Source organism: Ixodes scapularis, unplaced genomic scaffold, assembly GCF_016920785.2.
Source record: "Ixodes scapularis isolate PalLabHiFi unplaced genomic scaffold, ASM1692078v2 ptg000044l_1__unscaffolded, whole genome shotgun sequence".
Lineage (NCBI taxonomy): Eukaryota > Metazoa > Arthropoda > Arachnida > Ixodida > Ixodidae > Ixodes > Ixodes scapularis.
In genome coordinates, this window is record NW_024609897.1 from 804,564 (window position 1) to 941,766 (window position 137,203).

The window sequence follows — 137,203 nt, forward strand, 5'->3', positions numbered from 1 at the left end:
TCTTCATCACGTAGGTCGAGTTGACAGAATTCGATTCTTTGCAGTGGTGGAACTTGCGCTAGCACGAGTTTTCGCACCTAATTTTTGTAGCGCATTTCGTGCATGCAATCCCAGCATCGAGTGCACCACAAGAATACTTTTCAATAGCGGGAATCATTTTAAGAGAGGCGAACCTGTCTAAATGCGTCCATGTTGACGATATTTGGTTTCTTTTACACAGCAACTTTGACAAGTAAAACGTTGCGGATATGTGCGTTTTTCTTTTTGTCGACAGTTGGCACAGAGTTGTTTTTAGGTATGTGATTGCGAGCATGGAGTTGTGAATTCATGTTTAAAACTGAAATCGATAAGAGATGTTGCCATCATTGTGAAGCTTTTCCAGTGGTGTCCTCTCGCCTTTCGTCTCCCACTTTTTTATTGTATGGCCTAAATGGAATGGCACAATGTTAGTAGTCTGTTCTTTATTAATTTTTCTGTTTATAAAATATGCGTCTGCTTGAAATGGGTTTTACAAATCAAAAAAGAAGCATAAATATTACAATTTACTACCCTTCGAGCGCATCTTCTGGACAGACTATCAGTGCTACGGACTTTCGAGACGACCTTATAGCCGCGATCATCTTTCCAGCGATCCGAAGTATATCTGGAAGGATGATCGCTTATTTTATGAATAAGAAAAAACAGAATACCATAAAATAACTTTCACTGTATTTGGGCACAAGGAGTTCTTCGTACAAGGGTAAGCAGACGGAGATACAATCCAGATGCTCGTTAAATTTTTTTTTTCATGCTTGATTTTATGATGTAAAATTTATACGCCGATCGACGGTTGGATGGCGTTCCAAACTCTACGGATGCGATTCGGATGCGGATGCAAAGTCTGAGGATGCGGATGGGACGCGGATGATTAAACTGTTATCTGCGTAGGGCTGTAGACAATTGAGTGGGCATGGCAGCACAGCACGGAGCATGACGGCTAAACTGTTCTTCCTGATCACGCAGCTGTTGCTGATACTCGCTGGACGCGATCCTGCATCTGGCCCGTGTTCAACTTCACAAGTGCGGCGTCAAGACCTTGCGTCAGCATTCTTCTATCACCAGGATGTGCCCGGACCACGTGGCTTCGTGACGTCACCTTCATTCCCGATACCAGCGCCTTCGCCTACAAAAGCCTTGCTTCCACAAGATCTCGCCAGTGGGCATGGCAGCACAGCACGGAGCATGACGGCTAAACTGTTCTTCCTGATCACGCAGCTGTTGCTGATACTCGCTGGACGCGATCCTGCATCTGGCCCGTGTTCAACTTCACAAGTGCGGCGTCAAGACCTTGCGTCAGCATTCTTCTATCACCAGGATGTGCCCGGACCACGTGGCTTCGTGACGTCACCTTCATTCCCGATACCAGCGCCTTCGCCTACAAAAGCCTTGCTTCCATAAGATCTCGCCAGTGGGCATGGCAGCACAGCATGGAGCATGACGGCTAAACTGTTCTTCCTGATCACGCAGGTTAGTATAACGTATATGCATCACGATGAATTCAGAAGTAACGATGTATGTCTCATAGTGCTGCCATGCCCCGGAACATTCATCTGTATCCTCGCGGATTGTGTTCATTCAGTGCAGTTGTTGTTACTCTTAGCGGGGGACGTTGAAACTAACCCCGGCCCAAATACGGAAGCCATACAGGAGATCCTAAAAAGTCAGAAGGACGTTGCCAAGAATATAAAGGAGATGCGGAAGGAACAACTAAGCCTAAAGGAGTCGTTTAATGGCATTAACAAGCGGCTATCTACTATCGAAGCGACCATTGACGAGGTCAGAGGCACGGCAAAATCTTTTGAAAATTACGAAACTAAAATGTTTGAGTTATCTAGCACCGTTTCCCACTTGACGTCAGCAATTTCACAAATGGAAAAAAAGGTTGATGACCTTGAAAACCGTAGCCGACGCAATAATGTAATTGTTTACGGTATACCCGAAGACCCCCGGGAGAACCCTGTTCAACTAAGGCAAAAGGTTTGCACTGACGTTTTCGATGGCATGCTGGATGTAACTGTTACCTCCATTGAAAGGATACACAGACTGGGTTACAGTAGGGGGACTAAGCCACGGCCTGTCCTCCTGAACCTTCGTGATTTCAATGAAAAAACGAGTATCTTCAAAAATGCTCGGAAACTAAAAAATACTGGAATTTCTGTTTCCGATGACTACTCCAAGCCAGTCCGGCTACTTCGCAAAAAGTTATGGGACAGCGCAGCCCATAACAGGGAACAGGGAGATAAAGTCACCCTCCTATATAATAAAATGAAGATTAACGGTCTTACTTATGAATGGAACGCTGCAAACAATACCAGAGTTTGTGTTTCTAGACCAAACAAAACACAAGAGTCTGATCAAGGTAATTTGTCACCGTGACATGACGATTTTTGTTCAAACAAGTTAAAACTGATAAATGTAAACGCTAGAAGTCTTGTAAATAAAGTTGTTGATCTTGAATGCGTGCTACATGACTATGATCCTGATGTTGTCACCGTGACGGAGACATGGTTACACGAGGCAATCGCAGATTCCGAGATAATTCCTCCTTCATATAACATACTTCGGAATGACCGAGAATCTCGTGGCGGTGGCGTTGCCATAATCTTGAAAAATCATTTAAATTTTGTAGTACTTGATGAAGTTTTGGAAATTGAGTCACTGTGGCTGAAATTAACTAGTTTTACTCCTGCAATCGTTATAGGTGTCGTTTACCGACCTCCGAATGCATGTCCATTCTTTCTTGAGGTGCTTACGAATTTTGTTTACAAAATTAAACAAAAACATCCGCTCTTTTTGATGGCTGGTGATTTTAATTTGCCTTCAGTTGATTGGGAATCACTCAGTAGCAATTCCACGAACTGTCCCAATACTTCCCTACTAATTGACATAGCGTTCAATAATAATCTACTTCAAATTGTAAATGGCCCTACACGTATTACCGCGTCCTCTAATTCTACACTCGACCTTGTGTTCATATCCGACGCGATTGCGGCACGGAACTATGAGTGCAACGTAGATGAAGGAATTTCTGATCATCTGATGGTGGTGGTGGAAATTTCAACTTCTAGAACTAAACAATCACCACGTAAACAGAATCCCAAGCTTATTTTTAATTTCTCTAAAGCTGAGGATGAGTCCATTATTGATGCGCTAGAACTTTCCCTTGATACGTTTTTAAATATGTGTTCGGACGGTTGTTCTATTGACCTTCTTTGGGGCTTTTTTAAGGAGGTTGTGCTTGAATGTTTACGCCGTTTTGTTCCGATGAGCACTAAAGTTGCACGCAAGCATAACCCGTGGATAACTCGTGAAATTCTGCACTTGAAACGGAGAATTAATCGTGTTAGGAAGTGCAACAAATTTTTACCTATCTCTGAAATGAGAAGACAACTTAAAACAATGGTTCGCCTCGCCAAGTTTCGATTCAATAGTGTCACTCTGCAAACATTTTTGAAAGAATCGCCTGATAAATTCTGGAGGGCGTTATCGCCGGCCCGAAAAAAGATTTCCACGCTTTTCGTTTCAGACAATCTGGTAGACGATGATAGCGCTATCGCAGAAGGTTTCAACGAATATTTTGCGTCTGTCTTCACTACGGATAACGGCACCGTGCCTTGTTTTGATCAGCTGTCCACTTTATCAACGTTACCTGATATCATTATCTCTACAGAAGGAATATTCTCAGCTCTGCTTAATCTTCCAGCAAAGAAAGCCATTGGTGCTGACGGTATTCCAAATTCATTTTTGATTCGCTACGCTGAGTGGTGCTCGAAATATCTTTACCTTATTTTTCAAAGGTCTTTAACAGAATCTGTCATTCCTGCTGAGTGGAAATATGCAAAAGTAATTCCCGTTCATAAAACTGGCTCCCTGCTACTTCCGGTAAACTATAGGCCCATTTCATTACTTCCTTACTGTTCGAAACTGCTAGAACATATTGTTTTTAAACACCTCGCGAGTTACTTAGAAAAAAATTCTTTTTTCTTTTCAAATCAACATGGTTTCCGTCATGGCCTTTCTACTACGACTCAGTTACTTGAAACAGTTCATGATTTCGCAAATATCCTGAATCGATCCAAACAAATTGACGTCATATTCCTAGATCTTTCTAAAGCTTTTGATAGAGTATCACATAGTAAACTTCTCCTTAAACTTAAATCAATTGTTCAAAACGAAGGTGTCTTTCGCTGGCTCGAGAACTACTTACAGGACAGAAAGCAGTATGTACAGATCAACTCGAGTGAATCATCATTAGTCCCTGTTTTATCGGGTGTTCCGCAAGGGTCGGTCCTGGGGCCATTACTGTTCTCAATTTTTATAAACGATTTAACCGCTAGTATTCCAGTACGTGTTCGACTGTTTGCAGACGATGTGGTTTTATTTACAGAAGTCAATGAAATAAGTGACCAGATTCTACTAAACACCTGCTTGTCCAAGATGGCGCACTGGTGCGACTCGTGGCACATGTCATTGAATGTCAAGAAGTGTGTTCGAATGCATATAACTCGTAAATTAAGTCATCTTTCTTTCGATTATTCCATTAATAGTACTTCACTAGCCGAAGTTACTTCTTATAAATACTTGGGTGTTATTATATCGAATGACCTACGCTGGAACACTCATATCATGTCTACTGCGCGCAAAGCACTATCCAAATTATGGTACTTAAGAAGAAATTTAAAACATGCCTCTTCCGACGTTAAATTGACAGCCTATAAAACTTTCATATTACCCATCCTAGAATACGCTTCGGTGGTTTGGGATCCGTTTACAAGTACCAACATAAACGTCGTCGAAAATGTTCAAAGAAAAAGTTTACGCTTCATTCATAATAAATTCCAGCGAAAATATCCCGTCCCTGAACTGTACGCCCTTTCTGGGGTGAACTTACTAAAGCATAGACGCAAGTTTACGAGAATAAAGTTTCTATTTGATTTGTTAAACAACCGGTTCAAAATCGATATCTCTAAATATATTTCACCCGCGCCTCAAGATTATCCCATGCGAAGTTATCATTGCAAAACGCTCAAAGAATTCAACTGTCGGATTAATGCATTTAAGTACTCTTTTTTCCCAAGGACTGTTCACGACTGGAACTCTCTGCCAGGCGATATAATAACAGCATCACCAGAGTCCTCCTTTTTTAATAAACTCCGAGATTTTTGTGATTCTTGTATCTAATGCTCATTTCTTAATTTTTTTTTTTTTTTTTTTTGCGATGAATAGTCTTTGTATAACGCTGTTTGTGTTTTTGGATCAGCTAGAACGAATATTCTTGTGCTTGTTACCTGCTGTTTTTTTTTTTATTATTGTTTTTGTGTACACAGATGTTGTAAACCACTCCTACCACGTCTCCTGAAATAGGAGACAGTAGTATTAATAAATAAATAAATAAATAAATAAATAAAAATTGCGTTCTTTTAATAACGCGAGTGCTCTTCCAAAGCGGCTGTACACAAGCAGACGACACAACGACCCACGACGCAGCGCGCGCGGGGGTTCCCGAGGGAGCCGGGAGACGCACGATGACGCATGCGCGGTGAACCAGAGTTTCGAGCGAAAACCGAACCGAACCGTTATATTTGATCGAACCGGAACTGAAACGAAGCGGTATTGTCTCCGTCCTTTTGAGACAGAACCGTAAATGAACCGGAAAAAAAACGTCGGTAACTGGTTCAAAACGGTTCACGGTGATATATATTTTGTTTTGTCAAGATCAAAAACTCAATATTTGATTATAAAGAAAACAATTAGGAACTGATTTACTGATCCGTTACTGATTAGCAACTATTGATTAAATTGTTATATACAGAATTGAAATGTATGAGAATTTGGCTTTCGTGGCGCCTTTGTATTGAAACTATGAATAATCATGTGACGTTACGTGTCACCTGATAACATGCGGCGTGGTCACGTGACGTCACGGTGTCAAGACATGCTCTCAAGTCTGGCGAGCACGACTTTCTTGGGCCAGACAATCCCGGCCTCCACAAATCTTTTGTGGGTTCTATTATCTTACCGCCTTATCCTCTCTGTTACGGACTGGATCGTCAAAACACTATACTAGACCTCCTGATACACAAACTGTTTTATAGATTTGACCATAAATAACACATAGCTTTATTAGATACATACGAAGTTTTTAAATTAAAAACGACTGCCCACTTCATCACAAATATCTGAACTTCTGGAGTTTTGTTTTAAATTCTTTTTTATTACAATTGAAATACAGAAACAACTTAATCGAAGGTTACGTCTTAATTTTCGTGTAGCTTGTGGAGTCTGCGAATCTCAGTATTTTTTCAACTTTTCTATTTCATGGGCAACCTTTGTTTTTAGGTCTTGTCTCAGGATCTTTCCGTTATCGGACTTGGGAAGAGATTTCATAAAGAAAACACCTCCATACAGCTGCTTGAACACTGCTACTTGACCTTTAAGACAGAAACCAAGGTAAGACAAAGAGGCATAATAGCCTAATCAATCTCCCGCAAGCTCATCACTCCACTCATGTAACCATATTTTGTGAAAAAAAAACAGAAAGACAGTAACGCTTTGTGTTTATGTAGTTTTGAGAACTATAGAAAAATGCATATTACAAACCAAGCACATCTGCTCCTGTCGTACCATGTGCATTATGGGGAGTAATTTAACTACCGTACCGTAAAATCCCGAGGAATAGCCCACGTAAAATCGAGAGCAAGTTGGGTGAAAATAACAAAAAAAAGTTGGAAAAAAAAACAAGAGCACTATTTTTAAATGTGATAGTGAAGCAAAAATGGCAGTATATTAAAAAGCAAAACAAAGATCACAGTAATGTTCGCTTATCCCGCCATAGCCAACTATCCACATTTACGGCGAGGCCATCATTGATCCGAGAACCGCGATTACTAGGAGTGGGCTATATTTCGGTGTTCAAAACGAAAATCGTAACTCAAGCCAACTCTAGGGGTAAGTTATTTCTGGGGGTGGGGCTTTCCTCGGGATATTACAGTAGTGCTTCTCTTCATTGTTACTTTCAAGTAGATATTAATGTAACAGAGCCAAACGTCCCGCTAAATAATTGCCGGCTCTAAAATTTTATCCAGAACCTTTTTGAAGATGTATATTTGCGCCACCAAATTTGTAATTATTACTTTGAAATCTCCAGATCAGAAAAAAAGCTGTATCAGCAAAAAATGATTATGTTATTTGCAGTGTTTTTATAGTCATAATAAAAACAAAACAGTGCATTTTCTCCTGCCATAAAAGCTTCAAATATTTTATTGCGGATATATAGTTATTTTTGTAGGATTTTGTGCATAAGTCAAAAAGCATAATCTCTAGAGATCATTGTCCCTGAATAATTGGAGCTCATAGACCGCTTTTTCCTAAACCAACTTTCTGTATTATACTTAACATTTAAGCTTTAAAATGTGCAAGTTAGGCATGCCATAACACACCAAAAGACAAAATTGACATTGGGAACATGACATACCAGCAATGAGTTCCTTCAGTTCCGTCGCCAGACTCTCGAGGTTCTTGTCGAAGCCGTCCTTGACAACGACACAGGCTGTAGGAGCTTCAACATACTTTGAGCTCGGGACACCCACAACAGCGGCCTCTGCGATAGCCTCGTGGCTGATCAAAATTTCTTCCAGCTCAGCAGGGGTGACGACGTTATCCATGCATTTTATCATCTGTTTCAATCTCCCAATAACATGGAGCCGTCCATCAGTGTCATAGTAACCTAAATCTCCTGAAAAGCAACATCCAAATTTGTCAGCACTTAACCCTCCTTGTTTCATTGTCTTGCAGAAAAATATGCTTTCGTGTTTTTGTTTTTCAATGCGATTTTTGTATACCGTAAAGTTCCGAGAGAACGCCCCCGCCCGAAACCTCGCCGACCCACCTTTTTGGACGAAATATATATTTTAATAAAGTTCCCAAACATCGCCCACCCCCTAAAAATCGCAGTAGCTTCGACGCATTCGAAAGCCCGGGAAGCCCCCGCCGCGAACATACCTCTGGAAAAACCGATGACTCGTCCGCAAACACCGCCAGTGACCCGATTTCTAACAAAAGAGAAGATCTTTTCCGGTTAGATTAATAAGATAAGGGCGAACTAGAAGTGAATCATTCAAGACGTCCGGGTACAAAGGAAAAGAAGAAACAGCTCAAGCAAACAAACTCCACACTAGTAGACAGTCATTCCTCTGCGTGCTCCGCAGCTGTTCACCTGCCCTCGCTTCCAGCATCGACCATGAGGAATAGCTACACCATCCAGAGAAAGGTGGAAGTTGTCCAGTGGCACAAGAAGAATGGAGACAACGTAAGCAAAACTGCAAGACATTTTGAGCTGGACAGGAAACGTGTTCGCGAATGGAGCACCAACTACCAGTCCCTTCTGCAGCAGTGCCACGGCAAAAACAAATTCAAGAGAGCCATCAACAACGGACGGCCGGTCTTCAGCGAAGAGCTCGATGAAGCACTCATGGACTTCTTGGATACCGAGCGGGCGGCGGGGCGAGCGGTGAGCAACCGCGTCCTTCAAGAGCACGCACGCAAGTTGGCGGTTCAGATGAACCTGGGCAACTTCGAAGCTTCGAACCACTACCTGGCCCGCTGGAAAGCCCGCTTCAATGTGTCGATGTGAGTGGGGACGAACGAGAGTCAGAAGCTGCCGGCTGACTACGCTGACGCAATCTCCGTCTTCCGGAGGGCTGTGGGAAGCCTGCGCCTGGAGCACAGTTACTCCAACTTTAGTATAGCCAACATGGACCAAACCATGGTACGCATGGACTGCCCAGCCAAGCGGACAAACAACGTTGCCGGCGAATCAAGCATCCGCATCGTGAACACAGGCTGTGCGCGTCGTGGACTGACGGTTGCACTCTGTGCAACAGCTGCGGGCATCAAACTCACGGCTCTCATCGTGCTCAAGGAACCGACGGGCCGGATCCCGCCAAGGGCACTGTTCGCACTTCAAATCCCAGGTATTGTCTCAATTTCCGCGTGCGGCCAATGTTACTTCTGGTTTGCCCAAACAAATTTCAGCATAAAAATAAGTTGAAAACATGCACTCACGCCTTTCGCATAAAAAAAAAAAAAAGTTTTAGGACAGCGTTGTTTTGTGAACGATATAAAAAGCGCCTTCCACATGTATTTGTGCATTTCTAGTAGAGGGCGCTGCATGGGTTCGTCACAAGTTTTGTTTTTTCATCAATACCGTCAATACTACGCAGCGATGCGGCGATGCTTTCGTGTTTGCGGCTGCTCCGGTTGTTGGTGGTTGGCTTTGCCGGAGTTTGGAATGAAACCGAATCTCGGCTCCTTTCAGAAAATGTGAGAGTGACCTGTTCAAGGAACGGATGGATGACTACGCCGGTCTTCCTCGAATGGGTGCGGAGGGTGTGGGGTGCCAACAAAGACGACGTGAGGCGGCTGCTCGTCTTGGACCAGGCGCCCATTCACAAGACAGAGGCAGCGCGGGAGGCCCTCGACGGGAAGGAAACCGACGTTGTCTTCATTCCTGGCGGGTGCACGTCTATTCTCCAGCCAGCAGACGTGTGCTGGATGAAGCCCTTCAAAGATGCTCTCAGGAATCGTTAGTCCTCCTTCTTGCGGGAAGGGGCTGTCACCGCCAAAGGGAACCTCAAGAAGCCGTCGCGTCAGGATGTCGTCAGCTTCGTGTCCGAGGCTTGGGCATCTCTATCGGAGGAGGCCGTCCTGACGTCGTTCAAGCGCTGCGGCATCTCAACACGCCTCGACGGCTCAGAAGACGGGGAGTTGAACCACCGCCTGGCCTCTGTAAGCGACGAACCAGCGATGGGGCCCGAAGCTCGGGAGAGCATAGTGGACGAAGTAGTGCAACTCGTCTTTGACAGCGACAGCGATGAGTCGTTCGATGGATTTAGCGATGACGAGTGAGCAATAAATGCGTATGCACCGCTGATCTGTCAAATGCAGCCATTTTTTTTGTAGTTTTTGGCCCTTGGCCCGAAACTTCGCCCACCCCATGTTTTTCACCATTTATCTCTTAATTTTGGGTGGGCGTTCTTTCGGAACTTTACGGTAGTTCTGTGCACTGCAAATAAAAGTTTTGAAATTAAATATTCAACTCGAAGTTAAATTTTTGGCCAGTATTCGGCACTTTGATTCAAATTCGATTCGAGCTGACATTTCACACTTCGCGCAGCTCAAATCATTTCTTTAATACAAGTGCCATTTTAAAACAAGTTCTGATTGATCTGTTTAACGTCTCACTGAGCTTGAAGCGGTGCCTTACGAAAGAGTAGTCACCTTTCAACCAATATTGGTGGGGTCAAAGCGGCTATTTGTGGCACGTGTTGTGTACGGAGTGCTGTCTCGTAGGGGGTTCGAAAATGAGCTAATATGAATGATAACTTGCGTAAACAAGCATTTATTTTGTAACGAACTCCCTCCATCGAACTTATGTACGTTAGGAAACGCACAATGACTATCGGTCACGTGCACTACAACACAGAGACAAGAGAACACAACAATACGTGTGTGTCAAGAACGCGGATGGGCGTCTAGAAACGCGACTCTGCACGCTTTCGTGCGCACACCTTGCACACAGCGACGGCAACCGAATTAGGATAGTAGGTAATTTTTTAACATCATGTGAAAACTCTATATACAAATATTGCCTTCTTTAATTTTGTCCACTATAATGGCTGGATACTAAACAAGATAGTTTTGAGACTCAACGAACAGACTATGAACTGGGGAACCTAAAACAAGTGCATCATAACACGCCAGACCAATAACTATTCAGGCGCAATTGAGATATTTGGGTGTGATCGAAAGGGTAGTCTTGTAATTGGTGATAAAAAATATACACGAAAATGAGATGAGCACCTGTTCGCAGCCATCCATCGTTGCTCAAGGCTTCCGCAGTAGCTTCGGGATGCCCATGGTAGCCCTTCATGACGCCTGGGCCCTGAACCGCAATCTCGCCATTCTGGTACGGTCCGAGAGAGTCTCCCCTGGTTATGTCTATGACCTGGGGCATCATTTTAGGTACTATATTCCTTTCTTATTTTAGAATAATAATAACTTGAAATGACAGCTATTTCTCCGCTTCCGGAAATAGTCAGTAGTAGAAAAAGAGTGCATGATCAGCCCAATAATCAATCAATACTAAAACATGTGTTTCCGATATGTTCCCGATATCGGGGTGTCCATGTTTCTGATATCTGACCCTACCTATTCCGATATCTAAGTGGCTGACTGCGCACTCGAAGCTGGGTCTGACGTAGGAGCGCGCGACTGGCCAATTAGCCAATCCTATCCTATTCAGATATCAGAAAAAGATGTTTCTTATATATGAAAAAATTCTTAATAATCGATGAATATATTTATCAGCGACCAATAACCGATCATCGGATGATAGTCGATCATCGGCAGGTAGAAGATCATTGCTCAATGGATAGACCTATTTGTAGTCCCGTGGCTTGTGACGTAATTCCACGTGACAACTGCGAATTCTAATTCTCAGAAAAAGGCTTTTAAAAAAAATTTAGCTCGGCCGGTTCCGAACCTTGCGTCCAGTAGCCCGACACGGTAGCTCAGCGCCATAAAGCGAAGTGAATATTCCGTACTTAGACTGTGTGCAATCGTAGGTAGTGCAAGGGCTCGCCGCTCTGTTACACTCTGTCAACTTCAGACTGTAGTTGGTGATGCTTCCACAAGGCGGCGCCTGAGGTCACCGCCGGCACACCAATCAGCGTACTCCCCACCTACCTTGGTGACTCGTGGGAAAGTGTGGGACACCTCGCTGGATGGAGCCATGTCCAGTGCATTTGGTGATATTCCCAAAAGATGTAGCCAGTCGCGCGATTTATCTTATCGGTGACCTTCAATCTGTGGACATGTTCGTGAGGTGTCGTACGGCCAAGGCAACGAACTCTGTACCAGGGTGTAAGATAGACAGGTGGGGAAACGAGAGCCAAATGACTGACCGCATTGTGTCCCCCTCGGTTTTCTCTTTTTCTGTGGCGCCATCTATGTGGAGCACTGCGAACTCTCACACCGGGTGGGCGACCGGTGGCGACCGGCAAAACTGACGGAGATGGTTTCTCGTGGATTTTTAATGAACGACTGTCGTGCTCTCGGTTTATTTTGCGCACTCTCCCATAAAGTTCCACGCAAATCCGATTCCGATTTTTTTCCTCTCACCGCAGCGCCATCTGTCGCAAGTCGGGGGTACCCGCAAGCAGACGAGTACACAATCCGGTCACGGCGCTGCGGTAGGCTTCTATGGGCCGTTTCCCCACCTGTCTATCTTACACCCTGCTCTGTACGTCATTCGTGTGATGAAGATAGAGGTGTCGAAATGTCTGCGAGCGGACGTTTTACTAGTTGCATGGGAGAACACGCTCGACGGAACAACATAGAAGTCTGCGCTAAAGACCGTAAGACGAACAACGACTTCTTTGTGACTGCACTGGAAGTGTTCATCGATCTGATTGTGCTCGGCAAGTTCCTTCCCTACAAAGTTGACCCAGTTGTGTTCCGGGTAGTGCCCCACGTGTACGAGCACTACGTGGGAGATGACAAGCAGTGGCCATCGCACGAGGGTCCTTTCACATTCTTGACGGGATGGGTGAGCAAGGTGATGTCCAGAGTGAACGATGCGGAAACGACGGACGTGTTGGAGATCCTCTCAGACACGGTGCATACCATCAAGCGGTCAGTCAGTGCGGTGCAAGTGTCACATCAAAGCAACGTACGTGCATCGGCTGGCCGCAGGTGTTCTTCGATACAGACTGGTCACTTTGGATAGTGTGGACTCGTGAAAATAAATGAACACCTCTATTTATTTGTCTTTCTTTTTGTTCCGATAGAAAGGATCGAACCTCGCTATCGGTCCGGTCAGTCTGGTGTTGGCCGAGTTCACGATCGGTCATTAGAATGAGCGATCAGTTTTATGTGAACATTTTCGCAATACCTCCAGTGAGATATCTAACGACAATACTTCAAATACGTTTTTAGGAACAGTTATCCCAACCTGTCCTATTATATGAACCGTATAAGGTTGCCCTAGAGGAATTAAAGTTTCCATTTAGCATCAAGAATGTGACGCGGCCATCTAACTAGATCCTTTTGGCCAGACCAACGGACGCTGGGCAAGTGGAATCCAATAGAAACATTCGAATCCCTACTTTATCTTGATGGCGAGAGGTGGGTTAAGAGGAGTGTTCGGTCCCAGAGCGAGCCTCGATTAAAACGAAAGCGTTTACTTCATAACATTGCAGAAAATAAGCGCTTAGCCCCTGTCGCCTCTCTTAGCCAAAAAACTTGCCTTTTCAGAAAAAAATATTTGGTATAGGTCAGCCTATGGAAGGCCGTCCCGTAGGGGAATTGACGTTGGATAAAGAGGTTCAGATAGTGCTGACAATGGTTATACATGTCATGACACAGGACCGAATTGAAATCCTCGAGGGCTTCTACGAACCGCCAGAACACCTCACTGACGCGATAAACAGTGCATACCAATCTACGCTCAAACTCCCTCCCTAAAAATGCTGCTTCCTCATAGCCTCCATATAAAACTCGTAGCTGTTAATACTGCAGATTGGGCGAGTTGGTAAGGCATCATCACAAACCAGCGCAAGTAGACAGTTATTCAAAATCCAAACACACAAAAAATACACTCACACAGCGCTGAACTATCAACTGAATTGTATTTTAAACTTCCTCTTCTTCGACCCCAAGGAATAGGTTGCAGAGCAAGAGAAGGGTTAAGACAAGGCAAATGGGGGAAGGCAAAAGAAAAAGAAAAGGAAAACAGAAGAATAGAAGACAAAGAAAAGGAAAATAAAGGAGAATAACACTAATGCACCAGAGTCCAAGAGTTACAAAAATTACAAAAATAATTACAAAATTAATCACGCACAGGTATAAACCAGGTGATATGCTGGCCTACTGTCGACTGCACTCTCGGCGTAAATAGTTTGAGTGATGCAAAAAGTCCAAGAGTTACAGAAATTAGTTGTTAAATAATATAAGATGTAAACAAAAATCAGTGGTTATACTGGCTTATTGTCTTAAACACCTTCTGTCTAAATAATGTAGTTCTTTTTTCGATAAAGCTAAGGACGGAGTGCTAACGCCCTGGGCTTCTCGTCTTGCAATGTTCTCCGCTTCTATAATTTCTCGGGTGAGCTGGTTTTTACTCCTGCCTAACACAGCACAGTTGTCCAGTCGCGCAAAACAGCCACAATCCCTACAGTGAATACCTAGGTGACCGGAGTTGGCATTGGCAATGTTGTTGTTGTGCTCTCGCAGGCGGTCGTTTAAACACCGCCCCGTCTGTCCAATGTACTCTTTTCCGCAGGAAAGGGGAAACGAATAGACCACTCCTTCAACACATGGGACAAAGTTGGATCTGTGTTTCTTTGCGCAGCTGACGGTGCTGATTGAGGAGGTGTTTATTTTTTTGCAGAGGCTGTGAAGTTTGTGTGGTGCTGAAAACACTACATTCACATTTACTCTGTTCGCTATTTTCTTTAGACCATGCGATAGATTATGCATATATGGCACGACTACCGGTCTGGTTGTCCTGTCTCTGGGTATTTTTGCGGCGCTACCGAGCTTGATTTCTCTGAGGAGAACCTCGGTTACCGACGTCAATATTTGTAGAGGATATCCAGCGGACCTTAGCCTTGATACTTGAGCGTCGAAGCTTGCCTGCATTGAATGTAAGCATGACTTGCTAATAGAGTTCTTAAGGCATGTCCTCACTATACCTCTTTTTACAAGCTTGGAATGTGCAGAGTTGAATGGTAGAAGAGGTTTCTTTCCCCTGGGCTCATAGGACCAACAGATGTGATGTGGTAGCACATACAGTCGAAGATCCAGGAATCGTAATGATCTTTCGACCGGCAGTTCGTAGGTGAGCTCCAGAGGATTCATACAGTTCTTGAAATTGTAGAGGACCTCTTCCACCATGGCTGTGAAGCTTGTATCATCTGTAGCAAGGAAGATTAAAAAATCATCTACATATCTACATACTTTCACTGCTTTTGATGTATCCAATATTTGTTGTAGACTCCTGTCTTGATGTGCAAGGAAGATGTCACTAAGGACTGGAGCAATGCTGGATCCTATGCATACTCCCGCCTTTTGTAGGTAGGCATTTCCATCCCAAGCCGCGAAGGTGGACTTCAAATAGATCTTCAGTAAGTCGAGAAACTGACTTTGGGACAGACCCGCCGCGTTCATAAAGGGTATGACGCCAAAGGCGTCAATACTTTCTTCCACACATTTTAGGAGACATTCTTGGGGTAAGGAATAATATAGGTCCTTGATATCGATGGAAAATATCTTCAGCTCTTCCTGACGATGTTCTTCTATAAAGCTGAAGACCTCGTAGGAGCCTCCTAAAATGTCTCCTAAAATGTGTGGAAGAAAGTATTGACGCCTTTGGCGTCATACCCTTTATGAACGCGGCGGGTCTGTCCCAAAGTCAGTTTCTCGACTTACTGAAGATCTATTTGAAGTCCACCTTCGCGGCTTGGGATGGAAATGCCTACCTACAAAAGGCGGGAGTATGCATAGGATCCAGCATTGCTCCAGTCCTTAGTGACATCTTCCTTGCACATCAAGACAGGAGTCTACAACAAATATTGGATACATCAAAAGCAGTGAAAGTATGTAGATATGTAGATGATTTTTTAATCTTCCTTGCTACAGATGATACAAACTTCACAGCCATGGTGGAAGAGGTCCTCTACAATTTCAAGAACTGTATGAATCCTCTGGAGCTCACCTACGAACTGCCGGTCGAAAGATCATTACGATTCCTGGATCTTCGACTGTATGTGCTACCACATCACATCTGTTGGTCCTATGAGCCCAGGGGAAAGAAACCTCTTCTACCATTCAACTCTGCACATTCCAAGCTTGTAAAAAGAGGTATAGTGAGGACATGCCTTAAGAACTCTATTAGCAAGTCATGCTTACATTCAATGCAGGCAAGCTTCGACGCTCAAGTATCAAGGCTAAGGTCCGCTGGATATCCTCTACAAATATTGACGTCGGTAACCGAGGTTCTCCTCAGAGAAATCAAGCTCGGTAGCGCCGCAAAAATACCCAGAGACAGGACAACCAGACCGGTAGTCGTGCCATATATGCATAATCTATCGCATGGTCTAAAGAAAATAGCGAACAGAGTAAATGTGAATGTAGTGTTTTCAGCACCACACAAACTTCACAGCCTCTGCAAAAAAGTAAACACCTCCTCAATCAGCACCGTCAGCTGCGCAAAGAAACACAGATCCAACTTTGTCCCATGTGTTGAAGGAGTGGTCTATTCGTTTCCCCTTTCCTGCGGAAAAGAGTACATTGGACAGACGGGGCGGTGTTTAAACGACCGCCTGCGAGAGCACAACAACAACATTGCCAATGCCAACTCCGGTCACCTAGGTATTCACTGTAGGGATTGTGGCTGTTTTGCGCGACTGGACAACTGTGCTGTGTTAGGCAGGAGTAAAAACCAGCTCACCCGAGAAATTATAGAAGCGGAGAACATTGCAAGACGAGAAGCCCAGTGCGTTAGCACTCCGTCCTTAGCTTTATCGAAAAAAGAACTACATTATTTAGACAGAAGGTGTTTAAGACAATAAGCCAGTATAACCACTGATTTTTGTTTACATCTTATATTATTTAACAACTAATTTCTGTAACTCTTGGACTTTTTGCATCACTCAAACTATTTACGCCGAGAGTGTAGTCGACAGTAGGCCAGCATATCACCTGGTTTATACCTGTGCGTGATTAATTTTGTAATTATTTTTGTAATTTTTGTAACTCTTGGACTCTGGTGCATTAGTGTTATTCTCCTTTATTTTCCTTTTCTTTGTCTTCTATTCTTCTGTTTTCCTTTTCTTTTTCTTTTGCCTTCCCCCATTTGCCTTGTCTTAACCCTTCTCTTGCTCTGCAACCTATTCCTTGGGGTCGAAGAAGAGGAAGTTTAAAATACAATTCAGTTGATAGTTCAGCGCTGTGTGAGTGTATTTTTTGTGTGTTTGGATTTTTAATAACTGTCTACTTGCGCTGGTTTGTGATGAAAACTCGTAGCGTTGGTGTTGCATCACAATGGATATTTATTGATCAATCGGCACTTGTCACACATGCTCGTATTTGGTTAAAAGACCATGTATACCTCCTTTACCGTGGCCAACCGTGAAGTCATATTTTTTGAAAATAGTTACATTTTTACGTATTGCAATATTATAGAAGCAAAACACGTTGGTGGTGTGAAAGCCCCACTTTTTAGAGTCGTGCCTTTTGTGGTGACGAAGCGAAATGAGATGATTCAATTTGTTACAATATAAGAGGGTGATCGTAAAGGAAGTCAACACCATTTGTCTGGAGCTCGTTGATGAAAAAAAAAGTTAAATTCCATTTCTAGACGGCTCCGGTCGTGTTGCAGCCACTCTGAATATTAGAAAATGCACATAAAGTTTGCACCGTGCTGTGTGGATCATTTGTCCGGTTCCGGAGAGAAATATTTGCCGCATTTTGTGTCCAGGCCTATGTTCCAAGTGGTGGGCGGTCTACTGTCCAACATATATTAAAGAATATCGCCGGTGTTTACAAAGAGAGTAGCCCCGTACCTCGGTCGAAAACTCGTGGCCACTGGCAGAGACGTAGCCGAGCGCGTCAGACAAGGTTCCTCACTTCGGGATACCCTCAAAAAAGGAATTGGCCAGACGTATCGAAACACGAGGGACGAGCTTCTACGAAAGCTCTCCGGTGCAGGTCATAAAAAAAAAAAAGAAGTCCGAGAAACCTTCATCAGTCTGCCCATGAGAAAAGAGATGGAAGGTTTTAGACTTTTCTTATACTTAGAGAAATGTCGAGCGAGATTTTCACACTCCACTAACGTTCCTGTTTGTGTACAACCGGCGAACAAGAACTCTTCTCACTACAACCTACTTCGTTTTTCCTGAAAAGAATCGGAATATCTTGAGTTCTTCCCCGTCGCTAGTGTCGCAATATCGACGGGGAAGAACTCAAGATATTCCGATTTTTTCAGGAGAAAGGAAGTAGGTGGTAGAGAGAAAAGTTCTAGTTCGCCGGTTGTACAGAAACAGGAACGTTAGTGGAGTGTGAAAATCTAGCTCGACATTTCTCTAGGTATCAGAAAAGTTTAAAACCTTCCGTCTCTTTTCTCGTAGGCAGACTGCTGAAGGTTTCTCGGACTTCTTTTTTACCCACTTCGTTACCTACTTACTTTGTTTTCCCTGAAAAAATCGGAATATCCTGTGTCCTTCCCCGTCGCTAGTGTTACACTATCGACGGGAAAGAACTCAAGATATTTTGATTTTTTCAGGGAAAACGAAGTAGGTGGCAATGAAAAAAGTTCTAGTTCACCGGTTGTACACAAACAGGAACGTTCGTGGAGTGTGGAAATCTCGCTCGACATTTCTCTAGGTATCAAAAAATTCTAAAACCTTCCGTCTCTTTTTTCTTGGGCAGACTGATGAAGGTTTCTCGGACTTCTTCTTTACCTAAACTTCGTTACCCACTTACTTTGTTTCCCCTAAAAAAAATCGGAATATCTTGAGTTCTTCCCCGTCGATAGTGCGACAGTAGCGACGGGGAAGAACTCAAGGTATATCGTTGTTTTTTTCCAGGGAAAACGAAGTAGGTGGTAGTGAGAAAAGTTCTAGTTCACCGGTTGCACACAAACCGGAACGCTTGTGGGGTGTGAAAATCTCGCTCGACATTTCTCTAGGTATCAGAAAAGTCCACGAGAAAGATACGGAAGGTTTGTGCCCACGAGAAAAGATACGGAAGGTTTTAGACTTTTCTGATACCTAGAGAAATGTCGAGCGAGATTTCCACACTCCACGAACGTTCCTCTTTGTGTGCAACCGGCGAACAAGAACTCTTCTCACTACCACCTACTTCGTTTTTCCTGAAAAAATCGGAATATCTTGTACTGCCCACGATTGCACACAAAGTCTAAGTACGAAATATTAACTTCCCATTTTGGCGCAGAGGTACCGCGCCGGGCTACTGAAGGAAAGGTCGGTGGTTCGAAACCGGCCTAGCTAAAAGTCTGTTAAAGGGCAACTCCGCTTCATTTTTGATATTTAAAAAACTATGTAGCCCTCTTCAGTATCATATTGGAAGACCCCATGCAAAATATTACGATCTAATTCCGTTTATATATTTAATAAACTGGCCAGCAAACCTTCAAGCAAGCCAAGTCGCCGAAATCTGCCAACTCTAGCGTGCGGCGAGAGGCGCAATCATCAGCGCAGTCAATGCCACGGAGTTGGAGCGGCCAACGCTGAACCACTACGTCAGAGGCATGTGTACGTCATTCTCACGTTTTGCTTGTTTTTACTTCTCAGAGCAAAATTGAACGGCGACGTCATGAGTTTCTCCTCCTGGTGTTGGCTGACCGGGCGTTCACGTGATCACCGTAACACGGATGCGCCAGTTTGCGCTGCCCTGCGCGCATCTGTTTCCCCGCTCCCCTTCTCTTTCGTTTTCTCCCCTCCCACTCTCCCCTAGGCCATCACCGTCCACGCCATGCGAAGCAGCCCGCCCGCGTCCAATAAAAAAAAATGAAAGCCGTTTACAACTCCCTGTAACGCCGAATTAGAGCGCAGCTCATGAGGAGGAGGAGGGAAGGGTACTGGGGGGGGGGGCGGTCAAGTGACCTGGGGGGGTCACGTGACGATGCCGATGATGACATCAGTGACGTCACTGATGACGTCATCAGTGACGATGACGATGCGAATTCCGATGAAGTCATCAGTGACGTCACTGATGACGTCATCAACGATAATGACGATGACGATGCGGATGCCAGTGACGTCATCAGTGACGTCACTGATGACGTCATCCGTGGTGATGACGATGACTATGCGGATGCCGGTGACGTCATCAGTGACGTCACTGATGACGTCATCAGTGATGATGACGATGCGGATGCTGGTGACGTCATCAGTGATGATGATGACGATGCGGATGCCGGTGACGTCATCAGTGACGATGACGTCATCGGCGAGGTCACGTGACCTCGGCGGGGGGGTCACTTGACCCTGGGGGCTATCACGTGACCTCCCCCGAAGTCATGTGATACCCCCCGAGGTCACGTGACCTCGGGGGGGGGGGTCACGTGACCTTGGGGGGTCACGTGACCTTGGGGTGATTTTGGTTACGCCGACACCGACGCCGCTCAAGCCGCTCAAGCCGGGAACGGACCCCTAACAGCTGCGCTCTAAAAAGACCTGCCGGCGTCGCGTGTCCTGTTTCTCGCTCCCTCCCAAACGTCACAAGACCACGTGGTTCGACGTGACGTAATCATGACAGTCACGACCTGAGACCAATGTTTCCAGACGCAACCGAAGTTTCTGTTTCGGTATCTGCTGATGTTTAAATTAGGATTACACAAATATTATTTCACATTTCGCGAATCCGAAGACGTAGAGTTGTTTAGTAGTGCTTTGTGAATGAGAATCGCATGGAAGCCTAAATTTTTCGGAATTGAGCGGAGTTGCCCTTTAAGAGCCTTTTTCTGAGAATTGAAATTCGCAGTTGTCACAGTGCTGGCGACTACCAATGAATCTATTCATTAGGCAATGATCGCCTACCGGCCGATGAGCGACTATCGTACTGTGATATGTCGATGATACATTTATTGATCGAAAATTTTTTTTTCAGATTTCAGAAACATCTGTTTCTCATAGCTATTCAGACATCAGAAACATCTATCCCATACATCATATATCAGAAACATTTGTTTCTTATATCTATTCATATATCAGAAACATCTGTTTCTCATATCTATTAAGATATCAGAAACATCTGTTTCTGATATCTGATATGCGTCAGACCTAGCTGCGGGCACGCAGTTAGCCATTGAGATATCCGAATTGATAGGATCGATGCCAGAAACTAGACACCCGCATATCGATTGTGTAGATAGCATCAATGCCCGAAACCGGACACCTCGATGTCGGGAACATATCGATATCGGAAACATATGTTTTATTATCGATTGATTGACGGCCGATCGTGTACACTTTTCCTACTACTAAAGTCAAATACTTGCAAAAAAAAACTCGGTTAATTGGCGGTCCGATTGTATGCGCACACCTAGCAACGTGAATAAACACTATTTTCTGAGAATTTAAATTCGTAAATAACGGGGAGGTACTGCTAAAGTAAATCGAGGTAACTCAATGTCAAGGCACATCTTTACAAAAGAGGAAACAGGATAAAACATTCGAAGCATTAAGAAAGTAAGTACCCTTCGTGGATTGGTTCCGCAAAAATAGTAGACTTCTGAGTCGCGCGTGAGTTATGTTCCCTCGTATGTGCATTGGGGACAAGTTGGCGTCGTTTTGTGGCACATTGTTTATGTTTTCGGTTTGTGCTTTGTAATTATTCCTTTTAAGTTGATAGAGTGGCCCATCCAACTCCAAAGTCCGGTCTGTGATAACATTTTTGAAAACGACAAATGTCTAAGTCATGGAGAGCCTGAAAATTCATCGACGAATTTGCGAAATATATAGGCTAAACTTAGTGAGTAAAATGACGAAGAAAAAACAGCTTCGAATGCTTAAAATAAGTCGGAAAGCTTTCATGACGCATTGAAATGCAATAGGCAATCTCTGGGCTCACAATCCGTGGTAAACAAAGTGAATGAAGATATCCGAGATGTGGATTCTTAAAGAGATCTCATTTTGCAAAACATGGCATGAAACTTTGAAATGCTTTCTTCACAAAATATTAAAAAACACTTCAGTAGTACAAATCATTTTCAAGATCTTGGCTGGGGTCTCACGCAGCAGACTTTTATCAGGAGGCTATCGAAACACTTGTGCCACGATATAAGAAATGCCTTTACATCTAAGAGAATTCCGGTACGCATCGCGCTGGTGACTTCATGTTTTCCTCACGGCAAAGGCCAGATAAATTCTGGCGTGGTTGTGAGCTTATCCACTTGGTGCGCTAACGCATCACAACCTTGCCTTTCCCGTAGTCCCTCCCCGCTTTCCGCAGGAGTTGAATAGTCGCGGGAGAGGAGGGAAATCCAGCACGGCCAAGTTCGTTAGGGCTCGCGCGCACTCAGCATTCCGCTGTACTTCCGCGGATTGGTGGTACTTGTATATATTTATTCATTAAGCAAATCCTATCGTGTCTTTTTTAGCGAAGAATCGGTGCCTCTGTTGTGTGGTCAGAACGTGGTTAACATTTAGAAAATAAAATAGGCGCTAGAAGGTCGTTGCACTATCACTTAAACTGAAAAAAGCAAGGTGATAAAAAAATAATGAAGGATACATATCCTGTTTACACATCAGAAAACATATAGGTATGTTCCTTTTTACTCTTTCTGCCTAAATACTTGCATCCACACTGAGGCTTTGCCTGACTGTTTGAAGCATGATGATATTTCGCCAGCTATAGTCGGCGGAGTCTATCACGTAGCCCTGAAAAGCTTCAGCCTTGCATGTATATATATTTTTTTCTAATGCAGATTATCCTTTAACCCCGAGCTTTGGAATAGTTATGATAATGTTTTACTTTACAATTTCTTGTGAAGGGTATGTATATTTTATCCTGCCAGTAGGGCAAAACCTTTGATTCGGATCAAAACAAATCCAACTATACCTGACAGATGCCACCAGTCTGCCAGTGTGTCCTCTGGTTGTAGGCGGTTACAAGAGAGCACAGACAAAACCACCTAGAAGACAAGTCCTGCGCATGACGTCATCGTTCGTGGATCCCTGACCCGCCCCAAGCGGGAAAGAGGCTGAGGCTCGACGAGTGTATTGCCGCAAAGCAACAGACGCGTCCGTCTTGGCTTCGCCGTGTAACCGGCGTCTCATGAGCGCGACGCACGCGGCGACACACCTAACGATGACGCGTGGGAAGGAGTGGCCCAGGCCTTGTCTTCTGTGCGGTATGGGCTCAACGCGCTCAATCACGCTGCCGTGCAAATGTGTGAACCAGCCTTTGCTCGCCCTCGAGTAATCATCGTACTAAGTTTGTGGTAACATCTGCAGAAGATCAGCAAAAAAGGTGGTGGATCGAAACTGCTTGGTAATGTATATATCTATCTAGCAATGCCAGATCATGACACCATAGTCCCCTGGGACCTAGAAAAGTACTTTGGTCACCCGGATGATTGTTTTTTTTTTGTTTCAATGTATTTACATTAACGCACACTGCAAAAAATAAAACGTTTAATCAAGAAGTTCGTTTTGCACAGTATAAATTATCGTTTGACATAATCATTTGTTAACCGAAACGTGGTATAGAAATGAGGCCGACGAACTTAACTTACCTGTGCATTCCAGTTATTGTTTAATTCGCACGTCTCGCCGTGGAGGAAGCGTGTGTTTATTTGTAAATAAATAAATAAATCCAAACTTTGGGTAGACTACTGCTGCGTCACTCAGGACTACGAAGAGCTTTCGGTAAAAATAGGGAATAGAGTTATAGGTGTACTATACCGACCATCAGATGGCTATATTGATGATTTTGTTTTTATGAGCGTTTTTGCATGACATAAACGAAAGCTATTATGATTTCATTTTTTGCGGGGCGGGGGGTGATTTCCACATATACATGTCAAAAGATTGCGCCGCAAAACGTGAAAGGAACATGTAGCCGAATTATCAATGTTATGAAATTTATTACTAGAATCACTGCTTGCTCTGAAACATTGATCGACCTAATTGTACGAAAGTCTCGCTTAGTAGGATTGTAGCCGGCACGCTAAGCTATGATATCAGCAATCACTCTCTAATATTTCTGTGCCTAAACAAAATACCACATAGAAAAGCTAATAATATTGAAACTTTTACATTTCAACATGTAACAACTAGTAGCATAAATGCTTTCAAATAAGATATTTCAGAAAATAATTGGGATTCACTATTTTAAATAGACGACGTCAACTTTGCTTATAATGCGTTTCTTAGTGAATTTACCACTGTTTACAAGCGCCACTTTCTTTACAAAAATATGAAAGTGTAAACCAAGTTCAGTAACCCATGAATCACTCCGGAACGTTTCAAAAGATTAACATACTAATATATTATACCATACATTTCCCAAAGCAAGAGATCATTGTCAGCTTTTATGTTATGAATTAAATCGGTATTATTTAACAAAGCTACTACTTAATGCAATATGACTTTAATATACCAACGTTTTTCAGACACAGTCTAGGCGTGCGGATGTTATTTGAAGAAAAAAACACGCAAACTCAGTTTGAAATTTTTGTTCAAATCTACAACCAGTCGAGAATATTATTCACGAAGGACTGTCGTTGGCTGGTCGAGATTAAGAAGCAGAGGATATGCTGTTCGAGATTAAGAAGCAAAAACTGTTTGGGGGAACAAATTACCCGCCTTAGCCGAAGGCAAGGATTGCAAAAGCATACTAACCAGCAAAATAATTAACTAAAATTTACTACTTATGTTTCTAATTAGCGTAAATAAAAATATGGTTCCACTGAGAAACTTGCTAAGCATCAACGAAAAACCACTAAATCAAATCTATCTTGAAAGATATCAGGCAGGGGCAGCAGTTACAACGTTCTGAAAAAAAATATAAAAAGAAATAAAATTGCTCAGTTTGGACGTGCTTTTAGGTTTCGGTTCCTTATCGAAGCGCATATTTGCGCCCGTGGTCTTGCTCCCCGGTGGTCGCGGCGCGAAGCCACCGCCTCGCCTCCCTCGTTGGATGGAGGGAAGTATGGCGCACGTGAGTCGCGCGTCTCGGCCACTGGAGAGCAGGACAGCGGGCGAAGAGATGTGCTCCAATGAAAAACCGAAACGTAGAAACGTGTCGGAATTTTGCGTTTTTATGGAACGCCGTAAAATGTTTTTCCTTGCCCATATCTTTCCAAAAAGACTTGATTTAGTCGTATTCGATGATGCTTAAGAACTTTCTGAGTGAAACCATTTGTTTATTTCACAAATTAAATCATAAATTAGGACGTTTTAATGAATTATCTTACTAATTAGTATATTTTTGCAATCCTTGAAGTTCATCAGGGCTGGAAGTTTGATCCTGCAAAGAGGTACTTTTTATTTGGACAGCATATTTTAAGGGATATTTGAATACTTTTGAAAAACAACTTTCTGTTTATTAGCCGCCATATACCCATAGAATAAATCGTCGCTTCTTCTAAATAAGTTCCTTCCCACTCTACTGCAATACGGAATAAAATAAACATTACACGGTTAGGGCAGACTTGAAAACTGGGCAAACGGAGAAAACGTTTAGAATTTGATAAGTTTCAGGCATACCTTGATTTTGATACCGGCAGCAGGAAATCCACCATTGTCGAAGGTAACTTGTCCAACATGTGAGAACATTACAATACCGGAGACTTCTGTCAAGCCGTAGCAATTATAAAGTGATTCCACGTTGAAGATTTCACGAATTTCACTTGCAAGCGAAATCGGCATCATTGAACCTCCTAACATGATTCGTTCTACACGAGGTACACTATACTTGTTTTTTCTGATTTCATTGACAATATCCTGCATCCGTCCCTGAGCGCCAATTAGCGAAGATACCTGCAAGATAAAAAAAAACAGCCACGTCATACAGTGCCTCTTGGATATTGCGTGAAGCATGAATGCGGAGTTCCGGTCCCAAAAAAAACTGTTTTCCACAAGTATTGTTTTTCATTAATTTTAATATTGTGAGCTTATATATTGCTACATTAATCTAAGGATGCTGCTCGAAGTGTTCATAAACTTTCCCTTGCCACTTTGATAGTTCCGCTCACAGACTTTCAAGAGCTGTTCAATAACTATCTATAAGGGAAGAGAACCAGGCATTAGAGCCAACAGACTAACGATGAGCACTATGCTTTTAAGCCATATATTCCTTCGGCCTATGACACAAGATCTGACACGACGGCAAAATGTTGTCCTGACGCGCCTCATGATCGGTCACACTCGGCTTACACATCGGTACCTGCTGGAGGGGGAAAATCTACCACGATGTGCTACATGCCAAGAGCCCCTCACGACGACCCACCTGTACCTCTGCAAGAAGTATTCGAGCAGTGCCGAGTTGTTAAGTACTTTGCACCTGCAACAAATTCCGTTTCATCCTGTCTCATTTCAGCAGACAACCAACTTTTTTTCTTACAAGGAAGTCTTTACATTCCTGGAAAGAACAGGCCTCTTATGACTTATTTAAAACTAAGCAAGTGTGCTGCATCTGGTGGACACTTTTTCTAGAAACTCATATTTCTTCTCCTAGGTTTTTAAACTGCCATCCAGGCTATCATCATACATGCAAATTCAATAACGTTTAACTAGCGCTTATCGGCGGGAGCAGCCCTTACGCCAAAAAATACACAAATCATTTATCAATGGACGAAAAGTACCTATATATCGAATTGCGGAACGTAAAAGAATGTTAAATCATGATTAAATTGAATACCCAGAATGCCTAAAAACACCAATATCGTTGGCTTTAACAGATGTGATGCAAGCAAGGTGTGAAACCTGGGAACGGGCTCACCCATTGAAGCCCTAAAACACAGAGCCAACGCCGAGGCAGCTGATTGATTTTTTGTCTGCTAAGGTTAGGGAAGGATTACAGTTTCAAAAGATACTAACACGGATAAACGAATCTTATTAACGAATGCAGAAGTCGGATTGTTTCATCAGCTTCTCTTGTCCATATAACTTTAACATGTACAAACGCACTGTTCAAAAACTGATCTAACGCTATTACATCTTTGCGTTGTAGTAATGCAAAATCACGAGCAGTGTAATTTTTTTATTTCAGGCACGTTAACTTTGTTTTATTTAGATCAGACTTATTGTATTCAAAAAGGGGGTGCAATAATTTTAAGACGAAAAGAATTTTCATCTCGTCGTTTTTACTTCGTTTATAGTGTCCCGGAGGATAGAAAAAACAACTCCTTCATTCGAAAATGTCGCGATTCCTCTGCATACTCGCAAAGCAAAAGTCGAACATTTTCCCCCACCTGCAGCCGCGAGTGGCAGCCGAAGGAACTACGGCGAGAAACTTACGTGACCTCACTCGGCTCTAAGCTGCGGCATAATGCCCGCTAATGTCAGCAGAGAGAGGGAGAGGAAGCACCCTCCGAGAGAGCACACAGGAACTTGACTATAATCCAATTAACTGCAAATGTGCAAAAAGAGCTGGACAAGAACGACGAAAATAATCCCTGGAGACGGAGAACAAGAGGGATAAAGGACGAACACAAATCTCCAAACACAGCTAGGTGACTGGTGCGCAACCTAAAAAATCCGCCTGGTCCGGATATCGAGCTGACGACCTCTCCATTTACATTTGAGCCCTCTACCAACTGAGCTACAGGAGCTGTATACCTCCTGTAGCTGGCGTGAGTTCTCATGTTGGGGAGATAAGTCAAGCCTCGGTGAGTTTCGCGACACTAAGAAATGCCAGTCTTCGGCGCTTACCCCGCATTTAGTGGGTCTCACTTGTGACGTGTCTGTCCGCTCCCCACGTCTCATAGCAGAGTTGTTGCAGTGGGGGCTCGTAAAACGTTTAGAGGGGTTCAGACCCTCCAAAACATTCCCCCTCCTCCATCCACTGCCTACGCCATAAGCTTCCCCCTCTTTGCAAATATCAGCTGATCTTCGAACATCTTATCTATTTTTTGCAGAAATGTTTGTTGACCAAAAAACCTAGCACTAAAATTAAGAAGTAATTTTTAATTTGAGCAGAAGTAACTCGGAAAAGGTAATTAAAGTAAACTACTAATTGCCGAAATAAAAATGTAATTGAAAGTTACTAAACTACTCTGAAAAGTAGCTATACTACAGTAACTTGAGCAGTGTAGTTGATCTACGGCTGAGGCTGGGGAAAAAAAAGCACTGTTAAAAGCAGCGCAGGAGCTGAGCGAGACTCACACCGCGCCTCAGGACGCTCGCGCTCTTTAGTGTTTACAGTGCCGTAGCCTTTTCTATACTCACAATCCCTGGCTGCTCGACGACCGAGCCATACAGTGCCCGGTTGCAGATTTGGAGCGTGAGGATATGGTAGCAGAGAGAATTTCTCGGGGAGCCTGTAGTCGGTGCAAAGCTTGTGCAGTGGCGAGGACCCCAAGCATAGTTCTCATAATTGACGAGAAAAGAAGCGGTAGAGCGAGAAACGCGAGGAGCACGAGCGGACATGCATCGCTCGGGAGAAGTGTGCTTCCACGTCTCGCCGCATTGGGGCACTTGTTACGTGGCTCGCCTCTCATCTGTTGTCTGCCGCTCTACCTTTTCACTTTCGGCGGCCGCGTCTTCCGGCGGTCTGCCTGCTTTTGTCAATATAGGGGAGGCTATGACATTGCTTTCTTTCACCCAGTGTCAGCTGAGACGCATTTCAAGCAAGCCAGCCCTGGTAAATTTATTTTGTAGCACGCGTTAGTTTTGTTTATTATACGAAACTGTTCTGAAAAAGAATTGTATTTGCATCAAACTGGTTATTCCGTGAGTTTGACGAGCGAATGTTTTGAAATCTGAGGATGAGTTCGGTGCTTGTTGAAAATAAAAGTCGTTCCTCAGCTCAGTTCTTTTAACAATGCCCAGGAACTGAAATCTTCTGCGTGATCAGTATTAAATTTAGGTCGTCGTTATCAGCTCCATAACAGATATTGATAGCTTTAGTGGTAAAGCTGCAGATATTTCTAAGAAAGACCATGGTGCACTACATTAAAAGGGTGCCTGACATCAAGTTCCGTTTGAACTTTGGGAGAAAATAACAACCCAGCTTCTCTTATTGAGCAAAGTCGCTACTAGAAGAATTAGTTTCAGTTCCTTAAGTGAAGCTGTTTGGTTTGTTTATTAAGCTCAGGTACTGTCATAATGGTGGCCTGCAACAAAATTTCTCTAAAACAACGTTTAGAATTTAGACGCGAGATGAAGCAACGCTTCTTTGATTGTGGCCAGTTGGTGGTTGTTAAACAAAGCAGGCATATGTTGAACATATAAAAGAGAGCTAATTATACAGGCTACGCAGAGAACTGTAAAGTGTTATACTTTGTTTTCGCCCGAGTGGATGGGACACTGGATTGTGCTTGTTTAGTGAAAATACCTTTCTGTAGGTCTATTATAACAAAATGTGTGTGTGGAATGCTGACTGAAGGTAAACACTACATAAACAATGAAAGCAACGAAAAAGCTCACACGAGCCGGGAGAGGGGTTGTACTATGAATGCGTTTTTTTAAAATGTTCTCGCTTATTTCAACACCCACTCATTGCCAATGGCAAGAGAGTCCGTACATGAAAAGGTTGTTTTTTTTAAGAATACGCAACAAAAAAAAACTGCCCTTACGGCCAGGTCTTCCAAATTTACTACAGTAAAACTAAAATACAGCCACATGCGGCCTAGTGTATTGAAACGAGAATAGAAATGCAACGTTCATTTTGTAGTAAAAGTGGTTTTGCGTTGAAATTTGCTATGAAAATGAGTCCCTACCTCCCCTTTATGGTAAATTTATGCGGGTTGTCACAAATTCTTTATTCTGAGAGACGATCGTTATTCTTAATTTCACCCGATATTTCTTACCTCATGGGTCTTGAGAGTCTCCAGGAAAGTTTTGTACGAAATCAAAGGATCAGTTATGACTGTTTTCGTTCCTAAAAGCATGCAAAACATGGCCAGTGCAAAACCCCCCGCGTGGGTGAAAGGAATCCAGCCGAGAAATACATCCTCTTCAGTAAACATACTAACAGAGCTGAAATAAAAGAAAAAGAAAACACGTGTATGTAAATTCAAGAACCATCAGAAACAGCTGCTTAAGAAATCCAGAACCTTTGGCTTTCCCAACTAGAAATTCACTTTTAAGCTCTGTGTGCAAAATATTAGAAATCCTTAGGGTGATCCGGAGGGCAGCAGAGAGGAGAAGACTGTACAAAACAGAAAATGAGATAGAACACGCAGAAAAACTATGGAACCCTTCAATAAAGTTGACATTTGGGCTAGTTGGTAGTCGAACATGTTGAGGTATTTAGCGCACAAGGTAGAGAGAAGGACAGAACAGAAAAGAGCGCTTTTTTCTGTCCTGTCCTTCTTCTCTCTACCTTGTGCGCTAAATACCTCAACATATGAAACCCTTGCTCGAAATGGTTGCGGGCACCAATACCCTGTCGTGTATACTCTTTGAATATAAAGATTTTTTTTTTAGAATAAGTATGCTCATAAAACACGCATAAATAACATAAAGGAAAATACAAGCAAACAACACACAGAAATACGGTGCCCAGTTTCGTTTGACCTGCTTCGATCTTTAGACCGGCGGTTATGACCAGCAGCTTGCCTTGAAACTAAGAACGTGAGTGAGCATGTCTGCAAACGCTTACACAGCGTGTCAGTGTTTCGAAGCTAATTGTAACACGTGGGCCGAACGTTGCGTCAGAAATAGACCCAAATATTTCATGTTTTACACATGGGTTTAGCTCTCAACTTCACCGCTGGGCGCGCGACGGTTCGATCTACTCACCGAAGGAGCTTCAGACCCTCGTCTGAATCCGGGGGAGGGGGGGGGGGGGGGAGGGGGAGAAGAGGGTCTGAGGTTTTCCGAGCCCCCCCCCCCCCCCCCCCCCCCCCCCCCCCCGGCCCGTGACTTTGAGCACCGAACAGCACTTCACTGCCTATGGGCGCAATGTGTTTGATTTCGAGAGATAATACTTAAAAATACGCCTTCCTCTGTCGCTTCACAGCGCTATAAATTATTTCAAGCAGGGTGATATTTACAATTACTATCACTATTTTTTATTATATATAGGTAATTATAGTTAGTTTCATATTTAGTATACAGTGTGGTTAAAGATACTGGAGTCAGCGCGAGACTTCATCTGTGATTTCGTTCGCGGGATAACGCGTGCAAATAATCTGGGAGAACATTCCCCATACTCGCGCCAGCAGCTCTGACAGCGTTGTGCACTAAGTATGAAACAAAGTATAATCTCTATATCCCACTACGCAAGCATTTGAACCGAATGACACGGTGTTCTTGTTGTTTTTTTTTGTTTTTTTTTGGGGGGGGGGGGGAGACATAAACTGCCCTCTTTTTATCACACAGGACCGTATCTAAGGCGCTCATGCACCACAAGCCCGATACTGTACTCGGCCACATAGAGCTGCTTAAAACTAGCTTTCATTGATTTGCTGGTTTCATTATTCAAAATTTTCTGCACCTACATGTTCTGCAAACTCAGCCATCCTGTCGACGTCTGACCGCTTGGAATTTTTTTTTTTTTTTTTGACTAGCCACAGGTAAAACGTCCCCTTCAGAAACGGAAAGCTGTTTTCTGAATTTGAAAACAAATAACCTTGACAAATTCAAGAAGGTGGGTATATCCAAATCGCTGTGTTGGTGGCTAATGCAGCCAGGTTCGCATGCCTTTTCATTCTGTATGTCAGACCGCAAGCTGCCATTTAAACTTGTGACCCTAGATAGATAAACGTAGATGCAGTCGAAGCAAGTGAAGCATCTAGAAAGATATGTAGTCAGAGCATGAAAGGTTTTGTACCTTGAATTTCTGTTCTAAAATACTTCGCGCACCCTGTAGATCAGGGGTCGGCAACCTTTTGCAGCGGTGGGCCGAGTCGTCACGGAGCCGACACGGAAGTGGCCAGACGCCAATTTGTGAAGGTGGAAAGGAGGGGGGAAGGCGAAAAAAAATGCAAGAAGGTAGTGAAGGCGTCCTCTGCCCAAGTTGGGGATGCCGGACAATGCCAATTGGAAGTGGCCTTTGTTCCTGTCTAGACCCATTTGAGGTCAAAAGTGCAGTGTGATTCTTGAGTCTATGTTGAGAAGCGACAGGGGGGTGCTTTTCTGGTGTCGTCCCAGGGACTGCATGAAACTGTCGCGCGGGCCGCATGCGGCAGGTGGGCCGCAGGTTGCCGACCCCTTCAGCAGAGTTTAAATCTTCCCAAGAATTGAAAAACTATATAATCATAATTTCTTTGCTTCCGTAAATAGATAAAAAAATATATATATAACACTGCCGATGTGACATAATGTAACTTGGGTCTCCTAAAAACGGGTGAGTTTTTAACACTTTGATCAGCGCGTACCTGAATGTGTGAAACCCGGCACAGTACGCCTTGTGCGAAATTTCCACACCCTTCGGGGGACCCTCTGATCCTGACGTGTACTCTATTGCGACAACCTCTTCTTCGTTGTTAGTAGGTGCAGGAGGCGTGAATGAGGCGTCTGACAGTTCTTGAAACTGGAGAACATTTACAAAACCGGGCGAGTTTCCCACGGAGAACAATGCCTGCGAATAAGAGGATTTTTTTTTCCTTGTAATAGTTCTGTTGGTTGCACGGTGGAAGAAAGTAATTAATGCATGTGGGCTACTACAATAGAGATATAAAGCGTCAAAATAGTGATAGTATCTCGCTTTGTGAATGAAAAAGAATTAAACTTTCTATGGGTATACGCAAGACAAATGAGCATAATAAGGTTTCTTTTTTTCATTTATGCCTGTAACCGGTAGTTTGTCCAATCTACGCCACCTAGAATAATAAAGTCCGGGCACTGGCACTTTAACGTAATCACGGTGAGGTCGTACATAGACTCAGACAGGTCATGAGTGCGGCGTCATGTTCAGCAGTTAATGCGTCGAGGAACCCGTGGGGCCAGGGCCCAAATGTTGAGTTGACACCACCCGGGTATGATGACATTACGGAGAGGTAGAAAAGGCTGTTTCCAGGCTTTGAATATTTTAGGTGGCGTTGGACCCGTGAAGCAGTTGCCGTCAAATCCTTGATTGGTTTTCTCATTAGAGGACAGTTAGAAAAATGTATCCATTTATCTCAGCAATCAACAAACAATAACACTAATTACCCAGCCAGCACTCACCTAAAATAAAAGATACTACGATTTATTAAAATGGACGCTGACATACCGCAATCCTTTTTAATATTTTGCCAGGCGATTTATTATTAAGTCAGGCGATTACCCAATCAATACTTTTCTCCACAGTCAGTTGTATGTTTAATAAAGCCAAAAAGCTCAACCGCTCAAAACTTCCGGCCATGGGTACGGAAGCTCATGGCCGGAAGTCACGTGGCAACACGCGAAGGCATTTTTTTTTTTTTGCTTCTCTGGCGTGTGACGCAGACAACGAAGAAGTTGCGTGTACCGCGTGTAGTGCAATTGTTTCACACTTCTATCCCTTCCGCTCGATGGTCTGCGCTTAAATGGCGACTAGCCTCTACCACGAACGACAGTTCCGAAGTAGCGGCCCCACATCCGTCGCAACGTTGGTCCACCGTGTGCCACCATCGTTTCGTGTAGCCCGTGGCACGTCGTCATGCTGAGAATGACATGTACACGTACTTTCTGTTGTCTGTGCAACATTTTTCTTGCGATCAACGTGTTTGCAGCTTTTTAAGGCCACAAAAAGGGGGTTCATACTCTTTTTTTTTAAGATTGAACGTTTGGCTTAGACGACTTACGATTTTGAATATATTTGGTAGATATAGTTTGAACGCCACGTGACCACAGAAAAGGGAATTTAGCGCGACTAAAACCACCTAGTTTTCGACCGGGTGTTTTTGGCGAAAATGTAAACAACGTATTTCGAGCTGTAAACTATGTTCTGTATTTTCTGGTTCTTAAAGGTCATGTTCAAATAAAAAAAACGGCGAGCATAAATACCCTGCCAGTGTCCCTTTTACGGGTGGGATCATAATGGCAAACGTTCTCATTTTCTGGTGTAACTGAAGAAACACCCTAAATATAATATTTTATTCTAGGGAATAAATATATATAAAAAAAACCTTTTATAGCTTGACCAAAGGTCAACATGATAAATAGGTAATAATATCTCACCTTAATTTTTGACGGCATTGCCACCTTGGCAGCATTTGGTGCGCTTTCTTGATCAGTTAGTAGGAAAGTGCAATGGGAGTCTTCAATCGTGAACAGCAATTCCCCTATAAGAGTGATGTAACAATAGGTTCTCTTTCTTTAAATGCTACAATAAGAATTCTCTATTCAGAGGAATGCGTTGAGGACACTCACTTGCCACGTAGGCCGCTTTTGCCATGACAAGCGTACCGCCCGCGAACACAACGCCAAAGGCTGCTGCTACAGTTTCAGCCGCGTTGCCAATATACGCACACACATTGGAGCCCGGTTTTACACCGTGTTGCTGATAACCAACCGCATATTTACGTATCTTTTCCAAGAGCTGAGAGCCGGTCAAACTCTGATGGCTGTCAACCTAGAAGAAAAAAAAAATGGGAAGTGTATTGAGAAAAAATAAAGTGCTTTAGACCGGACTCGTGGTGCTAAAGCAAACCTATTTTCCGAACTTCGCCTCGGTTTTGTCCATTACGCTCCGCTCTGTGCGTGCCGCTATGGCTCGAAAAAGTTCTCGCACCATCAGCGCCTACCTTCGTTGGTGTAAGAACTAATGGTATGTTCCCGTGCGAAAGCGGCGGCTTAAGGGAGTGCGGGACTGGCCATGCGGCGCACTTTTGTGACTCGACAGAATAAATCACACCATATTATGCAGGGTATCTTTTTTAGCTGCGTGAAGTTTAGAAAACAAAAAAATTGCATTGAGACACGTATAATTTTGGGATTAGCTTACCGACTCGGCGATCACTGAAAACAAGATTATTTTTGCAATTGGGCGGCTAATTAACTGATTTATTTTAATTAATTTTAAATAGTGACTTTAGAGGGTCTATTGGAATTCCGATACTTATGTTATGATCTCAGGGTTGTAGGCTTCAACCGTTAGCTGTAATAAACATGACATAATTTGGACGCCACCGGCCAATATATTTTACTTCTGAAGGCTTCCTCAAACCGAAAGTGTGTGAGTGAAAGCGTTTTTTTTTTGTTTTTTTTTTCAGGCAATGAACACTAGACAGGGAGTGGGGGAGAGCGCCGGTGGCCACATGGCCTCAACGCAGGCGTACGATGGTTGGCTCACACGTAGACGTCCAGCCTGGCATCGTAAATGAAGTCAAGTAGGCGGTTCAGGAAGTCCGGTTGTTTGTCTGAAGGGCGGAGGAGTGTGTTCAGTTTTCCAGGGTGTCTGTGTCTGGAAGAGAGTGCTTCCTTCTGATATCTTGATTGTGGGGGCGGGGGGAGGGGGGCGTCTCCGGAGGACATGTGGGTCATCCACATTTTCGTGAAGTGTGCATCCAGTGCATTCGCCAGTCTTGCGGCCCTTGTCCTACTTAGCTATGCGGGTTGGGGTGCAGAGGATGTTGACTTTGATTTTAGTGAGTAGAACACTTTTACGCCGACCGCAGCCCGGAGCAAGGCGGAAGGGCGCTAGGGGGGGAAGCAGTTGCAAACTTCAAACTCAAGCAAAACTTGAGTTTGCAGTTTTCCATGATCCGGAGGTGTTCCTCCTCGCGGTCGGAGTCTTGGGGGTCCTGGGACGTCTCCTGCTGATTGCAGCCCCATAAGGGGCACCTGTGAGAGCATTCGTTTGGTGAGTGGCGTCACCACAAACCCCGAGCCAGTCGGGTTCGGCCGCCCACGTCTGGCTGTGCGCGGCTTTCCCGTGTGCGGGGAAAAGGGCATCCTGGTGGTGGTGTCAAGCCCGGGGTAGGTTTGAACCCTTCAAGGCCCCCCGGGTGAGGCGATACACCACTTCGGCCCCAGCTTCCCGGAAACGGGTGTCCTGGCTTGGCCCGAACAGGATGATTCAGTCAGTCGCCACTTTTACTATCTCCTCCCTTCTTTCACCATTACATTCCGCGCCTTTCACTCTTCTCATTTCTTTCCTTTCCTTTTTCAACTCGTTTGGTGGAAAGAGCTAACATTGGGTGGCAACAGACCCCTTGTCGAAAACCACACTTGGTTATAGTAAATGGACAGTGCTAATAGTGTAACGGTTCCAGCAAAGCCCTTTTTTGTTATCGTCCGATAACTATTCCCGCGTTAAGCTCCGTTGTGAGCGGCACACCATGGGTTCCCGAAAACCTCCCCATTCATATGGGTTCCAAACTTTAACCTTCCGATCGGCCCCCCAAAAGGGAACGCACCGATGCATATCTACCACCCTTGGACATGAACAACACTGGCTATGTTACTAAGTTCTTTATCGTACGTGCCGAAGTTGAGACGTATCCGATGTCGAAACTCTCCCCTTTTCTTGTGGCTAAGGTCTTAAAAGAGTAGATAGGGGAACAGTTTAAAGCAAAAAAAGACTTTTTCTGGCGACCTTTTGGTAGAAGTATTTCAGAAAAATCAGGCAGGGCAGCGTTGCTACACTCTAAGGAAAAATGGAGGAAAAAAGTATCAACGGCGCGTCTTCCTCCCTTCTCCTGACGCGCCCCCAAGCGGGCACGAGAAAAGGGGAGGAACGAAACGTTTTTTGTCCTTCTCCAGGCAGACGGGAGAAAGCTTTCGCCCTCCCGACTCATCTTTCGGTTTCGTTTTTCGAGCAGGTCGCGCACGTTGTTTAATAAATAGCTGTTGAGTTGATTGAGCTTCAGCGGGAGCGAAGGCCGCCTGTAATTACGTCTTCTAGTCTAGACGTGCAGAACATTCCGGTTGGATTGACGTTTTTAACACTAATTTTATCAAACGACCAAACGAAACCGCTAGAAACAGCGGAGTTCCGGAGCAGAGCCAGCAGCGCCACGTACCCTGGGTAAGACGGCCGTCTCCGGATCGCGGGACTTTCGCGCTCACGCGGCACGGAACTACAGTAGCGAAACCACGCGGAACTGTGGCGACGTTTTCGACGTTATGGAAATCGCAGGAATTGCTTCCAAGACAGGTAGGTTTTGCTGCCGGCTGCCTGGGTGCCTTCCGTGCTGAGTTCGGTTTTGTTTTCCGATGCCGAGTGCAACCGGCGTTCAACGTGGTTCTGTATTTGTGCGTGTCAGCAACTTAGCTGCAACATCGTGATGGCAGTGTTGTGGGTTGTGAACAGAATACTGGAATTATCGCCGATGTGACCGTGTGTTCGCGTTTCAGTGGTGTAACAACAAGATGAGATCGTAAACTGTCGGGCGTTGATGCCGCTGGTCGGGCCGTGATCGGAGGGGGCGGGGTGTCGCAGGTTGACATTACGCTTTACATTAAAAAGTTTAATACCACTTGAGGGATTGATGCAATCGATCGACGTGCGGATAGTCATGTTGAAACGCTTGTTTGAACAGTAAGCTCCTATCGTACAGTGGCCAATGTGACTGTCGGTTGTCTCGTCCCTGAGAGCGATTGCGCTCTGGGGCAAGGACAACAGTACGAAATTATGACGGAAAGTACGTATATTTAAGGTGTGGAATTTTAGCATAAAAAATAGTAGATAAAATTGAGAAAAAAAAGCTACCCTTTATTTTGTTGTTTAAATATACTACGGTTCCTGGAGAAACTACCCTCCAAGTGGCGCGCTGGGATGAACGCCAGAGGTTTTCGAGCTCGCCACGGCGTAGCTCCGTTCGCTTAACACCTGCCGCAAGTCGCGGTTTTCACGGCATTCAAGTTGATCGAAAAGCGATTTTTCAGCCCGTGAAGCATTACTTCCAGCTGAGTGAATATCCGCTCTACAGAGATTGGTTCAAGAGGGCAATTGCAGCTTTGCGTGAACAGCACAAATAGAAAAACAAGTACTACAATAGAAATACAGGCTACAACGGGCCGTACGGGGAATCAAACGCATGGTTTCGAACCGCATTGGAGCGGCTTGATTTATTGGCTTTCAAATAATTACGGCATGATCGAGCGTTTGCTTTTTAATAAGAGATTCATCCCCTGAGCCATTCAAAACACTCTCAGAGGTACGACATTGCTGGGACAAAATCAGCATGCTGGGAATATTTTTTATTGCTTATTCAGTCACCGAGAAATTCCGTCTGTTCAAAACGACCAGTATAAAAGAAGGAAACGCAGAGCGCGGGGCAGTGTTCGGATTAGTGTGGTGTTCCGGTATATTGATATTTGTATGTGCCGTGCATGTGCTCCATGCATGTTCATCAGATGCTTGTAATATGCGTAATGTGTCTATAGTAGAGGATCCCTAAGCGCAACAGTGGCCTGAGGAAATCAAATTATTTCTTTGTAGAACATGAATTGGGCGGTACCTAGCACTACCTAGCATAGCTACTTGCAATTACTCTGCTTGACCCTGCCATCTGGTGGCTAGCGATTTAACTTTCTTTCACGCTACGCGGTAAACAGCGGCTTCGGGTTTGTTCTTTCGAGAGCGTCTTTTGGTTTCGCGGATCGAGTTTGCCCTTCTCCGTGATGTGCGGTTGACGAAGGAGTTGTGACTCGCGGAGCACCAAAGGTAAGACGTAAAGTGCGCGAAGTAACTTGGTATCGGTTGTCACCGTTTAACATCGCAGTGCTGTCGACGAGAAGACTGAGTAACTGCTTTCGGAACGCAAGTTTCTGTACCTGCGGGGGGAATCTGGCTTCGTAAATAAACACAGTTCGCGGAAAACGCGTGTTACTCTTTCATTTGCTGCTCCTCTCGTTCCGTACAAGAGACATAGCGTCCTCGTCAAGCCTTATTGGGTTCGATTTGCTCGATTCGGGGCCGCCATATTGAGATGCAAGCGACGTAGGAACGTTGCTCCCCTGCTTCAGGGACGAAAGTTTCTCCCTTTCTAAAGGAATATAGGTTACAAGACCGTTCCTCCCTTAAGGGAGGACTATCCATACCTTTTTTTTTTCTAAGAGTGTATGCCTCAACCAAATCCTTGACACGAAAGTGAGCGTCTCTGCACACCGCACACTCACACCATTCGTGGTTTTATATATAAGGACGACCTAATCGAGAGTGAGGAGCAAGAGATTATTGAAGGCATGCGCAGCCAGGGTGTTGTTGCTGTAAAGCGCATTAGCATCCGTAGAGATGACAAAGAACTTCCTACGCGACACCCGGTCCCTACCTTTGAGCTCAACAGTGTGCCTACTTCCGTGAAAGCGGGGTACTTATATTGCAGGATCCGGCCTTACATACCAAATCCTGTCCGTTGTTTCCGCTGTAAGCGCTTTTGGCACGGCTCCCGGTCCTGCCCTGGCCGTCAGACATGTGCCAGGTGCGGTATCTCTGAGCACATCGCCGACGACTGTCATGAAGACATGAAATGTGTCAATTGTAAGCAGCCCGTCATGTGAACACTAAAAGAAAAAAAAAAGAAATTCTGATTCTGAAAGTGAAGGAAAACATCTCATATCCTGAGGCATAGCGTCGCCCCTTGGGTTTTTAGAGGGGCTCTTTTGCCGAGGTGGTGCGTCGGGGACTTACACCGCCTATGGCGTCTATGGGAACGCAAATGTCTTACGGGGACTATTCACAACCACTGAAGCCCTCTGGTCCTAAACTAATTGTGAAACTGCAAGGGTGTGCTATCTCAGCTGTCCAGGCAGGTGCCCTCCCGAACTGTGCGAAAGGCTCGGATGCATCAACCGAGCAGACGGAGGCCACCCCGTTGCAGAAAAAAGGTACCTCTGGAGCAGAGCACAGTGCTCCACCCCGAAATGAGAGGGTGAATGATGGTCTGTCAGGATCCACTCGAGCACAAGGGTCTGCGTACCCTGCACAAAGTTTTGCACCCCCTGCTCCTAGGTCCCAGCCACCAAGAGGTCGGGGACTTGGTCCCTCTGCCCCTTGTGGATCTCGGAAAGTGGGGGAGCCGTCGAGGTTACAGGCCTTCAACGAGGAGCCCTTGTACCTCTAGCTGAGCCAATGGACGAGAGTGAGTCAAGGTCCAACGAGGACAGACCCCACTCGAGTTTCGGATCTCTACTTCCGGCGTCCAGTGGCACCACGGGCAGGCCGAATGACACCTCCAAAAAGAAAAATGCTCCGTTCATAAAGATACACTTTAAATCTTAGAAAATTTGCTTACTCTTGACAGTTATTTTTATTTTTTATTATAAACTTTATAGTGGTCCACAATTTTAGCATCATGCAGTGGAATTGTCGCGGCGTTTTTTGTAACATTGAGGACATACATTTTTTTCTTGATGAGCTCCATCCTGTGGCTTTGTGCCTACAGAAGACTTATCTGAGTGACACCCACAGAAAACTGCTACATCGTCATCAAGTTTTCCAAAAGGACCGCATTTCCTGAAACCCTTCGGGTAGTGTAGCAGTGGTATTACAGAGTGCAGTTGCCTGTGCTCCAGTCCCTCTACAGAGTCCACTTGAGGCAGTTGCAGTTCGAATTCTCCTTGACCACCTCAATACCCTTGAGTCGCTCTACTTGCCACCCAACACTCCGCTGCAGTTGCAAGAAACTTCGGGGACTCGTCGGCCAGCTGCCCGTACCCTTTTTAATTCTTGACGATTTTAAATCCCACCACCCTTTGTGGGGTAGTCCTCGACAAGACTCTCGTTGTGGAGTAATTGAACGACTTTTATTATCATCCGGGCTATGTGTTTTGAACAAAAAAGGATCAACATTTTTTAGTGTCACCCATAACACTTTTAAAGCTATTGATTTGTCCCTATCATCACAATCGTTACTACCATATTTTTCATGGAAAATTTTAAACAACCGTTTTGGCAGCGTATAATTTCCCATTATTTTAGAAAGCGTTAAACCAATTCCATCGATTCTGACTCGCCTTCCTTGGTGGAAGTTGGAGAATGCCGACTGGTCTATTTTTGAATTAGAGGCTATGCTTGATCGATCCTTGCTTCGTACTATGAGCCTCGACAATGCGACAGTTTATTTCACTGAATGAACAATTAGTGCGGCTTCGGATTCTATTCCTCAAACATCTGGACATCTTCCTAAGAGGTGCTAACTGTGGTAAACTAAGGAGTGCACAACTACTCGCAAGGACCAGAATAAAGCCAGGGGAGTTTTTCGTGGGTACCCTACCAATCGAAACCTAATTGCATTAAAAAAAAGTAAGGCTAAGGCGAATTGGACACGAAAACACGCTAAAAGGGTTTCACGGACCAATTATGCCTCTTCTAAAAAAAGTCCTGTTCAAGCGAAGGAAGTGTAGGACCGCCTGTGAAAAGTCCAAGGAGACTATCAACTCTTCCGAATCCCTCTTTTTCCCTTGCCTGCCGGATCTCTCAAAGATCAGGCAAATGTTCTTGGTATGCACTCCCCAACATGTAGCTAGTTCTTCCAACTTTAGTGCAAGGTTTAAGAAATTTCAGTCTACTGCTGAAAAGCAATCAATCTCGACGTCAGGATATGGCCGGGCAGCTTACAATAGGCCGTTCAGTAAGTGCGAACTGGAAGCGGAGCTTGACGTAAAAAAGCAGTCTGCACCCGGTCGAGACAGAATTCATTACGAAATACTGAGGCACTTGTCCCCGGCATCACTAAGTTATTTGGTGATGTTTTCTAATAATTCATAGAAAGTAGCTGTTTTCCCTCGATTCTGGAAGAGTGCCCACACTATTCCTCTTCTGAAGCCTCGTAAAACACCCCACTCTTCCGGCGAGTTACAGTCACAATGCGCTCAGTTATGAAAGGCTCATCAACCAGCGTATGGTGTATTTTCTGGAGGAAGAAAGTATTTTGGACATTAACCAGTGTGGATTTTGTAAGGGACAATCAGGCGCAGACCATTTCGTTCGCTTGGAGACTTTTATCTGTGAGACATTTGTACACCGGCAGCATTGTGTCTCGGTATTCCTTGATCTGCACAAGGCCTATGATACCACATGCAGGCTTGAAAGTTTTTGGGGTGCTGCACAACTATGGAGTACGAGGCCGCATGCTCCAGTGTATACAGATTTTTCTAAGCGACCGGACCTTTTAGGTTCGCTTGGATTTTACACTGTCCGATGCGTTCCTTCAGGAAAAAGGAGTCCCTCAGGGAGGAGTATTAAGTGTTACTTTGTTTGCTGTAAAAATTAAGTCTTGCGAGTGTGACACCACCGTCTGTGTTTTACTCATTCTATGTAGATTATGTGCAGATCTCTGTTTCTTCTTGCAACCTCTCCAGCTGTGAACGACTACAACTTGCCGTCAGTAGGATGAGCAAATGGGCAGATGAAAACGGTTTCACTTTTTTTCCCGAAAAAACTGTCTGCGTTGCTTTTTCGCTCCGACAGGGATTGTTCCTTGATCCTTCCATGCATTTAAACCACATTGACATATTCGTCCACATGGAACACAAATTTCTGGGCATAATTCTTGACTAGAAACTTACTTTTGTACCTCATTTGAAAGAATTGACGCGCAAATGCTTAGAGCCATCAAACATTCTCAAAGTCTTGCCCCACAACTCGTGGGAATCTGACAGCCGCTGCTTCCTGCGACTCTACAATTCCTTAGTTCGGTCTCGCCTCGACTATGGTGTATGGATCTGCTCGTCCATCTTCACTAAAGATGCTGGATCCGGTTCACTGGTGATCTGCTTTTTGCAGATCACCAGTGTTGAGTTTGTATGCAGACACCTTTCAGATGTTTCTTGAGAGGCGTAGACAGTACCTTAGCCTTTGTTATGCTTGCAGGCTCTATCCTAACCCGCAACATCCATCCCGCAGTAGCATCCCTACCTGTCGATTCTCTCAACATCTGGAATAAACAAAAACATGTATTGTTCGTCCTATAAACTGTCGCATTGAATGCCTGTGTGCCTCCCTCCAGTTTTGATTCAATAATTCTGTCATACTAAAGCACAAAGAAAAACTTGCTCCGTGGCACGAAGTGCCGATCTTCCGCGACTGGTCGCTCGCAAAGTATAATAAACGGGCTATTTCCCCTCAAGCCCTGAAGCAGGAGTCTTAGTCATTGCAGGACGCATATAGAGATTATATGGAATTCTATAGTGATGGGTCGAAATCTTCATCTTCTGTGGGTTGTGCCCTATATTCTGGTTCCTTCGCGAAATCTCTGCGAATGGATGGTAAGGCAAGCATTTTCTCAGCAGAGCTTTATGGTGTCTCTCTAGCCATTGAACATATCATGAGTAAACCCATATTAAAAGCTGTCCTCTTTGTCAATTCACGAAGCGTGATACAGGCTATTTCTTCTAGACCTCCCACAAAGAACCTTCTTGTACTGCATGTACGGTGTAAAATAAACCGGGCTCTCCAACTCGGACACATTATAAGATTCTGCTGGGTGCCCAGTCATGTAGGAATTCCAGGGAATGAGCAAAAAGTCGGAGTGGGACGCGAAGTGTAACAGTAAACTTCATGTCACTAAATCCATCTTGGCTCTGTGGGAGAGCTCGTTTCATAAGGAACGTCGATTTGAGGTTCTATTATGCCGCCTGAGGATTGGCGATTCACGTCTGACTCCTCCACATCTTTGTGGCGAAGAAATAAAGCTCTGTGCCCATTGTGGGGAAGTACTGACAGTTTTGCAATGTTTATAGCATCGTAGATTTTATCAGCAACATCGCCGACAAAATTTTCCTGAACGTTTTAGAGGTCACTTTCCATTTTATCTCATGTTTTTTCTTGGTGATCATCCCTTAGTTTCATTGGCCGTTTTTGCCTTTCTTAATAAGACCGAATATATACATCCGCTGTAACTTTTACTAAGAAAACTTTAATATCTCTTTCCTAGTATAGCCGTCTTAAGTAATTTGGTCTGGCGCAGTAAGGCCTAAGTTGCTTATGCGCCATAAAACCCCAATCATCATCCCTGCTGATTGCAGGAAGCCGTGTGCCGGTAGCCTCTTGATTGAAGTGGAAAAACAACCATCTTGGCACGGAGGGTAGGGAGAAGGGCGCGTGCCAGATCGTGAGCTTCTTCGTTTCCCTTGATGGCGGCGTGGCCGGGGATCCAAAGGATTTTCGTTTTCTGCCCCGCTGGGAAAGGCCCGAAGTGAGTCTCTTGATGCGCTTCGCCTTGCGACTTGGCCTGTGGGCTCTCTTGCACTCTGTTAGTGCATCCTGTGAGTCTTCGAAGACCCGCACTTCGCAAAGGCGGATGAAGGGGTGTTCGTGAAGAACGGTATCGAGTGTCAGGCTGATGGCTTCGAGTTCCCCTCCCTTGATTGTGGTTCTGGATGGGCGCTCACGGGACGTAGATGTGGACAGCTCTGGGACGACGACCGCCGCGGAGCACAAAGGCACCTCAGGACCGTCATCCGCTGCAGCGTTCATGTAAGCGACCAGCCTGATGTGCAGCGGGTCGTTCCAGGTGCTGACCATCTTCTTTTGGGCTGTGTTGAGCCTAGCAAGGGTTTGCGAATTTCTGTTGCGAAAAAGCTGTCTGGTGTTTCTGATGTCTCCCAGGTCTTCCCAGTGTGGGAGGTCCGGCTGCAGCGGCGGCAAATCCAGCTTGGGGTTGGGGAGCGGCATGAGGATAAGCCGACCCTGTTGAGAATGCTGCAGACGTTCCTGATGGGCCAGTTTTCTAGCCGAGACTTATGGCTTGCAAGGAGCTTATTTCAGCTCGCTCCCGAAGCTTCCCGATCGGGGTGAAGTTCGGGAGACCGGTGAACACTCTCGTGGCCTGATGGTTGACGGTTTCAAGCTTGCGCCAGTCTGATTTGGTTAGCTGGTAGTGACGCGCTCCGTAGCAGACGCGAGACACGACCAGCGCTTTAATCATGCCTCTGGCGATGGTCTCGGTGGCCCCAACTTTTGCGCTGCAAATTCGTGGGATGATGTTGACTGCCGAATATCAATGGTTGATGGTGTTCCGGAGCCAAAGGCTTCCCTTGCCTGTTTCTTCAATATGAAGGCCTAGCACTTTGATGGATATGGAGGGGGCAAATCGCTGACTGGAAAGGTCAGGCAAATTTGCCCCACAATCTTTACCTTCCGCTTTATTTCGGGGTTAGTTCCCCGTTGGATGTATTCTCGGGTGAGGCACGAAGTCCCATGCGGATAAGGTGGGCGTCGATGGTGTTAAGCCCCGATTGCAGTGTTAACGGCTGGTGTCGAATGTCGCCTGCTGCTGCCCAGATGATGAATCCGACGTCCGGGACTGCGTCAAGATAGTGGGGGAGTGACGCCATGGCAAAGTCGAAGAGCAGTGTTGATTGTACGGAACCTTGTGGGACCCCTGTGCGGTTGTCCTTCCGGTCGCCGACGTGGGAGCCGCAGCGGACCGAAAAGGTTCTGCCGCCTAGGAAGGTTTGGATAAGGGAGTGGGCACACAAAAGATCCCTAGGCGCTGCGCTTCTATAATGATAGAGTCGTGTGGAATCGAGTCAAATACCTTCATAACATCGACAGTGGCGATTGTTCTGGTGGGTGAGCTGTCGGGGCTCTCCTTGATTATGCGTTCCGAGATCAAGGCAAGGCTCTCTTGTGTCCCAACTCCCAGGCGGAACCCCGTCTGGGCTGGATGGAAGGCTCGCTTGCTCTCCAGGTACCATTGAATTCTGGGCAGAACCATTCGCTCTTCACCTCACTCGTGCAGGACGTGGAAAAGATGGGGCGGTGGCTGGACAGCGTTCCTTTGTCTTTACCAGGCTTGGGAATGAGAATCACCATCGAGTGGGCTCTTCAGCATATTGTTCGGGATCTTGTCTGGTCCGGGGGACAAAGAGCATTGTAGCTCCCCTGGCGTGAAAGGGCGGTCCATATCCGCGTCCGAGGCCAGACTCTCGATAGCATATGGGCCGTGGGTGCCTTGGAATGGCCGGTGCGGCTGGGAGAAAAAGAGGTCCCCGGCCCGTTGCACTACTCAGATTCAGTCTTGTCGAACTTGAAGGTTAAGACGAGTGAGGTGTTGTTATATTTTCGCTGCGCAGAATAGATATGCTCGTTTGCCAGAGGCGAAAGAGCGAAGTCTTATTGAAGAGGGAAGAACTGCTGTCGAGGCATATTTCTTCTGATCGAGGTGACGAGCATTTGGCTTGGCTTCGATCGCTGCGAGAGTTATCTTCTGGTGGAGATAGGGCGCTTGGGGCCATTACGGCGGCTTGGGCGAGTTGGTTTTTCATGTATCTAAATAAAAGCGCAAGTATGGGGTTCCACACAAACACACGTCACCACCGGCCACAGAAATAATCACACTTAGTAACGCACTCACCGCAGACAAAACGCGCTGTGTGAGTGTTTTGTCTGGTGTGAGTGTGTTACTGAGTGTGGTTATTTTTTAGGGGGCGGTGATGACGTGTGTTTTTGCGTAACCCCATACTTGCGCTGTTTTTTTTTAGAGACGCTTGGGGCCCTTGCGGTACCACTGTACAGCCTGAAGGCGTTTCGCCCAGAACCCGAGGAGTTCCAGATCCGGGGCAGGCGTGTCTTCATCGACTCTGGACGTGACAATGGCCATCTCGACAGCTTCACTAAGCTCGTCTTCAAAGGTTGCTTGGGAGCTGTCGTTTGCCCCTTGAAGCGAGCCGCGAACCTGTCCCAGTGAGTCATCTTAATGGTTCGAACCTGCTCCTTCTTCTTAGGGCGACGAAGAGGGCAAACCTGGAATATTATAGCGAAATGGCCGCTCTCTCAGGGTATGGCGAGATGTTTCCACCTCTGATGTTGAAGGAACAGGTTGGCCACCCATATCAGATCGGGAGCAGTGTCCTTTTTCCCAGCGCTTCCGAGCGTAGTCTTGGCCCTTATCTTGTTCACGAGTGTAAAATCACAGATGGTAATCTCTCCGAGGAACTTATTTGCGCCCTTGCACTTGGTGGAGTACCCCCAGGCCGGGTGATGGAGGTTGAAGTTGCGTCCGTATAACTTGTGCTCTTTAGGGTGCATGTCTTCTAGGTGAGACATCCAGCCGTGGTCCCTTTCTTGTGGGTAGGTCGGTACTACGCTCATACCACCAGGAGGCTCTGCGACTGAACTGACACTCTGGCAGCCCTGACCTCCTGATGGAGGGTGCAGTCTGGTGTAAGGTCTACGACGTGCTGCGGCCAGCCTCTACGAATGTGCATTACGGCCTTGCCTTTTCGGAGCGGGTGCCTGCCCTTGTATGGGGATGGTGATGGAGGGATTCGAGTAGGAGTGAAGGCCAGACATGAAGATGTTCTAGTTATCTTCCTGGAAGATAATTATGTCCCGTCGTTCATCGGGCTTCTCCTGAAGACGCGTGCGGAGCTACTCAACCCGTTGCTGAACCCCTGACACTTCCATTGAAGGACTCGGGTCATGCGCAGTGAAGTATATAATGTCGTTTAACACCTGCGACCGTGGTCTATAAAATGAAAACAACTTGTAGTCGAAGGGACTGACACAGAATGGAACGTCTCAGATGATTAGTTAACACCAGCCCAGCTGCGTACTTACAGTCTTTTCACTGAAGTTTATTCCGGTATTTGTTGAAGAGTTTGGCCATTTCACCGAATATTCACAGCTCGTCTGCAGAGAGGGATTGTGCCTTGCTTCACTCGGTCTGCCCAGGTGCCACGGCTCGGAGGATAGGCGTGTTCTTGGGTCTTGCGTCCGCGAATTCAGGGCCGTCGTTCTGTCGTTGCTCGCAACGTCTGTGCTCTTCCCCCAGCCGGCGGTTTTTGAGCACCCATGTCAGGCATTTGGGGTTGATTCCGAGGTGGCCAAAGTGTTTGCAGCTTTGACAGTACGGATTGAAGTGCGGGCATTGCTGTATGGGTTTAGACCCTCCTGCATGCCTCTTGCCGCAGTGTGGGCACACCGCAGGGTTAGGACCCTCTGAAAACAATTCTATCAGTTTATTTCTGGTTTGTTTATGGGACACTATAATATCAGAACTTATTGGGTATTTTATATCAGTTTCATATGTCGCATATCAGTTTCAGCTAGGCTAAGTGGTGCTATAGGTACCGCCCAATTCATGTGCTACAGAAATATTTTTATTTGCTCACGCAACCAATACACTTCAGGCACATATACACACGTTACGCATACCACTAGCATGAGCTGAACATATACATTGAGTCCGTATACATATACGGCACAACAAACATGAATGCAACAGCACACCCGAAAACTACGTCTGAGCTCTGCGTTTCCCCGTTTCATACTGGTTGTTTTGAAGGTACGTAATTTTTCGTTGACCACCTAAGCAATAAATATTACTCCCAGCATGTAGATTTTGTTTTAGTAATGTCACACATCTGAGGGTAGTTTGAACGGTTCAAGGGATAAATCTCTTAGTAAAAAGTAAACGCTCATGTCGTAATTATTTGAAAGCCATTAAATCAAGCCGCTCCATCGCGGTTCCAAGTCACGTGTTTGCTTGCCCGCGCGGCACGTCATGTCAGTTCTCACTTAGCAGGATTGGACATTCTAAATTCTGATATGGATGTCATATAAGTTATAATTAAATCACATATGAACTTGTATGCTGCATATTAGTTGGCATATGTTGCTTATCAGTTCTTATATGTCGCATATCAATTTTTATAATAATAATAATAATAGCTTTATTTACCATGTATAAGCATGGTGGGGCTGAGGAAAAAAGCTGTCAAGGTACTTTCATCATAACAATGAACAACAGATGTATTTCATATCCGTTTTATGTGTCAGATATCAGTTTTCGAAAACTCATATCAGTTTTATGTAACGCATATAAGTTTTTGGATATTTCATATCAGTTCTTATAGAGATTCATATGATTTTTTTCAGTAGGCGACATGTCTTTTTTGTGTCCGAGGCGGTGGCAGTTAGTGCACACTGCACGCCAACATTTTGGGCTTATGGAATACTCACATGTTCCTTGTTCCATCGTACACTGCTCGAGTTATCCTCTCGCTGCTAAAGGTGAGAAGAACTGTCGTTGTCTTCCAATGCGCCGGGCTCCCAGAATTTACTCGACGTCCGCACGGAGGTAGTCCTTTAGTACTTCGTCTTCAGGGTCTTGTTGCAGTGTTACAACGTGGTAGATGACACCCCTACTAAGTATGTTTCTGTAGCTCCGGTAGACTTGCACTTCTAGCTTCGGAAGGGGTGGTGCAGGTAGTTTCTCAATCCTGATGATGACTTCGGCCAAAGCGGCTGACCTGGTCCTCATTGAGATAGTTGTGGCCCTCTCGTTGAGGCGGGTAGAGGCGAGGGTCGACATGTTGGCGTGTTCCTTCCTTATATGGTTATCGAAGGCGTGGAACTGTGGCTTGATCGCCATTTGCTGCCGTAAATGGATCTTGAAGTCGAGCAAGCGCTGACGTGGTTTCTTAGATTTCGCCGAAACTGCGAGAGTGACTCCAGCTCTCTTGCGTGCCTTTTTATATGTTTGATATGCTATTCCTCATCGTAGCCTGGGGGTGAACATTCCTGATCTTCAATGTGGCCCAGTGAAGCTTGCTTGAGGACCCCGGCGGGAGATTCTTGAGTAGGGGCAAAACTTCGTTCTCGATTTTGTCCGCCGACCGCTCGGAGCAGGTCAAAGTGTGAGATTCCCCAGCTGCCGCGCAAAGGGGTGCGTCGCCCTAGGTGGTAGGACTGCAGACTGACGGAGGTCGCTGATGGGAGTGGGGGCTTTGCACTCGGTGATGTCTTCGAACTCGGCGTCAGTGGCCATATGGACGAGGCTTTTCCTGCAACTCCCACCCGCGGCCGGGTCTTTGGTTCGCCGACCAAGGGGTAGACTTATGTATCAAGGATTTGACAATCCGAGAGGGGGGCCGACGCCTTAAAGGGGCCCTACAATGTTTGTTTTTTTTAAGTTTTTTTTTTACTGTTTTTAATTTTCACCGGACCTGAGCGCACTAAAACTTAGTGTACTTTTTTTTGCTCGAAATTCGCATTATTTTAAATGTTATAGGCATATTAAAATTTCAAGGACAAGCAAAAAATAACCACCTCCTTGATGTCCTTGGTCCTCTGTCCCCCAGGAATGGTGGGAGGTAGGGGAAGACGGAGAAAAACGATGAGGTCGAGGAGGGAGCTGCCCCAAAACGGGGCAGCTCTCTCTATACGGCTGACCAGGACCAACAACGTCACGATTTCGTCACATGCCGCGCGCGTTCGACACCATGGGGCGCTCCCGTACGTCACTCGTGCCCGTAGGGTTGCCCGAACCACAAGAGACGTGGAAACTTCAAGAAAAGTAGAGGCTTAAATAGGATTGCAGGGCCCCTTTAACGGCTCCAATGAGACTGTGTCAAAGTTAGCTCTAACGATGCAAAAGGCTGCGGCTCCGCAGCGCGCTACTCAAGAAAGGGGAAGGGCAACGCTCAGCTCATCAGTTGCGTCCGCACTCCAGGGTTCTTCGTACCCAACTCTACTACCCTCAAACCGAAACTCATCCGGAAGGCAGGGTGCTGTGAAACCTTGACTTTTATTGATACTGTCACGAATGACAATTGATGAGGTGACGAATGACTGAAGGAGATGAAACAGAACTTCAAGACGGGCGTCCCATGGTCTTTTTCCACAGTCACGCATGGGAAACCATTGGATAATCATAGTCACTGATTATCTAACACGATACGCCGAGGCAAAAGCCATTTCGTCGGTTCTTCGTTTAACCCATCGTTCTCATGCACGGTGCACGCGAAGTGCGAATTACAGACCGAGAATCGAATTTTTCGAGGGAACTGACGGAAGAAATAACACGGCTCATCCACAAGCCACCGTCGAACCTTTGCGTACCAACCGGAGACCACCGGGCTGAATGAGCTACTGAACAAGAACATCGCCGACATGATATCGACGCACGTCGACGTAGAGCATGAGACACGGGATGAAATTATATCATATGTGACGTTCGCATACAATACTGAGGTTTCAGTTACTACTGGGCTAACACCATTCCAGCCGGTTTATGGTCGCAAACTAACAACGATAGTGGACGTAATGCTGACCCACGAACGAACATGATGACGACGACAGCGGCGACTCTCAGATCGTCCCTCAATGGGCCAAGGAAGTCCGACAGCTCGCCAGGCTCCGGTTACAAGATGAGCAACGCGTCGATGCTCACCAATATAACCTCCGTCGTCACGACGTTCACTTCGAGCCCGGATACCGGGCGTGCGTGCGGATACCATTACGACAACGGGGCTTCAAAGAGAAGCTCCAAAAGCGCTACCTTGGTTCTTACAAGGTCCTTCACCGCCTGGAAATGCTCAACTACGAGGTGATACCCTACGAGACACAAGCATCATCACGACGCCGACCGCGACTCGAGGTGGTTCACGTCGTTCAACTCAAGCCACTCTACACGCGATAGCAATGTTGACGTTTTTGTTTCCGATGACTCTAAGTTTACCGTTTTTTTATTTGCCTTGGTTTGTTGCGTGTTGCATCGGGGTGGTCCGTTTTCTTAGAAGGGGGGGGGGGGGGGGGGAGGGGAATTATGCCGTGCGCTTACGTAGCCAGGTCCATAGCGCGCTTGGCTTACACGCACGTGGCTCGGGTTGGATTCCCGGCACTGCGTGTTGTTTTTTTTTATATTTCTTGATGTAAGCAGGAGTTTCGAAAAGTTTCAAAAACCGTCTAGCTTGTTCATGTTTAGAATGCATAGTTTTAAAACGATCGAGAAAGAATATTCTGGGCTTCCGGGGAAATTTTTAAAGAAGCTTTGCCGCTCCTTACAAGTCACTCTTGCCCCAGCGCTCGATCCAGCTGTCTCGCCGGCATCGACGCCTTCGACGCTGGCCTTCTTCTATTTTGTTTTGAGCTCAAGTTCGCGATATCAAAGGTTTAGCTTCTTTCAGACATTTGTTGCCTCATCAATTATCATTCGTGACTTGTTATGGTACAGCCCATGCAGCGTTTGAGGAACCCAGCGGAATTAAAATAATTTGGCCGGTAACGCCCAAAAGCTAACATACTTGCTACAGCTTGTGGTTGGAGCATACAACCTGCAGAGGTTGGGCATCTCTTTGAGACACGCAGTATGCCCTCTAAATTCAGAAATTAAAAAAAGTTAATTACAATTTCTCTGTTTATTACCCACCGAATTGAAGAAATAACGTTGTTTCTACTATCTAGTGGTCGCAAAGTCGAGTATGCTAAACAAACAATTAAAAGTGTTCTATGTATCACTTATTTTTCGAGAAATTTGGTGCACCTAAAAAAAAAAAAAAACATTTTGTATTTTAGGGCAAAGTGTTTAGGCTAATGGCGAATTCGGGTGGTCAATCGTCGGCAACTTATTTTGCCGGAAAACCGGCAATAGTGTTCGCGTGGTCAGTTTCCGGCCGGCGCGCACCGTTCGGGTGGTGGTTCTCCGTCAAGCACCGCCAACTTTCCGGCGCTTTTTCCGCGCGAGCTCCGAACGGCCGGGCGAGTACGCGCCAAACTGTATCCGGTGTCGTCACTTCCGAAATGAGCGAGATGGTCAGTGAGAAAAAAAATTAACGCAAGAACGAAACTGATCTGAAGTAACTTTAGGATCCGCTACGAAAGTCAATCCAAGTCGTTGGGACATGAGTGACGGCGGCGACAGGCTCTCGCTAGCGGTGTCGCGAGGGCAAGAGGCCAAGTAAACTGCCACCGTCTGGCGTTTCTTGTTCGGGCAGTGAGGGTCACGTGGTGTGCCGCCGGCGCGTTTCTGGTTGACGGTTCCGCCGGCTCGTTCTCGCCGGCGACTGACCACCCGAATTCGCCATAAGAAAACAACGTTATGCCGGCAATAAATCTATTTTCATTTGAAAGGGAGATGACTCACGGTCAATACTTTTCAGGCTATCAAAATAGCTTAATGCTAGAAATCACCTGTTTTCTGTTGAAAAGAAGTGTAGGACAAAATAGTTCTTGACAAAATGGTCCCTTACAATGTGGCCTCAGACAAAATGGTCTGGGTGAGAATGGTCTGAAGCGCAAACCCGGAAAAAAATGGTCCCAAGTGCTTTGTTGATACTTTGGGAACTCTTTAAAGTTTTAATGAACTGCTACTCTGAAGCTGTATTCAACACACCTGTAATGCATATGTTAAGGTATTTAGAGTTTTTGTTATATATTTGAGGAAATAACTAAAAAAGTCTAGGATATAATATAAGTTCTATTATCGCTCACTCGGCTCTATGAGCCCTATTTGCATAATACAGGAGCACTGTGCAAAGCTGGAGCTCGGAAGTCACTGAACATACACGCACACACTAAAAACGCAAGGTCGCAATGTACTCTGCGATTGATTGAACTAGCTGGTAATAATGTGGACAAAAACGTCAACGAACGCCATAAGTACGTTTTGTTTTCAGTCCTGCTCGATTGGTCCTATCGGCTGGTAGTTTCGGCTGCACTGTGACTTTAGTAAAGCGTAGTAAGAACGCGGGAAGTAACATTAACACTGCGTGGTGCGCATTAAATACACCAGGTTATAAGTGGCACTGCACAGGCAAAATTTCTCGTCTAGAGCGTTAACCAGTGAAACCGCTCCTCAAAGGCAAACCGACCTTACACTGTATAAATACCAAACTCAAATATATTTTCTTTGATGGGTCATATATAAACTAGTATATATAACACGTGTTATATAAACTAATATAGGCACACTATTTGACATTGTACTTGTATATAACTTCTATTTTTATACCCTACCGAAAAATCCGGTATAACTTTCTCTATCCGGAATATGGAACCGGAAATTTGTTACTGGAAACCCGAAATCCAGATTGAGAACAAAGGAATAATTTCTGAAAACCTAAATTCCAGATAGAGTCCAGATAGAATCCAGATAGATTTCCGGTTCCATAATCCGGATAGCGAAAAGTTATACCGGATTTTTCGGTAGGGATACTTTTCCCTTTTTGGCTCAGCTACTGGCCTGCAATGTGTTTCGCATAGTATGTGCAAACTTTAAAATGATTAGCGTTACATATCTTAAGTATTCATCAAAACATTCTTGTTTTCTCTTTGTCCAATTCGCAGTGAGGGCAAACAATCAGCTAACCCCCGAAGAACAAGAGAACTATATATGTATCAACATTTGCTTGGAACCATTTTGTCCGGGTTTGTGGTTGGGGCCAATTTGTCCGGGACCATTTTAGCCGAAATCATTTTGACCGAGACCATTTTGTTCGGGACCGTTCTGACGGGATTCTGTTGAAAAGCGGTTGATTTACGTCGCGGAATCCAGGGGGCAGGCGAAGTCTTAGTGAAATGTTTCGCGCAAATAATTTTACGACAACCGCTGGCATAGTATTCTTTTTTTTTATTTATTTATTTTGATATTTTACAAAGGCATTCTCTACGCCGCTTTGGATGTGGGGGGCGTTCAGTTTTCAACCCTTTTTCCCCTTCGGTGCGCCTTCCGTATCATATTTGCTACGTCTGCAGAGTTCCGAACCGCGTTGGTGGTGGGCGATGCGGTACGGCTACAGAAACTTTCTAACCTGGGCGCGAATCGCACTCGCAAAGCTAATATGCACGACTGCCACTGGGACAATGCCGGATCACGCTGGCGATTTCGTCAACACCTGCGGCTTTGACATGGGTAAAAGTATATGCGTTGACGTTGTCGACGACCCAAATAGAATCAACGAGCTTTTTAATTTCTACTTCATTATTCCTGCTGTCTGTAACAAAATCAAGAAGTATGAAGAAACCGAACAACGTAGGGAAGTGTGTTTAGGGTGTATTTATATAAAAAGACGAAAAAAAAGTTTTAGCCGGGAAAGGGAAAAAAATTACCCACTTTACATATTTCAAGTGTTTAAGGCAAATTTCAGTGACATGTTTTTCGTGCAAAAAGGCGCAGCCCTTTGATCTGTCGATATATATATATTCTGGAATTTAGTTAACACCGTAAAGTTACCCTTTATATTCATATTTAGAAAGACTGCGGTGATCTAGACAGGGTGGTAAGGCTCATTTCACTCCCCACAAAGTAGGCGCTTCAGGACTCCTAGCTTCTCCGTCCATTGGCTGCCACTTGGGCTTTGCACCAAAACGGTGGCCGGTGCCAGCTACAGGCAAATCTGCATCGTGCGGACTAAGGAAACAAAAAATAATGAACGAAGGTCCAACGTTGAACCCTTCACTTTTCTTTTTTTACTTTCTATTTTGCTTCGTCTATTTTGGTATTTCTATTTTTGTCTTTGTTAGGGGTTCAGTGTTGGCCTTTCCCAAAGAAAGACTTGTGCGGCGTTTTCCAAGGGTTATGTTAAAGATCCACTGATAGATCTTCCTTTACTTTTTTTTTTTTCAGGCGTAGGGTGCTTGCCGAGCCCGCTTCGCTCCAGCCTCTGTCGCACGCAGACCCGCGTCGGCTTGCCGTTTGTTCCTCCGCATTTCGGCCAGCCGAAGTAGGCGCTGCTTCCGTTCTTCTGTCTCGTTCGCCCGCCTTGCACGCATATCAGCGACCTACACTGCCTGACGCTGCTTTCGCTGTTCACCGGTTTCCCGCGCGCTAATTGGCTTTTTTCCCTCTGACGTCGCCTCCCCCTCGCCTTTGGTTTTCACTAATGTCCTCCTCTCTATGCGGCGCGCTTTCCTTTCCACTGCTTTCTCCGTCGTCGGACGGCGTCCGTTTTCCCTGCCATGTAGGTACCGGAGTGTCGAACCGGAGCCGAACCAAACTAACCAGTGTCTCGCAGCTATCACCCTCAGCGATTAGTTCTTAGGAGTATGAAAGCACGTAAATCGTTGCACGACCCATTTTATATGTAGACACCACTGAGGCACCCAAACATGCTTTCGTTTTTACTGAACTGCTTCAGAAAGTTGTCTCTGGCAATAGAAGCATTGGAACGACCAATTTTGACCTATTATTCCGAAGTTAAATAAGCTAGGGGTTTGTATGGGAAGAGCACCTGAAAATAAAGATTCTGGTAGCCTCAGAGGGGCAGCTGAACGCTGGCAGCCAGTCTAATGTCTCAGATTAATGTCACTACCAGGTTCTTCCACAATCTTCCACCACCTCCAAATTTTGTTTAAACTTAACCGTTTTTGGGACACCACATAAGTTCAATGGAAAATTACTGTCAACATGATACAATTATATTTGTTAAATTCGCTGCTGAATAAGTGCAACACTGATTTTGTAGCCACAGTGCATCACCGTCCTCCATTAGCGTCGAAAGAGCGGAAGCGTACGTCTTGGCAGATGTATCAAGTTCTGTCTTCTTGTCACCTACAAGCAAAGCCGAAATTTTTTCCATGCTTAACAGCTTGTCTAATAGCACTGCAGCTGGCGAGGATGAGCTAAAAGCCGAACCAATTAAAGCTGCGTCTCATTTAATATCCGGACCACTCGCCTATATATTTAATGCCGTTTTGAGCAAGGGCATTTTTCCAGGCAGAATGAAAATAGCCTGCTTTTACGTTTTGAACAAAGGTGGAGCGCTAAACAACCTGAGCAATTACCGACCCATATCGGTTTTATCTGTGTTTTCTAAACATTTTGGAGATGCTCATATTCACGAGACTCACACACTTTCTTAGTGCAAATAATTTAATTGCAAGTCAACAATATGGGTTTCAAAAGAATAAATCAACGAAAATGGCTTTATTGCATATAAAAAATAAGATTATTATCAATATAGAAACGTTCGCAATATACATTATAAATGGCATGCGTTCTCAGCTTGAATCAGTTACTTACGCTGTACCACAAGGATCTCTTCTTGGTCCATTGTTATTTCTATTGTACTTAAATGACATCTGCCACGTACACCAGACATTCTTTTGCACGCAGATGACTAGAATGCATTTTTAAAGCGCAGCTCTTAGGCGCCCGTTTCCGGCTTGAGCGGCGTCGCCGTCGGCGTAACCGTGAGGTCACGTGACCCCCCCCCCCCCCCGAGGTCACGTGACCCGCCTGAGGTCACGTGACCTCACGGGGGCCACGTATTTCCGGTAAGGCCACGTGGCCCCGTGGCGGAGTAGCAGGCGGGATGACGGGGGCGGGGGAGGGGGGAAGAGGGGTATACTCACCCTTCAGTACCTTTCCATCCTCCTCCTCAAAAGCTGCACTCTAATTCGGCGTTACAGGGTGTTGTAAATGGCTTTCATTTTTTTCTGATTCAAACCTAAGGAAGCTAGGAACTATGTCAAATGACTGGTTAAATAATTTACCACTATGGTTGCAGTCCAACAATCTTCAGTTGAACACTGGCAAGAAAAAATATATTATTTTTAAGCCTAAAAAACCTATTAACTATCATATAAACGTAAATTTTGAAAGCACAATTATTGAGAAGGTTAGGTTGCATAAATGTCTTGGTATTTGGTTCGATGAGAGTTTAACTTGGTCTCGACATGTGGAACACCTTCCTACAAAGACTTCTAAATCTATCGGCATTTTGTTTAAAGTTACGCTACTCCTCCTTTTTGGTTGAAACGTGAATTATATTATGCATTGTTACACTCCCATCTTAACTACTGTTTATTAATTTGGGGAACAACAACAGGAACTAACCTTGACAAGTTACTAGTCCTACAGAAGAAAGCTATCTGGTGCAGAGACAATTTGGATAGTTAGGCCCTTACTGCTGTTTCATTTCTGAAACACAATATTCTTTCCCTCCAACAGCATTATTACTTGAGAGTTGTAACGGGAATGCCCAAAAGAAGGACATGTTAACCCGATTATAACAACAGCCTTCCAGGGCAGTACTTTGCAAAGATTAGAACTCATGCGTGCTAATGTGTAAATGCGTTGTATGTTAAGAATATAAAAACTCTTTGTCTGTTCTCCGCACTATTTATGTGTAATTGGGAACATAATTGCATCTGTATTTCTTTTGGCAGAGAGGCATTGTGCATAAGATTATTTAGAATGCCATTTAATATCTCTTTCTTTCTGCACATTTCATGTATTCGCCTTCAGATGCATCATGTGAGCACACATTCCATTTCGGCACACTCCATGTCCCGGTGTTTCGCACTGAGAAACAGCGCACAAAAATCACGTTTCCGCAGGTCTGCTCAACAGCTGGGGTAGTGTCGAGAATCATCCTCATCTGTCGGTCTCAAGCGGTTATGTGATCTTCATACAAAAGAAAGTATTCATGACAATACGAATGTATTTCGCTACTGACTGAATATTTGAGAGCGTCAATGAAGGGCTGATCACCTTAAAGATCTGCATCATAAGTAAATGCGCGTAAAAATGTCTGAAAGATGCTGTGAAAATTTTTCCCGGCGTCTTTATACTCAAGAGGCACATGTGCCTTCGATTTGAAAGAACCTCAAACACATTTATCTGAAATTAAAGCTGATCTAAATAACTATGTGTTTCTCACACATAAATAACTTTTCAACCAAAAAGAAGTTTGTTATTGCGTCCTTTAAGTGGTGAACTGCAATGTTATATGTCTGCGTGCTGGACAAGGCCAAAATGCACGGCGGCCCGTGGCGGTATGACGATTACGTACGCAGACCGCCAGAAAGCGACGAATCAATAAACCTGTCATTTCGATCACCAAATGCTACCTTGTCTTTTTAACAAAAAGTCATCAATTAGCAAGGGTGCAAATTGAATTGACTGGCATCTTGAGAATAAGAAACCTCAAAAGGCCAAGCTGTGCAAGTTTATCCCTCTACAAGATATTGTTCACTTGGGCACGCGCTATTTTAGGCCAGCTTCGGCCTGAGTACGAAGTTGCATATATAGCAGAGGAAACAATTTCGAACACTCCTTTCTTCGCGACTTTTTGCTGACGTAACCGTGGGTTAGAAAACCAAGCGTTCTGTTTGTTGCTCTGTTTTTACAGATGGTTAACAAAACTGGCTTGCCCAAAATGTTTGAAGACGTTTTAAAGAATGCGACTGCTACTAGCTCGGTTGCGTCGTAATCATATACTATATTTTGAAACGTATTTCATAAAATATATTTTACAACTCACATCGGCGATGTGCAGATATCATGCTTTTATGCGCTGTAATTATTTCCTTAGTCCAGAGCACAGCTACGTTTTGACTTTTAAGGCTGCGACACAAAATTGGACCCATCAGGGGTATTGTAGGTGACCCACCGCACTTCGTGACCACATTTATACTCAAGCCAAATATCAGTGACAAAGATAAACAAATGGATATTGAATGATATAAACACGATATTCCGTGTGTTAGTCTTGATTGCTTTTGCTGTTTTGTGAAAATGAAATAACGCAATTTCTCATTTTTCGAAGCTGTGAATAAAAGTGGACTGTAAAAAGGGTAATAACTGTATATTTACTTGTTTCACGACGTAAATAGTGCCTATCGCCTAAACAACGCGGCAAATATATTCTCACATTAGCGGTTCCAACCGGTTCAAGCCGGTTTGAACCAGAACCGGTTCAAGCCATTTCGCTCCCCGGTACTGAACCGGAACTGAACCGAAATCCGTGAACCTGAACCTAACCGATACAAAATTTCGGCTCGACACTCTGGAAGGTACTAATGCTAACGCATTAGTAAAAAAAAAGACTACGCGAACAACGTGCATGTGCGGGTCACATTGTGGAACAGTTTCGAATTTTGCCGCCGACGCTCGGCCGACTCCACTTTCTACGACTTGCAGTGAAATCATTAGAATTTCACAATTGGAGAGCTTCTCAGCTTTATTCATCAGCAGTTGAGGCAGTAGTACACGTAACTAAAAATCAGCGGGTAGTTGTTTTGTCCGCAGCGTGCTACGGGTAACATAACAAGGATTGTGAAACGATGGCTCACCTACGGAAACGGTGCGCCAGAAACATACCAATGTATCCTCTATTGACCACTAAATGGTTCTACGGCTTGTTGTTTTAAACATCATGCACAAAGTGTTATATTAAACAAAACAAAAAAAACTTCCGCGTTTAGAAACACATTTATGCAAACTGAGCGTCACCCAATTATAGATTGTCTTTTCTCAGTTTGCAAAAATGTCTCTTTTGGTAAGTTTGAACCTATACATAAATATTGAATGTGCTAATTTGCTGTAGTTTTAAAAGGGCGACAGCGAATAAATGAATAAACCCGATTACCGACGAAATTTCGGGTTATCAGAAATTCGTGCTCGTCCAGAGGTCCAGAGGAACTACAGAACACGCTGATGATTGAAAGCCAGACATGTAAACATCGCTCATAGTTTTGGAGTGACGGAGCTAGGCTTCCGCTACATCTAACGGGAGACGGAGTTTTAGGTGGTCTGAAGTTTACTCTGGTGCTGAGGAAAACACGGTGTATTATTTTTTTCCTCAAAACACCTGGTAGTTATTAACGCTTTCCTTGATTTGTCTACGTCTCCTTACGATACATTACCTATTTGTGACTTTTCAATCTTTACTTTTGTAATTCGTGTCAAGCCACCTTTAATCACTTGAGAAGTACCACCAAAGTAACGATGCTGGATCTCATAGGTATTTATGTGACCAGTCAATAGCCGAAAAGCTACGTTCGTAGCGCAGCGCGGCATTATTTACTGATCGACCCCGCATTTCCCTCATCAATGTCACGTAGGCAGACGCTGGAAACAATTATTCTTAACATTGCGGCATTTATATCAAAGCAACGCACTGGGTACATATTTAAAACCCGCTCATTACACAATATTAAGAAGTGTAATAAAAACCAGATGAAAACAAATAGCCTTGCATCACCATAACAAAGCAGGGAATTCGATCCCAGTGTCTCCACAATTATACGCTTTCTAATCACACTCCAGGAAATATATATAAAGCCGTACTCACAAGAATTATCTTGGTCGATAATTTCTTCAATCGCTGCTCTATAAGTTGGGAAGCGTAGCTGTTTCCAACGTCGAAATCCGGGAGGGATGAGTGTATCACTCGGTTCACAATCCTTGCAGCCATTTTTTTTCCGTGGCTATTTCTAAAGGTGCAAAAATCACAAATGAATACTCACTCCTTTAGAAAAAAAATGAAAACCTGCAAACACGGTGACTCTGTGTTTCACTAATGCGCGATAGGAATGATTGTACGAGAGCTCTCTTTAAAATTTTACTTTTCGGAAAGACATAATCACTAAGACCGCAATTGTTAATTCACGAAATTGGCATTCCTGCTTTTCAAAGGTATATGAATTCATGCGCACCAAAATTTCCTTGCGATGAGAAATGACAGGTAAGGAGTGGTGTTCTTTTTATAAAATGGCGATTTTTACCGACATATCCGAAAGAGCTCAGACCAACGTACTCCGCCCTGGTTCTAAGCACCTTCTTCACAAGTGTGAAACACACCACTACACCAGTTGTTCCCGTCAAATATGGGGCGCATCTGCTCGATGCGCGCATCCGCACAGCATTCATAAGTGGTGCGCTACGCACACGTCGATAGTCACGTCACACCAACAGTTGTGGATGTACTTCTACGAGGAATTTTGTTTACGCCTGCCACATTTTTATTTTTATTTCTGTCCGGGTCTTTTTACCTGTCGAGCCTCAGGTGGGAGCCGTAGCGGAAGACTAAAAGAGCACGCTGAGGGTGATTTTCTACAAAACTTTGTTTTAAAACATCATCTGTATAGCGGGGCAAACAATGTCACCTTGCGGTTTACACCGAACGTGTTGCTTCCAATACCACGACCACCTTAGATTTGTCTATTTGGTTAACAAAAGAAGAGCGAGTCACTCGCATTTGACTATTGCTTCCCAGCCAATCCGGTGGCGGTATCATCTGGTAAAAATTCCGCAGAACAAATCATGAAGCCTTAACACAATAACTTAGGCCCTGCAATTCTTAAAGGGGCACTCAAGCGGTTTTTGGAGAAGCTACGTTTTGGTGCGATGGCGTTAAGGAAGTGTCAGTGAATGAGTATCTTCAGTTTTAGAAAGCAGAACCGTCTACTAATCATGCAGGAATAAAATACGTGCGGACTCTTTTCTGTACTTGCGAGGACCAATGAAATTATCGTATGTTTAAAAATTTTGGCGGTCTTTGTAAAGTTTCGCTAAAGGAACAATTTTCAGTTCATTTAAAAATGGTGTGCATGATAATTTCACAAGACGGAAAATATTTCTAGTTTTGAACACGCGATACTGCAATTATCGTTTCACAAACAAGGGACTACGTTTTCTCCTTGCCTTCCTCCGCGGGGGGTGAATTTCCCGTTCCCCAGGGATGCGCGGAAGCGCACGTATCTCCGCGCGTTGCAGGCCGGTCGTGCCGGTCGCGGGCCGGCCGGCTCCTTCTATCCGCAAACATGGCGTCGGTGGTGATCGCCGACATGGACGGCGTGGTGAACGCTCATCGTGCCCCGTAAAAGCGCTATCCTTGACTGTGAATTTTCGTCGTGTGTCTTTATGAGAACCCAGCACGTACTAGAAGGGAAGATCCACCTACGCGTGCGGCGATCTCGTGGCGGCACTCTCAAGACAGCAGAAACGCCCGTGCCGTCGTGTTTGTTTACTTCGACTACAGTGGTGCTTTCTAAGCATTTGTGTCCTCGAACATCGCCCGGATTTCTTATTTGGCGCATTTCATGCGGGTGCTCAAGTTCAAGGTATTACTGGCGCGTACTGTATAAAGGATGCGAATTTTCACGCGTTTTCATCATCGGAGAAAAGTGATTAGTGTTAGCAATCCTGAACGCTCGCAACGTCTATCTGATCACGAAATCATATTTCTACGTTGCTATATCGCTGCTAAGATTACACTGTTTTTTATAATCATCGAAAAGGCGTGTGGTGATATTTGTACTATTGCAATGTCGTGTATTAGAGTCGTGATCGTCCAAGACGGCGGAGTGCATTTTTTTATTTTATTTTTTTCATCCACTGTACCCTGCAAGCCTATCAAGAAAAAAATAATAATAAAGCTTTAGGCTATAGAAAACTGTCTGTCTATATTCTGTTACGGCATTGAGTAGCAGTGCGTCCCCTTTTTAGAGGGGCCGCTGAAACAGCTGACGGCGGCGTATACATCTATATATCACTGTAAAAAATTTCCGTAATTTTACAAACAATTTGTCGTAATTCTGACGGACAGTGTGTCCGTTTCTTACTTAACGGACATAAAACCCGTTTTTCGTTAGGTTGAATAAAATAGTACAGTTGTGTGCCAAAGAGTACCATAGTAGAGGATAAAAGCGTTAGAAGTGCTTTTATCGTCTAATCCTGCTAAGAGCAATTCGTTATAGTAAAGAGGCCAAACCAAGAAACCCGCAGTACCCTGCAAAAGGAACAAATAAAAGTGGGGGGAAACACAAAATAGAAATCAAGTAAAAGTCTGCAATTCACGTTAAAGCACATAGGCACTGCTCTACCTCAGTGGGAGTGAAGGTAGCGAGTTTCCTGTGTACAGATGTTTTTGAGCTTGTGATGATTGTTTGGGGGGTTCTGCGTGAGTGCAAATAAAGGGATTGCAAGAACAGTGAAGACCACACCAAGAAGGAAGGCTGTTGCTCTACAGTACGAAACGGCTGAAAGGCACCAGCCCAATTCTTGCAAACAACTCCCTTCAGTGCTGTCTCATGAACTTGCAGTTCCACAACGCTGCTTAGGAGGCATAATAAGACAACCCGCTGGAGGGCCACACTTGAGATCAACTCTGGTCGTCCATTGAAGGGCCAGAATTCTAGCCAATGTCAAAGCAGTGAGTGATCCGGAGTGAGCTTGGCTGCCGAAGAATAGTGTATAGTTGCCCTTCGATGAACACTTTCAATTGATCTTACAAGATCAACCTCACAGGAGTCTCATATGGAGCTGCAATACTTTAGGTGTGGCTGGACCAGGGCTGTGAAAGGCATGGGCGTACCAACCGGGTGGTCAAGGGGGGCGCTTGTCCCCCAGTTCTTAGAGTGGGGGGGGGGGGGGGAGCAAGTCATGTGTTTTGCCCCCCCCCCCCCCCCTCCTAAAACAGTCAACACTGGACAGGGCAAACACTGGCTGGCAGCGCCCGAGGGATACCAAGAGCACCGCTCCTCGGTCCCGGGGGGGGGAGGAGGGGAAGGGAGGGGGTTTAGTTTGCCCCCCCCCCCCCCCCCCCCGAATCAAAACCAATTTGGTACGCCACTGGTGAAAGGCACGTAAGTCTGTTATGGCCTGGTCTACTGGACACGCTAAGTACAAAACCCAGTGTTCCGCACGTTTTGAACAAAACTGTCGTCAGGCTGTGCGAAGAAGCATAGCTGGCTGTTTATAGTAGACGTTGTCGATGTTGTTCTGCAAACCCTGGTGGTTTCTTGGGCCACCTGATAAGCGGCACCACTATCAGGTCGTCCGTAACAGCAGTGGAGTTGATTGCAGGGATCACGATTAATAAACATGTTGAGAACAAGTGGACTGAGCACACTGTACCGTCGAACTGTCGAGTATTTGGGGCCACTGGAAATGGTTCCATGGTATACACTGCACTCCGAGCGACTCAACTTGAAGACGTCTAGTATGCACACATTTAATTAAATCGTGTTAATGAGCAACAGCGGCTCGCTGGGCAGGTCATAGGACTCAGCTTTCACGGAAGCCAGGTAGCATGCACAGTATAGCAGCCCCTTGCCATGCTTGTGAGAGGTTCCAGCTCCAGGTCGTGGCGTCGCCAAAAGGGCAGTAGAAAAGGTACCACGACCAGCACACCCCTACAGTTCTTAGCACGATCCTTTCTGTAAGCAGTGTGCTCCACTGTAGCAATTGTCAAGGTGACTGCCATAAACCGAATCCTGCATCCACGCTTTACATGCCGCTAGAACTGTTCACGCATGCGTCTCATGGAGTGAGTGAAGGTGCAGCAGCTTATTCAGGACCAAGTGCCCTGCTTGAGAACCACACTGCGAGTTGAGGCAACGCAAAACAAGGGAGTACAGGGATGGGGTTCGTCTGGGCGGGCCAGGGTGGTGGAACACGGGAGGCAGCGTCGCTGGTTGCCCGGGCAGGCCAGAGTGCGGTGTCTGTACTCGACACAGTTGTTGCAATGATGGGCTCGAGGTTTGTGGGGACGGCAGCGAAATTCAAGGCGGCGGTAGTACACTGTGTAAGGGACATGGGTTCCGATGAAGGTGATGATGGCTGAACCTGTTGTGCCTACTCGCCTTGCTTGAAGAATGTCACCTTGATAAGACTCCAGATCATTGATGATCTCGTCGGGGGTAGGTAGGAGTGGACGGGAAGGGAAATGTTTTGTAAGGTGATATTGGTGATGCGAAGTAGCCAGTTGACGATCGCTTCGTGATGGGTGCGGAGGACGGTTATTTTGCCGGAGGTGGAGCGACACGTCGGTACATGTATGAGCAAGGAGCTGTGCGGCTTGCAAGAACGCCGGCAAACTGTCAAGAGGCAGCGCAGCTGCGCCAGCAGGACGGACTGGGAGATGCACTATAACTACGTGAAGTTCGGGGTCAAAGTTGGCCGGAAGACGAGATTTGCGGGGCTTTCCAGGGGTGATCCATTTCCCACCTTGGTCGTCTCGCTCTAGAGAGATTTTCATGTCCTGTCTCAGGATGGACGCAGAGATATCGGTGAGCTGCGAAGCGGCGATGTCGGCTGTAGCCATATTCGAAGCAGAAACGGGCGTGCCGCTCGCAGAACGAGACTCGAGCGAACCGATCTCTCGGCGGACGTGCTGCGGCGGGCCGACGGAGCGCGGCGATGTTTATACCAGGATCACGTACAGTCGCGTCTTCTCCGGGCTCTGCGGAGCCCGGAGAAGACGCCCGCTCTCGTCGGAGGTTTGCAGCAGTCTCCGGACACTGAAGGTAAGGGCGTTCACATCGCAGAGTTCACTATTGAAGGGGGGCTACTGAGGTTTTAAGGGCCACTGATCGTAGCAATCGCATTCCAAAGACACCGCGTTGTCGTAGATTGTTTTTCACCGGCTACGTCCTGTAGGGCTGAGGCCAGGGCTGGGGGATCCATTGCCGGAAACGCGGAAAAACCAAGCAACGACGTGAGGCTTGCCGGGTTGGTTCGTGGGTGCCGACGACATTCGAGCAACGCTTCCAAGAAGACTGGATATTCTTTCCGGCGAGGACACAATACTTAGACAGCATGCTTGGGGCTGATGAGGATCGCAAGAGGTGGATAACAGGACAACCAATGCACAGCAAATAGGTCGAGCACGGTACACGGCACAATAGTGGTCGCCGCCATGTCCGTGTCAAATTGAAACGAAGCTGACGAAGCCAAGCTCCAGTTTAGTACACATTGCGCTTCGACATCCTTTATTACAAATAATTTTATAAATCTTAAATCAATTTTTTTATATCTTAAAGTTTTAATTTAAGTCGAATAAAACAAGCACATTCACGTTGCGTCAAATAAACTTGGTCGGAACTCGGAACCAACGAGCATCGCCGCATCGCCATCGCCATCGTAACAAAACGCAAAAACTTTCAAAAACGAAGCGAGTTTCAAAACTTTCGCAACTTTCGGGCGCTTTCAGACTTTAGGAACAAACATCGAAGAACGTTCTTGGAAAAAGGAAGTGTCCTAGGTGCCGGCGTGCCCATAAAACCAGCTGTGGATATGAGTCTAATTGGTGAGTGCTCGCTCACTCGTTTTACTTTTTGAGTCCTTTTGTGTGCAGTCGGCGTGAAAGCGAACGTGTGCGGTTCCTTGTCGCACAGGTGCTTTCCGCATTGGATGACCCTCGAGCTTTTGCCAAGGAAGCCACGGAAACGACCTGTCACTGCACGGGCACTCAGATTGCGGGAACGCAACCAAAGGCAAAGGTCCCACCGGAGGCAAGGGGGGCCAAGCGAGACACTTGGTGAGTGTATCAGGGAGCTTGATTTCTGCAAATCGGGTGGCGGCTTGGTACCAGACAGCTAGGCGGTGTGTTTTGCTGAACCCATGACTGCTAAAGGTACCCGTTAATGTGATGGCGCTTGTATTCGCTTCCACTGTGCGAGGTTAGATTCAAGTTCGATTTTCGTCCTCGGAAACTACTCGAAACATTGCGTGACGTGCGCCTATAGAAGTAAGGTCTGTATTGATGATGTTGCTTGCGAAGAGTATAAACGAGTTCTCTCTCGACTGGGGCACTGACTTTTTATAAAAAAAATTCTGTGTATGGTGCACTTATTTACTAACCCTCTGGCAGTACTTCACTGTAAAGGTTAGGAGAGAAAAAAAAAACGCGCATTGACTAGTGTCAAAAGAAACAGAAAAAAATCGTGTTTTAAACTACTTCCTCCTCAGCTCATAAGCAAAGGGAGAAATCACGTGGTCGTATTTCACTGGAACCCAAAGTTATCCCAGCAGTCTGAGAGTCAGCAAGGGCGAAGCCCTGAATAAAATGCATGCTTCACATTTTGGCAAGTGCCAACAACTATAAAGTATAAAACGCATGTAAGCAATTTAGCGAGCAACAAGAAAAGTGATGGCGACCCTTTTTGCTATCGCTCGATCAGCTGCACGACGAGGCAAGCCACATGAAAGCGACGGGAGCAAGCGACCGAGGCGATGAGCAAAGCTTTCTAGAGATCCAAAACCCGAGCAATGAGAGCTCTCCGTCGCTCATTGCCGTCGCTCGCTAAATCGCGTACATACGATTCAGCTTGAATTGTATGAACGCGAGAGACACATGCAACTCACTTCCAAATGCCTTTCATACCCGGGCTACACTGCCGTTTGCGTCCAAGTGCTGCACGGGCCTCGTGCACTGGCACTTTGACACCACTTAAGAAACTAACACAAACATATTCAGGGGTTTTAGGTTGGGTTAGCCATCCTACAGAAAGGTGCTGCTCAGTTAATAGACAATTCACTATTTTCCCGAGCGCCTCGGCCCGCCTGCGAGGAATTGTGGGAGAGATTGTCCTCGCCTGGCCGCTCTGCCTTGAGATCGCATTGCCTTGTCGCTTGGCTTCTCTTAATCCTGTTTTTCGATTCCATTACATATTTTTTATCTATTCCAGTGTATTTTCTATCGCTTCTAAGGGTTTCTATTCTCTTCTGTGCACAATATTTCTTGTATATATATAGTATTTGTGTCTTTATTTTGCCTTTTTCGATGGGAGTACCGACGGACAACTCGCCGCTTCGCGAGTCGTTTCCCGGTATGAGTACTACCATTGCTACAGATTCCTATCACACTGTTAGCTGTTTTTGTTGGTTCAATTAGACCCGCGTACAGTCGAGAGGAGCCGTTTATGAACAGCCGCGCACATGTCATAGGGATAGGCACAGCTCTGAATCAACTATCGTGATGCGAGAGCCGAGCGCGCTGTGATTTGGCCACCCACGCTCGCTCCATTTACTCGCACTGTAGCGTATGCCTTCGACTGCCGCTTACTTAACTAAGATACAGCACACCCCTGTATCTTAGGGGGGCAGGGCAGGGCCCGAGGGTAAGGCCCTGCCCTGCCCCCCTCTCCCCCCCGCGGATCTCACCAGGGGGGGCACGAGCCTCGATGCCCCCCGAAGTCTACGCCTATGCTTAGAAGCAATAAAATATGCATTGGAATAGATAAGGACAGGTAATGGAATCGAAAAACAGAGGATTAAGAGGAGGCAAGCGACAAGGCAATGCAATCTCAAGGCAGAGCGGCTAGGCGAGGGACAGTCTCGCACAAATCTTCGTGCTTGGGGGATTTTGCAAAAGGGCTATTTATATCAAGTTCAAAATGAACAGCACTCTTCATTGATGGCTGATTCACACGACGAACTGATCCACAGACGGATTGATCATGTCTGCGGTTCGTCTGTCTCCCAAGCGCATCCACACGAAGGAGCAGACACGCAAATGACAGCCAGGACGAGCTGAACATGTTTGTGACCACACAGTGGCACTGTTGTCCAAGATCGAAATCGACATTTGCTGCTTTGAACAAAAACTGTGCGTCACTGTTACGTGCGGAGTGAGACATAACACTATGATAGGCTTAGTGCGAATTGCCACTAGCCTTACTAAACCAAACCATGGCAGAGACACAAGCATGGTCCTGCTCGAGGAGACTTTGGCGTGGAGGCGGTGAAGTCCTGGGCCCGCTAAGTGGCATTTGGAGATGCCTCCACTCACTTTGCACTTGTGCCTTCAGTACACCACAGCCACAAGAAAGGTCTTGCTGGGTGAAAGATTGATTGGAGATTCAAAGTGATTGCGGCGTGGTAGACGCGTCTTTACAGAAGCTTTCCGACGCAGATGAGTACCAGATTCTGCGTCGTGTCAGTTGGGCAAAGTTCCTCATGCCAACCTTTTTGGTATGAGAAATGAAATGAAAGAATATTTTGTTGCAATAGTTTGGGTCATTTTTCTTTAAAAGTCTTACTTGCAACTTTCAGGAAAGCACAAGCATTACAGACCAGCTGCCCTCACAATCATGACCCCCCCTTTCTCTTCCTGGTAGTTGCTGTCGGTGAGTAACCTGATAGCCTTGGGCTTTTCCGCTTTTCTAATAGAAATTAGCGGTTCTTGTACATGTGCAAAAGTGAAAAGTATGCTATTGCCATGTTTGTCAGTTTTGTAACTCTTTATTCCCTCGGACCGCAAATTTGCCTTCAGCTTGGTTCACATGCACAGCACATTCCGGCATCTTGTATCCAAAAATATCTATTGTGGGTTGGATGTGTGTTGGGGGGGGGGGGGGGGGCATTACTTTGCTGGTTGAGTTGGTAGGCAGGAGATTGCGAGAAACAAAAGGGTAGATAAAATACAACCGTCACTTTTACTATGAAAACCTTTTAATACAGGACTGGTGAAAAAATGAGAACATGAAAAGGTCTTACGTCCCGTCCTCCTCTTACTCTTTACTTTCTGTAACCTAGTCTGGTAATTTAGGATCATATACTACTACATAAGATTCAACAACGTGGAAGGTGTTGGTGCACCTTAACCCATTTTGGACGAGCCTCGCTCGTCCACCTAGGGTTGTTCCTAAACCGTTTAGGATGGGTGTAACTCATCCGCGCACTATACCTCGCCCCTTGGCTCTTTTTGGACATCCCAGACTTGTTCCGAGCATAGTTTGCAATGCTGCTCAGAGATGGCAGCATGTATTTTTTTTTATTGTACACATTTTTAAGGATGGCGATTGATTGTGGAGACATGTGCAGCTTGGGCTGTACGTGCAATAAATATAGAAAAAACAACTTAGGATCAAAAACTGACGAAAAAAGAAACGGTTAAGGTAAACAGTGTGCGACGTTATTATGCAGTTTCCTCGTTCCTTCGACAATGTCTAATTGGATACGAGACACACTTTCATGACGTGCAGGCAACGTCAACAAAAATGTTTGGCGTGAAATGACACGCCAAAAATAAAATATAAGATAGCTATACTGCTAGGACCCATTGTATGTTCCTGTAACCCTGCTAGATTTGTTTTGAGAATGGCGCAATAGTTTCGTGGATAAATCCACTTAAATGTGAATCCCTCGGAGGGACGGATCCAAGCAGAACTGGAGGCTGGCTTTGTAGCCAGCCTCCAGCGCGATGTCTCCTTGCACGCACTGACAGATTTGGCTATTTTGGCGTCTCGAGCTTCAGTTTTCTCGTTTACCTTCCACGTTTCGAGCATGCGGTTTGTGATGATTACGTCTACGACATCGCTCGCCTTGTCAGAGTGTTTTACATTGATTGCAGCAGCAATGAGTATGATTGCTATCAAGAGACGTTGAAAGCTGTTCATTTTGACTGCGACCCGCTGGCAACAAACTCCAGTGACGGCGAGTTACGGACGAACTCGTTGTGGTCACTGTCACCCGGGAATATCTCGCAGGCGCATGCAGGGTGGAAGGTCAACGTGCCAACGGCGAGAGCGAGAAAAGCATTTGGGTTACCGAGTTGCGCCAGCGGTTTTGATCGTACCGCGGCAAGGAGAGCTTGGGCGATCATGGGGGCCCCTAGAATGAAAGAGCGTGCATGGGCACATGCTTTATGGGCACCATGATGTGACTAACTTCGGCAGTGTTGCCTGGTCGCCAGATGAAAATGATACAAATTCGTAAATTGAATAGTGCAATTACCAGAGCTCTAAAATTGCGTAACTTGGTGTATATACTACGTAGTCTATGAGCAATCCATTTCAAGAATAATAGATCCGTTTAATTTTTGTGTTATAACCCGTTTAAGTCACCGCAGACTCCGCTGTCCACTTATTGCCGATTCACATGAACTTATCCGCAGATAAATTGATCAAGTGACAAGACGTCCACGGACCATCAGTCCTCCAAGCACATCCATACGGAGGAGACGAGCAGATGACAGCGAGGACAAACTGAACCTATTCCCGGCCCTGCATTTCCGCAAAATGCCAACATCGCACTGTGGCACAGTTTTCCAAGGTCAGAAGTGATGTTTGCGACTACGATCACTGTGCTATTATGAAAAAGTATTGTGTGCTGCTGTTATATACCGAGCAAGACAAAGCATCATGACAGGCTTAGCGTGAAGCGCTACTAGCTTTACTAACCATATGACACAACTATCGTCCTGCTCCAGGAGGATTCAGCGTCTAAGTGATGAAGTCCTGGTGTTGCGGAGGGGCATTTGGAAATACCTTCACGCACTGCTTGCTTGTGCACCACTCTTCAGCACACTACAGCCGTAAGAAAGGTCTTGGCTGGGTTGAAAACTGGGTGGACATGCATGGAAGCTTGCAGTTTGGTAGGCAAGTTTTCACTGAAGCTTCTTGACACCAACCCGGAGGAGTACCAGAACTTGCGGCTCGTCGGCTGGGCAAAGTTCTTGCAGCTTCTTTCACCAGTGGAAAATAAGAATGGTTCGACAAAATGAAACAGCGAATGGACAAAGTACAGTGCACTATCTTTGTTTGGCTCATTCGAAAACCAAAAATATTGCTCTGCTGTTGGTGCTCTACCGTAAACGCTTTTACTGTTAAGGCCCGTTCACACTCTTGCGACTGACTTCGACCGAGAGAGACCAGACCGGTTTTTAAGCCTTTTGCGACTTCTTAGGACCGGATGCGATGCAGCGGAGTCGGACCTAAGAAGTCGCAAGAGGCTTAAAAACCGGTCTGGTCTCTCTCGGTCTAACTCGGTCGCAAGAGTGTGAACGGGCCTTTACTCACCCGCTAAAAATCTGGGCATGGAAGGACACTTTGCCCTTAAGTCTGGGCGTCTGCTGACGAGGTGCGAATCGGAGGAATAGCCGAAATGATAATAACGTGACAAACGGTCCACGGATGAAAATTGCGATTCAATCCATCGCGTGAATCTGCCATTATTTGACAATTGTCCTAATATGATTAATTGATCCCTATTAAAAAAAGAACAATTGTTCTCTGAAACAATGTAATGAAGCGAAGTTTTTATGAACAATGCCTGCTCCTTTGACAACGGAATATTACGAGCCTTGGTAAAACAGGAACTTTCCGTAGATCAGATATACATTTATTCCATGCTCAAAGTAAAGACATGAGTTTGTCTTGGCAATGCCAACCTCCTGTGTATGATCTGTAAAAAGTCGTTAATGACCGTGGTCAAGGGAGAGGATTTTCTGCTTTCAAGAACAGGATGGGATGAAAGAAAAAGTGTCTCAATGAACAATGAACGCTCCAGCTTATCCACTCAGCCAAGTTTCTGCAACATGAACTAGGCTCTAAGAGAAAGACGTAGGATAAGCACTTTAGGATTTGCCAAGGGATGAAATTAATTAGATGCACAAAAAAATAGACGGAGGAGGATGGCAAGAAAATTTTGGGGCTTGTGTTCTTACACTTGAATTGTTTGTGCAGGAACCATTACTGAAGCAGCACTTCTTTCCTGAGGCAATAATGTATTGCTAGTCAAAGCCTGTTTCCAGAAATGCACATCAGGTGAGCGGCTTTTTTTTTTTTTCTTTTAATCATGAGGTGCTCTTTAACATTGCCCTCCAATCCCAAACCACGGCTAGGAGATTCTTTTCGGCTTCTGGTTGGCCAAGAGATCTTGTCAAGCCCTCTATTTGCGTCCCGGTGTTAGGCATCTGCATTGCCCTAACTTCGTTTGCGCTTTCTTCTCTGTTCTAAACTCCCAAACTTAATTCAAGCAACAAGCATCTATGGCGACAGTCCCTCGGTCATCGGGACACCATTGCTCGGTTTTAGGGTACACGAATAACGACAGAAAGCGTTGAATACGGTCTGAGGACCTATGTATCTCGCACGGAATCCGGCAAGGTGAGTGCGGCTGTTTCTGCATGGCCCCAATCTCCGGTGGCAGTGGTTTGCTTCTGTAAACTGAAAAGACTTTTCTCCAACGCTATCCTCTCGACCGTGCTCGTAACATGTTGTGAATGGAGCGCACACCGAACTTAACGCTGTACCGTCGATGAACATGGGGTACGCTCGCAAGGTGCGTGCAAGTTTTCTCGAAATAATGGCTGTTTCAGGTTGTAACATTTTCTGACTGAATTTATCTTAATATTGATAATTCAAAGTTTTGACAATGACTCAATTTTATCAACAACGCTGAGTTGAAGGCTCATTTCTGCCGCCGGGTGTGGCTGAAAATTGTCGAAAAGCTTGTTCTATTGGTGTTCCTGAATCACGATCACCTGAGCAATACCAGAGAGCCATGAACCTATGTTGGCCGTCACAATGCGACTACATACTTATATTACAAATTAGTACATAATGTAGCCGGGAAGAAGCCTTCAATTTCTGTTGCTGAAAGTTGAAATATGCTCATGCATCAATTTCGAATCGTTGAATCATTGACCGACTCGCTCCGGCAAAAGGCCCATCTCGACTTTGCTGTTTTCAGTTCTCGGCAAAAGACACACTCGTTGGCACGGGATCCTCAAATAAAACGTTTATAAACACCGATGCATGAGCATGTTTCTATGTTTATAAACAGTGATGCATGAGCATGTTTCAACTTTAAGCAACAGAAATTGAAGGTTTCTTTCCAGCTACATTATGTACTAATTTTGAAAATAAGAAGAATCTAGTCGCATTGTGACGGTCAGCATGGGCTCATGGCTCTCTGGTATTGCGCAGGAGATTGGGATTCAGGCAAAGCAATAGAACTAACTTTTTGACAATCGCCAGCCACACCTGGCGACGAAAGTCAGCCTTCAACTAAGTGCTGTAGATAATAAAATTAAATCAATGTCACCACTTCGAAATATCTATATTAAAATAAATTCAGTTCCAAAATGTTACAAGCTGAAAGCAAATATCTGGAGAAAACTTGCACACACCTTGCGAGCGCACCCCGTGTTCATCGACGGTACAGCGTTAAATGTCATGCCCACTCCATTCACAAAATGTTCCGAGCAGAGTCGAGAGGATGGCGTTGGGGAAAAGCCTTTTCGATTTAGGGACGCAAGCTACTACTGCCGGAAATCGGGGTCATGTGGAAAGCGATGGAGCTTAAAGACACTGCAGTCACACTCGCCTTGCCGGATTTCGTGCAAGCTACACAGGCTCTCGGACAGTATTCGACGCTTTCTGTCGTTATTCGTGCACCATATAACTGAGCAATGGTGTCTTGATGACCGGGGGACTGTTGCCATCCAAGCCCATGGCTCTAATTAAGTTTGGGAGTTTAAAACAGAGAACAAAACACGAACGAAGTTCGGGCAATGCTTACACCGAACACTGGCAAAGCCTCTCATCTGGGGCTTTCACTGTCTTTAACGCTCCAGCAAGGGGGAAAGCGCCGATAGCCCTTTCCCCTTTTATCTCTCGCACTCTTTTAGTAAAACAGTTTATACACGGTTCTACTCTGCTTTAACCCCGTTAAACAAACGTCTTACCAAGCACCGGTGCACTGCGGAAAAGCAACACCAGCGGAAGCAAGCTCCACGGGTGTTGCTTCTCCGCAGTGCACCGGTGCTCCGAAAGAAGTGCGCTCAATGGTGCTGCGTGAACAAAAAGTATGAATTACACGAAAACATCGTTCGAGTTAAGCTGCTTATGAATACATTGAAAACGTAGCGGGGCAACCAAAGTTTTGAAATTTGTTTGACTTAACCAGAAGTATTAAATATCCGAGTTTGAATTATCGCGAGCCTACTGTATATGCTAAGGGAGATCTGGCTCAATCCAATGTGCTTATATCCCGAGCCTACTGTATATACTAAGGTAGATCTGGCTCAATCCAATATGCTTAACATCACTGAATAGTTGTGCAATTTTAATTGGCTAGTTTTATTTCTCAAGCACTTGATATGTTCGGTATTCAAATCAATGCAAATTTTTACTTTGGTTCAATTTATGGGTGGTTTATTTTATATGTCATGTTTAGTAGGAGCTAGGCTAGTTTGTAAGCACGTTGCTCACTTACTTTAACCATGCATGTCATATACAATTTGTTGCGATTGTGTTTGAATGCAAATCCTCTTCTGCTCTTTATTTCAAGCTGCCCTTACATGCACCATAAAGATACCGAGGAGGTCTTCAATTGAATGACAACTTCAAGCACAAGCATGGAGGGGAATCTAAATGGCCAGCACAAGGACAACTATAATGTAAATTTTCTCCAAAGTTAAAGCAAGGCATGCCTTCTTCCAATAAAGGTATTGTGGCGAAACTTCTTAATTGGTTCGTTTGTTGAGCTGTCATCTATAGGAACAGCTGAGCTCACACAAACAAAATCCTGGCAGTGAGAAGTACCGGTTGTGTGCTCTTTCTCTTTTGCAAAACATGAACTTTTTGGCTGAGGATGAAAGATTATTCAAGTTCATATCTACAATGACGGAGCTATGAACTCTTCATACCAATCTACCCCAAAAGCTTCATGTGACTTAGGCTTGCTTGAATATAGAAGCTTTTTGCACTAAATAATGAAACACTTGACATTTACGTCTTTTTGAACTGTACTCTCCTTAAAAACAAGGCATATAATTTTGTAGAATGGCGAAATTTCTGTAGCCCACATTACGGACAGCTATCCGTAGGAAATGTGAAAGCTGTCCGCACTAAATACCGAAGGACTATACCTTTCCGAATTATATAAGGCCAAAGCTACGAGTCATCCGCACCAGTCCTGCACCTCTGATAGGTCAGGTGACACCCCTGGCAGATCTAGAGCTCTGCCAGGTGAGTCGCCTGATGTATCGGAGGTGTGGTACGGATGGCTCGAGGCTTTGGCCTTATATAATTCGGAAAGGTATAGTCCTTCGGTATTTAGTGCAGACAGCTTTCACATTTTCTACGAATAGCTGTCCGTAATGTGGGCTACAGACGTTCCGTCATTCTACGAAATTATATGCCTTGTTTTTACGGACGGTCCCGTTTCTAGATTACGGCAAACCATACCGGCAATATTGAACCGGCAACTTTTACCCGTAAAATGGAAAACGGATAAGTGTCTGTAAAGCGAACTACGGACGTTTCGTCATTTTACGGAATTATATGCCTTGGTTTTACAGACAGTCCCGTTTCTAGATTACGGCAAACCATACCGGCAATATTGAACCTGCAACTTTTGCCCGTAAAATGGGGTGAAAATTGTTTACAGTGTATAGAAGCGGTCGCCGTGCTGACGACCCGCTGCGCTTGTTGTAGCGGTTGCAAGTGTGTGTACGCGCGGCGCAGAGCGGTCATTCCTGTTGCAACGGACGAAGTTGTAGGTACGCGCTCGTTGCAGATGTCTGAACTAGCCTTCCCCCCGTCCTCCCGAGGCGAAAGTCAACGTGGCGACATCGTTTGACATCACGTACCAGAGGTAACGCTGCGATGTCAAACGTTGGTTTGGTTACGACTTTCCCCAACTGCAAATCGAAGAGCGCCCGAATAGGTCTGCGTTTCGTCGTCCTCGGAACCCGAACATGACTCCGAAGCGCCGCTATCGTCCACATCGCACGTCGGAGTGGCGTTATAGGAAATTATCTCCAGGTCGGCTGTCCGCCGAAGAATTTCAACCTCTAACGGCGTCAGGTCCTCGAGTGTAGAGAACTCCGCCATGATCGAAGCTCGAATGACAAAAAGGTTCGGCCGATGCGGCTACCTTGGGATCACTGCGCAACGGAACGTCGTCCAACGCCATTGGCCCGAGATCCTTTTGATAAGCATGCGTGGACCAATGAGAGTGGTTTCGTTTTCGGATGAATCCGAGGTTTGGCGGCCTTCAATTACATTTTTTTTAAAGAAATAATCACCGTATGAGTGTACTTTTTTGGTTTTTAAGGACACTTAGGGCGTCTAAATTCAGCTGTCATCATCAAAACACGAACTCAAAAAACACTTGAGAGCCCCTTTAAGGTGTCTAAGAGTAGGATTAGGTTACCTGTGCGTCTACTTGCCTGCACAATATGCAGCCAGCAACTGTCTTGGCAATCCGAGTCCGGGGACACTCTCGGCAAGTGGCCAGGTTGGAATAAACTTTTCTAGGTGGTTTTATACGTCCACCTCACTCCGTTGAGTGCAGTGACGACACTGGCTGCGCTCCGCGGGAAAAAAAAAGAGACACTGGAATTGTTTATTGTCATCCGACTGCTTAAGAAACGCATTGCTCATTGCGTTGTAATCATCGACCTTTGGCTGTGGAAGATTAAACAAATCACTAGGAGCGCAGAATAAACTTCGCAGAAAACGCCCGTACCCTCACAGATCCTACTGGTCTTCATTATGACGGATTCGACAAGAGCTTATTTTGATTCTCAGCGACCATTCCCTGTCAAGGAATGTTCTTAAACGTTTTGCACAAGGACTTGTTTTGCGTAAACCGGTAGAGAGGTGGTGGTTCTGGATAATCGTAGCTTACTCTCCACAAATACGAGAAAATCTAAATTATTGCGCGAAGATTATGAATCGTTATACGAAGATCGCTATCTGCTGCACTTGTGGCTCTTCAAGTGATTGGAGTTAATATTTATTCGCTAAACTTCTAAGCGTTACTTAACTACGAGCGCCTATAACAAAGGTCAACATAATTTTAAATGTTTCATGTACTTTGAGGGACTTAGAGGAAGACTGATAACCCTGTAAAACAATTTTCCTCAAATATAAATTAAACATATTTTTAATGTGCTCAGAATCATATCGTCTTTCACTCAGTCAATCAATTCCAGTATGCTCAACCGACAGAACATTTTGGCGCTGTAATCAAAACTCTCAAGCGGATTGATCTACAGTAATCTTTGCGTCACCATCCGATCCCTAGTCAACTCCCACCCCAAAGTTTTGGCAAATATCGATCTAAAAAAAAAAAAAACGCGCACAAAAACACAAAAAAGACTACACTGATTGATCACCCTAAGTTACCGATACCTTAATGGGGACTCCGCGATCCGCGACCATCCATCCTGCCGAAGTGACTCGGCCACGGGCCATGGGGAACGTCCGTGACAAATTAAAATGAGGGAGGGATATATTCTTTTTTTTTACGCATCTCTTTTCTTCGTTTACGTTACTCCCCGATTTACGCAACCGCGGAGTCGTAATGCATGCGTCCAAAAGAGAGAAAAAAAAAAAAAAAAAACGGTGCACATAGCAGAATAACGCTTTGTTTTGCTTTCAGAAATGTTTATTCAGACAAAACAAAAAGTTTGAAAGATAACGCAAGTAGCTCAGTCAGTGATCGCGAGGTCAGCAAACGTCCCATATCCTGGAATGTAACCCCGGAGCGTAAGGTAACGCCCGTCTCCACCGAAATGAGGCATCACCGCGAACCAGCTCCTTCTCTCGGAGCATTGTCCAATGTTTAAGACAAAGCCAGCGGGTAAATAAAGATTTGCTAGAACGCCGCACACGGACGTTTGTAGAGCGTCCCATTTTTTGAGCTCCGCGTTCATGGTGCCATCCGCGCCACGTACCAACGCCGGCTCAACCCGTGGTGATAGCTCCCCGCGCACGGACGCCCTCATGTATGCACCAAACAAGAAAGTTGCGCAAGAGCCCTTGTGATCGACAAGGTGCCCAACTGGCCGAACTCCAAAATATTTTCCTACGCGATCGCCGGCTTGCCCGCTACCCCGGCATCGCTCTTCGTCGCTTCTTTCGTTCGCTCGCTCGCTCTCTCGTTGCGCCTGTTGGTTCTCCTATTTTCTTTTTGACTTTTACAGCGGAGCTGTTAAGGGCTAGTTTCCCGAGCATCGTGTTCCCCGCAAAGAAATGTTGACACAGAACTCTGGTTTCCGCCGTCGCTCAGAGTGTTGTTTGCCAGTTGTCCGCTTGCCGCCATCGCTCATAGATGGCGCAACCTTTCGAGCCTTTCCGCTTTGGCTTGCCGACTTGCGGCCGGCCATTACTTCCTTCCCACCATAGTACAGCTTCGCTGGTATTCCGTCTTCACCAAAGTGGAAAGGCTAAACGTTTATTTGCTTTTAGTAAGAGAACATAGTGGTGTTAGAAACGTGCTTTCACGGAACAAACGCTTGCGCTCTATGCCGATCGTCGGTGTTCATCGCGCGTATACAGGCAACGCACACTAAGATAGTAAAACGTTCTTTCATGAGCATTTTAAAGAGACAGCTTTATGGGTGGCACATTGCAGACATTTTGACTTCGTTTCTTATCGTCGCCGCTAGGGCAAAAACCCTTCTCTCTGTGCTTGGTGCGAGGCCAGGGAAGTATGGTTTTTGCCGTGGGCCTCCCCAACATCCCGCCGGCAACGACGCGACGAAAGGGGTGTCATCTGTGTCGTCTACTTGAAAGACGTGTTTTCAAGCGTTGCTCGCCTCAGCCGAGGTCCCACTTTGGCAGTATCCAATATACGCGTAATGTGGAATAGTTTTAGAAACTTCCACCACGCTTCCCCACTTACATCACGAACCACTGAGCACTCGTGGCGTCCGTCAGTGGCATCCCTGACGCAAACCACAACGACTCTGAGAATTAACCACGTCGCACCTCCGTCCCCAGCAACGTGACGGCACCGTTCGACCCGCCTTGCGCGACCGTGCTTCAGCTATCACTATCGCTTGTTCACACATTGTAGGCGAAAAATGCGACTTTTCTTGCGTAAAACATTGAAACCAATTTGAGTTCTGAGCTTAATGCACTTCTTGTACAGCCGCGCTAGATACCGACAGAAAAAAAAATTCCGTCTTGCTTTCTTTAAACTTTTCGTGCTTACCTACGGGAGACACTCACTTGATCGAATGACGTTCTAGCGAACGCCCACGTTTCGCCGAACGACACTTTAGCGAATAGTCGGACGCCGCGAAGCGGCGTTTTCGGGTGGGCCAAATGGGTTTACATTTTTGTAATGAGCCGCCGAAGACTGTCGCCGCGAAGCGGCGAAAGCGCAGCAGCGGATGGGTTAACGCGCGCCCCCGTTGTTTATTTTTATTTATTTATTTGAAATACTATCGGTCCTACACAGGACCAAGATAGGAGTGGATTTTTCACAACACAAAAAATACACACGCTCAAAATGCACAGATTAATAACACGAATTTAACACTAATGAAATGACAACTTTAGGTACTACTGTCAGAAATCTCTGATCGCTACAACGTCGATTCGCTCAAATGTCGCTGTTCGCTAAAACGTCATTCGCTCATGTGATATGGACCCCTTACCTACCAAGATGATGGACAACCCCACTTTTCCATGATTTTGAGGGGGCAGGAGGGTGGGCGATGATTCGGAATATTACGTAATCACGCGCCTCTTTATTCAGGTTGTTTTTGTTTATTATATACTAAATTGCATACTCAATTTTTTTATTTTTTTTTTTACTAACTAGATTGTTACACCTCGTTCGCACTAGTGGAAGACACCTTTGTCGCCAACTGAATTCGCTCACCGGTGAAAGAGCGGGCGATTTGTTGCCCCCTGCCATTGCTGCTCGTCTCCGGTCTTGCCCGGATCCGAGGAAACCTCACGCTGCAGCCTCCCACCGTTTCGTAACTCTAAAAACCATGAAGCGACTGCTTTTCCCTTGAAGCACTTGGGAGAGCCGATTGCTCTAATCTACGGACCGAACTCAGCAAGTGACGAGGCTGAGATTGTGTTCAGACCTGAAAATGCAGTTTCCGCAGTCGCACTGGCCACGACGTTTCGTCATACTCAGTGTCTGAGCAAGGACTGATTCTAAGGTCTGGACATATTACCAGCGTCGTCCTCCGACGAGCGCCCTCCATAGGTTACAGCGTTGGATATACCAGTTGGTGTTGTGGGAGAACTAGACGCTCCAGATTGCTTAGAGTGGAGGACACACTACTTACCCCTCGCACGTGTGGTTCCTCGGTTTTGCTGGCTCGTATTCCTGCTTCACTACCTTCACAGTACGAGCACAGAACGCCGGTGCAAAGAAATATAGGTAGGGTGATCTGGAAAGCACTCTACGTCGCCAGAGCGAAAATAACAGGTGTGCGAAAACAACCTCTAAGCGTAACGTGGTTAAAAAAAAAAAAAAACTTTTCCAGGCCTTTTTTTTTTCTTGTTGACGCACAAATGTGATACACATGTACCTTTTTATTTTTTGCGAAACGGGTTTATTACAAGGAAAGTGCAGTGCCTGTCCACGGCCAACCACGACTTTATAAAGCATGAAATGCTTTAAACATGCTACTCTAATCTTAAAACATTGTCTGTCCGTCCGTTCGCGCCTTTCCCGCTAAATTTAGTGGATTTTACGGTGTCGTAAGAGTTAACGAAAAAACTAAGAAAATACATTACTCGTTACTTGCAAATAAAAGGAACGCGTTACCGACTTACGTTATATCGAAATAAGAGGAACGTGTTTTCCTTCCTGTCAAGAGTAACGCTGGTTACTTTCGCGGTAATTTAAATAATAATGAATTAACAAGTTTTATTCTTTTGTCGTTATAGGTAGGCGTAGGCGCCATCCGGAAACTAAACGTAATGAACTTATCTTTTTTATGGTTCCATTTAAATACTCACGAGGAAAAACGCAAAAGAACGAAGGCAAACAACAACATAGTAGTGTGTAATGCTACATGACGGAAAAAACTAAGCCCCGCCTCCCTGCCCGCCCCTTGGCGCTGATCGGTTGGGAGTCGGGTCACGTGACCTAAGCCGCACCGAAATGTGGCTGCCGGTGTTACGCGTGCTACCGGTGCTAGGCGGCTGCCAGTGTTACGCGGGCTACGTCAGCGGGTCCCCCTCACCCCGCCCCTGATTGGTTGGCGAGCCGGGTCACGTGATCTAAGCCCCGTCCCTCTGGGCCCACGGTTATGCCTTTCTGGGCGTGACCGTGGGCCTAATTAGTTGGAACGTCACGTGATGACCTAAGCCTCGCCCTGATGCCGGGCTACGTGGGCTACGTCCCACATGGTTGGCGAGTCCTAAGCCCCGCCCCTGTGGGCGTGACCGCGGCCCTGGGTGGTGGGCCAGTCCGGTCACGTGGCCCCGATCCGGTGTTACGCGGGCTTCGTCCCCGTCGCCGCGCTGATTGGTTGCCAAGTCGGGTCACGTGACCTCGCTCCTGTGGTCGCAACCCTGGTTGTGAGCCACGTCACTTAGGCCCCGCCCTCATGGGGTGTCGAGGCGCATTCACACAGCGGAAAGACGAGCGTCGTGGAGTAAATCTGTTGCTTATTTTTGTATTGAAAAAAAGCCACGCGCCGAGGAGGACGACGCAGGGAGACGACGCTTCCGAACCCATTTTTTCCCTCGACGCGCGCGCTTGAGCCAATCAGCAAGCTTCCGGGCGTGACGTGTCGCCCTTTCCCGGTTAGGACATGTTTCTGCTGTTTTTATTTTTCACCCAGGATGAAGGCGGAAAGGCAGAGGGGTCGAGGGATTCGTGCAGTCGCCAAACGTGGCTGGAAGCATTTCACCGAGGAAAGGAGCAAGCCGATTGGAATATCTGACTGTGAGCAGTGTTTTATGTGCGTGCAGGACGCCGTTCAACTACTCTTCATCATTTGCGTGAAAGTACCACCGAAGTTTGCGGTATGTACCAACCTGCAACTGTGCTGGAGCGATCACTCCCAGCGTGTTGTGAAATCTTTGTGTGTATTCACCACTACGGAATACAACAGTCCTCGATCGAAAACACTTTCGCACAAGCTGCGTGCGATGTTAAAGGTACGGACGCGCCGGCGCAGCACCGTGCTTTGTTTTTTGACTAAAACGCGGCAAAAGAGCACCTTCTGAAGCGACCGGTTTGAGTGCGTGCCTTTCGCCAATGCTGCATATACCCGGAGTGTGAACGTATTCATCGCCGTTGTCCACTCAGCGAAGACGGTTTTCTCCCACCGCATATGTAATCGCGAAGGCAAGGCAACAACAATCGTACGAAGCAGACAAATAAGAAAATTCCGTGTTCTCTCGACAAACGCGAGGTTGCCCGAGAAGACGCCGCCGTCGAGCGGCGCTGTGTGACTGACTGCTTCGTCTTTTACGACGCCGGCGTCGACGTCGACCGCAACGCGCGTTTTCTGCTCAGTGTGAACGCGCCTTTATGGTACGTTTACACCTGAGAAGAAATCCTGTGCCGCGGGAGCAGATCCGCTCCCGGCGGCGACGAGCGGGTTGCGTTTACATCTATTTCCTTCGAGCGGCGGCGGCGGCGCCGGCTGCGGCAGCTGTTCTCGTAAGATCCTGTCAAATATGACGAGAAGGCGCGAGAGGTTCCGCCTCGGCTGTCTCTCCTAGATGTTAGTACTCCCAGAAGAACGCGTACTCATGACGCAGGCAGCGTCGCGCTGCGCAATCATGTCACTTCCGGTCAGCGAAACGCCTCGTTCGGCGACAGAAATAGGTCCCGGACCTATACGGCTCCCCACCGCGTTTTCCACACAGCGTTTCGCCCCAACGGCAAAAGATAGGCAAATTCGCTGGTGGATACGCAAGTGTAAACGCACCCTTATGCGGGGCTGGGGTACGTTATTGTTGTCAGCGTTGGAATGAAATTATGGATAGAAAATAGAGTCAATATTGCACGCGCACGAGGCGCATTAGTCACTGACTCTTGGGGTAGGGTGAGGGGAGATAAGTGGGGGTGAGTGGGGGAGGATAGAAATAGAAAAGGGGGTCGGGCGTCAAGAGCGCTGCCTCATCGTCTCGCCAGCTCCTCGTCCGATGACCGCGCCAAAACCATGAGGGGGGGGGGGGGGGGAATAGGGGCTCCAGCCCTGGTGGCTGGCACCGCGCGGTGTCGGGAGATCAAGGAGGTCTCCGGGGGCGACCACGCCGTGCTGGGGGACGCGGACGGCCCGTTGCAGCTGGGGGACGCGGTCCCGCCAAGCGAATGACCCCGCGCGCGACTCTCTCGTCATGTGGCTCGCCGCCAGGAGCGGAGGGGTTGTTGTCACGTGAGTGGTGACCCGCTGGGGCGTTGCTGTGACGCCGCTTTGGGTCACGTGATGTCAGGCAGCTTCCAATGGGAGCGAGCACAGACCACGTGACCGTTCACGGGCACGTGGTCTGTGCTCGGCTTTTGGGGAAAAAGTCGCCGGAATCACTGGGAATCGAACCCGTAGTCGTTTGCCAGATTGAGACGACCCACTTATTATTATCTTGCTGCCTGGAGGAAAACGAAACTAATCTACCAGATTCATTGCGTATGGTTGGATCCAGACTTGTACGTAATCCGTCACAAGTAACGAAATTACTTGTAATCCCATACATTTAGCAGTAATCTAGTAAATGATTAATTCCATATTTTCTAGAGTAATTTCAAAGTAACTCCTTTACATTTTTACGTAACGGATTCCTTGTAATCCGTTACATTTATTTTTTCAGGACCAACCCGCCCCCCCGCCTTCCTTTCTAAAGGAAGTTTTTTTTTTTTTTTTCGGGGGGGGGGGGGGGGGTGGAGGGGGGGAGGGTTAATGTCGAGTGCAGCGACACTGTCACCTGAATCGACCAGCGCAGAGGGAGACTTGGCACTCTTCAGGTCCGCAAAGCCTTTTTTTTTTTTTTTTCTTTTGTAACACCAAGCCCTTGAATTTATTTTTTAGACCCTAACAACAATGTAAAAAATCCAAATAAACATTTCTACTAAGAAAAAGCGGGGGGGGGGGGGGGGGGTGGAGGAGGGGTCAAGATACATCAGCTTTTTTTAGTCCCTCTGTTTTTTTCTTTGCGATCAAAGGCGGGGGGAGGACACCAATTGATTTTGTGCCTCTTTGAGAAGCTCGAGGCGGTAGGTGCACAGACAAGAATTAACAATGTCCTCGGTTATAGTAATTACGACCATTTTCATAACGTCACAACACGAGACAACGCCCCGTGTACCCTAAAATTTATTAAAAGAGACGTAATAATATACGAAGGTATTATTGTCTCAAGCATGCATGCTCGTTCGATCGTTGCTGCGCACTTATCATCTTCTCTTAGAAAACAGGATGCATTTTTTTCTGCTTCTTTCACCTTATTTGACCCTGTTTTAGAAGCTACTTTTTTTTTAGTCCCACTTCTAGGGTTGGCCCACTTTATTTGTGAATTCCAGCCAGGTTATCTGCATCTCAGTCACCCTTTTTGTGAGTCAGCTTTTGGCGAGCACTTCAAAAATGGTAAGAGTCTTCCTTTTTTCTTCTTCCTGTACTGACCCCGGCAGGACGCATCTTATCTCAAGCAGATATTTTACAAATAAAACATAATGGTGGCTGACGTAGACTTAATATTAGCTGGCTTAATGAGAGAGTAAAACTCATGAGTGGGGCCCTAGCGCCTTAATACTCTGCCCTTCGCTGCCCGTGGCATCAGCGGACGTGTATCTGGAAAACACCGGAGTCAACTGTAATCGGTTCGTGCTCCGTGCGTTCTTGAGCACCACCAAGCACCAGGGCAAACGTGCGTTTACATTTTCTTGTTTTAACCGCCGTACTAATTAATTGTTGTTATGAGTGTCCTTTTTTATTATTTATATTTATTTACTGGAAACCTTTTTTTTATTCACCAATGTCTCAACCGAGGCTCGACCTCTTCAGAAACAAAGGAAGAAGAATATCGAGCCAAACCTTATTTGATATTGAATTATCACCTTACTGATATAACTATGTTTTGCTATATTCTGGCAATATATGCTGGTATAGTAAGATACACATAATTCTTATTTTAGTTTTGACTAGATCCTAGATGTATGATGACTTCTACAGCTTCGCGACTTCGACAATGGAGAATTTTAGTAGATCGTCCCCATGACTCCGATAACGATACCCGATACTCCGCCGCCGCCATTGCGCATTCATCATATCGTTATCGGGGGTATCGGAGGTATCGGAATGATCTATTAAAACTCTCGCATATCAGGCAATGGCTGCAACGAGGAAGCTTTGCTCTATCTTCGAGGTAATTAGTACTCCCATTGCTTCACTGAAAAGTCTCAATGCAGAACATAAAGCATTCGTGAGGCACAATATGGCACTCCCCATGCAGTGCTTCAGTTCAAATGGTGTTCAGCGTAGCAGTCGACGTATTCTGTAAGAAATAACGCAAAATGTCGTGTTTCGAGAGTCAGCTGTTGCTCAAAATACTCAAGGTCTTTAACTGGAACAGGTTGCTACAATAAGAACTTTAATAACTCTCTTCCATTTGTTTCTTCCTTGAGGGCAATAATGTCGAAAGTAACGCGTCGAAAGTAACGCCACGAAAGTAACGGATTACTTTTTGGGGTAACGGTCACTTACTTTTATTGGAGGGTAATTGTAATTGTAATAAATTACAATTTAGCCTCGAGTAATTGTAAAAGCATTTCCTTACTATTTTTCAGTAACGTGTACAAGTCTGGTTGGATCTATAACAAGCAAAGAGTCGTGTGACGTCCGTTAAAGGGAAGATGGGGCACTTCTACTTTTGAGAAAAAACGCTTGAACTGCGTTCATTTGGCCTTCAGAATAACATATATCAAAATTATATTTCAATGCGACGCGCCGGAGAGCCACAAGAGTAATTTCAAAATAGGGCTGAAGCCCCGCCCCCCTAGCCTTGGGCAGCCAAAAGATCCGTCGATGACGTCACGGACAGCGACTGTCTTTCGCGTTTTTCTCGCGTTTAACAATACTTACGCAGCAAATGGTTTGGGTATTCGGGTTCACGGGGTAAAAATACACTAGAATTCGCTTCTAACTCATTTTTTCCAAGAAGCTCCGTAGCTTCCCTTTAATATACATCACACAAAAGGAATTGGTGTCCATAGACGGGCGCGTTCGTTCTAAGTGCCTGCCACACGAGGCATTGTCCAGATTTCATTTATTTCATTTATTTTTTCCTTCAAAGCGCCCGGAGGCATTATATGAGGAGGGGGGGGGGGGAGAGAGAGAGAGAAGAGAGACAAAAGAAAAAGTTCGCTGCAAAAACAAGAAAAATATAACATTGAAAACAGCACGCGACAGATCGCGCACACATGCACAGCATACTATATACACAACAGCTACACACCAGAGAGCGTATAAAATTAAACTGACTTAAATAATTCTTCACATACACTCCTAAACTGTGCACAGTCAGAGATATCAACCACACTTTCAGGGAGGTCATTCCATTCATGAATAGCCAAGATCAAGGGCGACTCTGAAAAATGCTTAGTGCGACATAAGGGTAGCCTAATTTTATGACGGGGATCATGCCGAGGAACAATCCTATGGGGCGGAAGTAAAAGTTGACTTTTAAGCTCAGCGTTGTAATAATGCACGCGATGAAGAAAAGTCAGTCGTGATACTTTGCGTCTATTACATAAAGGAACAAGGTCAGCTCTTGTTTTTAGTGCTGTCACACTCGACGTAAAGGAATAATCTCTAAAAATAAAACGTGCGGCTCTGTTCTGCACAGACTCAATTTTTTAATTAAATAATCTTGCCATGGGTTCCAAATAACGCTCACATATTCTAGTTTTGAAAAAATAAAGGATTTGTAAGCTAACAATCGAACGTCACTTGGTGCTGAGAACAAGTTCCTCCTAAGGTACCCTAGAGATCGATTCGCTTTGCTCACAATCTGATCAATATGCATTTTTCAGTCAAGACTATCCGTTAGAAATACTCCGAGGTATTTGTAATGAGTTACCTTTTCAAGAATTGCAACATTAACTCTATAATAAAAGGCAGACTTAGACTTAATTGCAGCAAAAGTAAGACGCTTGGTTTTTGTAGTATTGATATCCATTTGCCAATTAACGCACCATAACGATAGCGAATCAAGGTCACGCTGGAGGGCCAAGCTATCTCCTTTCAAGACAATGCGCCTATATATTACGCATTTGTCAGCGTATAGCCGAATTTTTGAACAAATTAAGTTGGGTAGATCATTAATGTAAATTAAAAAGAGAAGAGGGCCGAGGACGGAGCCTTGCGCGACACCGGATTTTACTGAGATTCTTCGAGATGAGTCGTTATGGATCGAGACTAATTGAGTTCTTTCAGAAAAGAATTATTTGATCCAGTTTACAAAAGACTGATACATATTAAGTGATTCAAGTTTACTTATCAAACGCTGGTGCGGGACTAGATCAAACACTTTCGAAAAGTCGATAAAGATAGCGTCGGTTTGCGTTCGTGAATGAATGTTGTCATAGATATCAGTGATAAATTCAAATAACTGAGTTTTATACGACCTCTCTTTACGGAAGCCGTGTTGGTGAGGAAAAAAGAAATCAATTTCTGTAAGGTTATTCATAATATGGCTGTAGATCACATGTTCCGGAAGTTTACAGGGTATGCTAGTTAGGAAAATGGGACGGTAGACCTTTTAAAGGGACACAAAACTCAGTTATGTTGTTTTTATGTCTCTTTATTCAAAAACGTTGGAAGCTTCAACGGGACATTGTGATCAAAATGTATTCCATACAGTGAGGGCTTTGCTCTAACCTAGCGCCTAATTTGCTAGACATTGAGAGGACATCGTCGCAGGTATACAACGCTTCACTTATGATTCAGGTCACTCGGGGTCTTACTCTAGCGATGCGAGGACATCTTCCTCGTTTAAACAGTGTTTCAAATTTAGAGTTTGATTCCTGTTCAAATTCCCACCCGCCTTTTTCGGGTAATTCGCTTTGGACCAAGCGTGCATTCCAAGAACCAACTGGGAGCAACGCTGGACTTTAATGTCTTCAGAGAGGTCCACTTCTCGCGTGCAATTTTCATAGGAATGCGACTGCGTCATGTTGAGACTAACGACACGCGTGGTTACGCAGAGAAAAAAAAAACAATATCTGAATTGCGAGAAATCTGGTGTGTCGTGATTTCATAATGAACGCCCGCGGACTCGGGCCTCTATAAAACACATTGCCGTTAAAACGAGACTTTTATTTCCCCTTTCCCAGTATTTGGTGGCGTCACGACGAGTATATTTTTTTCGCAGTCTGTCTTGTTTTATCGTTTCTGTTCAGACATGAAACAACATGTCGCTAGCGAGAAACGTTTTATGTTTTGATTTTGTCTAAACAAATATGTCTTTAGTTTTTCTCGCTAGCGACACATCTGCTGCAGCCATCGTCGAGTACTTCGATAGCGAGTATCTTTTTTTATGTGTTTCGTTGTTCTGTTTTTTTTTTTTTTTTTCTGTCCAGGCAAGATAGAACGTGTTAATTTTTCTCGCTAGCGTCACATATGCTGCTGTCATCGTGGGCTTAACTTCGAGCTTTGTTTCCTGCACGGTAACAACCAAACGAGAATGACCTCGTTTTGTGTTGTAACTTTCCGGACGAGTAAAAATGCGCTAATTTATTGTATAGCGCGCGTGCACATCCCTTCCTGTTATTGCTTAAACAAAGAAAAAAAAGTATGCGTTAAGCTAACGTCTGTCTGACCTGCACGTGGAGCATTTACGTCGCTGCGAATGGATAGGATGACTCCACTTCCTGCAAATACGCGCACTTCATATTTTTTATTTTTTTTTCACTACCGGGTTTTATAAAAGCGCAATACCTCCGCACTCGAATTCAGACTAACCATCTCGCTCATCTTTTCTTTTTTACCCAAACTGGAAGTCTTGTATGTTCCTTGCTAATAAAACTTTTGTTGCAGCGTTCGGAGAAATAGAGTCACACATCTAGTCACATATCTAAGAGTTCTGTCGATTGCAACCACCATTTCTTCTCAGGCTAAAAAACCAGGTAAGCAGTCAAACTGGAGGCCTAGCGTTTTCCTTGCTATTGACACTTTTGTTTCACTACTTTAGGAGTCGACACCACAATCAGGACTTTCTGCAGGGCCAGGCCGTAAAGACCATCCCCTAAAGGACGAAGATCGGCTAGTCCCCGCAAGCGCCGCCCATAACCTGACTGACACCTGACCTGACCGTCCATCACATGATCACCTGACCTCTCTTCAGAAGAAGTCCATCGTCGTGGTACTCGTCATATTATGTCCTATTTGAGTAAGAAACTTGCAGCGCTTTCAAAATGTTGATCAAGTTTTAGCGAAAAACAGCAGGTTCCTTTGAACGTTAATTTTTATGTTGTAAACGTTGCACGAATGAAGACGAAGCACGGAGAGTCAGCATAACATAAATATACAAGGAGAAAAAAAAAAAGTGTTTCTTCTAAAAAATTTGGAAGGTTGAGCGAGGAAGACATCTACCAGCTCTCGAAGAACACTAATCTGCTTCTTGAAAAAAGGGAGGGGAAGGGTATTTGGACCAGATATAATGTTTCATTAGACGATTAAAAAAACAAACTACATATCATCATGGTTACTTGTCACCTGGGCTCTCCCGACGACCGACAGCATTATTCCAGTGCACATGCGCTGCAACTCCACTTAGCATTGGTTCACGATATACCTCCCACACCCTGCATACCGTTTTACGAAAAAGTTCGTGCTCTTCGTAATTATGTGGCTCAATATGAGTTACCCTTACACGAAAGAGACGTAGAGCCGTACGACATGCAAACCTTTTTCAGGCAGCATGTACAATTAATGTCAAATGTGCTCAGACATTTTGGAGTACCATTGGGTTTTTTGTGACGCTCACCGCCGAACTCGGACGTCTCACCCCTGACGACAATATTGAAGTGACTGTGCACTTGTTTAGCAGTTAGGTGCATACAGTGTTTTTGGAAGGAAACATATTGAGGGACATACAACAAGTCTGCACTGAAATAGCTGCCGGTTAGAGCATTATCAGGAACGAGGCTCGCTAGACGTGCGCCCTGTTCAAAATGCAACCTAAACCACCGGATCGACAAAGATGCCGTCCCACTCATCGCCCATAACTATTCCTGCGACCTCAGTTTCATTCCAGGAGAGCTGCACTTGTTTGACTCAGATGACATTATTATTCTTGGAACTTGCCAGAGTTTTAAGCTGCTAGAGGTTGTGGGATTTTGCTACCAACACAGGTACCGATAGAGTAACCAAAGGATTGTCTCAACAGCGGCGGCGATCTCAAAGGAGACGTCAAACCTAGTAGCGCGGTCCCCACATCTCCGCGGCAATGTAGACGACGTTTAGGGCTATATTACCGCGGGTCGGTTCGATTAATTACCTCCGTCGGTGCCAATGATCGTCTACCTTGTCTCACTCTCTCGGATATATACGGAAGAGAAGACACACGTACCGGAGTAAGGACAGAGTCCAAGAGCATTTATTGGAACACTCTTAAGATGAACTACTATGTCCCCATCCAAAATGCCCCCCGCGCCGGCAAGGTAAGAAAAGGTCCTTACCTGGCCAGACGCGGGGTTCCGGAGAGCCAAGACCGGGAAAGCGTCGGAGAAGTCGCCGACACACGTCCTGTCTCTTTCGCGGTCACCCGGACGAGTCCCTTTCCCGAAAGCGGGAAAACAAGAGGCGAAACCTCCTCGCAGTGATTCGCACCCGAGCGGGGGGACGGAAGAGGTCCCCCCGGGAGAGAGTGAGAGGAGAGCCCCCCCAAGCCAGGCGGCCCTCCACCTCACGAACAAGTCGGAGCTCACGGCGAAGAAGGCCGAGCGTTCCGACCCGCGGCCGTTATCACAGCCATCGGGGAAGGGAGACCAGAGGAATCCCCACAAGGTAGACAACCTCCGCTTTATTGACAGCCTTGAGTTTCTTCATGCAAGCCTGGAGACGCTTGTGCAAAATGTTCACTCTAAGTGGATAGGGCATTTTCATTGCCTTCTACAATCCTTGACCGAACATGTCGACCTCCTTGCCAGCAAAGGTGTGTTTTGTTATAATAACATTACAAGCTTTAAGAGTTTCGAGGAGCAGAGTCTTCCCCCGCGAGAGGCCTTTTTCAATAAGTTGAGTGGAAGTGAGGTCAGTGAAGAAGAGTAGAAACATGCTCAGGCCACTTTCAGTACTTTCGGTTAAATGAACCTTGGCGAATATTGTCAAGAATCACGAGATGACAAACAAGGAATAACTGAGGAAACTGAAACGTTTAATGGGGGCGAACTTGTGGCCAAAAGAAAAAGGAAACAGAAGATAACAACAAAGCGTCGCGGGCGTCGAAGTCGGCGTAACAGCAGAGTCGAACGCTGGGGCGAGACTGGCTCCGCTCGCCTTGCGGAATCCCTTTTATACCCTCGCGGGTTTCTGGATCGTTCGGCGTAGAACTTCCGGTGCGTAGAACATTCGGAACTCGATCAGACGAGAATGTTCTCGAACTTACCAGAAGATCAAGTTGAAATAATAAACAAAAGGACAGTCCGCTAACTGGAATCGAACCTAAACCTTCCGCGCGGCAGTCAAGCGCGGTAACCACTTGGCCACGCACGCGCTTGCTCGCCAAGGCGCGTGGCATTACTTCCCCCCCCCCCCCCCTTTAAAAGCGCGTCGGCTCGATGCGACGTGCCGAAAAAAAACAAAACAAAACAAAACATAATGGCAAACTATGCAGATTGTGCAACACAATCCTATCGAGCGTATTACCAAACACAATTCCCAGTCCTATCGATCGTAGTACGGCTTAAGGCGCACGACGTGGACGACTTCTGGTCATGAAGGGCGGCGTGATGATGTCCGTATTCCGTCGGGCATCACCTCGTAGTTCAGATCCCCGAGTCGACGAAGCACTTTGTAGGGTCCAAAGTAGCGCTTCAAGAGTTTCTCGCTGAGACCCCGGCGGCGAATCGGTGTCCAGACCCACACCCTGTCTCCGGGCTGGAGGTGGACGTCCCGACGATGAAGGTTGTAGCGGAACGCGTCGACGCGTTGCAGGTCTTGAATCAGAAGTCGGGCGAGCTGGCGGACTTTTTCGGCCAGTTGAGCAACCACCTGGGCGTCGTCGCTCTCATTGCCAGATAGTTCATAGGGCAGCATGGCGTCCAGCATGGTCGTTACCTTCCCACCAAGTACCAGCTGGAAAGGTTTGAATCCAGTAGCCACTTAAACTGCCGTATTGTAGGCGAAGGTGAAGTAGGGTAACACCTCGTCCCACGTCTTGTGCTCTACGACGACGTAGATAGAGATCATGTCGACGATTGACTCGTTGAGTCGCTCCGTCAGCCCGTTGGTCTGCGGGTGGTACGCAGTGGTACGACGATGGCTGGTGTGACTGAGCTGGAGGATTCCTTGGGTCATATGTGCCATGAACGATGATCCGGGATCTGTATTAAGAACTTCGGGAGCGCCATGCCGGAGGACGATGGACTCGAAGAATAACTTGGCGAGTTCCACAGCAGTCCCTGAAGGAAGGGCTTTCGTTTCGGCGTACCGCGTGAGATAATCTGTGGCGACGATTACCCAGCGGTTTTCCGTCGTTGGCGGCGGAAGAGGGCCAAGCAGATCCATTCTGATCTGCTTGAACGGTGCGGTCGGTGGAGCAATCGGCTGCAGAAGACCTGCCGGCTTCGTCGGCGGTTTCTTACGTCGCTGGCACTTATGGCACGATCGGGTGTATAGGTGGACGGCTTTGGAGAGCTTTAGCCAGTAATACTTTTCACGAATGCGGGCCAGTGTTCGGCTGTAATCGAGGTGTCCGGATGTCGGGTCGTCGTGACATGCTTGAAAGATCTCCTCCCGAAGGTCGGTCGGGATTACCAGCAACCACGGTGTGCTGTTGTCCCCGAAGTTCTCTTTGAAAAGCACACCTTGTCGAATGGCGAAGGTCGGCAGTACACGTGAGAAGACACGTGGCACGGTACTTCCTCCCCCTTCCAGCTGCTCGATTAATGCGCGCAGCTCAGGATGGTCAAGTTGACGTCGTGCCATGTCGTCGGTGTTCACTACTCCTAGGAAGCACTCGTCGTCATTGTCGGCGCTGCAGCCGGGATGGGTTTCGATGGGGGCTCTAAACAGGCTGTCGGCGTCGCTGTGCTTGCGGCCTGACTTGTAGACCACAGTCATGTTGAACTTTTGTAGTCAGAGACTCCATCAAGCGAGGTGACCTGACGGGTCCTTGAGGTTTGCAAGCCAGCAAAGCGAGTGGTGGTCCGTCACTACGCGGAACGGGCTCCCGTACAAGTACTATCGCGGACAATATGAGCTGAAACAGCGCTCCGGCTTGTGCACGGTACTACCTGCGCCGCCTGTCGCACCACTCCGTAAACACGGCGCATCCTGAGGCCGAGATAAATTCTCACTTGCGCTCACTGCGCCGCTGCGCTCTTCCGGCCATCTGCTAGCGAAAATATTGGTCGACGGAACCACCATCACGATGCGTGTGCCGTGTAGCCTAATGTTTACGTTTTCAGCTAACCTGCATTTCAGTGTATTTCAAGAAAGCGACGAAGTGGAAAATGCGCTGTCACGCTCGTATCTCCTCGAGGTGCGCTGCCTGACGAAGCTGCCTTGGTCCCCAAAAGGAGCCGATCTGAATATCATCGAAAACATTTGGAGGCGCATCAAGGTAGACATGTCACGCGTCCGCTCCACCGCGCCACTGCCCACAAATTTGGGAAAGCAATCAGAGGTGAATGGGCGTGGTGTCGGGCTGAGCCAGACTTTGTGGCCGCGCTATATGATTTCTTACCAGACAGGATGAGAGCCGTGGTCGCGGGTCAAAGGAGAATGACGCGGTATTAAATTATTTTATAAGTTTTACTATGCCTCAGGACCCCCTGAACCAGACTTCTGCCGATTGAAACAAAGTTTGATGCTACGGTTGCGACCCACTGTTTAACGCCGTTAACCACGCATACTTTTGTGTGGTGACTCCTTGATCCCGATCTTCTTGCATAGTGCAGTTGAACTTCCACGCCGACTATTAATCTTTTGTGCCTTACATTGTCGTCTGGAAATTTTCTTTCGATTAAGTTTACATCTCCTTCTTCGGGAAAATATATGACTGTTTGTCCCACTTTATTAAGACTAGGAATTTGTAAACAAAAAAACTGGTATCTTGTCAGCAACTTGTTTTGTTTGAAACAGGTGGACCCAGTAATAAAAAAATATATTTTTGAACATTTTCATACCAATAAAGGTTACAAAACCTTATCAGTAAGATGTATGCTTACCATTTTTTAAGCATCTGTGATCAATGAAAAAGGAAAAAAAAAGAAGACCTTGGAGCCGGACTAAATCCGGCATACAGATTTTGGCCTATATTTTACGATGTCCTACTTTGTGCATGCCCCTATAATTAAATAGGAACAACCTCCAACGTCTTATGATGTGACTTTCAAAAACGATAATCACAGCTGAAATTTAAGACACGTCAATATTTTTTCTTCACCAGTCAGCGTTTTTTGTACGGGATTCTGCGTGACAGAGTAAAGTTAATCAATTCCAAAAGAGGAACGACAAGTGTAATGTTTTGTTCCCCCCCCCCCCCCCCCCCGCCCTACCACGCACATGCCCGCTGTTGCACCCGGAGTCTCGCTTGCAGACGGCCGGAAGAGCGCAGTGGCGCAGCGAGCGCAAGTGAGAATTTATCTCGTACTCAGGGTGCGTCATGTGTGCGGAGCAAGGCGACAGGCGGCGCAGGTCGGAGCGCCGGCCGGAGCGCTGTTTCAGCTCATATTGCCCGCGATAGTACGGACTAAATTTCGTGATTGCCCAGAGGACCGCAAGGCATTTTTTCTCAGTCGTGGAGTAATTTTTCTCCGCCTTGAACAGTTTCCGACATGCGTAGGCGATGACTCGCTCGATGCCTTCTTGCACTCGGACCAGTACTGCACCCAGTCCCGCGTTACTTGCGTCCGTGTGAATCTCGGTTTCCGCATGCTGATCGAAATGTCCATGCACAGGAGGAGTCTCGAGTCGTCGTTTCAGCTCGTCGAATGCCTGCCGCTCCTCCTGGGCCCATTCGAACTTCTTGGTGTCCTTCGTGAAGTTTGTGAGCGGCGCAGAAATTTTAGCGAAATCCCGAACGAAGCGTCGATAGTAGGCGCTAAGTCCAAGGAATCTTCGCACGGCCTTCTTGTCTGTCAGCGTTCGAAATGCCGCGACGGCGCGAGTCTTCTCGGGGTCTGGGCGGATGCCTTTGTTTCCAACCACCTGGCCTAGGAACTTCAGTTCGTCATAGGCGAACCTGCACTTTGACGGCATGAGTGTGAGTCGGGCGGTCTGAGTGACTTGGAGAACAGCTAGGAGTCGTCGCAAGCGCTCGTCGAAGTCACTTGAAAAGACTACGACGTCGTCAAGGTAGACGAGACAGCTCTGCCACTTTAACCCTGCCAGTACCGTGGCCATGACACGCTGGAAAGTGGCCCGCGCGGTGCATAAGCCGAAATGCATCACCTTGAACTCGTAGAGGTCATCCGGCGTGACGAAAGCTGTCTTTTCTCGTTCATATTCGTCAACTTCGATCTGCCAGTAGCCGCTCTTCAGGTCCATCGATGAAAAGTATCGAGAGTGGCGCAGCCAGTCTAGCGTGTCATCGATTCGGGGGAGTAGATAAACGTCTTTCTTCGTTACCGCGTTCAGCTGCCGGTAGTCCACGCAGAACCTAAGCGTTCCGTCCTTCTTCTTAACCAGCACGACTGGAGAGGCCCACGGACTGCTTGAAGGCTGAATTACGTTGTCGTTCAGCATTTCTTCCACTTGGTGTTAGATGACCTCCCGTTCTTTTATGGAAACTCGGTACGGCGATCGGTGCGGAGGGAGCGCGTCGTCCTCGGTGACAATGCGATGATTCGCGACGGTGGTTTGGCGCACCTTCGACGACGTCGCGAAGCAGTCGCTGTATTCGGCGAGGAGGTCACTCAGTTGCCGTCGTTTCGGGCCTGGAAGCTTGGGGTCAATGTCAAGCTGCGCTGGAGGCGTAATGTCTTGCTGAGGTGGCGATTATTCGTCAGCAATCGCGGCGATTTCGGCGGAGTTCCAGAGTTCCTCGACGTGGCCCACAGCGGTACCTATTGCGAGGTGTTGCGTTTCTTGTCGGAAGTTTGTCACCAGAATTACGGTGCGCCCATCCTGAAGTTGAGCTACTTCTCTTGCGACGCCTACTCCTCTTCCCAAGATTAATTGAAGGTTGCCTTCCAGAACAACTTCGCCGCAGGTAGCTGCATCGGTCACGACGGGTACGACAACACTTGATCGCGGTGGCAGGTTCACGTGGTCGGGAGCGACTCGGACGGCGGCTGACGCTGTTTGGGGTTTCTCTGTAGGTGGAACAGGCGTCCGCAGCATCAATCTGTTTTCACCAAGGTAGACGACGGCGCCGTATTCACACAGAAAGTGCATGCCGAGAATGACGTCTCTGGCACAGTCTTGTAGAATGACGAATGTCACAGAGCACGTCTCATCGTGGATCTTGACGCGAGTGGTGCATCTTCCGACTGGTGTGATATGATGCCCTCCGGCGGTTCTTATTTGAGGTCCATCCCACGGCGTTCACTTTTTGCAGGCGGTGTTGCGGAAGGCCCCAGGAGATGACCTTGCCCTTCCTAACCGAAAGGCACGGTTGAACGCCCTGGAGCATCGTCGCCAGGTGGCTACGGTCAGCTGCACCCGGAGACAGTGCTAGAGGCGCCTTCGAGTCGCCAACGCACCTTGGTTTGCTGGGACGACGTGACCTTCTCCGAAGGATCATCGGGTTGACCCACGCCAGTGTCATCTGGCGGACCTTGCCGTCCGGTCTCTCTCCTTGCTTCTTCGGCCTAACCTTGACGCATGGCGACACATGAGCCTTGGGACGTCCTCGACAAAAGAGGGGGCTTTACTCAATTTTCCCAACTTGGATCGCCCTTGGGATTGTCCTCTATCACACAGAAGCCAGGACGCCTGCAATTAGGGACAGCGGCCAAGAATGTCTGGCCCTTCCGTGTGTGTGCCGCGTGTGGCAGTGTGAGAGAGAGGGGAAGGGCATACCTGAATGTTAGGGACACTGGCCCCACAGTCTTGGTGAAGGCTTGAACCCTGGGGATTCCCTTCTAGGGATGTAGGGACATGCGAGGTTATAAAGGGCAGCAGCAGGCGGCTGCTAGCCTGTGTTCTTGACAGTGTTCTCTTGTGTTCGCAAGCGCTCTCCCGTCAAATGGTGTAATATGTCTATATGTATATATAAAGAGTTATATTATGTAAGAGACACCCCTCCTGCTCCCTGGTCCTTCGCCAGTCCGGCTTCTACATGAGTTCCTGCCCTGGCTCGGCTCCCTGCCGTACCCAAAGTGCCCGGACAACCACTCGGTCCCAAATGCGGCGAGAGAGCCTCCCACTCAAGACTGAGTAGTCTGCTCCGGCGTCCACGAGAGCCGATGCGTCGAGGCCGTCGATTACAACGTTTAGGTTATTGGACATCGTTGCAGGGGCGCCGCTGCGATGCGGGGCGTCGGGAGAGTGGGAGCGCTCCGGCGCTCTTGGAGGCTGTTTGCTTCCGTCGTTTTCGGTAACGTCACCTCCAGGCGTTGCCGCACTTAGTTTTCCAGGCGACGCAGGAGAGATAGGCTCTCTCGTGGGGTCATGGCGCTGGGGACGCTGAACGTCGTGGCGATCGGAAGCGGGCTTTACGGCGGAGAGACGACACTGGGGAGGGCGAGCGTCGGAGGTACTCCTCGATGTCGCGAGGGCGTTCGTCGTACTTTGGGTGGGGGTCGCTCGGGTGGAACCCGCGGAGCCCCAATTGTGTGTGGGGGCATCGACGGTAAATGTGGCCGGCTTTACCGCAGTGATAGTACAACGGGCGTCGATCGGCCGTCCTCCACACGTCGGTCTTTCGTGGCACTACTTGTTCTGGGTGAGCGTGCACCCGATCTTCCTGGCTTCGGGAAAACTGCGGCGCTGGAGGTTCACATCGGGGTGGTGCCGTGACCTGGCGGTGAGCTTGTGGCGGTTGTGGGGCCATAACGGCGTAGGTCAGCGTCGGTTGTTCGGGTGCGGCCACGGTGACAGGGCGTCTGGTAGGGATGCTCGCTGAACCTCGTCTCGGGCGACCTCGGCAATGAAAATTGAGGCCGGACGTTCAGCAGTCGGCAGGAGCTTCTTAAGCTCCTCCCGGACGATGTCGCGAAGGCCGGGGATGCTAGGGCTGATGTCGTAGCCCGATGCAGAGGCAGCAGCGACGCTCGAGTGCCGATGGTAGTGGCTGGCTCTTGCTAGGAGGCACGTTCGATGTTCGTGGGCTCCGTGACGAAGTCTTCAACGGTGGATGGGGGGTTGCGAACAAGACCACCGAAGGTGTCATCCTTGAAACCTCCCATTAGGATCCGGAGCTTCTTTTCGTCGGTGGCTTGAGGGTTGGCGCGAGCGACCAGGCGCAAAACATCCCCGACGAAGCTGGTGATGCTTTCATTCGTGCCTTGGGTCCTTGTTCGAAGGATGTCTTCGGCCCTATCGCGTCGGGGTTGGCTGGTAAGCGTCGTCTTTGTTTCTTGCTTGCGCACCTCTTACAAAGTTAAAGGGATACTGAACCAAAATTTGAATTCCCCAAAACACGCGGCAAAAGCGTGCAACTGGATGCTACAAACACCAAAACATCACTCATACAGCGATATCTCGAATGGATGACCGTATTGTTCTAAAAAGGAGGCGCATTTGGCAGGAATGTTGACGTCATGCTTCTCTGAGAAGGAAAGGGAACGGCCTCACGTCTTCTCCGCCTCGCGGCCTTGAGGAAGCGAAGTGAAGAGAGGAGGAAACACGGTATCTTGATGTCACGCGCCTCGTCGGCCTGGTTCAATCTCGACCTCTTTTTCCGAGAATACGGCCATCCATTCGAGTTATCGCCTTGTGAGTAGTGTTGTAGGGATTGTAGCGTCCCGCCTACATCTCCGGCATTGTTTTTTTGAAATCCAAATTTCGGTTCACCATTCCTTTAAAGGGCAACTCCGCTCAATTTTGAAAATTTGGAGTTAGTGGATGATGTTACCTTGCAAAGCACTCATAAACGACCCTGCATTCTCTTTTCCCTGAAAAGTAAATTAATTTCCGAGTAATCTTGAAAGAAGCAAAATCGCAAAACGAAACCGAAACTTCGTTAAGGATGGGCAACACTATCGTCAGCGTCTACGGTCGACGTCGAGAGCATGCACACACCACGTGGGATACAAAGAGTCACGTGGCCTTCCGCACGGACAGGCGCTGCACACACGTCGTCTGCATCACATCGGCTGCACAGGACGGCTCCCTCTTCATTTCCGTTGTGAACCGAAACACACAACAAGGTAAGTTCTTGCCAAGGCATATTTTGTACGCAATTGTAGTAGATGCAAGCTGGGCCTGTAGCCGCCGTCATATCTTATTTTATGCGGGGAAGCCAGTGCAATCACAAGCTTGTCAACGCTACGTTCTCGTGCACGCTGCACGCGCTTGCAGGCTGGGAGAGCTGTATTTCTAACCTGAACGGGTCTGAGGAAGGACTGTTGCAACGTAGTCAGCATGTGTGGCTTCTGTTGGTTGTTCTAATAACCTGTGTGGTGCGACCGTTCGTTGTTCTAAATTCCGATTACGTAATTCCAATAGCCCCCGTGTATATGAACCCATGCAACCCTCCGATAGAAACGACTGCGTTGTTGCGTATGAGCGACTGCCAGTCTGTCAGGAGACAGTGAACGTACGCATCGTGCATCGTGTTAACATTGCCCCGCGAGAAAAATACATCTCGAAAGCCCGCGATCGCGTAGTGAAAACGTGTTCTGGTTGCATGAGCAATCGCTCAACACTTGTCTATGCCAAAGCGATGTGCTGGAGTAATATTTGATTGCATATGTTGCCGACGTAAAATCGCGTTAGCCACTCAATTTCCTGGCTGTCGAGATCTGAACACGATGGAGCCACCGCTGAGCCGTCTGCTGTCGGGGAAGCTGTGCCGCGTGCGAATATCGACGGCACGGCGTCCGGCTTCACCTTCGCGTACTTCGTCGAGAAGCCACAGTCAGCTAACATGCGCATATTTCGCTCGTAACATTCGGGCAAGCAGTGACCGGAACAGATCAATATTCTGGCAGTTGGCGATAAGGACTTCTCGAGGTCCCATAGGTACAGGGCGTCCGTCCAAAGTTTCCGCCGTTCAATGTCGCCAGGAAACCTGTAAAAGAGGACTCTTGTGCTGTTTAGCTGGTAGTTCGGGCAGCCAGCGACACAACAACGTGAGCCTCTGCCTTTGCGCTTTTTGCCAGCCTTTGCAAAGACACACCAGGAACAAATCTACGCGCCTCTCGCCTAAACAAAACACGAAACAACGAAAGATGAACACGGCACAACCAGCATAACGGCAAAGACGCAACCGGAGTTCCGCGTTCGCTCGCAGATCACGTGGACACCGCCTCTGAGGTAGAGTAGGTGGAGTCACAATAGTTAATATAACTATTGTGACTCCACCTACTCTACCTCAGAGGCGGTGTCCACGTGATCTGCGAGCGAACGCGGAACTCCGGTTGCGTCTTTGCCGTTGTGCTGGTTGTGCCGTGTTCATCTTTCGTTGTTTCGTGTTTTGTTTAGGCGAGAGGCGCGTAGATTTGTAGATCCCACAGGCGGCGCCACGCTCGCCGCCTCCGGCGTTCACTCTGCCCTCTGACTCTATAGAGTCAGAGGGCAGAGTGAACGCCGGAGGCGGCGAGCGTGGCGCCGCCTGTGGGATCTGTACCTCGAAACGAAAAAACGAAGAAAACACCTGCGCATGCTATAGACGTCACTGACGGTGGAAGCCGCGGAAGCAGATCGGCGGAAGTGCAGTGTTGGCTGCGCCGCACGTTCCCGCTATAGTTAGCCGATATTGTTACTTTCGCGCTTGTACACCTTTTTTAGACGGAATTCAATTCCAATATTTGACTTGTAGCCTTTCTAGATTATACTGAATAGAATTACATTATTTTCTCAGTAGCAAAAATTGAATGGAGTTGCCCTTTAAAGCGCATCTCCGCCGTAATTTTGATGGTCACCGATTTCTTTAAAAGTTTCACCATGTATTTGGATGCCCTTCCTGGTCATGTGTACAAAATATCTCGGAAAAATATTAATTTTTTTTAGAAGAAAATGAATTTTGAAATTTACATGTACACACCCAAATCACTTGCTGCAACCCTACTGGCAACACTGAGCAAGAGCGGCACACGGAGGCTGCCATGATGGCGCTGACGTTGCCGTGACGTCACATGTTGGTCAGGGTGCTTGCTTTGTAGCTAGTTGGTGCTAGCGACTGTCTGCTTTTTGCTTATGTTATCGGTTTATACAGTTATGTAAGAGCGCGTAATGGCGACTGAGGAAATTGGTGTTGTGTGTGGAAGCGTCGCTTGAAAACACGGTCTACTAAAACCGTCTATTGTCAGACCCCAAGATATAACAAAAAGTGCCTCCAATTAAAAGGCATAACGTCGATCAGTTTTTTTTGGCGTGCTAGCAACAAAAGCTGCCTTACCATTCCGCTTCGGAAGCGGAATGGTAAGGCAGGTAAGAATGGAAAGTCCACATGGCGGCGGATCACGAATGCAGCCGCCGCTGGCGGTTTTCTCGGAGGCGATGCCGGCGGATCGTATGAGAACGGGTTATCGTCATCGTCCTCAACATCTAGCAGCATATCCTCATCGTTGCTCGATTCAGACGAGCCTGATGAGTCCATTTTTATCCGCGGCACGAACACAAAACAGTGACCTGCTGCCAGGCTGGAGGCTCAAACTGCACACGTGCGAGTGTTTATACCATATGTGACGTCACGTCAAAATGGCGGACCAGTCGAGTGGCAAGTTAGTTTCGGTATCGGTTTCAGCGTATTTTAACAATTATAAATTATGTAAACAGTTTTTTCATGATTTAACCGCTGCTATAGGCTAAATTTTTAGTACCCTTTCCGAAAATATGTTTTGATAAAAACGCTCAAATTGACGGCGGAGCTGCCCTTTAAAGAAGCCTCGTGGTTCTCCAGCCAGTACCTCGCAGTCCCTTCCAGCGAGAAGCAGATGTTCTGCAAGCACTGCTCAGCTGTCCACCCGTTATGACGGGCCACACGTTCATAGTGTTGCAGCCAGTCCTCGATGTCCTCGTGGGCGTCCCCGTGGAAAGGCTCGGAGTCCGGGGTGCGACGGGCAGGTAGATGACGGCAGAAGCGGCCGGTGTCTGCGACTGGTTGGCCATCGTCGTCTTCTTCGGCCTGAACTTGTCCGGCAGCAGACCCAATTCAGGGGACTGACCTCTGATATGACGGCTTCTTCGGGCTTCGGCGTCTTCGGCGAGGGGTAGCCTTCCGGGGCTGAGCACGTCGCTTGGCCGGGATGTCTTTGGAGGGGTGCGATTAACGGGCATAGAATGCAATACCCGGCACCTCCACCAAAATGTCAAGAATGACGAGGTGACTAACAAGGAAAAACTGAGGAAACTGAAACGTTTATTGAGGGCGAACTTGTGCCCAAAATAAAAAGGAAACAGAAGATAACAGCAGAGCGTCGCACTCGTCGAATCCGGCGTAACAGCAGAGTCGAACGCTGGAGCCAGACTGGCTCCGCTCGCCTTGCGGAATCCCTTATGCACACTCGTGGATTTCTGGATCGTTCGGCGTAGAACGTTCGGTGCGTAGAACATTTGGAACTCGATCAGACGATAATGTCTTGGAACTTACAAGAAGGCCAAGTTGAAAGAATAAATAAAAGGACAGTCCGCTAAATGGAATCCGCGCGACAGTCAAGCGCGGTAACCACTCGGCCACGCACGCGCTTGCTCGCCAACGCGCGTGGTAATATAGTGACCTTTACCTACGGACGGACTGTGTTCTCTCGACCATTATTTTCCAAAACTTTATAAAATGGACTCTGGAAACTTATGAAATTGAAGCTTTACATTCTGTATCATTACCGTCACTAATCACGTCATGTGCGCTGAAACAGTCGAAAGTAAAGCTGCACCCAATTGACAATCCCGATACCCATCTTATGTTTCAACAGGGTGTTCGCATTAGGATTAACCAGTGCACAACTAGTCATGCTCTTGCAAATGTTCCGGGTGCGAATACGTTTAATTCGCAGCAGGAACCGTCTCAAATTTTAGACTGGGATGTAAATGGGTTTTATGCGTCCATAATGAGAGAAGCTCTACCAGTGGCAAACTTTGAATGGATGACAGAAGACGAGATGATTTGCCTGATGATCGAAAGGTCTCAGACGACGCTCCGGCAGGATGCATTCTGGTGGTAAATCTGAAGTACCCTCATGACTTGCATGATTCTCATTTTGATTTTCCCTTAGCCCCGGTGAAAAAAAGCGTTCCATACGAGTGGTTATCGGACTACCAGAGGGAATTGGTTGAAAAGTTTGAAATGCCGACAAAGGAATCTGTTAAGAAGCCACTGTTCACACTGCACGACCAAACGAAGTATGTTTTACTCTACCGGAACTTGAAACTATGCGTTCAATCAGGACGAGAGGTCACCAAAAATTTACCCAGTACTAAAGGTCTCCAAGCGAGCGTTCTTGAGGGAGTTTATTGATTTTAATCATAACGTGAGAAAGCAGGCAACTCATGCGTATCAGAATAATCTCTCAAAGCTCTTCATGAACTCCATTCATGGAAAAACGATAGAGAATGCACGCAAACACGGACAGATTAAACTGTGCGTTAAAGAGGATGACATACTGGAGGTGCTACAGAAGCGAAACCTTAGGTAATTTCGAGCACTCAGCTCCCGGCCGAGGTTGTAATTTTCCAGTTTGCGCCAACTGTAATCAAACTCAGACAGCCACTCTACGCAGGGTTTTCAATTCTTGATATATCAGAAACAGTAATATATGATTTCTTTTACAATCAGCTACGTCGTGTGATCCCCACGGCTAGAGCTCTTTATTGCAACACGGATTCGTTCATTCTGTTACTTCGCAGATCAGTCGTAGACGACAAACTGCTCCAACTACGAGACGCAAGGTTGGATACATCTGGATATCTAAAAAAAGCCACAAGCTATTTTCAAGCCAGAACAAAATGAAGCTCGGAGTGTTCAAAAACGATTATACGACTTTCCACCTGCTGGCTTTTTGTTGCTTGAAACAAAAGCTATGCGGCTTCGAAACCAGCAACACCGCATGTCGTGTAAGGGCTAAGGAAGTTAACAGTTAACAAATGTGAATCTCGCAAGCTGACCTACGACATGTACAAGCATGCTGTAGAGGAGAAAACTTCATAAAGTTAGGCAGCAGTTGATAGGTCGTAAACTTAACGAAAATAAGAGCATCTCGGTTGAAAAGATTGCTTTAAAGTATAATACGATTTCTGTTTTGTCTTTGTTTCAATGTATAGAAAATGAATCCAGATGTCGTGTTTCAAATTTTGAACGAAAGATGGCGTAAAGTTCGCCGTCCCATGCCGAACTTCAACCTTTTAACATTAGGTGGCATACTTAAAAGGTTAAAACAGCGCAAAAAATGGCGGACAGGGTAAAGAAGGACACGGACAGAGCGCTGACTTGCAACTAAATTTTTATTGGCCTCAACGGTGCAATATATACGCACAATTGAGAACAAAAAGATGAAAATCCGCCTGAAAAACACCCAAAACAAAAGCACAAAAAACGAAGTATCACCTCTAGAAAGACAAACAAAGGGCACGCGCTAAAACCAAGATAATCAAGTGGCCAGAAAATGAATCTCCTTCCTTGATAAGGCAACGGAAGGGCTGCTGACACACATGAAATCCAATCTTTTTTATTTCTAGAGCCTCCAAAATTTCACGTGTCAGCTGGTCCCGGTGACGTTTAATGACCTCGCACTGTTGGAACTGAGGCTGGCATCTGCAGTCACGGCAATGTATGCCAAAATGACGGGAAACCGTCGAAGAGACGTAAGCATGTTCCCTTAACCTGTCATTGAGACAGCGGCCTGTCTGGCCAACATAACGCCTTCCGCAAGACAGAGTCGGTAAGTATGTCATACTAACTCGCCCAGGCTTCAACTTTAACAATAGGTGGCACACGGTCGCCGACAGATGCCGCTCCTTCCCCGCTTAGCAACACGAGAGACAGCTGTGGGCGTTGCTCCTTTCCTCGTTTAGTAACCAACAACACGACTCGCGAAGGGACAGCTATCCCATTTCCATGATGCAAAGGTGCTGGGTTTCTGAAAGCTCGAAGCGGGGTCACTGTTTTCACAAAAGCTGCCTGACGTCACGTGACCCAAAGCGGCGTCACAGCTGATTGGTTGGCGAGGCGGCTCACGTGATAGGAACCCCTGGCGGCGGGCCACGTGGCGCACGGGCCATCCGCTTGGCGGGACCCCAGCTGCAACGGGCCGTCCGCGTCGCCCAGCCCCAAGGAAAACTTTTGCACGTGGCCCACACCCAGGGTCGCGGCCACAGGAGCGGGGTGACGTTACCATAACCAATCAGCGGGGACGTAGCCCGCGTAACACCGGTATCAGGGTAGGGCCTTAGGTCACAGGACGTGACGTGCCAACCAATTAGGCCCAGGGGCGTGACTGTGGCCCAGAGGGCAGGGCTTAGATACCGTGACCCGACTCGCTAACCAGTTAGTTGCGGTAAGAGGGGGACCCGCTGACGCAGCTTGCGTAACAACGGTAACCACGTGACCCGACTCTCTAACCATTCAGGAGCGCGGAGATGCCCACAGGGGCGGGGCCTAGGTCACGTGAACCGACTCGCCAACCAGTCAGCGCCAAGGAGCGGGGAAGGGGACGGGACCTAATTTGTTCCGACGTGTACCATTATACACTACTCAACACGAATCTCGGATCTTAGAAACACAAAACAAGTTTAAGTGTAACTGCTTTAAGTCTTGGGAAGGATATGGAACGAGTAACGTAACTGCGTTACTCGTTACTCGAAATAAGTGACATAACTACGCTATCCGTTACTGTTTTAAAATGTAACAGGTACGTTACAATGTTGCCCGAAAGAGTAACGCGTTACCGCCCACACTGGTTTCATGACACCAATTGACGTCACGTGACATGACGTCACATGAAGTATACACCCATTTATCATCGATTTGAGAAGCGCCAAAAAACAACAACAAGAATTGGACGCAATGATGCGCTACTGTCAACCGAATATTTATTACGTAAGGACGAACATATTACTCAACTTGCAGAATTTTCCCATTTCGTTTCAATTACCATGGACAACAGACAGAGTGTATATTGCGTATTCCTGGACTTCCGCAAAGCTTTTCACACCGCGCCACATCATCTATTGTTAAACTTGTATTTCTGGGCATCAACGACAGCATCATCAACTGGATTGGTGACTATCTTTCCGATAGCGAGCAAACTGTGATACATAATGGTAAAATAATCTTCACCAGTGATTGTGATTTTTGAAGTACCACAAGGAAGTGTGCTAGGGCCCTTGCAATTTCTTATATTCATTAACAGTATTTGTGAAAACGTTGTCTCATATTACGTTATTCGTGGACGATTGCATAGTATATAACATTATTGTAAAAAAGCGTGGACGCCAGTGTGCTTCCAAACGATTTAAATACGCTCGAAGACTGTTGTGACCGTTGGGAAAGGAGTTTAAATATCGGAAAGTGTAAACACATGTATTTTTCTCGCTGTACATGTTCCCCGACCGAGTATCAACTGCAAAATATGATACCCGACCACGTAGAAAATTATAAGTACCTGGGAGTTCATTTGTCGTCAAGTTAAAAGTGGAATGATCGCGTGGGTAACACTTTTGCTAAGGCTAGTAAATGTATTTTATTAGCATGAATTTTAGAAATACCTCTCGCAGTGTAAACAAACATTATATTTTTTTTTTCATTCGACCAATTTTAGAATATGCTCGTGTCATTTGGGACCCGTCATATGGTTACCGTGATAAAAAGGTGGAAAGGGTTCAAAACCAGGCATTACGGTTTGTTACAAATGACTACAGCCCTCATACAAGTTGTACAAGATTGAAAAACAGTTGAGGTTTGGATTTACTCAAAGAGCGAACACGTGCTTAAAGGGACGCTGACACCCCCCCCAAATTTTTTTTTTTTTTTTTTTCAAGTTTTTTGGCGTTTTATTATGGTTGTCGGAGGACTACCCAATTAATATTTTGCAACAGAGTAGCGTATTTTTTTTTAATCAAGCCAAAAGACGCAACTACTCGAAACCGAAACCGAAACCCGTGCACGGGGGTTGGAGAAGTGGAGAGAAGGGTGTGAGTGGCAGAAGTCACGTGGCTATACCCATCTCTATGTCAGGGGATCTCTTTCCTTAGTAATAATTCAGCCGCTAAACTGTAAGTTGCAAAATTTGCTGCAGATTTTTCTCCAGCAAAAGTGCTCTGGGGCGAAGTCAGGAAGCACGACGCATTGGTGACATTTGCACCAAGTAAGGAAATCGTACGCGTGCATATTCAACTCGAAGTAAACACTTCGTGTGGTGCTTGACGTTAGCGCGAGCGATGTCGTCAGCCAGGCGAAGGGAGCGACGGCTCGGCGACGTCTTCGTTCAAATCGGCTTGGTGGTCGGGCGTGTCGTACGGTATCACAACCAATTCTTTTGATCAGTCCCAAATTCCTCTTTTAAAGGCAGACAAAATTCGCCGGTACCACGAACGACAGTTCTAAAGTAGAGGTATCACGCCCGTCGTCCGCTGCCATCGCCGTCCCCGCGAGTCCCACGATACGCGAAACGACGCACGCACAGAATGCTTCCGGTTCTCTGTGGAACTTTGTTTTTTCCAATCAGCTTATTTGCAGCTTTTTATAAGCCACAAAAAATGGGTTTCATTTTTTTTCTATTTTTAATACTGAGTGTCTGCCTTTAGTGACCAACGATTTGATTAAATTAGGTGGTCGCTTCAATACCTTAGAAAACGGCCCGTGACCACGGAAAAGAGAGTGAGCGAGACTCGAACCCGCCAGTTCTTGAACGGCAGTTTTCGGTCGGAAAGAAACCGAATTTCGAGTCGCAAATTGTGTTCTGGGTAGTTGGGATCTCATATGTCTTGTACAACTGAAAACCTCGGCCAGTATAAATACCCTGTCAGTGTCCCTTTAAGATGGAAATTCTTTGACAGTATATATTATGGACAGACTGCTATTGAAAGAAGTCTTTACATTTTTTAACCACACTACGCATCTGCAAGACGGGATCATTCTAAGAAGCCGAGAAATTGCGTTACTGTTTTTCATTTTCATTTTTTGTTCAAACCATCAGAAAGGGAAATACACTTAGAGAAGAAATTGCATAATGTTATTGCAGAATGCTTGCTGTATCTCCCTGGATAATGCCCAACGGCGCTGAAGGTATTCATGTAAATAAGTAGATATATACGGCGTGCAACTTCGTCTGCTTTTTGCGCACCTCTTGCGTTTGTTTGCCGGCCAAATGCCCACACGTGCTTTTGTTTACCCTCTACGTCAGCCAATGAGGGCACGAGCCTGACTGCGTCGTCATCCCGCTTTTTATGCGTGTACGCTGTTTTGCTTTCTGATTGGCGTACCCCTGCCGTCGTTCCGGTGCTCCAAAGAGGCCGCACTTTGGCGCACTTGCTTGAACTATCCACTAATCGTCTTCTGCGCCCTGTCACCTGGACTGTGGAGGACGTTCGGAGCGTGCACAATGCCTCTCTTCTACGAATGACGAGACGCCGTGCATGCCTCCACAGCGCAGTGACTCGGCAGTTTTCGCCCGTTTGATGAGCGCTCGAAAGGTCTCTACACTCCAGAGCAAACCATTCGGTCACAATAAAACTTCTCAGGAAATGAAACCGAAACCTAGATTTGATAAAAAAGATAGACAATGTGATGATACATGCTTCATCGTCCTTCACCCAGACATTAAAAGCCTCGAAGAGATCTCTCTCTCCTTTTGTTTTACACCTTCCCAAAATGGCGTTTTATTGATTGCGCTTCATTATTCACCATTTGGCGTCATCTGGATAATGTTGACGGTGATGTGAACCCGTCGGGAATGTAAAGAAAACGACCTGCAATCTCTTAAAAGATTGTCGGCCGATTTATAAATGTAATGCAGAACCGCTACTTTTTGTTTTTTATGTTATCCGATTTATTTTGTCTCTTTTTCAACCTTGACGCGAGGCGTTTGTTGATTTCAATAATAGTAATAATAATAATAATAATAACGATGATGATGATGATGACATGTATATTTCCTTTTTCACCCAGACGAATTGAGAAGGCCGGGAGAAAAGCTCCTTAAAAGCAGATTCAGGAGGCTCGGCCTCCTGAATTTGCGACGAAAGTACCATCGCGGGTATTTAAGGCCTGGCCAGTGGGTTTTCGGCGGCGTGGAGAGTGGCAGCGGGTGCTGCTTTCTTGTTCCCGTGGAGACCCGTGACGCTAAAACCCTGCTAGGACTAATAGCCAAGTGCTATTAGCCCTAGTGCTAATAGCCGTAGAACAAGAATAATCACTGATTGTTGGGCTGGCTACCGCAAGCTTGCAGATGACGCTCGCTTCACGCACCTCACCGTTAACCACAAGCTGCACTTTGTCGACCCGAACACTGGTGCGCACACCAGTACGGTGGAGGGCACCTGGGCTCACATCAAAAACTCTCTTCCATCTGGACGGCGCGAGAGCCACCATTTCACTGGTCACCTTGCAAAGTTCATATTTTGGAGTAGAGAGTAGGCGCGCGGAAACACTGATAGATTCCAGTCGTTCGTCGCCGCGGCCGCCAAAATCTACAGCCCCGACGCAGACAGGGACCTTCCCTATAGTGCGGAGGACGAGGATTCTGATGGCCCCGGTGACTTCGAGTGATCCGCTGCGCTGAGCCCGTCACGCGCCTCGTGCATAAAGACGACTTATGCGCCAACCGCTCGTCCAATGCTCGTTACGTCAGTTATAGGTTCTGGTAGCGGCCTAAACGGCCCTTTTCAGGGCCCCCATATTTTGCCAACGGAGCTGTGTTTTGAATGCGGCACCCCGTGTCTCTGTAAAAAGTTCACAGGAAAGACCCAGCAAAGGTATGTGGTCCCCAACTTGGATATGGCATGTTATGATTCAAATGAAAATTGTTCTTGCTTATTTCGCGCCTTTTATTCCAATAAATGCCGCCGTTGCAGTCGTCCCGCGGTGTTGTTGCTTGCTTGATCGCCGTCGGCGTGTCTCAGCTTCGTCGTATTTGCTAGCGCCGAACCGGCGAAGGTGGTTGATCTGACACACCGCGTTCGGCTTTGGCTAGCAGACGGCGTTCGTAAAATAGCGTCAGCTGTTGCTGGCTTCACGCGGCGGTACTGTTTGTGCTTCTATTCATTCGGCGTTCGTTGCCATGGTGACGGCGAGGAAAGCAGACGAACGTTTTGATGCGGAAGAACGCTGCGGCGCAGCGATACCAGGTGCGTTCTAAGGCCCTTCCCGCGTGCTTTTCAATGGGCGGAAGGCGAACAAAAAGAGTTCGAAATATGGACTTAACGCAGAATGCTGCATTTCTCCAGCACCTCATAATTTGACGAGCCTTGCACGAAAAGCATGTTTTAAGACCGGAGTTTTTTTTTTTTTTTACAACAACATGAGTCTAAAGTATCAATGTGCCGGCCTCCTTACCTCACATTGCAAAAAGCAAGGGAAATATCAACGAGTTTGAGTAAACTTAGAGCGGTAAACCAGCGTCCAAAAATGACCCCCCCCCCCCCCCCCCGGTTGCCGCCATCTTGCCTGTTTGCCACATTAGTGATCACGCGACGTTAAGGTGGTTGCACCCAGAGGTGGGCATGATCATATTGGCCAGGTCACGGTCAGCAGATGGCCGAGATGGGCACTCTGGGGCTGCGTTCCAATCTTACTCGAATGGGTCCGCTGTTCTGGCGGGTGAAGTCACGTGGCAAGACAGATACAGCAATGCTGGACGCGGGTAGGTTTTGGAACGCAACGGGTACGAGTCCTTCACCCAAAAGTCAGATAGAAGCTGCGTTCGATTTACCTGCACCTCCTGCACCGGTGCAGAAAGGTGTGTGCAGTTTACTTCCGGTCGCATCTCAATACGCACACCGGAAGTAGAGTGCCCTACACTTTTCTGCACCAGTGAAGGAGGTGCAAGTAAATCGAACGCCACTTTATCTCACTCCTGGGTGAAGGTCTCGTACCCGTTGCATTCGAAAACGTACGCGCGTCCAGTATTGTTGCATCTGTCTTGTCACGTGACTTGATCCCCCGGAAAAACTTGGATCCATTCGAGCACGAATGGAACGCAGCCCCAGAGTGCCCGTCTGCTGATCGTGATCTGGCCAATCTGATCTGACCCACCTCTCGGCGCAGCCATCGTAACGTCACGTGATCACTATTGTGGCAAACAGGCAAGATGGCGGCAACTGGGGGGGGGGGGGGGGTGCCATTTCCGCTGCAGCCAGTGGGTTCCGGTTTACCGCTCTAAGCTAAGACACAAGCTCGTTGGGAAAAATACACTCTAAGAAAAAATGGAGGAAAAAGGTAGCAACGGTGCGTCTTTCTCCCTTCTACTGACGCGCCCCCAAGCGGACACGAGAGGAAGGGAGGAACGAGACGTTTTCCTCCTCCTGGCAGACCAGAGAAAGCTTTCGCCCTCCCGACTCATCCTCTTTCAGTTACTTTTTTCGAGCACGTTGCGCACGTTGTTTAATAAGTGTTGTTGAGTTGATTGAGCTTAAAGGGGACAGTGACAGAGTATTTAGGCTCGCCGAGGCTTTCAGTTGTACAGTCACGATTAGAAGTAATTGGAACACGGGAGCGGTGGCCCAACTGCATTGCAGCGCGATCTAGCCGCGCTCGTAGGAACTGATAGGAGACTAAACGCATGCCTATCCGCCGGCGTCGATAGTCCCTCTGCACAGATCTATCTATTTCATTTACCGGCCGCGCGAATAACCCTTCGCTGCTTCTCAGATACAGCACTGCCACCGTGATGGCGTTGATAGTGTCCGTCAGCGTTACGAGGACGCTCCCACGAGCGCGAACTAAGGAAACGGGTGCACTCGAAAGCGGTTCGGTGCTGACTCAATGACGCGGCAAACGCTGCGTGACGCATCGCTTCGTAAAAAGGTCTTTAAATTGTTCTCGAGTAGAAAGCAACGCCAGCTGCAGAAAATTACACCCAAAGTTGACAAAGACCAGTAATTCCAAGCAACGAACAGCGTTTTTTTTTTTTTTTTATTTGTGTCAAGATAAGATATTAAAGAGCATATTAAAGATATAATGTAGACATTAAAGAGCGCGGCAAGCGTGCCCGCTGTCTGCTATCAGCGCCATCGGGGACGTAGCATTGCGTCCCAGAAGCGGTAAAGAACGATTCAAAACCGCCGTTAAAAGCAATAGGTCGAGAGGAGCGGGGAGGCCATCGGCGCCGGCGTGCACGCATGCGTGTAGTCTCCTATCAGTTCCCACCAGCGTGGCTAGATCGCGCTGCAATGCAGTTGGGCCACCGCTCCCGTGTTCTAATTACTTCTTATCGTGACTGTACGTGACATATTAGAGCCCAACCACCCAGAACAGAATTTGCGGCTTGAAATTCGGTTTCTTTCCGCCCGAAAACCGCCGATCAAGAACTGGCCGGTTTGAGTCGCGCTCACTCTCTTTCCCGTGGTCCCGGGCCGTTTTTTAAGGTTTTGACGCGACCATCAAATTTAATAAAAGTCGTGGGTCACTGAGGGCACACAGTCAATAATAAATATAGAAAAGAGCCTGAAACCCATTTTTTGTAGCAGCCAAAAATCTGCATACTTTGATTGAAAAAGAAAAAGGTGGCACAGACAATCGGAAGCATTATGTGCGTTCACTGCGTAATTCCCAACATGGCGTCGTTTCGCGTATTGTGGGACTAGTGGATAGCAGCGGACGACAGGCGTTGGACCTCTACTTCAGAACTGTCGTTCACGGCACCGGCGAATTCTGTCTTCCTTCGAAAGAGAAATTTTGGACCGATCAAAGGAACTGATATTTATCACGTACGACACGCCCGAGCAGCAAGCCGATTGCACGAGGACGTCGCCAAGTCGTCGTCCCTTCTCGTGGCTGAAGACACCACTCGCTCAAACGTCAACCACGAAGTGCTTTCTTCGAGTTGAATACGCAAGCGTGCGGTTTCTTTACGAGGTGCGAATGTGGCCTATGCATGGTGCTGCCCAACTTCAAGTCGGGAGTGCATGTATTGAAGGAAAACCAGCAGCATACTTTCGACGTACAGTCCATCGGCTCCATTACTACGTATGAAAGAGTTCCTTCAGGAGCTTAGTGGAAAGATCTCCGATTCACACGCAAAGGGCACGGGTTCGATCCCTGGTGTGGGTGTAATATTTCTTTTTTTCAAGCATTTTGCGATGATCACATTTCTTTTTTAACAATTATCACTGAAAAAAAAGAAACAATTGTGGTGGACGATACGTCGCTGAACTGAATGGTATAGGATTCTATTTTTGATACCTGCGAACTCATTGTAGTAACGTTCCACAAAAAGTAAGGAGCATATGAATCGGGTAGCGTCCGTTTCCGAGCTTCGCGTGACTGTTCTACAGGAATTGCAGCCAGCCATTGATCCCGGCTCGTCGATCTTTCGGAAACTTGTCCCTCTGCCGCACAATGCCACTTTGAGATGCAGGACATGTGAGGCAGCTCTTCACGCAACATCTTGGGAGCATTCTTTTCGGAGCCGATCACATGAATTCACCAAGGGCACTCACCACAAGTTGCCAACACTTAAATGTACAAGCCAACTCATCTTGAAGTACAGAACAGCGAGCGGAATCAACAAAACTGCAAAGGAATCGCACGGTGAACGGGTCCCGAAAGGCATTTTATCTGCTACGTGTGGAGAAAAGAGAGAGAGAGAGAAAAAAAAAAGATAACCCGCACGGTTTGGTGTAGCCGTGTTACTTGGGCCACTCACTCTATCCTCTCCAGTTCTCTGTGCAGTGCGGGAGTTTGGGTTTCAGTTGCGACCAGTCGCGTTAAAAAAATACGTGACTCTGTAGCAAAATATTAATTGGGTAGTATTCCGGCAACCATAATAAATCGCCTGACAAAAAAAGGAAAAAAGAAATATGGGGGGTGTCAGTGTCCCTTTAAGTGGCTGCGAAGGCCGCCTGTAATTCCGTCTCCTAGTCCAAACGTGCAGAACAATACGGTTGCATAAACGCTTTTACCCCTAATTTTATCAAACAAGCTAACGAAGCCGCTAGATACAGCGTAGTTCCGGAGCAGTGTCAGCAGTGCTACATACACTGGGTAAGATGGCCGTCTCCGGTTTGTGGGACCCACGCGGAGCGGAACTACAGAAGTGGAACCACGCGGAACTGTGTCGACGTTTTCGACGTTATGGACATCGCAGGAACTGCGTCCAAGACATTCTGGATTTTCTGCCGGCTGCCTGGGTGCCTTCCGTGCTGAGTTCGGCTGTTTTCCGATGCCGAGTGCCAACCGGCAATCAAAGGGGATCTGGATTTTTGCGTGTCAGCAGCATAGCAGCAGCATCGTGATGGCAGTGTTGTGTGTTGTGTACGGAAGACTGGAATTATCGCCGATGTAACCGTGCGTTCGCGTATCAGTGGTGTAACAAGATGAGATGACGTAAGCTGGTCGGTCATTGATGGCGCTGGTCGGGCCGTGATCGGAGTGGGCGGAGTGCCGCAGGTTGACATTCTGCTTTATATTACATTCAAGAGTTTAAGACCACTTGAGGAATTAGGTGCAATCGGTCGACGTGCGGATAGTCATGTCGGACCGCTGGTCTGAACGGTAAGCTCCTATCGTACAGTGGCCGAGAGCAATTGCGCTTTTGGGAAAAGACTGAACAGTACGAAATTATGACGGAAAGTACGTATATTTACAGTGTGGAATTCCAGCATTAAAAATGAATTGTATACGTGAAATCGAAAAAAAAAATAAAAAACAAAGCTATTCTTTATTTTGCGGTTTAAATGCACCACGGTTCGTGGAGAAACTGCCCTCCAAGTGGCGGGCTGGGATGAGCACTAGACGTTTTCGAGCTCGCAATGGTGTAGCTCCGTACACCTGCCGCGAGTCGCGGCTATGACTGCTTTCAAGTTGATCGAAAGGCGATTTCTCTGCCCGTGAAGCATCACTTCCAGCTGAGTGAATATCCGCTCTGCAGAGATTAATTCAAGACGGCAATTGCAGCCGTGCGCGAGCAGCACAAATAAAAAAAAGACACAACAATAGAAATACTAGCTACGAAGTACCATGCGGGGAAGCAAAATCATGGCTTGGAACCGCATTGGAGCGGCTGCATTTATTGGCTTTCAAATAATTACGGCATGACCGAGCGTTTTTTGTTTGTTAAGAGATTCATCCCCTAAGGCCTAAGCCATTTAAATATTCTCAGAGGTATGACATTGCTGAAAAAAAAAAAGCAACAACCTGCGAATATTTTTTATTACTTAGGCAGTCAACGAGAAATTCCGTGCGTTCAAAACGACCAGTATAAAAGACGGAAACGCAGATCTCCGGTGTAGTGAACGGGATAGTGTACCGTTGTATTCATGTTTGTATTTGCCATGTATTTGTATGGGCCCAATGTACGTTCAGCTGATGCTTGGAGTATGAGTAATGGGCCTGCAGGTGTGTATAATAGAGGTTCCCGAAGCGCAACGGTAGCGTGAGAAAATGAAATATTTTTTTTCTGGAACATGAATTCGGCGTTACCTAGCGCCACCTAGCTTAGCTACTTGCGATGGCTCTGCTTGATTCTGCCATCTACTGGCTTAAGCGATTTAACCTCCTTTTACGCTACGCGGCTACGCCACAATTTCCTTTAGCGTGCTGAAATAAGCCAAGGGGTTGCTTCGAATTTGCTGTTTTTGAGAGCGGCTTTTGATTTTGCGGGCGAATGATCTACCACTCCTCCGTGATGTGCGGTTGACGAAGGAATCGTGGCTTGAGAAATAGCAAAGGTAAGACATAAAGTGCGCGAAGTAACTGGGTGCCGGTGTCTCCGTTTAACATCGCAGTGCTGACGATGAGAAGACGGAGTGACTGCATGCTTTCGAAAAGTAAGTTTCTTTACCTGCGGGGGAAAGCCGGCTTCGGAAATAAATACATTTGGCGGAAAGCTTGTGTTACGTTTTTATTTCCTGCTCCTCTCGCCCCGTACAACACAGTTAGTGTTCTCGTTAAGCCTTATTGAGCTCGATTAGCTCGATTCGTGGCCGTCATAATGAGATGCAGGCGACGACGGAACATTGCTATCCTTCTCTCAGGGAAGAAAGTCTCTCCCTTTCTGAAGGAACATATGTGTCAAGAGCGTTCCTCCCTTAAGGCAGGACTATACTGACCCTTTTTTCTAAGAGTGTATTTTTACAGAATGTGTCGCTCATGCGTTTTTAGTCAACATTAGAATCCTGTACAAACCGCAAAGTTTCAAATATCAAGTTACGAAACTTATACTTCGGTATCCTGGTAACCTCAAGGATTCTCTTTTCCGAATTCATTAAAAGTGGTGGTAGTGTATACCTTAAAAATGGTAAGCTCTACTTGGTGCGTGGAGTTTTGTCACAACACTCACAATATCCTGTTCCATGAGACGGAATTGTTTTTATTCAGACCTGACATCACAGAAAGGAAAAGTTCTTGTTTCGTTTCGTAGCCCTACTGTATAAACACATCAAGCTGTGGTGTTCAGATCATTGACTGACACAATTTCGCAATTCAATCCAGCCAAAGTTCAGCTGAAGCATGCAAAAAAGAGACGTTTGCCTTCTTAATAAACTGCCTTTTGCCAGCTGCTGACTTGGTCGGGGAAGCTTAATCCAGCAACGTGTTGACACGATGTTTCTAGTCAGACGGCATCAAAAATGTTGCCACTTCTCTCTTCAACAGTTTTGAATACGCGGAATCAAACAGAAGCACAACTTTTTTTAGATATTCGTTGATATTGCCAGCAAGAATGATTTTCTTTAAACTTCAAGTTTATATCCGGACGCTGCAGGCTCCTGTTTTTCATTTCCTCAGGCATTAGTAGTATTAGTAAAACTCCTCAGGTAGTTTTAGGTAGTTTTAATTTAGGTAGTTAGTTTAGGTAGCTTTAATTTGCACCCCCATGAGCAGAACCACAAACACAATAAAATCGTTACATGCTTCAAGATTTTAAAGCCCCTCGTTTCCACTAGCACCTTGTTTATACCTTTGTCACACTTTGCCGAAATATGTCACACGAGGATGGGGCAAATCAGAACACAATGCGTACCCAGATCCCAAGTTTCTGTACATAATAAATGTTATTAAATGAAACCACCGTTGATTCAAGGAACATGGCAAGCAGTTCGCAGAAAGATGCTGGCCGCACTTGGTCCACCCATATTATAAACGCAGCTTCTCCCGATTTCTGAACGCACTTTTTAGCAGCGGGAAGCAACTTTTCGTGTGGATTGGAGCAGAAAACATCTACATCGCAGGAAAAGGCAGAACTCTAAACGTTTCCGATTTACCTCATATGTTTTATGACTTCTTGAGAATTCAGGACCATGAAGACATCCTTGAGCACAAACCCCGACAAATATAGCCAGAAAACCACCCACTTCCTTCTGCCATGAGTGTCTCCTCGTCACTATGGTCCCGAGCGGGCACTCCACCTTGTGAGTCTTAGCGGTAGAAAACACATCTAAATTCAACTTTTTTTACACCATTCACTCTTCTGACCAAATTGGATAGTTCCAGTCTTTCAGAAATTTTCACTGCCGCTTTTTTTATTCTTTGAAGTGAGACGTTCACTGGCATGAAGTCCTTCCTGGCGGCTTCCGTCGAGTTCCCATTGCATAGTCCTTCAGAGAGTACCAGAGAGTACCTTGTCACCCGTGAGAGATTTCATGTCCCTCCTTCAAGGACTCTGGGTAATGAAGCATATCTCACCTCTGACACCATGCTAGGTAGGCGGAGAAAGAACCAGACACGACTTTCATCCGGGGTGCCATGTAAAAGAACACGTTTTCATCTTGTCATTTTCTACTAACCAGCCTGGCCCAGCTGAGGAGACCTCGACAAAGAAGTGAAGCATAACTACCAGTTCCAACGTGAATTCATTGTTGAGGAAGACCTGCTTCTCAACGCTGCAAGGGTAGTAGTGCCAGTCAAGTGCCGTCCCGGAATCCTGCAACTTCTACATGATGACAACTTCGCCATTTCAAAAAAATCACCAGAGAAACAGGCTCAATATTGTCCCCGCAGGTGGCACCTGTGAAAGCAGGTGTTTGGAGAGTGGCGTCTCCACGGACCCCGAGCCATGCTGGTTCGCCCGCCCACGTCTGGCTGTGCGTGGCTTTCCCGTATCCGGAGAAAAGGGCATCCTGGTGGTTGAGCCGAGCCCGGGGTAGATTTGGACCCTTCGGGGCCCCCCGGATGAAGCAATACACCACTTCGGCGCTCGCTTCCCGTAGACGGGTGTCCTGGCTTGGCCAGACCAGGATGATTCAGTCAGTCGCTACTTCTAGCATCCCCTCCCTCCTTTCAGCCTTGTCTTCTCCTTTTCACTCTTTTCATTTTTTTTTCCTTTTCCAACTGTTTTGGCGGCAAGGGCTAACCTTAAGTGGCAACAAAACTCTCTCTTTACCCACACTTGGTTATAGCATCCTAGTAGCAATGATAGAGTAACATACTCAGAGAAGCCAGCCCTGTTATGAGATGTTACCCATCCCCTCGTTGGACTCCGTGGTGGGTGGTGTGCTACAGATGCCGAAGTTCTCGCCCTTCATATGGAGCCCCTCCTCTCTAAACCCGGTTCAAGGAAGGCTTCTTAGAGGTCTCGCCCTGAGCCCCAAGTCACTGAAAAAGCCCCTGAAATGGGAACATTTGCAAAGTTTTTTGCCATTCACTCGAACCTCGAAGACAAACCAGTGTCGAAATTGTCCCCCTTTGTGGTAGCCAAGGTACTAGAAAACCTCATAGGGTTCTTATACAAATCAAACAAGCTCCACTCCGGAGACCTTCTCGTTGAAGTAAATACAAAAGCTTAAAGTGAGGCACTCTCCAAGATGACCATCATGGTGGACGTCGAAGTGTCTGCGAGTCCTCACCGGACGCTCAACACGATCCGTGGAATCCTCTCTGAAGAAGACTTCCTCGATGCTAGCGAGGAATAAATTCTGGAAGGACTGAAATATGCTGGTGTTGTCGCTGTCAAACGTATTATGTTCCGGAAGGATGGCAAGGAAACTCCATCAAAGCATGTGATCTTGACCTTTGCGAGACACACCCTCCCTGAAACTGTGAAGGCGGGTTATCTCCAGTGTCGCATCCGTCCCTGTGTTCCCAACCCGCAACGGTGCTTCCGCTGCCAGCGCTTTGGGCATGGGTCACGCAGTTGCCGAGGAAAAGAAACTTTGCGAAATGTGGAAGACAGGAACATGTTGCTGACATCTGCGAGGCGGCGGCCCGCTGTAGTGACTGCAGTGGGCCCCACCCAGCTTACTCCCGCACCTGTCCCCTTTGGCGTCAAGAAAAATAAATTATTTCCTTAAAGGCAAAAAATAATATCTTCTACTTGGAAGTTAAGAAGAAGCTGTCGTTTCTCTTAAAGGGAGGTTACGCCGAGGTGGTGCGCAGGGGTTCTGCACTACGCTCGGAGACTAGGGCCACTCAGGTCACTCCTGAGATCTTGGCGGCTGACCTAAGGGCCCCATCCCACCAACAACAGCGGCATGCTGCTCCCCTAGGCAAGGACGAGCCAGGAATAGCCGTGCCCGGCCTCTACTTCAAGACTATGGAACATGGTCAGCAGACTTCCCTTCTCGCAGGGAGGGCGCCTTAGCTGCTTCCTCTGCTCAGGACAGGCCAGCACCGGCTGCACCTTTCAACACTGGCCTCTCTCCTGGGGAGGAGAAGAAGCGACGCCCTTGGCCTCAGTCCCTGGAGAGGCAGGCAACAACCAAGGAGCTGCGTGGGTTGCATGCAGCTTCCCTGCCGGGAAAAGAGGTGGAACAGATGGACGAGGTAGAACCACTCTCGAGTGCATCAACCACCTTTCCGCCTATTTCCGTTCGTGGCCGCGGATTGGGGTCCCGCGGCACAGACCGTCGCGGTCCAGCAGGCAAGAATGCCTGCAGGGCTCAGGAGAACACTGGCACTGCATTGTCTGCCCCGTTATCGACTCCGGGTTCTGACCAGGACGAGATGGAGTGCCAGACTACAAAGAAACAAATATCTGAAAAACCCATAACACCTCCAAAGTGAAGCAACTAACTCACTTTTTCATGTGCTCCGATTTTTGTCCCCAAAATGGCTTTAGCACTTATACAGTGGAACTGTCGTGGCCTTATAAAAAACCTGGATGATGTAGAGCGTCTTCTGGAAGAGTACAAGCCACGAGCGCTGTGCCTGCTAGAGACTCATTTGAGTCCCAGCCGTACTATTTTCCTCAGACGTTACCAGGTTTTCCGGCGAGATCGTCCGAACTCCGTGAGTTCCTCTTGGGAGTTGCGGTGGTTCTCCCGAGAGAAGTTCCCTACACAGAGGTTCCAGTGTCCACACCACTTGAAGCGGTGGCTGTTCGGCTCATGCACCATAAAGCTCTTACAGTATGTTTTTTTTTTATGTCTGCCACCTTCTTTTACTTCGAAATGTTCGGAGTTTAACTCGCTGTTACACCAGCTTCCTGAGCCTTTCCTTTTGATGGGCGATTTTAATTGTCACAACCATTTACGGGGGAGCACACGTCACGATGTCAGAGGAAAAATAGTTGAGCAAGCTTTAACCACACGAAGTCTTTGTCTTTTTAATACAGGCAAGCCAACCTATTTTAGCCCATCATCTTTGACATCAACTTCCATCGACCTTTCTATTGGTTCTGCTAATTTACTTCCAGGTTTTTCCTTGAGTGTGGATCCCAATCCACGTGGAAGCGATCATTTTCCTACTCTTTTAACCAGTAGCGTAGCCCCTCTTTTAATTCATACACGCCCTTCTCGTTGGATGCTTAAAAAGGCTGATTGGGGCCTTTTTAAGCAGGCATCGCTTTTAGCACATTCTCGTCTGGATGGTCTCACAATTGACGACCTCAATCATCTTTTAACCAAGCACATCATAGCAGCAGCCAAATTGCCCACCCCAAGTTGTCACCTTGTTTATAGTTAAAATTAACGCCATTGCTTCAGTAATCCTTCCGTCGGTTCAGTATTCTCTAACCTGTAACTTCTCAGTCTATGAACGCAGGGTTCAGCTAGGCATCAAGAAGCTTACTAAGTGGGCTGACAGTAAGGGATTTAAGTTCTCTCCTGAGAAGACTGCATGTGTTTGCTTCACCCGCAAACGTGGAATCCTTTTTGAACCATCCCTAAGAATCTACAGTAGTAATGATAGTGTACAACCTCAGCACAAATTTTTGGGTCTTACGTTTGATAGTAAACTGAATTTTATTGCTCATGTAAAAAGCCTGAAATTGAGAGCTCACAAATCTCTCAATATCCTTAAAATTCTCTCGTACCGGTCTTGGGGCTCAGATCGATTGTGCCTCCTGCGGATCTATCGTTCTTTGGTACGCTCCCGACTAGACTATGGCTGCTTTGTTTATAGGTCTGCCAGACAGTCTGTTCTCAAGGTGTTGCATCCCATTCATCATCTTGGGCTTCGGTTGGCTGCAGATGCGTTTTGTACATCCCCTGTGCCCAGTCTATATGCAGAGGCTAACGAGCGCTGCCTCGAAAGATGTAGATTCGCATTGGGCATGATGTACTTTCTTCGCATCCGTCCCCCAGCACCCTACTAGAAAAGTTGTTCAAGAAAGACGCTCGGAATGACTCTTTCTTGCAAAACCTAGCGTTATCCCTCCGTTCAGTATGCGACTGAAGACCTTAGCCGAGTCTGTCGGATGAGATGTGGCATCCCAGCTAGTAGAATTTCCTGGCATCATAGCTCCTAGGGAGCAACCTGACATACACTCCAACCTGTCTCTTGCACAGTATAACAAGAAAAACACTCCAAAGGCTGCGCTTCTGCAAGAATTTTATGAAGTGGCTCAATTGTATGAAGATCATAAAAATTTCTATACAGATGAAACAAAATCTGAGACCTTTGCTGGCTGCTCCGTCATTGGCTCTTGAGTGGAAGTTGAAGTTGTAAGGCGGATAAAACTGCCGCTTTCCATTTTGACAGCGGTGCTGTATTGCCTCCTGCTGGCTACGGAACACATAGCTCGCCACAGGATAGCGCTGGCAGTAGTTTTCACGAACTCTCTTAGTGCCTTGCGAGCCATCTCTTCACTGCTGCCTAGAAGAAACTCCCTTGTTGTTAATGTTCAGAAGAAAGTTACTGTGGCAGCTAGAGAGCATTGCACCATTGTCTTTTGCTGGATTCCCAGCCATGTTGGTATCCCAGGCAATGAGGCGGCAGACCGTGCTTCTCGCACATTCGTCAGCAGGGAGGTTGACATAAAAGGGATTCTTTACATGGACTATCGCCCTTCTGTAAGGTCTCGCATACGAGCCCAATGGCAAGCCGAGTGGAATGAAGAGATCTACAACAAGCTGCATCTCATTAAGTTAAACCTGGGCGAATGGGCGAGCGCCCGACACCGAGAACGGTTTTATGAAGTAATACTGTGTCGTTTGCGCATTGGCCACACGCATCTGATTCATGGCTACCTGCTCTGTGGGGAGGATGCCCCTTTGTGTAAACCATGCGATAAACCTTTTAGTGGTCTCCATTTTCTACTTGAGCGCCGTTTCTATGAACGGGAACGCCAATCTCACTTTGCACAGTTCTACAGACATCACACTCCCTTACACCCAATGTTGTTGTTGGGTGAGGAACCCTTCGTGGCTTACAAGCTGGTTTTTAAGTTTTTAGATGCTATTGGTCTTCTACATCAATTGTGAATTTCAAAGTTTCTCACTGATGCCCATTGTTGTTTGTGACATAATCCGGTTTTATGTCTCATTCCTTTATTTTTAGCCCTGACCACTAGAGTCCTTTCTTCCAGCTTACCCTCAATGCAATAGTTTCCTTACTTTAGCGCTCTTTGGCCTCAGCAGCACTTGCGCCATAAAACCCTAATCCAAACCAAACCAGGCTCAGTATGTTGGCCGGGACTACAAAAAAATGAAAATGTGGAAGAGACGGTAAAAAGAAGTCAATCCCGCATTGGGAAGTCGACAAAAAGGAAATGCCTCTGCATCCAACAAAGTTTCCTAACATACTATATGGTACAGGGTGGCAATGGATCTCTTTTACCACGAAGGCCACTGGTGGTTAATTGTGACCGATTATTTTTTCGGTATCCAGAAATTGCACGACTGCAAAAACGGACTACGCGAGCAGTTGCAACCTACGGCAAGTTAATTTTTGCTCTATAAGGCATACCAGAAAACTTTTTTTTTTTCTGACAACGGCTGTCAGTTTTTTCGCGTTGCGACGTCCGTGTTTGCTACATTTGCTAGGGGGTGTGGATCTACATATGTCACATCCAGCCGTTGTTATTCATAGAGCAATGGGAGTAGCAGAAGTTGGCGTAAAAATTATCAAAACGTCGATGTCAAAAACGGGAGGCACCCTTAGATACACTTCTTTCGTACCGTACGACACATTTTAAAAAGGTTCCAGCCCTGCGGAACTCGTCATGGGGGCACGCCTCCGGTCAAATGTACCTACAGCAAGCAAGATGCTGCTTCCAGTGTCCCCCGATCTAAACCGGTTAAAAAGCTTCAAGAAACAAAGACGCGAACAAAAACACAAGGCTTACAGTCGCCACCCCGGAGCTCGTGACTTGGCGGACATCGTGGGTGTTGCAGATATCTGCGTTGTAGACCTCAAAAGAAGAGGCACTGTAGAGCAGCTAGCGAATCAGCCAAAGCCCTACATTGTGGATACCGATGAATGCACCGTTCGGAAGAACAAGACTCATCTTGTTCCATAAGCCGATAAAATCCCGTCGACTGATTCGTCATCACAAGGATGCCAGGATGCCTCTCATTCCCACAGTAAGAGTGGCCGCTGCTTACAACCACCTCGACGGTACAGTCCTTAAAAGGGAAATATGTGGTATGAAGCATCCCGCCACCTGCCGACTAGACTTTGCTGCCAGCTGGCAGAAAACGAAGAGAAAAAAGCGTGCTCTTCTATGTGGCGCTCTCGCTTACAGTCGCGTTTGGTTCTTTCTTCGCCAACCTAGCAGACTCTACGATGAGAAGTCAACGGAAGACGTCAGGGAAACATTCAGGCACCTCTCTTCAAAAAATCACGAACGCGGCAGATTGGATCTCTGAAAAGCTGGAACAATCCAATTTGGTCAGAAGCCAAGGCTCGCAAGGTGGAGTGCCCGCTCAGTACCATTGTGACGGAGAGATACTCATGGCAGAAGGTGGGGTGGTCTCCTGAGCCTACACTTGCTGCGTCTTGTGCTCATGGATCCCTTTATGGTTCGGAAGTCTCAAGAAGTCATATAACACAAGGGAAGGGGGAAACAGGTATAGTTCTGACTTTTCAATCGACGTAGAAAATATTTTCTTCTCCGTTCCACGGGAACAAATGTTTCCCCGCTGTTAAAAAGTGTAGTAAGGAATCGGGAAAATCCAAGTTTAGAAAAACTTTAAATACGAGCATGTTGATAAATATACTTAAACAACCGGAAAAACATTAACACGAAAACGCGTCAGTTTTTGTCCCGTTTTCAAGTTTATTCTAAATTTGGGTTGAACAAGTGCAGAATATTTCTGCCAATCGCAAACCGTGTAGCTTGAGGCAACGGTGGATTTCTTTAAATAACAATTTACATCTACAGAAACAAAATAAGTGTATAGAGTCTCGGGTTGGCCCGCACTTGTGTACAGTACATTGGCGGAGCGTGACGGGGGTATAAGCAAGGAGCACGTGGAAACGCGGGCTTTAAAATCTTCAGGTACATCGACAATTTTTTAATGTAAGTGATTCCGGCCATGGTGGCAACTGAAGAATCCTAAAAATATACTCTATGAGCAAGGTGTTAAACCCGAACCGAACCGAAAACCGGAAATAAACCAATGAACAAAAAGTAAGAGCGAAAACGAGCTGGTGTACATTGCACATGGTTGAAAAAACCCCGAGACTGCTGGTAAACGACACAACACTAAAAAGTCTCTGTCTCTAAAAACCCCGCAGTCTCGGGTTCTTTTCAACCATGTGGAATTAAACCGTTCGTTAGCCGAACCAAAACTGAGCCGAACCGAAATCTTCGCAGCCATCTTAAAACTGAATCGGAATTTAAACGGATAAATATAACGGTCACCGGTTCAAAAATGTTCACTGTATTTTTTTTTTTGCTCTTTCGTTATTAGGATGACAAAATATATATATGGGAATGCATAATTGTAATCTGTATTTCTCGGTACTATTCAAATCGTCATATACAGAATTGCTATGCATGAGAAATTGTGGGTTTTCGTAACGCTTTTGTATTGGCACTAGGATTAACCATGCGCCATGCGGTCACGTGACGTCATGGTGTCAAGACGTGATGTCAAGTAATGTCAGTTCACGGGTCCCCTTGACGTCATTTGACTCACTGTGTCAAATCAATTTATATTAAGAACGTTAATAGACTAATCAAAGTTTGTTGACACCGTAAATCAGAAAGGATCACGACGCATACACCGTTCGTCATTGGTTTAGCCGATGGGAGCAAACGCACAAAAACGACGCGCGCCATGACAGTACAGTTTTTTTTTATTACGTTCATCGGAACTGTCGTTACGGACATTTGTGACTCTTGTGGCGAAGTGTTACCCGGATCTATTCGTAGACCTAACATTTGCCGTTTCACCCAGGGCTAAGCAGCCCTCCCTCCCCCCCACCCCCTTAAAAAAAAACCTATTGTTGTTTTTTGTATTGAAAAAAAAAAAGTTCTGGGGTTAACGGGAGTGGTCTCCTCCCCCCTCCCCCAATATCAGCCCCTGGTTTTGCGGTGCGAGCATTCGATTCATACCCCGATTGGATGTGCCGGGAGCGTTATTCCAAGGGTGACCACTGCAGATCAGCTGCGAAGCGTTCTTATCAGTTCCTTCAGAGCGACACCGTTCTGAAGGAACTGATAGCCTCGAAGCAGCAAAGATACGCGCCGTCCCTCTTATCACTACGACCCCCATGCTTGTTTCTGTCGATCACACCTGTGTTTCGCGACGCCCGCCAATCCGGATGTCGAACTGATTGATGTGGAGTCAAACTCGCCACCCGCGTTGCATGGAACAACCTACGCAAGATGCGACTGCCTCCCAGGTGGTCCTAACTGGATTCGGAGGTTTCGACTAATTGGCGGTTAGCGAACGAGCGCTCGCTGCCCACGACGACAAGCTCGGAGATTCCGACTTGCGGGTGCGGGTCAGGGCGTGCGGGAGGAATTTCGCCGGCAATTACGTGCGCCAAGGAATCTAGGTCACCTGGAACCTGCGGCCGCCGCTCGTGATGGCCATGGAAGCAGCGGGCGACGTTGTCCAGGTTGGCAGCGACGTCCGAAGAATCAAGGTTGGTTCTAGGCTAGAGATTTGATTTGGCCAAGATCGCAATTGCTCTGTACACCGGTCAACACAGGTCGCACCAACATGGCGCGGGCACTTTTAAATGTGACAGCATTTACTTTGTGACTCGTAACTACCCTTTGTAGTAGGCTTATGATGAAAAAAAAAAAAAAAGCTGTGAAAATCTTTCATGCGTGGCTCCGGCAGACTATAGTCTGAATTCCAGAAGGGGTAAGTTTAAGCAACCAATATAAACCTTTTGCAAAATAATAACAATAATAATAATAATAATAATAAGATTAAAAACAAAACAACGAGAAAAAAATTATCAAGCCAAGTCTTACAACTGTGGAATACGTTCGATGTGCACTAAAGCCGCTAAATACGGCATGCGCTTTAGAGTAAAATATTCCATTCATCTACGCGTCCAATGCTTCCAGTTATCTTAAAGGAGGACCAGCAGAAATATTCTTCCGCCTGGCGGAAAGTCCTCCTCGCCCTCTTTCGTCTTGTATTGTAGCACGGCGAGGCGAGGCGAAAAGTCTCCTTTTGCGCCGGCTTCTTCTGAGAGGATAAGCCGAGAAAATCCCCATTCTGAGCGACGGGCGATCGGTGCGGCAGCAGCGACCTCGTGACTTAGAGGTAGTTTCACCTCCTATCGCGTAATCTGCCCCATTTTTTTGGCGCTCACCAAGCCTAGCTCCTCGTGTGTCGGTTTTACGGAGCTGCAAGGCTGCGCCCGCGCAGTCACCGAATTTCCGCTGTCGAAGGTCTTTAGTTTAGCCCGTGGCAAAGTAAACGCATACTTGAGAGCTGCGATGCATCCCCGCACCCATTGAAGGAACGTTTCATAGATATTTTCGGTTGATCAAGGAGCTCAAAACACATGCGCGAGAAGTGGTGACTTGAATATGTAAGGATGACTCACATCTTCACAAAACGTTCCTTCTTGAAAAAAACGGCTTATCCCGCTCAAACCTGCCTCAAATTGGAATCGATGGAGAAGAGAACGATGTACCAGGCGCGGGCATCTTCTAGAAGGTCTCTGTTTTCTAGCAGCGAGCACAAACATTGTGTGCGTAACTCACACTATATGATGGCCAACGAATGTTGGTGACATTTATATTTACGCATCCCAGCAACCACATGAGGTGAGAAGGCAGCTATGGTGTGTGTCGATACTAAAAAGTTCTAGTGGATCGTCTTTAGCTCTTGGATAACCGCACCCTACAACAATTTATAAGCTATAACCTTTCTGTGAGCATTCTTGATCGAGTGCGGCTATCGAAGCGTCTGATGTTATAGTTCAACGTTGCTTAAATCGGCGCTATAGCACGTGCTGCCACTTTAAAGTATTTCTGAGGCATTAAAAATAAAAAATAAAAAATCAACTGTAGCCTTTTTTTAACATAATACGCGTTTGTAATTTGTCTGTGCAAACACATTTTAGTTAGCACGGACAAACTATTGCCGGTCTTTCTGATTTTGTTTTTTAGAAATAAATGATATTTAGAAAACTGTCAATGCAACTATTCAACCTAAGTGGCAGAGCTCAGTGCTAGACAATACATGTTGCTGGGCAGAAATAGTAAAAAGCGCCGATGTCGCGTTCGGGCTAAAAGTGCCACGTAATGCACGCGTACCGCTACAAGTGCGTCCGGACATTTCACCGAACGCCGTTTCATCGAATGCCGTTTCATCGAATGCCGTTTCATCGAAGCCGTTTTATCGAACGCCGTTTCATCGAACGCCGCTTCATCGAACGCCGTTTCATAGAAGCCGTTTCATCGAACGCCTTTTCATCGAACAATGTTACAGTCTGTAATACTTTGGAATTTACTTTAATTTTTATACACAACTTCATCTCATTCTCTCTTTTTTTTCTTTTGTTTCTGCTTTTATATCACTGGGTGCAGTGGCGAGATAAGTTCCATCGTGAACATATCCTGCTTCGAGAAGAAAGCCTCCATGAAACAATGACCCCTCTCCATGTCACATGAAACAATTAAAAATTAGGCAAAAACAGAAAGCACAGACGCTTAAAAGTGTTTTAAGTGTCTGTCCTTTATTTGCAGCGTCGCGGTTTCAGCCATGTATGTACATGAGTAAGGCTTTTCAGTAAGTCGCATACCCAATTGTTTTTATTTCTTTTTATGCCAATTGCTTTTATTTTTAGTAATTTGACACCACCTTCAAAACAATTTCTCAAGTGACTACCTTAGTCTTAACAAATGCAAGGTGAAACATCCATAAAGCACTGTTATGCCCCAAAACTCGGAACAGAGCCATAACTGAGAAATTCGATGAAACGGCCCTTGGCGATTCGATAAAACGGCGTTCGATGAAACGGCGTTCGATGAAGTGTCCGTTCATTCGGTGAAACGGCTTTCGATGAAATGGCGAAAAAGTGAGGTTCAGGCTTGGTCGGAGATTGCTACGGTTACACACGTACGCTTTTTCAGTTCTATCTCGCATAAATAAGCTTCTTGCTCAAATAAACAGGGGCATCTGACTTTTCGCTCATCTTGGCCTTTTGCGCGACTGTTAACAAGTTCTAAAACAGACAAAGCAAAAGTGATTTAATTAGCTCAGGATTATAGGTTGAGCGAAATATTTACAAAGTTTAAGGTTCCCTGAGTCGTCTTTTGTATTCAATTCCCCCTCCCCTCACCACCACTTCCTTCCTCTAAATGAACAACGTAGATTATTTTATGAACCACCAGTAACAGAGCGTACTCACAAAACCTCTATTTGGCGTAAGAAAGCGTAAGAAAGGCCTTGTTTAAATGTTCGAGCAATGAACTTGTTTTCTTACTGTGCGTGACACAGCTAGCACGAAACACAATAATGACATTTTTATGCAAGGGCCATGCAGAATTTAGTCTATAAGAACAAATTGATGCCTCGTAAGTTGGTGCCCAACGGAAGCACTCTTTACCGAATTGCTTGTTTAAAAATAACAACTTTTCAAACATAAAAATAAAACAAAATAACACCACTTTTTTGGGGGCCACTAAATTTTCTGATTTACTATGTTAGCGTTGATTGTGCAGCGGTATGCGTACATTACGCGACACTGTTAGCGCAAACACGACATCGTGCTTTTTGCTATTTTCCCCAGCAATGTATCGACTCGCACTAAAATCTACCGCTTAGGTTGGATACTCGCATTAACAGCTTCCTAAACATCGTTCTCTTCTAACAAAAAAAAAAAAGTGGGAAACACCGGTGATAGTTTGTGCTAACTGCGTAGCGTAGGGTACCTAAAAGTTTTTTTACAATGTTAAATACAATTCTGTGTCACGTTAAAAAAAATTGTCTGCTTTTGCCTTAGTTTCCTTGAGACACCGCAAATACTTCGAAGTGGCGGTCCGTGCTATGGTACCGATACAAGCAACGTTGAACCATAACACGACACGCTAGACTCGACAAAAAGGGTTTTAATATTGTCTTTTCGCTCCATAGCCGCACTCGATGAAGAATGTAAACAGCGAGTCTAGCTTACATTTCGTTGTGGGGTACGGACCGTATACGGTTATCTAAGTGGCTAAAAGCGACCCACTAAAACTTTCTAAAATTGACATCCACCCTTGATGCCCTCTCACCTCAGGTGCTTGTTGGGAATGTGTAAATATGAATTTCATACATTTTGCTGGCCATCATGTTCTGCTAGTTAGGCACACAACAGGGCATTTTAGTAAATCGTTTTCAAAGGCCCGCTGCCACTTCAGGCGCGCGCTTCAGAGAATGCATCGAAGTGGCAGCGCGAGCTCCCGCTAAATATAGCGTGGCTTGAAAACATAGTCTGCTAAAGTTCTTCAATAATTTGTGCTCGCTCCTAGAAAACAGAGACCTTCTAGAAGATGCCCGCGCCTGGTACATCGTTTTCTTTTCCATCGATCCCAATTTGAGGCAGGTTTGAGCGTGATAAGCCGTGTTTTCTTGAAGATGGAATGTTTTGTGAAGATGTGAGTCATCCTTACATATTCAAGTCACCACTTCTCGCGCATGTGTTTTGAGCTCCTTGATCAACCGAAAATATCTATGAAACGTTCCTTCAATGGGTGCGGGGATGCATTGCAGCTCTCAAGTATGCGTTTACTTTGCCACGGGCTAAACTAAAGACCTTCGAAAGCGGCAATTCGGTGACTGCGCGGGCGCAGCCTTGCAGCTCCGTAAAACCGACACCCGAGGAGCTAGGCTTGGTGAGCGCCAAAAAATGGGGCAGATTACGCGATAGGAGCTGAAGCTACCTCTAACTCACGAGGTCGCTGCTGCCGCACCCATCGCCCGTCGCTCAGAATGGGGATTTTCTCGGCTTATCCTCTCAGAAGAAGCCGGCGCAAAAGGGGACCTTTCCCCTCTCCTCGCCGTGCTACAATACAAGAAAGAAAGAGGGCGAGGAGGACTTTCCGCCAGGCGGAAGAATATTTCTGCTGGTCCTCCTTTAAGCCTTTATCTCAAAACACGGGAAACGGCGTTCCGTCTTCTAGACTTGTTAAAACAGACCGCGACAAATCAAAGTTATATCACTTGGGCTTTCTGACGGCTTATATAAAGACCACGTCACACTGAAGAGACAGAGAGTATAGCCCAGTTGCTCGCCTGCCCTCGCCCGCTCGCCGTCGCCTCTGTCTTCTGCTAGAACCGGTTGCACCTAGAGCTACCGGCATTCCTTTCGGCGCTGAAGACGGCGCTGAACGCTTGCCAAAATTAATTGAATAAGTAACTGAATAACGGGTTAGAGTATCGCCTTCGTTTTCCTTTCGCCGCCAACTCCTCACTGGCGGAGAAAGGGCAATATGCGCCATGTTTTACCTTTTTTTTTTTATCCCGTGCGGTGGAGTTATTTTACGAAGCGGTGGGTTTGGGGTGGTACATATGTTTCGCTTTCAACTTGTGACATATATCTTACACCGACTTATGACAAGCTGCTTCTTGAACCCTCGAACGTTGTGTGTGCCTTGTAGCTGCCTTAAAGGGATACTACAACGAAACTTCGACGATCATTATTTGGTTTTTATGTGTTCAAAAGAGCAGCATCACATCGAACATACCAATATCTTGTTAGAAAAGTCACGTAAAGGAATTTTAAAACGAATTAAACGATTAGCAAAGAGCACCTGGTGGATGTCGCTAACGCCTCGCTTGTAATGCCCGTCTAGGAACCTTGACAGCTAGTGACGGAGGTTGTCTCGCCTCCGGCCGCGACGAGAGAAGAGGGGCAGGAGGAACTCTCTCTTCCCAAGAGTGCCTTTTGTGTGTCGCAGAAGTCGCTATTGTCCCCCTACAGGATTACACAATATTATCCCTTTACTCAAAATTCGTACAAAAGCAGCCGCTTCGGTGGCTGGAACGACTAGGCCATCCTCTCGACGTCAGCCTCGCCGTAGCTTTGCTCGTCCTGAGACGACCTACGTCACGATTGTGTTGGATGTCACGTGGTCTCCGCTGGGCCTTCTCCGAGCGCTTGCCAGAGTGGGCCGTTTATAACGAAAAATATAACCACCAGGCTCAAGGTACAAACGTGCGATTGTCATTTACGGATATTGTGGATCGCATTCAACCTATTTTTGAACACGACGGGAATATTTCAAATTTCGTTAAAGTATCCCTTTAAAGGGGTACCAAAATTCTTTTTTAGATCCTCGCTTTATTTCAAAGCTCAATCTAAGAGCTCTAATCACCGTAAAAAAAAAAACGAAATTACATTCATGCCCAGCCAATTTACGTATTAGAAAAAGTTGTAAAAGTTCCTGACGCTTATTGTCGGCGCAGAACGACAGATGGCGTTTTAAAACCTTGCTGAATATGGTCGAATGACGGACGGTTCCTTTGAGCCACTCGCGAGCGATGGGTTCCAGCGTGGACGAGCGGCCGAACGACGGGTTTCCGCGTGGACAAGCGGGACTGGTCTGCCGCTCATTCGCGCGGGAACCCATCGCTCGCGAGTGGCTCAAAGGAACCGTCCGTCATTCGACCATATTCAGCAAGGTTTGATAGCGCCATCTGTCGTTCTGCGCCGACGTAAGCGTCAGAAACTTTGATCAACCTTTTAAGCGCGGATCAACTGCACGTTAATGTAATTTCGGGGTTTTAGGATGATTAGAGCTCATAGACTTGAGCTATGACAATAAAACGAGGATCTCAAAAAAACACTTTTGTACCCCTCTAATGCTGGTTCAGACACACGAGTTCAATGACGGTTAAGAGTTTAGCGTGTTGGTACATACTTGTAAATAGATCAGCTTGAACTTTTGAACTTTTCTTCGTGTTTAAGTATAATTCTAAAGTTGAGGCTGATCTATTTGCATGCATTTAATTGTGTTGTGTGTATGCTTATACAGCCTTGAAAGTAGCCTGCCTCAACGAGCGACTTGTCTCTCAGCTGTAGATAAGCAATGTGTCCAGTGCATTACAACCGCTATAGCCTGATGTCTTTAACCTGCACCACGCTGAAGAGACACACGACCGCACGCCAGTACGATGTTCATCCAGATCGAAACGGGCAGGGGTAGGGACTATACATATACTCTACACTATACTAGACCTGATTAAACGCGAACTGTTTTATAAATATTAACATAAACAACATTTAGTCATATTATATGTAGTTACTAAATTAAGAGCTACTACCCATTTTATCACAAATATTTTAACTTGTAATGTTATTTTATTAAAGTCTTGTTTATTACAATTGAAATATGTAGAAACATCTTTATCGAAGGTTGCATCTTGGTTTCCGTGTGGCTTGCCGAGTCTGTGAATCTCAACTATTTTTTCAACTTGTCTATTTCATGGAAAACCTTTTTTTGAGGTCTTGTCTCAGGATCTTTCCGTTATCGGACTTGGGAAGAGATTTCATAAAGATAACACCTCCATACAGATGCTTGAACACTGCTACTTGACCTTTAAAACAGAAACCAAGGTAAAATAAAGGCGCATATTAATCTAATCAATCTCCTGCAAGCTCACCACTCCATTCATCCAACCATATTTTGTTTAAATAGAAAAGCAGAAAGACGTTTACGTTTTGTGTTTATGTAGTTCTCTGAATGAGAGAAAAAGCCTGGCTCAAAACAAGAACATCTTCTCAAGTCGTGCCATGTGTATTGTGGGGAGTAATTTAACTACCGTAATATCCCGAGGAATAATCCAGCTATAATCGAGATCAAGTGAAGTGAAAATAAGGAGTGGGCTAAATTTCGTGTAGAGTAGAAAAAAGTTGAAAAAACAACACTATATTTAGATTTAGCAGTGTACCAAAGATGGGAGTACCTCAAAAAGCAAACCGAAGGTGACAGTATCTTGATTAGACAGTGAAGCAATAATGACAGTAATGTTCGCTGATTCCGCCATACCTAACTAGCCGCATTTACGCCGAGGCCGTTATTGATCCGAACCCTACGATTACTAAGAGTGGGCTATCTTTCGGTGTTTGAAATAAAATAAAAAAATCAATCGAAAAATAGGGATGGGGAATTTCTCGGGATATTATGGTAGTGTTTCTATACCTTGTCACTTTCAAATAGAAACTAATGTAACAGAGCCGAGTGCCCCGCTAAATAATAGCGGGATCTAAAATGTTACAGAACCTCTTTGAAGACTCCTATTTGCGCCACTAAATTTTTAATTGAATACTTAGAAATCTTCATATTAAGAAAGCTCTATCAACCAAACGGTTATCTAATATGCAGTGTTTTCTATAGTCTTGATAAAGCGAAACAGTGCATTTTCTCCGGTCACTAAAGCTTCACATAACTTTAAGAAAAAGACTTCAAGCCAGGCCAAAAAAACAATTTACTCGAAATATGTGCCTCTAATATGATTGGTGCAAAAAAGATTTGTTGGCCTAGTTGGTTAAACATTACAAAAATAGAAAGCGCGAAAGAAAATGACAATGGGAGACTACACAGAACGAGCGCTTACTCGCAAGTGCCGATTTTAATTTGGAAGATGAGGAACACGAAGACATTAAAGACCCTAACGTTAAAACTTAGACATTTATAAGAAAGGAGTGAAAGGTTCTGAAAAGACTCACAATTAAAAAGGTGAAAATGGAAATTAATAAAAGCAAAAGGAAATGGTGGTTATGATTAAAGTTAAAGTGAAGAAAATATCAGTGAAAAAATTAGAGAAAGAGAAAGACGAATTTAAAGCAAATGAAGAATATCTAAGGAAAACATTTCTTGTACGCTGATTCTTTTTATGACAAAGTCACCGATAGAGCGCTGACGCAGGCGTGTCCTTTCGTCGGAATGACTTCAGCCTCAAAGATCTCGCGACTTCGCTTATCTGGACCCCTTCTCAGAATCCTTGTGCTGGAGTAGCAGGGCGCATCCACAGTCCCTCACATGTAGAACGAGATTCCCTCGACCTAGAATATATTAGAGATAGCGCATGTTCCCTGAGCCTTACGTTGATACATCTTCCCGACTGTCCCACATAAACCTTCCCACAGGTGAACGGGATGAAATACACTACTCCGCTGCAGAATTTGAGGCATTTGTTACAGTGCCTAACCCGGCATTTTCAGGCTTTGCGTGCGGGGTGTTGACTGGTGAAGGCGAGCGGGTTGAGCATGAATACATAAAATTGAAAGAATAAAACACAGAGGACAAGCACGTGGGGCAGAGCTTTTTTAGCTTGTCGGGGCTGAAAACACAACCGGCACATCTTATTTAGAGGCTATTCTCTTGAAGTTATGAGAGATGCGATGAATATAAGGGACGACCGCCGGTCGACTTCTTTTTTCACTACTTCTCTTGCTTGTTCTGTTTGGTTTTGTCATACATTCAGCAAAGTCAGACAAGATGGAGATTGGGTAGCCTGACGCCTTGAGCCTTGATACTTGCGCGTCAAAGCTCTCCCTTGCTGAATGAATGCAAGATATTTCAGGGCAGCGCTCAAACAACTAGACTGAACGCCCCTTTTAACTAGTTTTGAGTGTGCAGATTCATATTAGAGTATTAATTTTTTGGATCTAGGGGAACACATCCAACAGACGCGGTCATTGGAGGTAGTTGTTAGTCGGAGTTTTGTGGGTGAAATCCTTGGGCCTTACCTAGAAATATGTTTTTGATGACGTTGATGTCGTTCGCGTCAGGTATTTTTGTAGTGAGCACAAGATAATCGTCAACGTATCTGAATATGCGTGCGACTGGATAGGAGGTCAAACCTTGGAATATGCCTTTGTCACACTTTGAAAAAAAAAAAAATGTCACACAAAATGGGAGCTGCGCATGACCCAATGCAGATTCATTTTTTCTGGATGACAGTTTCTCCTTAAAATGTAACAAACGCCGAGCACCAGTAAAACTCCAAAAGCTCTAGAAAAGACGCGATCGGTATGCCACAGGTGTTCTGAAAACAATAGGCCGCCCTTGAAATCGAAGTATTCGCTCACACTGTCAAACAATTATCTGTGTGGTGTTGAATAAAATAAGTCTTCAACATCTAGGAAAATTCCATATCGTGTTTGGGTTGAGTTGTCTTTCAGGTACTGAATCATTACTTCTGAGTTAGATATCAAAAAGGGGTCATCAAGTTGGAGGACAGACAAGCGACGCAGAAGGTACCGCGACATTCCACCCTGCCATGATCTCTTCTCGGTCACAATAACGCGAAAAGGACACTCTTCTTTGTGGGTCTTGGCCATGAAAAAAACAACTTCCGATTAGTTCCCTTTGGATGCGATGACTTGTTTTCGTAGTTAGTTCAAATCCTGCCAATGGCACAGTTGTAAAGCCTTGGCCCTGACAAGTTTCGATTTGAAGTTAGGCAGGCGGTTGAAGTTTTTTCCCAAGGCCACCTCCGCCTTTTCTAGGTAGATGTTCTGAGGTGCCACAACGAATCCTCCCTCTTTGTCGGACACTAACAGTTTCATTTTGGTGCAATGAAAGTGGCCCTCTATGCTAGAAACTTTAATTTTGCTTGCACGATTAGAATCCACCCTCAGAAATATATCAACGCAGTCATCGACGCATCATGGCCTGCCATTTTTTGGAGCATTCGCCGCGATGTCATGAACAGTAGATAACAAGTGGGCGCCTTGCCTTGTGGGCATTTTATAGAATTTTGGACCTTTCTCAAGGACCTTACCTAGGTGTGCAGGAAGCGACGGATTCCCCTGCAAAGTGACACACTCGCCTTGGCTTTCCTTGTTTAGGGTGCACTGATTTCCTCTGGTGGTGCTACATCCCACACCTGAAGCATCTCCGCACCCAAAATAAGGAACACCAAGGCGAGTGTGTCACTTT

The 137,203-nt window shown here is 46.2% G+C and overlaps 1 protein-coding gene across 1 annotated transcript; it reads right to left on the bottom strand.

The window, feature by feature from the left end:
* Positions 1-6,330: 6,330 nt before the first annotated feature.
* Positions 6,331-60,524, bottom strand: LOC8034174 (4-coumarate--CoA ligase 1). The gene is made up of 9 exons (XM_040502978.2): positions 60,393-60,524; positions 34,071-34,272; positions 33,879-33,982; positions 32,114-32,316; positions 29,600-29,768; positions 25,335-25,607; positions 10,900-11,044; positions 7,514-7,774; positions 6,331-6,470 (listed from the first exon to the last, which is right to left on the bottom strand). The coding sequence occupies exons 1-9, from the start codon at positions 60,513-60,515 to the stop codon at positions 6,331-6,333; spliced, it is 1,620 nt and encodes a 539-aa protein (XP_040358912.2). The 5' UTR covers positions 60,516-60,524.
* Positions 60,525-137,203: the final 76,679 nt, after the last annotated feature.

What these genes read in the sequence shown, in the direction of transcription:
- LOC8034174 (XM_040502978.2), bottom strand. Translation starts at nt 60,515, where the DNA reads ATGGCTGCAAGGATTGTGAACCGAGTGATACACTCATCCCTCCCGGAT. An exon ending in CAATGCCGTCAAAAATTAAG is followed by an intron (nt 32,317 to 33,878) that starts GTGAGATATTAT and finishes TCTTATTCGCAG; the next exon opens with GCATTGTTCTCCGTGGGAAA. An exon ending in CGATGGATGGCTGCGAACAG is followed by an intron (nt 7,775 to 10,899) that starts GTGCTCATCTCA and finishes GTTGCTTTTCAG; the next exon opens with GAGATTTAGGTTACTATGAC.